Source organism: Vigna angularis, chromosome 10 (genome assembly GCF_016808095.1).
Source record: "Vigna angularis cultivar LongXiaoDou No.4 chromosome 10, ASM1680809v1, whole genome shotgun sequence".
In the NCBI taxonomy this organism is placed as follows: domain Eukaryota; kingdom Viridiplantae; phylum Streptophyta; class Magnoliopsida; order Fabales; family Fabaceae; genus Vigna; species Vigna angularis.
Genome location: NC_068979.1, coordinates 6,539,857 through 6,682,582, shown reverse-complemented (window position 1 = coordinate 6,682,582; position 142,726 = coordinate 6,539,857). Strand labels below are relative to the sequence as shown.

The following is a 142,726-nucleotide window of genomic DNA, read 5'->3' as shown; positions in this document are numbered from 1 at the left end:
AAATATTTCTTGGCATCATTTAATGCAACCTCGTAAGAAGTTAAGACTATGGGAAATTTTGGGCCAATTGTTCTAGGCATGTATTTCCTTCGGATCTCATTTCTCTCCTTCTTGTCACCATGGTAGATAATTGTAGGAAGTGATGGTGCAAACCTATTCCGTTTGTTAAAAAATAACTATTGATCAAAAGATAAGAAAACATGCATAATAATAATTGTCTTCAGTAAATAGCTTTCTTTCTACCTAGAAATCTCGTTCACCCAGTTTGAAAGGGTTGATAGAGGAGCAATTATCATGTATGGCCCATCCAGACCTTTCGCTTTTAGATGTGAGAGAAATCCAATAGTTTGGATTGTCTTTCCAAGACCCATTTGATCAGCAAGAATTCCATTCAATCCATTTTGCCACAAGGAAATCAACCACTTTACACCCTTTAGTTGATAAGGCTTCAATTTTCCCCCTGTCAGTAAAGGCATGAGCTCTTTCTGCTCCTTCTCAACTCTTTCTTCCTCAGTCATTTTCATATCTACAGTCCCCTCACCTTCTTTAGATCTTGTCAGCATGGCAGCAACTGCCCTTTTGGCCCTCCTCTAAAGTAATTACAAACATGAAAACACATAAATGTTAAAATAGGCATGCAAGCAACGCAGATTAATAGAATATATTAACGAAATAAAATAAACTTGCTCATTAGACTATGCTTATAAAGAAAGGAGAGAAATGATCGTGTTTTGTGACTTTAAACCACTTATCAAACTCTATCTGATGAAACTATACATCTCAATAATGTCATTTTTACAACTCCTACATGCATAGAGCGGATGATATACAGTGGCATGCCAGTTTACGTGAAAACAGTTTCGATGCATCAGAGAACAATGTACTGACAGTATTGCACTGGGAAGCAGCTTTTCTTTTCGATCCCCTACCCCTCTTTGCAGAAGGATTGCTCTCTTGCTCTTCCATTTTCACTTGTTCACCCACATTCTAGCAACAAATATTCAACAAATATTCAAAGAATAAGAACAATGCAGCAATAACTTCAAACCAACATGCATTAAAAGTTATCACATCAAAAGAGCATAAGAGAGAGGGGAATAGTACAAGTGTGATGTCATCCATTTTCTCCAGCAAAAATTCGGAGTACAGCTTGGTCTGAGTCAAAAGCTCATCCAATTTGTTAAACTGTGTGTCGTTGAGGTCAGGTGCCTCCTCGCACTGAACCTCCTCTTCCTTTATCCTAGCATTAAGTAACTTCGCTTCCTCCTCCGCCATAGTTTTCGATACAAGAGACGACCCATCGTCTATGACATCAGCAATTAACTCTTCCTCCAACTGAACTTCATCTTTGGGGGCACAAACATCCTTTGCATTTGAAAAATAAAATAGGAACAAAAATCAAATACCAATCGAAAACCAATTTATACCAAATTAAAAATAAATATAGCACAAACAACATAAACCTCTATCAGCATCACAAAAAGGACAAAGTTTCAAAACTATTTTGTAACACCAATCGACGATAAACACTAACTCGATTAAAATAACCGTTCAACTGAAGCTTACATTACATGATGCGAGTCACAGTTCATTAAAAAACCAAAACAAAACAATCCTCCTGAACAAGAACAAAAGCGGAATAAGTTTTAACACCTCATATACGCCAAACATGATTTCATAAAAAGTAACCGTTCAAATAAAGCTAACAATACAAAATGCGCGTTATAGCTAATAAAGATAAGATGCAAACGAAGCGTTCATAACACATTGTGTGAGAGGGCGAGGGCGTGAGAGAAATGAGAGAGTGAGAGACAGGAGCACATAACAAAACGGCCTTCTTCAAGTTCAATCTTGAGGTTAGTGCTCTACACGAAAATGATTTACTTGGAGAAATGAGAGAGTGAGTGAGAGAGAGAGAGAGAGCAGATAACAGACCTCATCTTCGAGAACCGAAGTTGGAGACTCCACAGCAAGTTCTTCATCATTCATTTTGTCCTTCGTCTCCATTTCAAACCCTAAAATCGTAGAGTACAATCACCGAACAAAAACACGAACAATAAATAACAGAAACAACGGCGTAAGGATTGTAATACGATACCTGGCAGATAAAACGGTGAAGAAATGGAGGAGCAAAACCACAAATACGAAAGGGAAGACTCAAGATTCTGAGAAGTTGAAGACAAATAAAGAGAGAGGAGTTTTTTATTTTAGTTTTTATTTATATTTTGAGAGTTTTATCGATGGCGCATGGAATTGGGCGGGAAAAAGTAATAGAAATATTGCACCCTGGTTTTGGCGATATTTACTATCGAAAGCCACTAGAAGGGCAGAATAGAGTATGGTCATTTATTGAAAGTGGCCCACGTTGTGGGAAGTGCTAAACAGCGGTGTTTGGGTTCCCAAATTCCGTGAAAAGAGGTGACGCGTGCTGTGGTTGGCCACATTTTGGTGGTTCGTAGCCTCCTCTTCCATTTTCGAATTCAAGTTTTCGGAAAACTAATTTATGGTCAAATTCGTATAATACATATCTAATATATCAAGAAATAATTTAATTAAGTTTAAAGTTAAGTTTTTAATATTTTTACTATAGCTGATAATATTATTTTATATTATCCACAAAATCTCACAATTTTTTTTCTAAGAAGTCATGATAAGATAGTTAAAATTGAAATTATATAATAATAATTTTTTATCAGGAAAATTATATAAATTACTAAAATAAAATCAATTAATTTGTATGTAGTTTTTGAATTCCATAACGACAAAATATATATCAGGTTAAGTTTTTTAATTTCAATTCTTAAATTTTACATTTAATTAAATTTGGGTGAAGAGATGAACATACAAGCAAGCCAGTGCAAGTTAGATGACGAGAAGAGATGCAAGTTATAATTATTTTAAATGAGTTTTTGTTTAGGTTGAAGGTGAAGTAGAAAACGCTCATAATTTCTATTTGGAATTAAATTGTTTATATTAAAATCTCATTCATCAATCTTGATTAGGTTTTATTTTAATTCAAACTGATTCAGTCACAAAAATGGAGGATGGAGCAGAAAACACCCTTAATTTCTTTATTAGAATTGAATTTTATTTTGATTAAAAACATATTCACAAATAAAGAAAATACGTGAAAAAAAAACTAAATTTTAATTACTTTAATTTTTAATTGGCTGGTGTCGGTAGATTTTCAATTACATTAAATTGTAATTAAGTTGAAAAAAAAAACTTTTAATTACATTAATTTTTAATTAAATGGTATTGCGATTAATAATATATATGTATATTTTTAATTGCATTAAATTTTAATTAAGTATAAGTTTTATTTATCTAAGAAGGTGAACATGTGATTCAATAAATAAAAAATATAAAAAACAATTATTTACACAATTTATTTTGTTTGACAATGGGATGATTTTGTTATTTTACATTATGTTTGCTATCCGAACCAAAAATATTATACAAAATTGTAAGACCTTATTATTTTATGAGTTAAACTTCGATTTTAACTCGATCTATGATGGAGAAAGAAAGAAAAAACGACAAGATAAAACAAAATGAACATAACTAATTAATAAAAAAATTAAACAATAAATACTCAATTAAAAAATATAAAAAATTTATAAACTCAATTAAAAACAAACAAATCTGTGAAAAACTTTAAAATTTAATTAAATCCAACAAAACTATAACTTAATAAAACTCGTGCATTGATTAATATTTATACTGTTTTGATTTGAATGATAAAGAAAATTACTATACAACACAAAAGCACATTGCCATCTCCATACTTCAGCGAGTTTGTTTTAGAATATTAACATGTAGAGTTTACAAACTTTCATATTTTTTTAGATTTTGCTCACTTGAATATATTTGGAATAGAGTGACTAAAGAGATTTGAAAGGATTTAAAGGTAAATTTTTTTTATTGATTATTTGAGTGGATTTGGAAGTAAGTGAGAGTGGATTTGGAAGTAAGTGAGAGTGAATTTGAAAGTAAATTTTTTTAATTTGTCATATCAATCAAATCCTACACTAATTCTTACAAATTTTACTTCTAAATTCACTCTCAGTTACCTTCAAACCTACTTAAATAATCAACAAAAAAATTTAATTTCAAATCCTTTCAAATTATCTCAATCACTCTCCTCCAAATTTATTTAAGTGAACAAAACCTTAATCTTAGAATCTCGTGATTGACGAAAATGAGTTAATTTTTTATTTTGACAAATAAATAAACTAATAGTGCAAAAAAAGTTTAAATTTGTCAGTTAAAAGCATTTTGTTTATTGTTAAACTTGTTATTTAAAAAATAAAAAGGCTATATATGATTATATACTTACATACATATAAACTATTATTATTTAATCATTTATAATATATTTTTTTACCTAAAACATGTGGTATATGATCTTTTATATCAATTCGAATCTTATCTCTCCTTTTCTCCATAAATTTATACCAAGTTTTTTTCTTGAACACAACTCTACAACTTTTAACTACCAACATCCCACGTGTGTAGTAAAAAAAAATTACCATCACCACGTTATTGTAAGAATTTCAATAGCGCTAATGAAGATTACTTTTGATAAGTAATACTTTCTCAAAAGAAACAATTATTTGGTATTTTACAAAATAGGTGTAGCTGTCTTCTGTGAGAGTAAAAATGATTTCTTCTATGTTTAAAGAAATAAAAAGAAGGTCTAGTTGTTATAATATTAAAAGATAATTCTCATTTCTTTTCTTTATATATTATGGTATAAAGGTTATAACGTGAACTCTTACTTGCCGATAGATAAAAATGAAAAGAAAAATATTATTATTATTATCATTAAAATATAAATGAATTTCAACTGTATTTATTTTTTTCATAAAACGTGATAAGTTTTGTTTATTTAAGTCATATGGTTTTAAATAATGTTTGGTTACGATGTATAAGATAATTTTAAGTACTCAATATTAATTTTTGAACAAAATCAATCTTATTTGGACATTTGTTATTATTATATGAGTTTGTTATAAACAAGAAGTGTTACTGCAATAGTCTATAATTTCATATTATCAAAAAGAAGTGGAATACTCGACATTGTGAATAAAAAATAGTCTATTTTTTTTTTCACTCTTCAAATATTTTGTAAGGATAAAATCAGGGGAGAATTCCACATTTTAAAATAAACAATACCTTAAACATATAATAATTGTCTTTAATAATATTACTCGACATTGTGAATAAATTTCTTTTAGAAAGTGACTATTTCGATGGTAAGCATGTTTAGAAATTTTTTGAAGATTTTCAAGAACGAATCAATTCTCCTATTGAAGAAATAACTATATATACAATTCCTGTTTATTGTTTTTGTTTGACGTAAAACAGGGAGTCATGTCATGACCACATTACGTAGACAAACTTGGGTGGATTACACGTGTTCACTTTCATCAAAGGCACAGAGGAATAAAATAGCAAAGCCAAAATTTTATTTTCATCATTCATAGCCCATGATATGTCAGGTGTGCTGTCTAACTGATCAGAGAATATACCCGAGTGCTTTGTTTTCGTGGCACACCACTTCTTCCTATTCGTCTTTAAGGAACAATTGTGCATGATTTTTCAGAAACCATAGTGAAATGTTTGACATCAACATTGAGATAAAGGAAAATAAGATACAAAGCACGGCTCGAATTAAATGGACCGTTTGAATAATGCTATTCTATATAGTAATTCTAATAAGACGCACAGAGATCTTCAAAGCCCATATACTCGTGTTTTTCTATCTTCTCAATTATGTTCTCTATTCCCACTCCACCTGTGATGCAAAGGAAATGGGCATTAAAATTTAAAAGAAACGAAAATCTATGTAATCCAATTAAAATCACAGAAAGTACCTAAACTCAGTGCGCTGATGAAAATGGTCAATGCTAGTATGAAGATGATAATGGATGCTCGCCCAAGAACTACAATTATCCTTCTCACCACGTGCTGACCAGCGAAGGCAGCTAAGGTTGCAACCAGAGCAAAGTAGGAAGCTGAAGCAAAGAGGTTAATAAATTAATAAACAAATAACTAGCAAGTTTCACAATTTTTTTGAATGTTCATGAAATTAGCAGCTAGTGAAATTGCTTCAGTACACATTCTTATAGCAAATAAACTTTTTTTACTGCCACTTACCATACGGTACTGGGAAACGACCCAACAAGTAGTATTGCACCACTGACATGGAGGATGAAAAAACCATAGAAAAAGTTGATGTAGCACTTGCTACCTGCAATACAAAGAACAAATCTTTAATAATCAAAGTTATATTTTTCTGGTGAGATTGTTCTTGGGAGATTCTCAAGAATGGTGAAGAGGATACCTGAGGAGGAATTCCCAATTCTAGAAACAATGGTCCCAAAATGAACCCGCCTCCTAGACCAAGCAGTCCACCAACCATACCAGCCATTATTCCAGTGGAACAGTAGAGACAGATCTGATGAATCTTCCAATGGGTTATTTCCTTTCCCTTTGATGCAATCACTCTAGTTCCTTTGTACAAGCCTATGGCTTCAAAAAGTGTAACGGAGACTGCAATAGGAACCTTGAATTGACAAATCAAATATCACTTAGTCTTTGGCGTGTCATGGTATTATTTTGCAGAAAGTTACATATATCAAAAAGCTAAAAGTTACATATATTCACGGATTCTTAGAACCATAGAACCAAATGATTTTATACTGCAGAAACTTATCTGATATGCAGTGCCCAAATATGTAATAGAAGATATCTTACCTGCAAGAAATTAACAACCCAGAACTGGATGGAGCAGGGCTTGCTGTATTCCTGCACAGAAATGAATTTACTAGACACAAATTAGTAACTATTAAACAGTGAAACTCATCAGCAGCATGTTTGTGATTAAGGAATCAGAAAATTAAACAGTATGTAACAGTTTGATTACCTTAACAATCTGAACAATGAAAAAGGCCACCCAGACATACACGAGGAGTGCTAGTTCTTTCCAATATATGTTTTTTAGTAGAGGGGCCTGCATGTGCACGTGAAAATTTTGTTTAGTGGATAAAGTTAGATGAATTATGATGGAAATGACTTGAAAAAACCTTGAGATTACCTCCTCAAATAGTGAATCAGTTGGACCACTTGGTATTGACTTGTAGTCATCTGTAATAAAAGGTTTACAAGTTACAACAGTAAATGTTGAAGAGATTTTCTTTTACTTTAATTTTTATCTGATAAATCTCATCATTCAAATTTGGATCCTCTTTCCTCTCTACTTCCTACGGGGTTTTAATTTGCATGTTGTTATTTTCAGTTTTGAAATCATCTGAAGGGTTCTTATGAATATCATAGTCAGGTATATAGGTGCTTACTACCAGGTTCTGGTTCTGCCTGCAGCAGTTTGGATGCTTCCTGAAAGCCAAGTAGCGTAGTATTCATGTAATTATTTTCAATGGGTGAGATTCAACTCAAAATTTCAGGAAGTATAATAAGGCGAATTTACCTTCTTTGCAATTGTTTCCTTTTTCCATGTGTCTATGCCTTTGTATGTAGCTTTTGTTGATGTGGCTGACACCGATTATTTCCAAATTAGCATTAACATTAGCAAGAAAGAAAAATATAACTAAGGTTATCATGGATATTGCATAAACAATGTCATTTGCAGCATCAATTGATTATGAAGCACTGCCAAATACAACAATATAACTAAATTGACTGCTAAGTGTAGATTTCATGAGATTTCTTTCCATAGAAATTTATTCTGATAAACCAAAATATCATATCTAAAATATGAAAGAGTCTATACTCCAAATTTACCTTCTGTACGTATTCTTCTGTTATTATTAATTTTTGAATCTTTTATAAAATCCTTGCGAACACGCTGTTTTCTGCATTAGATTTTTAACACAGCAGTTTTCAAAACTACTCGTTTATTTGTTCTTTCAACCAGACCATCTTCCATGTCCAATATCTAGTTGTCAAGTAAATAATTACACACGCATAAAACATAAAATACATTAAAAAAGAGACAAATATTAATGATGTTGTTATATAGTTATTACCTACGAATAAGATGATAAGCAAAACTGTCACCATCCAATCAGCAAACATGACATTACATATAACGCCAATGCTTATTCCTAACATGAGCATAGGCTGGAAAATCAAAGCCAGGTCATAGTCTATAAGCGGCATGTCCAGTGTTGGGTGTCTGAGCCTCAGATTATAGTACACAGTTGATATTGATGCACCCATTATCATACCTGAGGTTATGAAATCAAAGCTATGACATGAAGAATCCAAAAACCCAATGTTGCAATAAACCAAGCTAGATAGTAGAGACAAACACTTAGAAATGGCCGTTGAAGACTTGGGATCAAAGCCAATGATCAAAGCAAGCATAGGAACAAAAATTCCTCCACCTCCTACCCCTCCAACGCTTCCCAATGCAGCTCCAGAAAATCCAATGATGGATCCTACTATAATTTTCCAACCAAATTTCATGTTCTGCTCTACCACCAGCACAATGCATGCACATTTCAGAATGCAAGGATAAACAAAAAACAAAGTACTATGCTTTATAATGTATGCTACAAAAGTTACTCGTTACGTATCTATGTGTTTGATGAACTCACCGGCCAAACAGGTTCATAGGAAGACTTTCCCTCCTCCCACAAGAAATTTGCAATGGCTTTCAGAACTCCTTGTCTCTCTTTCTCACCATCATTTCCCATTTCTTTTTCTTTCAACATTCTGTCCGCTAAACTGACACTGCAGATCATAGTAAGAATACATAGGACGAGCCATGTTGCTGCAACAATTGAACAAGTCTTGCGTTTCACTAATGTAGCCATGAATGCAAGGTGAGAATAGCCAGGGATGAGAATCTAGGAGCTATGCTATGTTCCTTAGTGTTTTCTCCCTTTGCTTCTATAACTATAGCTGAGGAAGGAAATTGTGAAAATTTAGGAGTGCATTCTTCAGTACCACCATCTTGTGTCTATAATTTATATATACAAATATCTTCAGCCACTTTAGTGACATTTTTTTTATTTCATTAAAGAAAAATCTTGGTTAAATGGATTTTTGAGAGGTGCTTAATTTTTGGTTTTTCACATGTTATTGCTTTCATACCTGTTTCCAAAACTCCATCTGTTGTGTATAGAATCTATAATAGTAGAAGATTCCTCTATAGTACGTTTTAATTTCTTAAAATTGTATGGTCATTCAAAAGACAAACATTTGTAGTAATTAAATGTCTTTTGTTATTATTTTTTATCACAATCTCAAGGAAGGTTCATATAAAATGACAACACTAATTTAAAGGTACTGGAAGCCGAAACTCCAACCAAAAGCAAAAATTTTATCCTTATTGAAATGCATTATGAACATTTTGGGTGGTATTTAGTCGTTTTGGCACGTACAAATCGTGCTCGTGTTATTACACTGTTGTGGCACACCGATTATTTCATTAAAAATCTCTAAAAGCCTAGTTTACTATGAGTGGATTAGTAAACTAATTTAATCTGATTTATTAATTAGTGAGTCTAAAAAATTCAAACTTGATATAATTTATATAATTTATAATAGGTTGGTAGCAGAAACCGAAAAGAACACTGCTTACGAAGAAACACGGCCTGCTTGCAAAGAAACACGCTCTACGATGTTTCAAAAAATGAGAACATTTAGGATTAAGATTTTTATTTTTTTAATATAATTTAAAATTTATTAGTGAGTTAGTGAGCCAACATAAATTGAGCCGAGTCCGATTCTAACTCTTGTGTTGAAATTTACAATGTTTTTAAACTTTGAATCTATGATTAGTGGGATTACTTATTGAATTTTAACCAACTTTTACAGTTCTATTAAAATATATAAATGAAGAAAAAGTCAAGGAGAATAATTATATATGATTTTTTCATATATATATTTCGACGTTTTATCAATTCTAAGAAGATTGAAAGTTAAAGTTAACTCACCTTTTTCTTATGCTAAAAGATTATGAGAGTGTAAAGAATACTAAAATTTAAACAGTATATTCACCACTTAAAAAACAAATTAAATAAGTACTTTCCCCATATCTAACGTCAATAACAAGCCAATGATTATGGAGGAAGCTTCATGAAAGAAACATTCATATTTAGTTGTTTTTTTATGTTTTATATTTCCATTTCTTGAAAAAGAGTAAAACAAAATAGTTTTCGGATTATTAAATTATTGAAATTCCTTTCGTTTTCATTTAATACTTCTATTCTTTTAACATCTATTTCACCTAATAGATATAAAGTTCGTAAGAGTAACAAAAGAGAAACAAACAAAGGTTGATAAGTGCCAAAATCTCGCGTGTACTCAAGTGTAATAGTTTTTGAGAGGTCACAATGTCATTTTAATCGGAGTTATTCTACAAAGAATTACGGTGTAGTTTGTACGATAACAATTTCACAAATAAGTACCAAATTAAAGAGATTATGTTAATGTATATTTGAAGTTTAGGTGATGCTCACTGGTTTTTTCCTCTTGTCTAGAAAAAAGCTATTTATCAAAATGGTGGTATAAATAATGAAAATAGAATACAAAACCTTATATTAACATAACACTAAAAAAGGATAATAAAATCCCGTAACCTTGTAAGGGAAGCAAACAAACCTACCAGTTTTAGGAAGCTTCATGTAACAACGACAACGAAGTCTTTTTTTATAAGAAAACGTTTAAGCATTAAAGTGTTTATTTTACATTTGTTATTTATTTGTCGGGGACGATTAAGACTGTACAAGAAAGTCATGAGATGTGTTTTTTTTGTTTTGTTTCATTATTTAAAAAAAGATAAAAAAGAATTAAAGATGATGTACAAAATTTTGTTATGAAATATGATTGGTGTGATTTGAAAGTAGAGAATGGTAAGTCACAAAAATAGTGATTTTAATGTTAAAATGATTGTATGAAAAAAAAACTGAAGGATATAATTGAGTAAAAGGAGAAGCATCCCAAGCTTTACGCGCCTCCCAATCATAAGTACAAAATCTTGACATATTTTAATTTTTAAAAATTCAAATTTTCTTTCTTCTTTTGATTCCTTGATGATACGGAAAAGGGGACAAAAATAATAATATTTTTTTTATGAAGGAATGGTTTAATGACATATTTTTAATTCATTTTGACACAAGAAAAAATCGTCATAAAAAATGTATTTTTTTAATAAAGAAAAAATTAAAAATAAAAAGAATTATAAAAAATTTATGTGTCAAAATATATATTTTTATTTATGCAGGGAATATCCTCTAACTTAATACCAAAATTTATCTATGACAATGAAATTAATCTATTTCTTCTTGCTAATTTTCTAAACCAGTCAAATATTTTTTTTTTGAAATATCTCTCTTTCAATCCAATATTCTGTAATTATAATCTCTGGTCTCATTTTGGCTTTAAATTAATTTTGTTATGTAGTTTTGGTCATTCTTATTTTTAATTTTATGAGGTCAACAAATTTCTTCTAAACATATAATATTACTAGAAACTAAAATATAAAAAAGTCATAATTTTTATGTTATTTCAACACGTGCGTGTTGGTTGTATATTTGGAACATTGTTAATAGCTGGCTAACTATTTTGTTATAAGTAACTTGTTTCTATTCGAAACGTAAAGGAAATAGTAATTCCAAATTATGTATTTTCATTTTTGAGAAGTTGTAGAGTTTTAATAGCATATAACTATTATTTGAATTTATTTTATACCTTTTATTTATCTTTTATGAAATAGAAAAATCTTATATTTTTAATTTTATTCTCACAAGACTATACCGTTTACTTTTAAAGTCTAATTTACATTTAGTTTATTACCAAGAATAATTTTTTCACTCTAATAAAATTACCTATGTAAATAAGATGTAAAAATTGATTAATGATATTAATAATAAAAATATATTTTAACAATTTTTAAATAAAATATTAGAGTCCTTACAAATATACTCATGTTATCAAATAATTATGAATAAAATTTGTGTAATATTTATGTATGATTTTTTAATCTAAAGTTTTATATTAACTCGTACATGTTTTGTTGTTAGGTACTGTACATAAAAGCTTTCTTTTTTGTTTTAATATCTGATGAAGTTATATGCTCACATCATTTTTTAATATAAAAAAATTATTTGATAATTTTAGTGTAGTATGTGATGACAGTTGGAGTTAATAAAAAAAAGTCAATGGTAAAAACTAAAAGAAAAAAAATGGAACTAAAAAATTAAAAGAACCTATATTATGGGATGAAAAGAAAATTTAATCAAACCTTGTCTTATAAACCTCTGGACAGAAAGGTAATGGTGACGCTTGTATTCATCGATAACTGAACTGAACTAAATTTAACAACTGAATTATTTTTATTAAAATTTGAACTGACGTATTTCATTAGTTCAGTCTTTTAACACCTGCTTTCATAGAACCATTGCTGGTGATGTAAATTTACTGGACCAGCAAAGTGAAAAAAATGGGTGGATACAAGACCATTTGTAAACGTTTGGAGCTTTTGCCTTGGATGCATCTGACTCGAAAGATCTAAAGATGCAACTGTTAGAGCAATTAAATGTTTTGTAGAAACTCCTCTATCAAAACCATCCGCAGTGTCTCAAAATATCTGAACAATTTATGTAGGATTATGCACCATTTGCAGTGACTACATAGATCTGAAAATTTTGCTGTATTCTGCAGTAAAGTCAAGGTAATTTAGTTCGAAATTACAATAAACTGAAAGAATTCGATTTATTTTGTCCAACTTGTTTATTAGTTCAGTTCAAATAAACTATTATTTTAGTTTCCTTTTATTCTCACGTAATTCAAGGCAGTTCAAACTTTTATGGTCTCTATGGTATGCCGCAGCTTACTTGCTTGAGCTGTTTCATTCCTAACATACACTTCTCATCGATGAAAATAAAGTTTCCAGTTAGCGATGCACACTCATAACAATTCTCCTTAGAAACTGCAAGAAGAAACATCCAAAATCTATTCATTTCCGTGGCGTTACCTTTCCAAATTCAAAGCATAAACCGAATCAAACGATCAACCTCAAATAATCAAGGAAGTTCTATCACATAATCAAGTAATGTATTGAGATAAACAAATTATTTGGCATCCAACGCAAAGAAAACTGACAAATAATGCTGGAAGCTCTGTATAGTATACATAAGCTCCAATCATTTATAAGTGACCACAGGAAACTTCGAAGCTGAAAAATGGTTTCCTAAAAAATAACCAGAAAATCCTGTGTTTCACTTCCCAAAAATGTCAGAAGAAAGCAACATAAATCCAAAGATAGATACCAACATTTGATGTCCACGTCCACAGAAAACTCGGAAGCCGCACAAATTGTTTCCCATAACAAATGAACCAGAAAATCCTATGTTGATTTCATAAAATGTCAGAAGAAAACACAAAGCTCAAAACAAAATACCAACACTAGATGTCCAAGTCCACGTTCACAAACAGAAGCAAACGACTCGAAAGATGCAGTATTCAAGTTTTCAAATATGGATAGCAGCGGCTACTGTGCCCTTTTTATGGTCCAATGATCACACAACAATTACCAGGGGACCAGGAGTGGACAGCAAGATCAGAAGTAAACATAACCAAATGATGAATATTACCAATAAAGTCGAGATATACGGTGCCCAATTCCTAGTAATCATACTCCCGGGAATGAGATCTCTCTGTGCGACGATATTCACGGTCTGTACCATGACTTTTCTCCTTTTCATGTGATTCAGATGTTGCACGCCCTACATGGTAGTCATCTTCCATCCTATCATGGTCATGATACTGATTGTAATGATCACCACGGTCATCTCCATGGTAGTGGTCATACTGCTCAGGGTCATGATCAGGGTCTGCATGTCGACGTCCATGCTCGTACTGGCTATGCCTACCACGATCATCCTCAGGCTCATACTCACGGTTCCTTTCTCCATGTTGGTCCCTCTCATGTTTAGATTCCACACGATCATATTCAGACTCCCTATCACGTGAACGTCGATCAGTGTCCCCGACATCATAGTCTCTATCCCTTTCACGGTGTCGATCACGGTCCCTATCCCTATCACGATCCCGTGCCCTATCTCGATCACGTCCACGATCTCTGTCTCTTTCCCTATCCCTGTCTCTTGTCCTATCTCTGTCTCTGTGGTGTCTATCCTCTCTATAATCACGATCCCTGACCCTTTCATGAGAATGCTCCCGAGATCGCTCCCGATCTCTATCCCTACCTTTTTCACGTGATACTTCCCTGTCCCTAAATTATCTCGGCCCAACAGTAATCAAAGTAAGTGACTTGCAAAATATACTATGAAAGAACATTACTTAAAAGTTCAGAATTGTACGAACATCACTTAATGAAGGGAAACAACAGAACCTTCTCGAATATGAAACAATTATTTGTATGGACATCATTTGATATTCCTTACCTATCACCATGCCGGTCCTCTCGCGCTCTTGGTTCTTCAGAACGAGACTGTTGTTGCTCCCTGAAAATTGAAATCATGTCAGCTTCCCTTGAACAGAAAAACAAAGCATACAACAAATTATCAACAATACAAATCACGTTCAACAAAGAAACAAGGGGTTAATATTAACCAAAAAACTAGGGGCTTCATTTGCAACCTAGGGTGATGAGTTGTGTATTGGTTAAGCCAAATAAACAGTCAATAGAAGTTTAATTTCTGTCAGTTACCCTAGTGCAGGTTATTTGAAAAAGATAATGATAACAGTGAATGCCAATTATTAAAAGGATTGAAGTTAGCTGATCAACCTCCCAGAATGCCGTTGATTAACTTCTTCACCCCCAACTCTAGTAGTACCAAGCCCACCACCCAGGCGGCGAGGTCTCCAATTTGGAACAGTCCTCCCACGCTCAACATCAACGAGCACCCTTCTACCATCGATTTTCCTACCATCAGCTTGTTTGTAAGCAGCTGCAAAATGAACCACGGATGTGAATTTAAAGCCATATTGAAATGAACAAATTAATTAATCTCTGTCAACCTTTCATGTCTCTTGTATGCAGAAACTCAATGAAAGCATAACCCTTGGGCTTATTAGTCTCTTTGTCAGCAACTAATCGAACCTATAACATAAGAAAATAGAAAAAAGACCAGTCAGAAAAGAGAATTTTGGTCTTCAGCTGCAAAGAAAATATAATAAACAACACTCCCTCACTTAAAAATTGACATTACTACCAAAAAAAGGACTAATGGTATATTCTTAAATGGCACGGCAGACAGGCACTGTGCCTAATTAGCCGTGCTCACCTTTAAATCACACAGCTCCCATCGAGAGATGAATCACCACCAGCAATAGTTGCAGAAAAACTGATGTATTTGGGGCCAATTAACCAGTTGGTGACTAGTTCCCCTTACCAGGGATATTAATTTTAAAAGAAAAAACAACTATAGGTAATATAGGAAATACCATGACATCTTCTCAATTGCTGATTTTTTTGATAGATACTCTAGCCTCAGCCAAGAATAAAATTTAGCAACATCAAAAACATACTAGCTAAGAAATTAAACAGAAGAGGAAAAGAATGCAATACTCCCAATATGTTTACCCAGTGCAGAAAATAACAGAAGTCAGTCTCCTTTTCTTGCTTGAAAACAAAGGCCAAAAGGAACGAGGGACATCACTGCTCTGCTCAACTAAATGTTCAGTTAACAGCAGATGGAAGCACTTGAACTTGAGTCCGGATTGGTTGAAATTTTAGAACAATTTATCATTTGCATAATAAGAAGTCCACACCCTTACCATGGATGTATTTTTAGATACTATACCTACTGATAACATAATTCCTAGATAGACCCATACCCTAATAAGATCTCTTGATCCACATAAATTAACAGAGGGACTGAGTTGAAACTAATAAAGAAACCAATACATGAAATCCATTCTATGGTAATTAGTGGTGCCACTAAAATACAGTTGTTACCATTGCAAAGTCGCTCACCATCATTGATGATAAATTTAATGAGGAAGATGCGTAATTCGTATCCTAAAATCTTTGGACAGAACAGGATAACAGTTATACAAGATTGATTAGCATCATGACAAGCTATACAGTTCAACAATCGAGTTAGCAATGATAACCAACTGGTTTACTGATGTACACAGTACACAATCACATTCTCCAGATAATCATACCTTGAAATTAATAGCTGGTCAACCACAAGACTAATCAATACGAATATCCAATTTTAAAAAATATTATCAAAATAGCTTGAACTTTGTTGTTCAAGGTATACATAGATATACATGTAGAATTATATAATTGAGAAAGATATTTTGAAGGTTGGTAAAATATACATAACTTATGAAAACAGAAGATATAACTATGAAACTATGAATGAGCTCTTACCAAATACCCTTGGGGATATTCAAAATACCTACCCGTTTGATTGGACCATATGACTCAAACTCCCTTTTGATTCTGCTTTCAGTGGTCTCGTAACTCTGTTTGAATATAGCAACAATAAGTTATATATGCTGATAAAGTGGCAAACCAATACTACATTGGAAAATCCGACTTACAAGTTTAGCCACAAACAATGTCTTGTATGGATCTCCAGACACATTTGGATCATTATGAGGATCATCTGCAAAGCAGCCAAGATAAGAATGGCATCCAGAGAACATAAATAAAGACATATTAACATATTCACAATAAGGGACTCATCACATTTCTCAAGCTCTTCAGCAGCCTTTGCAGCTCCCTTTTCTAGTCTTAGCTTGTGTATTCTGGCTCTTTTTTGTGCCTACACCAGCAAAATGGATCAAAACCACAATCTAAAATAATTTTTCTGCCGTCTAACACCTAGTCTAAAATGATTTTTCAAAACACTACCACAAATGACAGAAATTTACCACACAGAAAAGATCACGAAGGCAAAGAATATAAAATGATTACTCCACAAAGTAACCATGCATTTAAAACCTAAACCATACATCATAAGCAAAGAATAGATCGAATTTATTCAAACCATGCAATCTTAACACTCAATTAAATCTGTCCCAGCACTCCACATTAACATTTGTTACAAACTAATCGTCATGGTAAATTTTCATCACAACAAGCTCTCGGTGAAGCAATAGACAAATCACAGACACCATTCAGAAGAAGGCTCAACCTTCACACTCCCTCCCTCAATTTCAGAGTAGAAGCAAAGCTTCCCAATCAAAATAATAAGATTCAACAACAATCAAACGCTTACATAAAGTAAATAAAACATAAACACATAAACCACTTATCAGAAACGAAAATGAACTAAACAGTACAGGAGTTTCGGTTTCTGGAACAGGTGGAGCGTATTCTGGATCCCCAGGCTCAGCAAATTTGCTCACAAATTGTGCCATCCCTTGAAAAGTGTAAGAGAAATATATCAATTAATACGAACACAGCACACAAATAGAACCAACCAAAGCAAACGGAATCGTTTTCAAAACCTGTCAACGGTGGACATTTCCGTTTCTCGGGCGGCGGTTTGTACTCCAAAGGAGGCCTAGGCTCGAAGAGCTTCAGCAGGTTCGCTGTGAGACCAGTCGGATGACTCTGTCCAATCTGAATCTCCGATACATAACAAAAACACGGGAATTAGATAAGTATAACAAACCCTAGCTATGGTCACGAATCGAAAATTGGTATACAGAGAAGAGAAATTGGAAGAGAGGATTGGGAAGGAAGAGACCAGTTTGAGCTGAAGGACGTTGGAACGGTTCTGGGCTTTGGTGCGAGCCTGAACGGCGGCGTTTTGGTTGCGCATGAAGGCATCGTTGTTGTTGTTGCTGTTGAAGTCCCCCATGGGATTGCGCAGATGAGAGAGTGTATTGTGATGTGAGGGTATAAAAAACCAAATCAGGGAGACGAATGCATGTAATATAAGAAAAAGATCCGATCCAAGTTCTGCCCCGCCCCGTTGGATGAAAGATCGAACGGTACCGGGATCTTGCTACTTTCTTCTCACTGCCTCCGCCCTTGGTTGTTTATGTCCACTTCCAGGTATGGTAGGGTTTTATGTTCAATTTTATATTGGGATTTTATCTTAGACTATTCATATTCAATACATAAATGTATAACAGCGATAATAAATATTTCACTTTTTAAAAAAAGAAAAACTGATATTTTTTAATGCGTTACTTGAAATAAAAATATAAAGTAGTTAATGTGTGAGATAGTATAAAAAAAATGTTTTAGTTGAAAGAAAAAATATCACTCATTTTGAATTATTTTTTTGTTTGCATAGTTAAAGTTACAGTTACTTTGGAACATAGAAAGTATATCCGAGTGATGTAGTAATTGGGATACTTTCAACAATTGTCACCCGATGTTAGTCCTATCTGTTCAAATTAACCATAAGGACTAGAACCTCCTGCCATTCCCATGCATGACTTACTCTTCTCTACGTGAGAAACGAGTAATCACAGAATATTAGGATGAACCGCCAACTTAGCATGTCCACATTCATACTTTACCACTTTCCAATATACATTCGTGAGTTATTCCTCCCCAGAATGCTCGTCCATAATCCAAAACATTTCATCCATATCATATTATATTCATCTTTCATTATTAATAATCTCAATTGAACCTTTCGTACAAAGATCCCTAAGGATACCAAATATCGAACGTTAAACATCAACCTTGAACCAGACCGAACGATTGAAGTGAGACCAAAGGTCTCCAGTTCCAAACGGATCAAAACCGAGAGATGGAATCATTGGTTTTAAGAAAGGGAGTGATTAACATAATAGTTCTCAAGAACGATTAGGAATCAAACGTTTATTTACTAGGTGAGCCAATTGAATGAACTGACTCCCGAGTTAGACCGAACGCTAATAGGCCTAGGCCGAATACCAAGACTCTAGGCTGAAATCAATTTAAGACAGACACTGTGAAAACCTCAAATAAAGATAAATAATTGAATCAGGTGAATAAACGGAACATCAATAAATATACTTAACTTTTGAATAAGTTAAACATCAAGAACAATTAGAATGTCAGTCGAAGACCGAGTCCTGAAAAGGGCGAACCCTATTGAGTTTGAACAAACGTTCTTATATATATATATATATATATATATATATTTCAGAAAGGAGAATGAGTACCTGGTGTAAGACCGAACACACTTACTCAGCACGAGCGCTTGGTGGAAGACCGAGCACTACTCAGTACGAGCGCTTGGTGTAAGACCGAGCACTACTAAAGTTATAGGAGAAAGGCTTGATAAATATAATAAGATATCATTTTTGAGTAGTGTTTAAGAACAAACAAAAATATGCAAATACATATAGATATACTTAAGTTTATAACCAAATACCAAGGAATAACTACGCTTGGCCGAACGCTCATGCACAGTATTACGAAACGAAGACGCTCGTCCTCAACTAAGATTCTTCCCAAATGAAAGAATACAATTCCAACAAAGTTCACTAGAAAAACCGAACGGTCAAGGACCGTTCAGTGACGAACGTACACTTTAATAGGAAAATTTCATACTAGAATTCTTTATATCAATTCATCTCTCAACATCTATTTTCATAAAATCAAACATCCATATCATAGTAAATAATCATACTTCATATAGTCAAAACATATCAACAATCATACTTCATATATATCCAGCCACTCAACAAACATGCATTCATTAGCAACAAACGTAAAAACGAACATACAATTAAATTATATAAGCTTCCCTTACCTCGACACGTAGATGAACGCTCAAACGAATCAGAATAAAACTTCCCTCTACCATAGATTTAACGTTCGACGATCACGTTGTTAGAAATACTGAACTACAGAGAAAAACCAGAAACACTCAAACTACTACTACCCACTCAGACGACCAGAACCAAATAGTTGCATGCAAGACATAACCGAACGTACTAGAGAAAAAGAGACTTACCGGCTCAGAATCATAAACCAATCGGTTTACATGGAAGCTCTTGACGTCGGGAGTGCTTCAGCGATGCCTGAGTGGTGATCGGAGAAGAGAAATTGTGAGATTTTGTAAAGAGAAGGAAGAGTTTTTAGAGAGAAGGAGGATATTTCAGAAGGTTGAAGATGATTGGTGCATGCAGAGAAGTGACACGAAACTTAGAAAATTTTAGTTTTACTCTACCATCAAAACGTTGGTTCAATTTGCGACACACACCTGTCTTCCATTTTCTGAATCTCAAACTTCCTTTGCTTGACACTTGACGTAGTGTATTTTAAATGGATTCTGACATTTCTACTTGTAATTATAATACCCCCAATGTTAATTTCTCTAATAGATAATCCGGAAAATACTTTGGCAAAATAATTATTTTCATGTAATTAAAATGTGTAATAAATAAATGTTTTCATAAATATAAATAATATTTTGATGTTACTTATGAATTAAATGTAGCATAAGAACCTCTACAGTCAGATTTATATAAGAGACCGAACAATAAATATTTATTTGTTTGTGAATATTATGAAATTATTATTAACACTAATTAGTTTAGAACAATGATTATTACTAATTAAATTATAATTACATTATTATTAGTTTAAAATTTATTTTGAAAACTATAAATTCATACGTGTTATAAAAATATAAATAATTATATTTAATACGAATTAATTACTTGAGGAATGTTCACTAATTTTGACAAATAACCTTCTAATTTAACAAAAGAAAAAAAAAACGTTGCCGAACAGAAAAACTTAGACTTTTAAAATATACGTAAATATTTAACAAATATATTGAACCATGTCATATGATTCACGGTAGATTATTTTCTTTACCAGAATTGATGTTATTTGTATTCTTTTGTTTTTTAAGCATAAACATTTCTATAAAATATGAATTGACATTAAAATTTTGTCTTTGGCAGTGAATTATTCAGAAAATTCTAACTCAATTCATTACATGACTCCTTTGAAATTTTTACTATCAATTTCTGTTGACCATGGTTTAAATTTAGCACAAACACAACACCATTCCGTGCACCTTGTTTATTGTGGAATAATAATAGGCTAATACACAAACAATAAATTGGACTAGAAAAACTGTAAGAGAAAATAAATAAAAGAATAATGAAAAATAACAAAAAAAAAGTAGTGTAGTTAATATCTTAATAAACTTCAAATTAGGTCTATTACAGAAATTTATTATAAAAGTAAATACTACAGCATAAAACTCTTCTTTCAGTAAATTAAAAGAATTAAATCAAATTGGTTGTTGAGTCTTATGATTTCAAAACATTCCTTATTTATTTTCTTTGTATATGGATTATTAGAAAACTTAAGTAATTTTCTCATTTTTGTTTCTCTTTTTTTATTATTTTGTGTATCTTATATAAAAGGTTGTGTTATATTTCTTATAAATGTAAGAAAATATGAAACATTTAATATTAGTTTATCTCTCTTTAAAATTGTTCCTACATGTGAATGTCTAAGAAAGTTATTAGTATTATTGTTGCAAAGTGATATTGAACATTTGCTTAACTAGTAATTTTTTTGTTATACAATTTGGTAATACTAACTAAGTCATATTTATACAAAATAACCTCCGTATATGTTAAATAGTTTTAACAATAACATAAGTGTAATCAATTTATAAAATTACTATTTTATTTTCTTGAAAACCAATAGCATTTTAATATTGTAAAAACTCATTGGTGTTCATCACTCTTTGCCATTCACATATTGTCTTACAAACTAACAAATCTCAAATGCATTTGGTGCAATGAGAATCTAAATATATAAAATGTTTCTTCATCCTCTTCTCATGTTGAACTATGAGGACTTGTGTTCCCATATTGGTAGTCCATTTTCTAGGTTTTGTCAATGTTTTAGTGTTTTCTATTTAATTATAGACAAATTCAAAAGTAAGAGAAGGATTTAAATACAAATGGATAAATTACATAAGAATCATTTAAGTGTCATACATAGGAGTTATATACAAGAGTGAGTGTGAAATATATCATTGTGACATCTAAGTACTGATGTGAACTTCTGTTGAAAGTTCTACCTTATGAACAAAATTTCATAGACCCATTTAAAAATCATTACTCCTCAAATTTTCATAAATGAAATTGAATATTTCTTCTATCAGAAACAACAATATAATATATTTTTAAGGCCTACTACCTTCCTGAAAGAAACAGAAGAAAAATAAAATAAAAGAATTAAGTACTTGAAAGGCCTACAATCACCACAACCTGGGTGAAACAAATACAATAAACATTGCATCAATGATAAGGGTTATATTTATGTTCAAGACTCCATTCCATACATGTGCTCTTACATCAAAGGACATAAAACATTGAACAAAAGATGCAAGCCACATAACATTACATTGACCTTAGGCCTCATCAAACGCACCCTGAAACGGTTGAAGGCACCAAGCTCAGTTCAGTTGTCTACAAATTGAGACCTCACTTCCCATGCACGCATGCCAATCAAACAATAAAATGCAGTAACTGGTCACTTCGTTTCTGCCACAATTGGTAAGTAATCTCATCAGTTCCGCAATCTAAAGCCTCTGTTTCTGGCTCACTTCACTACTAGAGCCACCACTGCTCATGCCAAATTCCTGGCTAGAAAACACTGCCTTTCTAAACTTTTCCATGTCTGCATTGTACTGCATTGTATCATACTGATCTGACCCAGATGAAGAATTGAAAACAGTACTCTGCCCTGTCTTCATCCCATCTTTCAAATCATCCAGCGACACATCTCCTTCCAATATTCTTACAATCTGCACATAAACTCGTAAGTAACTAAATTATGTACTTTAATCGAATATGAATCCAATTAGTCACTATAAAAGGGAACGTTTTATTTTGTTTTGTTCACTTATATGGCATTAATCAACGTTGATGTGATCTCTGTATGACTCATATACATACCTGGCTCATTTTTGCACGTTTCTTGGAAGAATGTCGAATGCTAGCAGCAGCACAAGCTGCCATCCTAGCCAATTCTTGAGGATTGTAGTTTCCCTCCAAGAATGGATCAACCAACTCTCCAAAGTTGCCATCCTCTTCCAATCCACGATTCAGTAGTGGTCGAGCCTAGGTTCATAGGTTCCCAAAAGTTGTAATTAGTTCAACCAGAAAAAAAAATGTTATAGGAAAAATGATGGAGTCTTAGATGAAGATGATACCAACCCAATCTACTAAGCTGTCATCCATGGCACTTGTGTGATCCACAGGTCGCCTCCCAGTTATGAGCTCCAATAGCATGACCCCAAATGAGAAAACGTCAGACTTCTCAGTCAATTTTCCACTTGATGCATATTCTGGGGCTAGGTACCTGTGTCAGCATGCATATCGTCAGCAAAAACCATTTCTTTATTGAAGTTTTTACAGGGATGAAACCATATGGTGATGAGAAATAACCCGAAAGTTCCCATGACTCGAGTCGATACATGAGTATTATTATCGGTGGTCAACTTAGCCAATCCAAAATCAGCAACCTGAATGAATGCGTTGTTGCCAAACTCAATTAGCTTCGACAACATAAGATTCGCAACATGTGTGATGATAATTAAGTAGGTAAATATGTCTATGTAAACTAATGAAATAGATAAAATATGTAATTATGTCGAACCTTTGCCTCGAAGCTATCATCAATGAGGACATTCGCAGCTTTAATATCACGATGGATTATACGAGGATGACCTAAAGAGATACAGCAAAAATTTAAAAGAAAATGTAAATACAGAATAAAATGAATAAAAAAAGAAAGATCATAATCTAGAGGGTTCTGACTCTCTTACAATCTTCATGAAGATAAGCCAGTCCTTTGGCTGATCCTATCGCAATTCGCATTCTGGTAGGCCAATCCATTGTAGGCCTTCCCTTTCCTGAATAGAACCATATAATACATTAGCAATTTTGCTTGCAGGTGCTCACAGCAAAAGAAGTCAGAAAAATCTCACAAGTAACTCGCACCAGCGGCATTACAAGTCTCAGATCTAAATACTAGTATTCACTCAGTGCTTTTTGCAAATGTTCCCATTCTAAATTTTAGTTCCAATTCAAAAAACCTTAAGTTTTAGTCTTTGTACAAATTTTTGTTGCAGTTTATCATTACTATAGAAAGTTTCTATAGTTGTTTTACATCACTAAAAGGTTTTCTTTCATGTTAAACTTATATATATGTGTTTGTGTGTGTGTGTGTGTAAACTTGAGGGTTATGGTTTCACAATTGTCCTTGAAATGAAATTTGAAATACAACAGTTGAAGCGAAAGCTAACGTGACATAGATTGAAAGAATGCATATATGTAGTAGTTACCATGAAGGTGATATTCCAAGGTTTTATTGGGAATAAATTCATAGACCAACATTCTCTGGCCGCCAGAAATAGAGTATCCAACGAGTGACACAAGATGGCGATGATGGACACGACTGATGATGTCAATCTCAGCTTGGAACTCTCGTTCTCCCTGTCCACTTCCTGCTTTTAGACTCTTAACTGCCACTTCCTTTCCGTTAGGCAACACACCCATGTGGACATAACCGAAGCCACCCTGTCCTATCAGTTTTGAATCAGCGAATCCATTGGTGGCAGCAGATAGTTCCTCATAAGTAAAGGTGCCACCTTTGAGGCCTAGAGCAAGGGTTGGTGAGGGAGGAGGCAAAGGGGGTGGTCCCGTCGAGTAGTTGGAGCTCATATCAGCGCTATGCATCATAGGAGGAGGTGGTGCACCCCACCCACCTCCACCACCACCCCCACCCCCACCCCCACCACCACCACCACCGGGAACCATTCCGTTTTGCACCCTCACAACATGGTCCCCGTGTGGACCTCCGTAATAACCCTGGTGTTGCCCACTATTGTAATAGTTGTTATTCCCTGTAGAGACCATTAATTATGAACATCAGAAATCAACAGCAGTATACAACTGTGATGAGAGACAAACAAACAAACATAATTTTGAAACACAGTTCCAGTTAGAAAAACAAAAATGGTATCCTTTTATTTCTTATACCCCGAGACCCCTCTCGCAGGTTTTCAGGGGTACTATTTGTCGCAACGAAGAAATAAAGTGAACCATTTGGGCAATGTGGGATGAAAAATTCATGGAAAGATTTGTTAGTATTGATTATCATCTGATGGTGCCTGTGCATGATATGCATGAAAGCCAAGCAAGAAATTGTAACGGTTTTGGTTGGTTACCTTTTCCGAATGATTGCTCTCCGTAATAGTACATTCTCTTCTTTTTCTTCTTCCTGGAACAGATAACGCAGACGATGACCAAAACAAGAAGCACGCTCCCCACCCCAAGCACTGCTCCAACTATGGCTTTACTGTTATCGTGGCTGCCACGATCACTGCTATCGCTGTTTCCATGTTTACCACTACCGCTACTGCCACTGCCACTATTTTTTGAAGCGGGTGGAGGTTGCAATGATTTGTGTGGAGGAGTGGGTGATTTAAAAGAGGGAGGAGAGTGTGATGAAGCGGGTGGAGAAGGTGTCTGTGGGGAAGTATTGGGTGATGGCGGGCTTGGATTGGTTGAAGTTGGAGGGGAAGGAGAGGACTTTTCTGATGGGGTTGGCGGAGGTGGAGATGAAGATGATTGTGGAGGAGATGGAGGTGGCGATGAAGGTGGCGGTGGAGATGGTGGCGGTGATGAATTTGATGGTGTTGAAGAAGAGTTGTCAGCGTCATCAGGGGTGCTGTTGTCCGGGGTGCTGTTGTCTGGGGTGGAATCATCAGGTATTTCATTATCTGGAGAACTGTTGTGAGGAGAGGAAGACATTGTTACTGTATCTCAGAATTCACATGAAGCACTTAATTATGGTTTCCGGCCAAAGGTTTGTATCCAGAAGAGCACGTTGCCGGAAACACCACCTACAAACGGTTGGACCCCTGAAAAGAACAAGTGGTAGGAATGATTAACGAGTTATGGTAAAAAATGTGAATGCATGTTAGTTAGAAGCATGTAGATGAATGCGAAATGATCAATTAACCTACAGAAAAGTCAAAACCAGGTTACTACTATGTTTATTGGTGTTTCTATCTTGAATTACTAATGGAATTTGTGTTCCTAGATTATGGGATTGAAGTGTCGTGGGGAGAAGTGTTTTGTTTCTCAAGGAGGAAATGTACCTGATTGGAAGAAAACAGGGGTTCTCAACAGAAAGAAAAAGAGAAACGTGTTGCATGCTAAAAAGTCCATAATACGAAAGGAGGTTTTGCTGTTATTCCTCAATGGTCTCCTACAAAGGAGGACCTATGTTTTTCTCAATCAATGCATTTCTCTCTGCCACCTTTTGCTTAGTTTGAATCAGTTATAGCTTTTACCATTTTTGGCTGGTCTTCCTTCTGTTATCCCATGTTCGGCCATAATTCCCTTACAGGATTCTGCTCACTCATACCACATTTTACCTTGAAATACCTTACCAAAAACACTTGCATATATTCACCAAAAATAACATTTTAAACTTTAATAGGCTTTATTTTCAGTATGAGAAGTAAATCACCATAAATTACTACACTACTTAATATATATTTTTCTCATTGTTAACTATCCCACAATCCCATTTATAGCATATTAGCAATGTTAACCCTTCTTTTTTCCCTATTTATCCCCTTTTTGAAATAATACTCTAGATATGTTTGAACACAGCTTTTAACAAGATATTGAACATTGAACACAGGTCAGAGGAGGAAAACTTTCACTAAACAGGTCATTAGTCTCTTCATTCTAAAATATAATCATGTTTTTGAAAGTAAGAGAGACTAAAGTTGTGTTTTTTAAAAGTTTGAAGACTAAATTTATGTATATGAAAACATAACGACAGAATCTTACCGTGTTTAACCCAAAACACAAGAACTAGTAACTTCTTTGAAAAAAAATATGGACAAATTTCGTTCTTTGCTCGGTCCATTGTTTACACCTTCGTTTAAAAACAAGTTATTTCGTTCTACACAGAACAAATTAAACATAAACGTGTAAATTTTGTATTCAAAAACCATCTCCATCCTCTTAAACTGAACATTTTTTTTGCCTATTTTATGTGGTTGTGAACAAGGGAGTATAATCCTGAAGAAAAACACAAACAATTAATTTCCATTTTATGCTCTGAAGTCTTAAAAGGAAAATAGAGACGCATATTAGGATATTGTAAGACACATGTTACGAGCTTATCCACAAGTAGAAGGATAAGATTGTAGTGGCTCATGTTACATTATGGAAAGGTTACTGCAAAACCTAGCCAAAACACTGATCTGCGGGGAGAGGACCAGGGATGAAACCCTTGTCAAGGTACTGCAACCCGAAGACAACCACAATGGCAAGCAAAGACAAAAAGGAAAGGCCTTCAACGGCACCCAACAAACCAAAAGGACCGTTGGGAAGTCCAGAACCGGTTTTGGCTTTAGTGTAGAGAGACCAACCCACTATGCCCACAACAACCAGGTAGCTCACTCCTTCCAGGGCACCGATCGAGCCACCTGGACCGGGGGGCAAACCGCAACCGGTTGTTTTGAGAGTGTAGAGAGACCAAGCGATTACTGGGGTTGAGATCAATCCACCTCCTATGGCTACTTTTTCAATGATGCCGCCGTTGCTGCTGGCGTCGCTGCCATCCTTCGCCATGCTCGCTATTTTCAGCGGCGGAGGAGAACAACAACTGCGCCTTCTAATTGACTCCGGAAAAAGCTTCCCGCGCACCACGTGGCAGCTCGATAGTGGAGACGACAGCAGCATCCTTGAAGCGTTCATGGTTCTGTGTTGTGCTTTGAGCGAGAGAGAAAGCAAAAACGAAGAGCGAAGGGAGAATAAACACCCTTAAGTTGTTGGTGCGAGTGGAATAAGGGTAATGTTTTGCAGCTAATGTTATTGTTATCTAATAATAAAAAGTTTAATAATTTAGAACATCTGCTACTTAGAGCATTTTCTCAATTAGATCCTCAGTAAATTTGAATAAATATAAATTTTAGGAAATAGATATATTTTAATAAATCTTAAAGAATTCCATATTTCTAAGTAAATGTCTAATTCTATATGAAATTAAAAGAATGATTTTTTCTCGTCACTAAATTCGTTTTAGTTATATAAATTGTATATGAATAAATGAATTGTTTATTTTCTTTTTATTTCAACAAAAACAAAAAAAAAATGCGACCATTCGAGTATTCTAAATTGTATGAAAAAAATAAGACAAGGAGGTACATAGGATATAAGTAGATATGTGGTCTATATATGTATATTGAATTGTTAATGTATAGATATTAGAATTAGTTTTTATTCAAACAAATAAAGGTATTCATTATAGATGAAATTAAATCTATAAAATTGGAGAAAAGAAAAGGGTTTTTAATATTTAATTTAATAGTGTTTTATCTCTTAATTAGGTTCCTAAATATGAAAATTTCATCAATTTAGACCTTACTGTTAATTTGGGTGAACGACGTTTAAAAATGTTGTGCATGACAGGATGATATTAATAAGTTTTACTGACGTGGCAGAGTATGGTGTACTGAGTTGGATAACTTCCATTGAATTACTAAATCATTGAAAACGCAACGTTTGGGGAAACAAAATCAAAATTAATTGGGATTTCAATAAATCCCTAAATTGGAATACTCAAATCCCTAATTTAAATGTGTGTCTGAGGAGAGCGAGGTTGGTCTTGGACTTTGTTTAGTTTATTGTTGGAGGGTGTTTCTGTGCGACGCAAGTGGGTGTTGAACGAACTTGTTCTAAGACGATGCCCAAGGATCATTCATGCTGTTCGTCGAGCTGCAATGTGTGGCGGAAGGAGAACCCTAATGTGTGTTCACCGATTTGTCACTGTGGAGAGAGATGTGTGTTGAGAACTGCTAAAACTATGAAGAATCGTGGGAAACAATTTTGGGGATGCTCGAAGTATAAGGTATGATCGATTTCAGTTATGTATTATGTGGAACTGTTTCCGAGAATAGATTGTTGTGTTTACAAAGTGGTACTGAAGACGGTGGTTGCAACTACTTCAAATGGTGCAGTGATGTTGCGGAACACGAAATGGGGATGTGCTTGAAGTGTGAAGGAAACAAACAAAGTTTGCTGAAGAGTGAAGAAATGGATAGTATTAGAAAAATGTTAGTTTAGTTACAAAAATGTATCTTCATTGTTGAAAAGTGGATGAAGGTGTTCATCATTTTGGTTTGTGTTTTATGTGTAATAAACACAGTTTTAGTTTCAATGATGATGAGAATGGGATGATGTCTTTGAATGATGTACCTTTATTCCATTTTAATGAAAATGAGAGTTGTTTGATGTGTTTGAGTAAGAAATTGAATTCTGGTTATGAAATCTTTTATCACTAAAGAGATGTGCGTATATTGGTTTTATATGGTATGGAATCTGATATGATTAAAGAGAGTTGTGTTTGAGTAGGAATCTGATATGACTAAAGAGAGTTGTGTTTGAGTAAGAATCTGATATGTTCACATGGCTTTAGATACATTGTTTCACTTTACGAACTGAACTTAAAAAAGTCACCAATACGCAATTGTGATTTGTCAGGCTTTAGATTTAGTCATTTTCATATTTGGTTTCCTGTTTGTCATGTTTGTCATATTTGTCATATTTGTCTTTTTGGTTTCCTGTTTCTGAAATAAAACTATAAGTAGTAGACTTAACTCACTTTCATATTAGTTAATCAATCCAAAATATGAATAAATCATTATCATAAGTTGTACATAGTCACAAACTGTACATAAATGGTTAATAACAACTGAGACATAAATAGTTATTGTCATAAGCAACAAGAAAGATTCAATATGTAGTGAATCCAAAATATATCATGGCACAAGCCACAATTTGCACTTGTTCAGAGGATACAATAAGCAGTGATAAAACAACGCTGACATTGTCTAAAGATTAACAAAATGTTGAGTTATACAAAATTATCTCACACGCATTAAAATATTGGTCATAGGACTTATACAGTTGTCTAAACATTACAATTCATCATTTATCCCCTTCACCTACAACTTCATCCTGATTTGATGATGACATCATTGGTTGAGTTGATGGGTTAGTATCTTGTGTTTGGAGAGAGTTCACATCACGTGTCTGGGTTGCTTTTGTGCAAGAGGTTCTGTTGTGGCCCAAGTCCTTACAAATGTCACATCTTTTCTTTAAACCACCCTTCCTCATTCTTTTGTCGTCCTTGGCCAACTCTCATTGCTCCAACCTTCGTTTCTTCTTTGGTCTCCCATGCAATATTCTTTTTGGTGGAGGGAGGACATCAACATATAGGGTAATCTCCCACATCTTGTTACCATTTATTGGATGCACAATTGAAGAGTAGATTTCTTTATATGTTGACTTCCTAAAGCAACATGGTATGAAGTCCTCTGCATCTAGATTTAGGAATTTCATAGCAGCCAAGGAGTGGCAACATGGTACGCCAGTTATAGCCCACTTCCTGCATGTACACAAATTTTGATCTAAATTCACTACAAACTTGTCCCCAGCTTGGGACACATGGCGAACTTCAAAAACCTTGTTTGCTGACCAACTGTAAAGTAAAAAGAAGGAAATTAATAAAGAATAAAAAGTTCACATACTAACACAAATGATAAAGAAAATTGAGTAAAGGTTACCTCGGAATCCAATGTTTAATTAACTGAGACTCCTTGTTTAGCCTACTCTTGATTTTAGGAAAAATGTCCTCAGACAATGATTGTATTTTACTCCTGTTAGTTGCCTATCTCTTCATCAAGTAAAGGCGGATGTCCTTCAACATGCTTATGATTGGCTTAGACCTTGTATGCACCAAAACACTGTTGAAAGCCTCTGACATGTTGTTGACCAAAGTATCACATTGGGGTGTGCTGCTAAATCTTGATCTTGACCAGTATCTACATTGTTTAAGTATAATGAACATTTAAGTCTGCCAGTATCTACCCAAGTCACATAACCATGTTCAAATATTAAAGATAAGAAGTATAAATACAAACCTGGGAGGAATTTTTAACAAGTATTTGAAAGCCTCATCATTGAGTTGTTTTATATTTCTCATTTCTGATTCCCATGTTTGTGGATGAGTTACTGATGCTGCCTTCCACATCAAATGCTTGAGATGTTTTCCAAGGAATTTTTTTTTTCTGAAATTTGCGTATAGGTGCCTAACACAGAAACGTTGATCAACTCTAGGAACCACTTCTTGTACAGCTTGTAGTAGTCCCTGTTTAATCAGAATAATGACAGTGTTGTTAGAAATATTATTTGAATAAGAATGTTAATGAACATAATTGGGGAAAAGGTCATGTGCATTACCTTTTGCTGGTTGGACATGAATGTAAATGATGAACTGACTGCCTCCCCACCAAGATCTTGAACCAGAAGTTCAAGGAACCATTTTCAAGTATCCTTGTTCTCTACTTCCACCACGGCATACGCAAGAGGTAACATTTGATCATTTGCGTCTCTACCAACAGCAGTTAATAATTCACCATTATATTTTCCTTTCAAAAAAGCACCATCCAGCGCAATAATTGGCCTGCAGGACACAAAACTATCCTTGCAAGCCTTCAGACAAGTATAAAACCTTTTAAAAATGGGTCCATTGCCAGTATCTTCAACTTTGACTTTCACTGTGGATCCTTCATTACGACCTAGGAGCTCATTCGCATAATCATAAATCCTTTTATATTGGTCTTTGAAAGACCCATCAACATTGTCTGAAGCAATGACCTTTGCCCTATAAGCCATGCATCTAAATACACTTACATTCAATTTTCTATTTATCTTCTCACGAATTTCCACTCCCTTTACTTTGAGATTTTCTCTAACAGTTTTTTCCAACCTCTTACTGAGCCATTTTGAATTAAGTAATCTTAATTTGTGCTCTCTACTACAGCTGTGGTTGTTAACAATAGTCCTTAGTTGCCAAGTTTTAATGGCTTCCATATAAGCACAATATGCCATCTAGGGGCATGCTCCTTTACCACCCATACATTTTATCCTAATTCTCTTCTTATCATTTTTAACATATTTAATATTTCTGCCATTTTGTACTGCATATGTTTTTATGGCATCCACAAAGTCTTGCTTCTCAGCAAAATAAGTGCCGAGATCCTATTTATAATCTACCATTGTCTTAGGCATATAGAATGTTACAAACTTCCCATAACCCTTGTCTTCATCATCTTCACCATCATTTTCTGTTCCACTGTCTAATTCATCGGATTCCCATTCATCATCAGACAAACCTTTATCATCATCACTATTTATTCCATCATCACTATCGAACATCTAAGTCCATGATGGTCCATCACATTGAACATCAACTTGAACATTACCAACTCCATCTCCTACCTCCTCTTCTATATCACAGTCAACATTTACATCAACTAGACCTTCCATACAATCATAATTAACCTCATCATTGCCATCATCATCATTAACATCCTCACTACTAGAACTTTAACTACGAACATCACCACCATCATCATTAACATCACCTTCACACTAAGTTTCACCTTCAACAATATGATCACCCTCACATTTTTCTTCTGAAACAACAGTAGTTTTAGTCATACCATCACATTGACCTCTCTCACCTTCATTGGCAGGCACCTCACATTGTCTTTCATGACCCTGTTGACATTCAGCCTAAACAGTTTCTACTTCAGCTATATTCTAAGTAACATATTCTAACATATGTATGACCTCAGGTTCAGAAACTGTGAACAACAAAAAGATGCACCTCACCATTAAGCCTAGCTAAGGTAATCATGTGCATGGCTCCTTTATCATCCAACAAAGGCTTCAACCTATTTTCTAACACAGAACCACCACCTATGCAGTACCACAACTCCTTAAACCCCTAATAACCTAGCCCTTTCACTACACTCACTACAAGGAAATAACTTCACATGTCTGGGTCAAACGACAAAGTTGTACTATCCCCCTCATAGTTAAGTTTCCCTTCATTTATGAACTTTCCACCATGGTGGAAAACAACTTGTAAATTTTCCTCCATGACGTACAAAATAAACTTATATTTAACCTATAAAGTAATAAAAAATGGAGGACAACAATATTTAGTAAGAATATATGCAAAGCACAACCCACTGAAAAAGACAATCCAACAACACTTTAATATTAGGGGACCACATTGCACTCAAAATTGAAACAGGATAGAGCATGCAACATTGTGGCACAACCATAAAAGGACAACATCATCAAACAATTCAATGAAAAACGAATTTACTAACCTGAACACGTGATTCACCTCAAACACTTTCGCCACTGCCTTCCACGTGATTCACCACCAAGAGCTTCCTGATTTCACCAATTTAGAATCGATAGATCACTCCAAAATCTTCACACGAAGCCTACTTTCTCACCACGTATACGAATTTTCGCACTCAGTCAACAATTTTTTGCCTCAATAAAACCCTACTTTCCCAAAAATCCCAATTTCGCACCCACTCAACAATGAAATTAAAATTCTCTTTCTTCTAATAAGTTATCACTCAATTAACGTGCTCACTCAATTAAACGTTGCGTTTCATTCATTTAATGTTTTTTTTAATTTAAACATTGCGTTTTCAATGATTCAGTAATTTTATTTTAATAAAGTTTAATATGTTATGGAAGTTATCCAACTCATTACACCATACTCTGCCACGTCAGTAAAACTTGTTAATTTCACCCTGCTACGCACAACATTTTTAAATGTCGTTCACCCAAATTAACGACAAAGTCTCAATTGATGAAAATTTTCATATTTAGAGACCTAATTGAGAGATAAATACTACGAGAACCTAATTGAGAAAATCCTCCAGAAATAGGGATGTTCTAAATGATTAAACCTAATAAAAATTATAAATTTACTACCAATTAATAATTTACAAATATTAATAAATAACAAAAAATATATATGAATTTATCCGGGAGGTGAGTAATAAATAAACAGGGTTTTTTTCTCTTTTGCGTTTGATTGGATTGAGTATTTAAAATGAGAAGTAAAAAAAAAAGTAAAAAGTAAAATTATTTCAATTAAAGAAAAATAAGTAAATATTGGTTAAATTATCATTGCAAGTGAGTCACTGTTTATAAATATTTTCGAAGATGGTGTGGATAAAACTATTTTTTTTCATATATTTGAAGGGAGAAAAAGATGACGAGTAAAATTACTTATAATATTGAAGGATAATTTGATATTTATTATTTTTTATTTATTATAATATTTTTCTTATAAATTTTATTTTTAAATTTATTCTCTATCATCTCCCAAATTCTTTTAAAAAAATATACATTTTACTCTTAAATACATTTAAATTCTTCTATTCACTCTCTCTTAAATTCATCTTTTACAGTTCACATACATTGCATCTTAATGTAGATATAAATATTGGATAAATTATGTGATTTTTCTTTTGTTATACCTACCTTCTATTTCCTTTCGATAATAAGATATTATATATGTATATATAATTAATAAAAATAAAATAAGAATGTTATTTTTCTTGTTGATGGTGATATAAAATATGATAATCATTAAATTATTATAAACCTAAATATATTCCTTTTTGTTGTTTAAACGTCACATACATTCCAATATTTAACGTAATATATTTCGTTCTAACTTTATATAACCAATCAAGTCTATTAATTTTACAAAAGTTAACTATGTTATAATATGAAAAAAAGTTTACATTTTCTTCTCTCTTGCGACGCAGACTCATCTCTTTCTCTCTCCTTAACTTAAAGAGGAAAAAAATAATATATTATTTGCTGCATGAAGATTTAAACCTAATATAATTCAAATAAGATTTTTTTTTTACTAAACAAAGTAACGTAACTTAAGCACACAATTTTTTAAAAGTATAATTATAATTTTGATTAATTATAAATAAATAATAAATTTATATTTTAAAATGAAAAATGTTGAAATAAATTTATCGAAGTTTATTAATATATTTTTTTCAAATAAATGTAAATTAAGAATGAATGAAAACTATTATGTAATTATTTAAATATTTATTATCATTGATATTATGTGATGTATTTAAATTTTGTTATCTGTAATTAATAATTTTAAATATGTTTACTATTAAATGTATTTTATAATTTTTTAATCAGTATCAATTCCATTAAATAAATATCGTTATTAATTATTTTTAAATAATATATTTATTGATTTTAACTACACAAGTTTTACAACTTTAAATTTTTTATCTAGATATTTTCAAAATTAAAGGCTTAAATGATATTTTTATTTGTTTATTTATAGACTAATTTTTTTAATTCAATATTTAACTTCTATTATTATATATTTATAATATCGTCTTATTAATTTCATTTTTTTATCTTAAAATATGTATAATTAAGTTTAAAATTAAAGACAAAACACTGTAAAGTTAAATATATGTATACATGAGACATTTACATTAGTTATGTGTTGGTGAGTAGTTAATCATAAAACATATTAAAAAATAACAATGGAAACGATTGCTAAATTTTTCAAATATAATATTTAAGTAATATTTTTTTAAAATGATGTTTAAAATGAAAGTATGATATAGAAAATTGAAATTAAAAATAGTGTTGCCTCTGTATTAGAGAGGAATATATATTGAATAAATTAATGAATTATTTGAATTCCATTCATCATTGCACAAATTGAACAAATTGCACAAATAAATTATTGAATTAATAATTCCAAAAATCTCAAGTTGTCTTAGATTTTGTTCACTTGAATGAATTTGGGAGAGAGTGATTAAATGAATTTGAGAGGATTTGTAGGTAAATTTTTTGTTGTTTATTTGAGTGGATTTGGAGGTAAGTGAGAGTAAATTTGGAAGTAAAGTTTGTAAAAATTAGTATAGGATTTGATTGATGTGACAGATTAAAAAAATTTACTTCCAAATCTACTCTCACTTACTAAACAACAAAAAACTTACCTTCAAATCCTCTCAAATTCATTCAATCACTCTTTTCCAAATCCATTCAAGTGAATAAAGTGTTAGACTTGTAGAATACGATACAAAGTGTGTTCCTTCTAATCATAAATAGAAGAATCTAAGTGTATTATATACACATTAGTCCATCTCACTTGACCAACCCAAAATTATTTTAAACCTAATATAGATTTAAACCTCATTAGAAGAGATACAAATTGTTAAATAAAAAAATAATCACAAAATATTATAGTAATTACTTTTCAATCAGTAGGAGATTTGTGAAGAAGGAAAGAATGGATGTAATAGATGTTTAAAAAAAAGGTAATTGGCATGATAATGGAGAAATGATGTACTTAAAAGAAAGGTTTCTAGCACTTATTCCATCATTGAAGAGGTTAGTTAAAACGTGTGTTCATTAATGCCATGCAACAAATGATGCATTATTCTTTTCTCTTTGATTCGAAGAGAGAGAGAAAAAGATGGGTTTGCGTTGCGCATAGGAGCGTCAAAACGAGTAACTCAACTCGACCCGGCCTGGCCACCATGTTGGGTGATTTCGGCAAGTGCACCGAATTGTTTTAAGTAATAAAACATGGTAAGACCAAGTATCGTTTTCCTAAGAGACTCGTAATACTAGACAATTGTGCGATTAACAACTCATTTAGACTCAAGAACAACTCATTTACAAACATGTGGAATAAGATACAATTACAACTAATTACAAGGTTGAACTTTGGTGTTTGAAGGCACTTAGAAATGGAATAAACTAGAAATAGTATGAAATGACATTGTTAAAGTTAGTTTTCACCTACTAAACTCTTGTGCTTACCCAATTTCATCTCCTTTCCATCAATTTACTAAAGTCAATCCACAAAAACACTCTAGCCCTAATCCCTTAGGTGAAAAAGCCTAGGCTTTCCCTATTAAACTCCAATCCCTTGGAAAATCTAACAAACAAACTCGCATTAATGAGCTACGATCTTAAGACAACATGTGAATCATCTTCCATCCCTAAAATCGATGACCACAAAGAATCTTATTTCAGTTCAAGGTTCCATCTTACGTCCCCATAATCCATGAAACCCCAAAATCAAGTCATGAACATTCCTATTACATGCAAGCTTTAAGATCATAAACAAGAATACTAACAATTGATATAAAAGGCATGTATATATATATATATATATATATATATATATATATATATATATATATATATATACGAATCAATCATCCATTACACAAGAATTCATAGGCTACAACAATCCCTAACAAGATGAATTTGGTTCTCCACTTCCATGGAGAACCCTAAAGCTTATAAAATGGAAGATGGAAGAAGAAGGAGACCCAAAAGAAGAGGAAGAGATGTTCCCACAAGCTCCTCACAGCCTCCATGATCTCCAGTAGTGAAATCGCACCTCCAAAGAACCAAAGACCCGAAACTCTTCGCGTTTCTGAGTTAAATAGAGCAAATCTGCCATGTCAGCAAAAAGGCGCTCAAGCGCCCCTAAAGAGTGGGAGCCCGGGCGCGCGTCAGTCAAACTCAAAAGCTGATGCACTGGCGCTTAAGCGCCCATGGAAAAGGGGCCCAGGCCTGACTCTGTTGCACTGCTTCTTTTTCTGTTCTTTTTTTGCATATTTGCTTGCTTTTGTGGCTGGCTTAGTTCTCTACACTGTTTGAGATTCTTCCAAACATAGTTTTAGCTACAAAATAATGGAATAGAAAACAAGACAAAAGACATGATTAAGTAAGTTACAAGCTAGAAAGAGGTTGATTTTGCTACTAAAATGATGCTTAGATAATGGTAAGAATTAGCATTATCACACCACGGGTTGGTCACTTAGTGAGTCAACCCAACTCATTTATTAGCAAGCTGAAAAAATTCAAACCTGACCTGACCGACCACGGGTTGGAGGTTAAACAGGTTGACTCACTAGGTCACTTAATTATAAGTTTTTTTTTAAATAAAAAAATTATAATTTTTTTAATTCAAATCTAAATAGATTTCACTCTGAAATGATTTTAAACTCCAAAGAATATTAATATATATATATATATATATATATATATATATATATATATATATATCATACAATCCAAGCGTATTCAAAAAATAAGCACAAAAGCGAACAAATAAGTTTTTAATATTGATAATTTTTATGTCACTTGTTCATCTATAATATTATAGTCTTGAATAGATAAATCTATAATATTTTTCTTTTTTGAAACATTTTTTTATCCCATCTACATTATAATAAAAAAAATATTAACTAATAATATTAAAACATAAAATAATAAATATTTAATTTAAATTAGGTGGGTTGGTGAGCCAACCTGGTTCACCACGGGTTCAACTCGGGTGAGCTGAGTTCTAAGTAAGCCGGGTTGAAAACTAACCCACATAAAAAAATTAAATTTTTTTCCAACCCAACCCGGCTTAAACCCGTGGTGGATCAGGTTGGCTCACGGGTTACAACCCATTTTGACAACAAAAGGAGACAGAGAATAAAATGCATATATTTTTGCCATGTCACCACACACTTAACTCTTTTTCTGCAAAATTAACATAATGAACATGATTGGTGCAAATTATACAATGTGAAGACGAAGTTGACACTCAACCTTAAAACTAGGATCAAAGTAAGCAATTAAATGTATATTTTATCTTTAATAATCTTGAGTTTTCTTAACATTATATATTTACCTGTGAAAATATATGTAGTACATGCAAGTATGTATTCTGATTTTTTTTCATGATAAAAATAAAATTATAACTACAAAATTAAATATAAATATTTTTATAATTTAATTGTAGATAGTTTTTATTTATTTTATAAATGTTTTTATTTAATTAATTTTAAAGAAATGATTAAATTAAAAAAATTATTACTTGAAAGATAAATTTGGAAAAAACTGTGGACACAAAAAAATGAAATTATATTTATATGTAAGTATAGATTTATTAAATAAATAAAGTTTAAGATTATTTATTGAATAAAAGTAATTTCAAATATTTCATCAATAAATTTTTTTAATGTATTGAGAATATGTTAATAATGAGAGAGATTACTAAAGTATTTGAGATAAGGTGGAATAAAAATTAGATAAGTTTTGCTTCTGATGTTATTGGATCTTTTGAAAGAGGATCATCACAGAGAAACAACACCTATAACATATGAGTTCAACTCACACAAAGAATTAACAATACCTCTAATAATTTTAAGACAATAAATTTATGAACCTTTATCTTTAGTACTCAACTTTATCATTTTAAGTCAACATGAGACTTAAACTCACACTTAAATTTTCAGCATGAACAAACTCACTTGATACAAACAAATCTAAAAAATATATTTTCATAAATTATAAAGAATTGAAATAACATTCTTTTATTACAATTTAGTAACAATATCAATGTAAATATATAAATTTAGTATTCAATAAATAGAAAAAAAATTGTCTAAGTTAAGAGAGACTCCTATTTCACTTGACAATGTTTAGGCTAATTTTATGGATATTAACATTTGGAACTACTATCCAAATGATATTAGGCCTTGACTATTTAACATAGGACATCAAAATTTTGTTTTTGATGAGAGAAGATATCATAATTCGTAAACGCCTATTCCTTAGTTAAGGCTCATTAGTGAGACTATAATTTCTTTGCCTTACTTTGAGAAATGCCTAATTCATCTTTTTTGGAAGCGTTGTCTTCTGGTGGAAAAGCCCATGATGGTGCACAATCTAGATCATTACCAATAGTCATAAAAAATCGCATCACCAACTTCAATGTTTTCCTTGGTATATATTCCCACTCAATGTTCTCCTCCAACAAGCATCGCCTATGAAACCCATCCAATAGTCCAATCGTTGGATCTTTCGAAAGAAGATCATCAGAGAGAAACAACACCCGTGACACATGAATTGAATTCAACTCATACATAAGGAATTGACACCACCTCTAATAAAAAATGTTTAAAACAATGAATTTATGAGTCTTTATCTTTAGTACTCAACTTTATCATTTGTAATCAATATAAGACTTAGACTCATACTTAGATTCTTATCATAAACAAATCATTCGACACAAACAAATCTCATAAAACATCTTTCCATAAATTATAAAGAAACAATTTATTTTAATTAAAAAAACAATAAATGGTAAAAAAAATCATAAGAATTGAAATAACATTCTTTTGTTACAATTTAGTAACAATATCAATGTAAATATCCAAATTTAGTATTTAATAAATAGAAAATAACTGTCTAAAACAAGAGCTCCTACTTTGATTCATAATGTTTAGGCTAATTTTATGCATATTAACATTTGGAACTGCTATCCAAATGATATTAGGCCTTGATTGTTTCACATAGGACATCGAAGTTTCGTTTTTGAGAGAAGATATCATAATTCGTAAACACCTATTCCTTAGTTAGGGCTCATTAGTGAGACTAACGTTTCTTTGCCTTGCTCTGAGAAATTCCTAATTCATCTTTTTTTAAAGCATTGTCTTCTGGTGGAAGAGCCCATGATGGTGCACATTCTAGATCATACCAATAGTCGTAAAAAATCTCATCACCAGCTTCAATGTTTTCCTTGGCATATATTCCCACTCGATGTTCTCCTCCAACAAGCATCACCTATGAAACCCATCCAATAGTCCAATCATTTTGACAATTCCTATGTTGACATCAATGAGTATGTTTCATATGTTCACATAAGTGGGTATTAGGACTAACCTTTGCATAGCAGTTGGGTTTTGATGAATGGTTCGCAAATTTTAATTTGTCTCCTAGGCGATGTGCATCAATAACCCACTATCAAAATACAAATAGTATGTTGATGAGAGATGTGTAGGAAAAAAAACTCACAATAACTGTTTTCAAATTTATAATATATTATACTTCTTTGGGAAGAGATGATGGGGAAGGCTGACAAATATCTAATCAAACAATCAGTAGTTCTACTGATTCATAGATAATTTTTTTATAGAGTGCACATTGCCCATTGTAGGAAAGTCAACTTGCGAACAAAAGAAGAAATTGAACATAGATGTCAAACTGATGCATAGATATTAAACATAGAATGGACCACCAGAGATAACATGATTAATCAGACAGTATCTCTTTGACTTTTAGAGTTCGAACTGAATGGGTACTTTAGTCATGATTTACCTTAATTGGTAATAGGTCAAAAAATATAGTTGTAAAGTTTACACCAAGTATCCTAATGTATGCATTAGGAAGCTATGCTTAGATTTAAGTACTTTAATGACAAAGAGATATGTTAAAACTTTAATAAGAGTCAGTAGTACTGAAAGATTTGACAACATCTTTCACGACAAGTACAAAGGTGTTTTAACAATATCTTAAGTAAAATTGTTTTGTAATCCTGGAAGAGGACGAGCTGTTGAGGTCTAAACAAGACTGTGTTAGAGTTTTAACAGAGAACAAGTTGTTGAGGTTTAAACAAGGCACGAACTTGAGGCTAGAGATGGTCATTCAGTTGAGACTGAACAAAAGTCAAGAACATGAAACTAAGAACATGAAATTGTATCTGTGGCTTTTAAACAAACTAAACTTAATTATTACATGATGACTCTTAGCATAAATACAATATTCACATCTTAAACTATAAATAAATTTAATAATTAGGATTAGGCATTATATGTATAAAGATGGTGACCTAATTGTTAGCATATGGAAATACTTATAATGAAAGTTAGTTCCATATGCTAGAGTTAGTTAGGTCACTATTTGTTGATCATGCTAATTAATATATATATATATATATATATATATATATATATATATATATATATATATATATATATATATATATATATATTTGTTGTATATTTTTCTACACGAAATTAATATACAATTAATTTCCTTTATGCCATTTCTATTCCTTTTTGGCATGTGGTATGGAGGTCTCTCTCGTTTAGTGATGTAAAACAATAATTTTACTTCCACTTCTAACATGAATAATGATTCTAATGGAACTATTTTGGAATCTCAAGATCAAAGTAACTCATTTTACATTCATTTAAGCAAAAATACCTCAAATGTAATGATGATCCAACATTGAAAAGAAATAACTATTCTTGGACACAAGTGATGTGTTGAGTGATGATTTCAAAGAATAAGTTAATGTTTCAAAATAAAGATTTTCCACTTAATATATGTGATGTGTTGCGTGATAGTTTCAAAGAACAAGTTAGGGTTACAAAATAACACACTTGTTCCACATAATATCTTAGGTTCCAAGCACAAATGATGACAAAGATAATATAATCTTGCTATCATAGATTTGAAATTTAGTCTCACCAAAATGTACACAAAGCTTGAAAGGATCTCAAAGAGCATTTTTAACAAGGGGACCTCATTTGAATCTCAGAGTTACAATAGGAGATTTACTCTTTTAACCAAAGAAATTCAATAAGAATAGAATATTTTACCGAACACAAGATACTTTGAAAGAAATTAGATAATCACAAGCCTATTTCTCAATGTGGACGTAATTCAAGATTACGTAGGAGTAAATATTGTATAACTCACTTTTTAGTGAAATTGAGTTAGACATTTGATGAGGTAAGTTCTCAAGTGTTATTCATTCACTACCTAGAATCAATCATGTGTTTGCTAAATAAAGAAAAATAATGTCTATATGTTGTACAAATTAACTAACAACTACTATGTTTTAGATCTTAAATCATTCAAACAACTTTATGGAAATTATAAGAATGCTGATGTCCATATAAAAAGCATTAGAACAAGGGTCAAGAGAAAATTTAGTTTACATGAAAGAAAATGTTGATAAAAACGAAAGGGTTGAGACTTGCCTCATTATTGAGGTTAAAAAGGAAGGAAGTGTTGACACGATCATATAGTTTTCCACGTTTTTCTGCTTCTTTAGGAGGGATTAATTCACCCTTGTACTCTCCTAGACAAACATTTTTGTTAATCGGATTCTGAAATGCATTATCAATTAGTTAGGAAAGCATGTCATCACATTATTTAAAAACAAAAAGTAAAAAAAAAAAATAAATTCAACCTTTGCGAAGGCTCCCCATCCTACAACGTCTGATTTTGCCAAAAGAATCTAATAGATATCAGAAACACAACGTAAGATACTTATATATTTATCATTTTATTCATGAATGAAGTACAAATAATTTAAATAATACAGTGATTATAGAGTTTTTTATTTCTAATTTAAAAAACTACTTAATTTTCAAAATAATTTAATTAAATAAGGTTAGTCTGGAGGAGAATGACGCAAGGCACAAAGCAAAAGTGAAGAATTAAGTGGAAGATTTAATCTCTTTTCTATTTTTTGGTTTCTAAAATAATGTTTTAAAATTAATGGATTTTGGTTGTTGAGTAATGTGAAATCGTTTAGGAAAAATATTTTTTAAAACAAAAAATTTAAAAGAGAATAAAATAAGTCTTTACTAACCCTCTCTTTTTGTCCTAAAAGAATATTCATATTTCCGCATTTGCTATCTCCACGTCGAGGTGGCTCCCCTAATGAACCATCGCCGCAACTGTACAAAAAATGTCACATTTAAAATCTTGAAAAATGCTAATCAATTCCATAGACTCAAAGTTTGAAGTGGTTAATACAACTATTCTGAAATTAATAGATAGTATTTAAACAAATGAATATATTCTGAAACCAAGATACATATCCAAATGGGCAATAGACCAAATTAATAGAGAATTGTATTTTATGTCTCTAAAATATATCTAAAATATTATATATATTATTTTTATTTTACTTCATCTTTTATTTTTACTTAGTTTATTATTATTTTTTATTTATATTTTGGATTTAGTTCGTATTTCTTTTATTATAAATAGAAGACCCTATATGTATATTAAACATAATTGAGATTAATCTCATACATAATTTTTATTATATTCAACATGATATTTAGAGTTTGGGTTTTTTAAGAAAAAAAAAATTTGTTGTCACTGCCACTACACTTGTTGTTGTTGATGGTGGCATTGTACTCCACCGTTGCGGTTTCCGGTGGTGTCGTCATCTACAATTGTCATTATCAGAGTTTCATTTTCGATTGATAATCACACAATTTTGATTGTCTCGGTCAAGCGACCACCTTGTCGTTAATGACACATTCATCGGAGCTCCTACGCACTCTCAGTGCCTTTTGAAGTTGTGGATTTGTTCCATATTTCGTCTTGTGTGGTGTCATGTCTTGTAACGATTTAAAGCGTTGAGGTATCTCCTTTTCTTCTTTCAGGTTTGTCGTGCATGGACACACGTCTAGTCTCCTCTCAAGCAGCTATTCAGAGCATCAAGGTTACTTTTTTTTTATTTTTCAAGTGCCTTAATTGAAGAATCTTGAATTTTTAAGGTTTCTCTCATGTTTATATATGGTTTCTTGCACTGCTATCTCTTCTTACATTTCTTCTATCACAATTGTGTTTAACTCGTCTATATTTGCTTTTTCTCCCGTGGCAAAAATGATTTTTGTTAGTTTATTTATAGTTGTGGTGATAGGGGAATAAAAGTGTATGTAAGGAGAAATAAAGGCGGGAAGGAAAATTAAGAGGGAATGTCGGTTAGAAGTTTGTTGGAGGGAAAGGGGAGTATAAATAATAACAAAATAAGTGGTGAGAGGTTCATCAGATATTTTACTTTTGGGAATAGACTGGACTTTTCCAATGGAGGAAGGGAAGCTTCATTGGGACATTGACTTGTAATTCTGTTTTACACACTTTACAAAATTAATGAAATACATATACATTCATTTCTTTGTTACTGTTTGAGTGTTGTGAGAGAGGAGAGTCATTTGTTACGGTTCTCTGCATAAAAGAACCTAACGAATTTGGTTCGACCTGCCGGATCCAGATCGGAGGAGAGACAAGATGGAGAGCAGGGTGAGCGCACTGGAGGGAAGATTCGATTCCATGGAAGTAACGTTGGAGGAGCTTCGAGTAGAGATGAAGGGAATGGCTTGAAACGTGAATCGCGACCAGGGGAGACGAAACGTTAATCCGACTGTGGGAGAAGAGGGAACCAGGGGAGGAGTTCTGAAGACAGCCATTCGGTGAATGGAAGTTGGGATACGGAGGAGGATGAATCTAAGGAGGAATCGTAGGAAGAACACAATGACGTTCAGAGGAGCTAGATGAAGAGAGTGGAATTACCCACTTTTGAAGAGACCGGGGAACGATCTTCGAAAAATTGGTGACGGTGCGACAGAGGGAATCAGTGGAGGAATATGTGTGGGAATTTGAAATCCTGGTGGCTCAGGCGACTGGCATGACGGAGGAACAATTGCTTGGGTTTTTTTTTGCGGGACTCCAAGAAGAATTGAGGGATCTCGTTCGGCCTTACGATCCTCGCGACCTGTTAACCGCGATGGAAAGGGCTCGGGACGTGGAGCAATCGGGATTGGTGGCGAGGGTGACCAGAGGCGATGCAGTGAGTAAAGGAGGACCAACGTGGGGGAAGTATGCAGCCAGTGCAAGCACGATAGCTAGAACGAAGACCTATCGGGGGTCATCAGAGGGGCGCACGAACAACGGCGAAGGTCAAGGTCAGAAGAAAGAAGCGGCGACCAGAACCGTTGGTTCAAAAGTCGAAAGTACGTCAGGCGGTGGCGAGCCCAATCGTGGAGTGTGAACGCTGCCATATCCGGAATACCTCAAATGGAGAGAGGATAGTCGTTGTTTTCACTATGGAGGACCTTATAGTCCAGGGCATCGCTGCACAAAGAGGAGTCTTAAGGTGATGATTATGGGAGCCGATGACGACGAGGAAGAGGCGGAAACGGTAGAGGAGGCAGAGCAGCGTTGCATGGAACTGTCGGTGTTTTCAGTCGGAGGAGGTGACACAATCTAACACCCTGAAGTTGGCCGGATGGATTCGAGACCGGAAGATCATCGTGCTGATCGACAGCGGGGCGAGTCACAATTTCATTTCGACACACTTGGTCGACCAACTGAGGTTAGAGAAAGAGCAGACGACACCATATCAGGTATGTTTGGGAGATGGCCAGAGAAAGTGATAATGCTAAATTTTACCATATTTTAAGCATCATTTTAGTAGCAAAATCAACTCCTTTGTAACTTATAACTTGCTTAATCCTCTTGTTTTGTCTTGTTTTCTATATATTTGTGTTTTTGGCTACTTTGATGTACTTTCATCAATAATCCCTTATTTTGTAGCTAAAAATGAGCTTGGAAGACTCTCCAACCATGTATAGAACTGGACCAAGAAGTTAGCACGGAGAAACGCTCGCCACACATGCAGGACACTCGCACAATCAGGACGTTCGTCCAAGATTCAGAACGTTCGTCCAAAAGAGAAGTGGACGTTCGTCCAGAAACAAGCGGACGCTCGTCCTCCATGCAGAGCGGACGCTCGTCCAAATGCGAGAGGGAGAGGACGCTCGTCCCAGGCAGAGGACGCTTGTCCAGCCAGGCGGGCGCTCGTCCAAGAGAGCGGACGTTCGTCCAGGAGGACGCTCGTCCGAGGACGCTCGTCCCAGAAGGGCGCTCGTCCAAGAGAGGGGGACGCTCGTCCAGAGGCAGCAGGCGCTCGTCCAAGAAGCAGACGCTCGTCCAGCCAGGCAGAAGTGGACGCTCGTCCAGCCAGGCAGAGGACGTTCGTCCAGGACGCTCGTCCATGCAGAAGAAACGAGAGGACGCTCGTCCATGCAAGAGGACGCTCGTCCATGCAGGAGGACGTTCGTCCAGCAGAAGTGGACGTTCGTCCACTTTCAGTGTCCAGAGAGTTTCACGCCCGGGCGTGAGAAATGGGGCGCCCGGGCGCGACTTTTCGCCAGACTTGAATTTTTCCAGAGAGTTTCACGCTCGGGCGCGACTGACAGAGGGCGCCCGGGCGCGACTTTTACTGATGTGGCAGACAGCTTATTTAACCCAGAAACGCGAAGGGTTAAGGGTCTTTGGTCATTTGGAGGCGCGATTTCACTGAGAGGAGAGCTTGGAGGGCTGCTAGGGTTCGTGGGAACACTCTGATAATGCTAAATTTTACCATATTTTAAGCATCATTTTAGTAGCAAAATCAACTCCTTTCTAATTATAACTTGCTTAATCCTCTTGTTTTGTCTTGTTTTCTATATATTTGTGTTTTTGGCTACTTTGATGTACTTTCATCAATAATCCCTTATTTTGTAGCTAAAAATGAGCTTGGAAGACTCTCCAACAAACGATAGAACTGGACCAAGAAATTAGCACGCAAAAATGCCATCAGCAGCTAAGAGCACACTCGGCCAGGAGCTCATGGAGGACGTTCGTCCAGACCAAGAAATTAGGACGCTCGTCCAAAAGCCAAGCAGAGAGGACGCTCTTCCAAGTAGCTGAGAGTGACGCTCGTTCCAGCCAGGCAAAAGAGGACGCTCGTCCAGGAGCTGATGAGGACGTTCGTCCAGAGAGTTAAGAGGACGCTCGTCCAGAGTGGAAGAGCGGACGCTCGTCCAAGGCGAAGAAAAGGACGCTCGTCCAAAGTGGAAGAACGAGCGGACGCTCGTCCAGAAGGAAGAAATGGGCGCTCGTTCAAGCTAGCAGAGAGGACGTTCGTCCTACAAGAGAAGTGGACGCTCGTCCAGAGGCAGCAGGCGCTCGTCCAAGAAGCAGACGCTCGTCCAGCCAGGCAGAAGTGGACGCTCGTCCAGCCAGGCAGAGGACGTTCGTCCAGGACGCTCGTCCAGAAGAAACGAGAGGACGCTCGTCCATGCAAGAGGACGCTCGTCCATGCAAGAGGACGCTCGTCCATGCAGGAGGACGTTCGTCCAGCAGAAGTGGACGTTCGTCCACTTTCAGCGTCCAGAGAGTTTCACGCCCGGGCGTGAGAAAATGGGGCGCCCGGGCGTGACTTTTACTGATGTGGCAGACAGCTTATTTAACCCAGAAACGCGAAGGGTTAAAGGTCTTTGGTCATTTGGAGGCGCGATTTCACTGAGAGGAGAGCTTGGAGGGCTGCTAGGGTTCGTGGGAACACTCCCTTCTTCCTCTTGGGTTCTCCTTCTTCTTCCATCTTCCATGTTGTAAGCTTTAGGGTTCTCCATGGAAATGGAGAACCAAACCCATCTTGTTGGGATTATTTGTAGCCTTCGAATTCTTGTGTAATTGTTGAATGATTTGATTATATATATGCCTTTTCTATCAATTGCTAGTATTCTTGTTTCCGATCTTAAAGCTTGCATGTAATGGGAACGTTCATGACTTGATTTTGGGGTTTCATGGATTATGGGAACGTAAGATGAAATCTTGAACTGAAATAAGAGTCCTTGTGGGTCATTGATTCTAGGAATGGAAGATGATTCACATGTTGTCTTAGATCCCAGCTCTTTAATGCGGGTTTTGCTTGTTAGATTGCCAAGGAATTGGGGTTTGATAAGGAAAACCTAAGCTCTTTCACCTAAGGAATTAGGGCTAGAGTGTTTTAGTGGATTGACTTTAGTAAATTGATAGAGAGGAGATAAAATTGGTTATACACAAGAGTGCATTGGTGAAAACTAACCTTAGCAATGTCACTTCATTCCATTTCTAGTCTTTTCCATTTCCAAGTGTCTTCAATACCAAAGTCCAACCTTGTAATTATGTATGAATTTACATTCCTGCACTTGTTCTGTATATTGATGTTATGTTATTGAGTCTATATGAGTTGTTAATCGCACAATTCTCTAGTATTACGAGTCTCTTGGGAAAACGATACCCGGTCTTACCGGTTTATTACTTGAACGATTCGGTGCACTTGCCGAAATCGAGCCCAACAAGTATTTTTTGAGTTAACAAGTTTTTAGTGCCGTTGCCAAGGATTTGGGGATTGAACCCGAGTCCTAGCAACGGCTAACAAGTTAAATTGGGCTTCATCAAGTTTTTGGCGCCGTTGCCGGGGATTTGGGGGCTGAACCCGAGTCCCAGCAACGGCTATCAAATAATTGGTCATCAAGTTTTTGGCGCCGCTGCCGGGGACTCGTGTCAATACTAGACTTTTGTGAGGTTTCTAACTTATGGAGACTTGATTTTGTATATAGAACTAACTCTTTTGTTGTAAATAGATTTTCAGTTTTGTTTGGGCTAATTTGTGGCTTTAGCCTAGTTGTGTCTAAGTGTATGCAGGGGATGTTCACATAAGGAGGACTGCAGCCTCAAAAGCATCATGAAGACCCTGAGTTTGAAGGAATTATAGGACACAAGGAGACAACTATGTTGAGCACTACAAGCTGCCCAAAATTCTCCCTTCATTGAAGATGCTCCAAGTGCTAAGTAAGATGAAGAAAGGGAGAAGGAAAAGAGAAAGACTAGTCACCACCACCCTTGGATGAGAGACAAAGAACTCAAGCCTAGCAAGCAAAATTTGATCAAGAGGATTGAGTGTTTGAAGATGTCAAGGTAGTGGAAGGGCAAAAATGAAGAATTCAAGCTATGAGAGTTGATTTGGTGGCTAGAAAATGGTTTAAGAAGAGTTGGTGGAAGGAGCACACCAACATCAACATTTGCACTTCATTGAGTAATCCGTCAAGCTAATGACGTTAAACAAGCGCTTTTGGGAGGCAACCCAGTTTTATTACCTATTTTACTTGTGTTTGTGTGATTTGTGAGTTATGTGCTTTAGTAGCTTATGTTTTGCATGTTTGTGTAGTTTTGCATTCTTGTGATTTTTGAGTTGTGATGTTGTTTTTGTGGTTTGTATAAGTGTATTAGGTTAGTTTTAGCTTGTTTGGTGTGTGAGTGCATTGAATGAAGGTTTAGAACCAAAAATCACATGGTGAGTGGCCAATTTCGCAAAAATCTGCATTATGCAGAAAACTGATATGGCGCCCAAGCGCCCCCTGCTGAGGGGCGCCCGAGCGCGAGCTGCACGAAGGCCATCCTGCACCAACTTGACCGAGTGGCGCCCAAGCGCCTCCTGCAGAGGGGCGCCCGAGCGCGCGATGCACCAGTGGCGCCCAAGCGCCCCCTGCTGAGGGGCGCCCGAGCGCGAGCTGCACCAGGGGCGTCCAGCACCAAAAATTCTGGTTCTGCACTTTTGTTTTTCTTGATTTATGATGAGTTGCCCATTCTTTTGCACTCTTTCACACACTCCTTTTGTTGTGTTTTTTACCCTTTTTGTGTTGTGGTACCTTTGGGAAGCTTAATTTTAAGACTTCCCTCTTTGTTCTTGTACTTTTATCTTTGTTTGTTTTGGCTTTCATTGTTTTGTTTCTTTGCTTTCTTTTGCATTTTTCTTTTAGTTTGTTTTATGGATTCTTCTCTCCAGTTGTTGACTATGAGATACTAAGTTTGCTTTGAGCTTTCTTGTACAGGATAATATTTTCCTTAGGAGTTTACAGGTTTGAAAACCACCATCGGCCAACCTTTGAGCCAAGTGTGAGCTGAGCACCATATGAAATGAAGATTTTGCTGCTCGTGTAGCATGGCCTGGGGGCCAGGCCCTTACTGATGGGGGAGGTGGAGCAGTTGCGGAGTAGAAGCTACTGTTGGAGGAAGATGTTGCAGATGAAAGTGAAGCTAGTCTCCTACACTGCTGGAGCTGCAAAGAGTCCATTTTTATTCGGGTTTTCAGTTTTTATTTCTAGTTCTTATTTGCTTTCAGTTTTTTTTTGTTTTTTTTGGATTTCTTTTTGACTTGCCTTGTGGATAGTTCTTGTGCAATTGGTCTGGTGATTTGAGTGAATCATTTTCTATGCTTGAATTGAATACAAATCTGTTGTGCTTGCTCTTTATCCATGAGAAATGTTTTGAAAATCTAATTGAGATTATGTGGTTAAGCTTGTTGAACAGAGATTGTGGTTGCTTGTATCTGTTTAGATAGATGCTTGGTTTTAATTGTGATCAATATTCTTGGCATGGTATTTATCAAATTTTGGAACCTTGAGTAAACCTGTGAGATGTTGTGCCTCAGAGTTTATTGTTGAATGTTATTACTTTGGAATCACAGTTGATTTTGCCTAAGTTTCTCTATTTGAACTAGTTATTTGCATGTTACAAATGATCAAGGCCATCTTGTTCTTCCACCTCTTCTACATTTTGAACCTAAAAGCCAATGTATAACCTTTGAACCTTAAAGAAAACTTTCTCATTCCCGAAACCTTAAGCCTATTGAAAAATCCTTGACCTCCTTACCTTGAGTTGAGATGAACATATATGTTAGGATGAGGAGAATGGTTTAAGTTTGGGGGAGTTCTTCTTGTCAAAAGGAGAGCATTGAGAAAAACAATAAGTTGAGTAAAAAGAAAGAAAAAGAAAGGAGAAGAAGAAAAACAAGAAAAATGAAGTCAATGAAAAAAGAGTTGGGAAATAAGTTGAGAGTGGTTTATTCAATTTTGGAGAAAAAGAGATATTATGCTATATCATGAACTAAATTGTTTGGTCTCTTATCTCAAGGTGCTTTGTTGTCCAGAAAAACCAATTTTTCTTCTTAGCCCAGCCACAATACAAGCTTCAAAAAGTCCTTGTGATGTAACTTGCTTGTTAATGTGTTTGATATTGTTGAAACGAAAGGCAAAGTTGATTTGTGTAACATTGTGATAGTTGAGAGTTAGACACACATCCTTATACACCATTGTGCTGGAGTGAAACACTTTCCTTGGTGAGGATTGGTTCCATGCACTCATTGAAAACAACTTGCCATGTTTGTTGATCTATCATTTGCATCTATCTTGTGATTTTTAATTTGTGAGCACCATGATTGAAGTTTAGCTTGCTAAGACTATATTGTCTCTTGAATTGTCTGCTAGGAGAAGTACTTTTGCTTGAGGACAAGCAAAGTTGTAAGTTTGGGGGTATTTGATAATGCTAAATTTTACCATATTTTAAGCATCATTTTAGTAGCAAAATCAACTCCTTTCTAATTATAACTTGCTTAATCCTCTTGTTTTGTCTTGTTTTCTATATATTTGTGTTTTTGGCTACTTTGATGTACTTTCATCAATAATCCCTTATTTTGTAGCTAAAAATGAGCTTGGAAGACTCTCCAACAAACGATAGAACTGGACCAAGAAATTAGCACGCAAAAATGCCATCAGCAGCTAAGAGCACACTCGGCCAGGAGCTCATGGAGGACGTTCGTCCAGACCAAGAAATTAGGACGCTCGTCCAAAAGCCAAGCAGAGAGGACGCTCTTCCAAGTAGCTGAGAGTGACGCTCGTTCCAGCCAGGCAAAAGAGGACGCTCGTCCAGGAGCTGATGAGGACGTTCGTCCAGAGAGTTAAGAGGACGCTCGTCCAGAGTGGAAGAGCGGACGCTCGTCCAAGGCGAAGAAAAGGACGCTCGTCCAAAGTGGAAGAACGAGCGGACGCTCGTCCAGAAGGAAGAAATGGGCGCTCGTTCAAGCTAGCAGAGAGGACGTTCGTCCTACAAGAGAAGTGGACGCTCGTCCAGAGGCAGCAGGCGCTCGTCCAAGAAGCAGACGCTCGTCCAGCCAGGCAGAAGTGGACGCTCGTCCAGCCAGGCAGAGGACGTTCGTCCAGGACGCTCGTCCAGAAGAAACGAGAGGACGCTCGTCCATGCAAGAGGACGCTCGTCCATGCAAGAGGACGCTCGTCCATGCAGGAGGACGTTCGTCCAGCAGAAGTGGACGTTCGTCCACTTTCAGCGTCCAGAGAGTTTCACGCCCGGGCGTGAGAAAATGGGGCGCCCGGGCGCGACTTTTACTGATGTGGCAGACAGCTTATTTAACCCAGAAACGCGAAGGGTTAAAGGTCTTTGGTCATTTGGAGGCGCGATTTCACTGAGAGGAGAGCTTGGAGGGCTGCTAGGGTTCGTGGGAACACTCCCTTCTTCCTCTTGGGTTCTCCTTCTTCTTCCATCTTCCATGTTGTAAGCTTTAGGGTTCTCCATGGAAATGGAGAACCAAACCCATCTTGTTGGGATTATTTGTAGCCTTCGAATTCTTGTGTAATTGTTGAATGATTTGATTATATATATGCCTTTTCTATCAATTGCTAGTATTCTTGTTTCCGATCTTAAAGCTTGCATGTAATGGGAACGTTCATGACTTGATTTTGGGGTTTCATGGATTATGGGAACGTAAGATGAAATCTTGAACTGAAATAAGAGTCCTTGTGGGTCATTGATTCTAGGAATGGAAGATGATTCACATGTTGTCTTAGATCCCAGCTCTTTAATGCGGGTTTTGCTTGTTAGATTGCCAAGGAATTGGGGTTTGATAAGGAAAACCTAAGCTCTTTCACCTAAGGAATTAGGGCTAGAGTGTTTTAGTGGATTGACTTTAGTAAATTGATAGAGAGGAGATAAAATTGGTTATACACAAGAGTGCATTGGTGAAAACTAACCTTAGCAATGTCACTTCATTCCATTTCTAGTCTTTTCCATTTCCAAGTGTCTTCAATACCAAAGTCCAACCTTGTAATTATGTATGAATTTACATTCCTGCACTTGTTCTGTATATTGATGTTATGTTATTGAGTCTATATGAGTTGTTAATCGCACAATTCTCTAGTATTACGAGTCTCTTGGGAAAACGATACCCGGTCTTACCGGTTTATTACTTGAACGATTCGGTGCACTTGCCGAAATCGAGCCCAACAAGTATTTTTTGAGTTAACAAGTTTTTAGTGCCGTTGCCAAGGATTTGGGGATTGAACCCGAGTCCTAGCAACGGCTAACAAGTTAAATTGGGCTTCATCAAGTTTTTGGCGCCGTTGCCGGGGATTTGGGGGCTGAACCCGAGTCCCAGCAACGGCTATCAAATAATTGGTCATCAAGTTTTTGGCGCCGCTGCCGGGGACTCGTGTCAATACTAGACTTTTGTGAGGTTTCTAACTTATGGAGACTTGATTTTGTATATAGAACTAACTCTTTTGTTGTAAATAGATTTTCAGTTTTGTTTGGGCTAATTTGTGGCTTTAGCCTAGTTGTGTCTAAGTGTATGCAGGGGATGTTCACATAAGGAGGACTGCAGCCTCAAAAGCATCATGAAGACCCTGAGTTTGAAGGAATTATAGGACACAAGGAGACAACTATGTTGAGCACTACAAGCTGCCCAAAATTCTCCCTTCATTGAAGATGCTCCAAGTGCTAAGTAAGATGAAGAAAGGGAGAAGGAAAAGAGAAAGACTAGTCACCACCACCCTTGGATGAGAGACAAAGAACTCAAGCCTAGCAAGCAAAATTTGATCAAGAGGATTGAGTGTTTGAAGATGTCAAGGTAGTGGAAGGGCAAAAATGAAGAATTCAAGCTATGAGAGTTGATTTGGTGGCTAGAAAATGGTTTAAGAAGAGTTGGTGGAAGGAGCACACCAACATCAACATTTGCACTTCATTGAGTAATCCGTCAAGCTAATGACGTTAAACAAGCGCTTTTGGGAGGCAACCCAGTTTTATTACCTATTTTACTTGTTTTTGTGTGATTTTTGTGTTATTTGCATTAGTAGCTTATGTTTTGCATGTTTGTGTAGTTTTGCATTGTTGTGATTTTTGAGTTTTGATGTTGTTTTTGTGGTTTGTATAAGTGTATTAGGTTAGTTTTAGCTTGTTTGGTGTGTGAGTGCATTGAATGAAGGTCTAGAACCAAAAATCACATGGTGAGTGGCCAATTTCGCAGAAATCTGCATTATGCAGAAAACTGATATGGCGCCCAAGCGCCCCCTGCTGAGGGGCGCCCGGGCGTGACCTGCACGAGGGCCATCCTGCACAAACTGACCGAGTGGCGCCCAAGCGCCCCCTGCTGAGGGGCGCTCGAGCGCGAGCTGCACCAGGGCCGCCTAGCACCAAAAATTCTGGTTCTGCACTTTTGTTTTTCTTGATTTATGATGAGTTTCCCATTCTTTTGCACTCTTTCACACACTCCTTTTGATGTGTTGCTACCCCTTTTTGTGTTGTTGTACCTTTGGGAAGCTTAATTTTAAGACTTCCCTCTTTGTTCTTGTACTTTTTATCTTTGTCTGTTTTGGATTTCTTTGTCTTGTTTCTTTGCTTTCTTGTGCATTTTTCTTTTAGTGTGTTTTATGGATCTTTCTATTCAGTTGTTGACTATAGGATACTAATTTTGCTTTGAGCTTTCTTGTTACATGATAAGATCTTCCTTAGGAATTAAAGAGAAAACCACCATTGGTCAACCTTTGAGGCAGGCGTGAGCAGAGCATTATATGACTTGAAGATTTTGCTGCTCGTGTAGCATGGCCTGGGGGCCAGGCCCCTACTGATGGGGGAGGTGGAGCAGTTGCGGAGTATAAGCTACTGTTGGAGGAAGATGTTGCAGATGAAAGTGAAGCTAGTGTCCTACACTGCTGGAGTTGCAAAGAGTCCATCTAAATCGGTTTTTCAGTTTTAATTTCCAGTTTTATTTGCTTTCAGTATTTGTGATTTGGATTTCTTTTTTTACTTGCCTTGTGGATAGTTCTTGTGCAATTGGTATGGTGATTTGAGTGAATCATCTGTTATGCTTGAATTGAATACAAATATGTTGTGCTTGCTCTTTATCCATAAGAATTGTTTTGAAAATCTGATTGGGATTATGTGGTTGAGCCTGTTGAACAGAGATTATGGTTGCTTGTATCTGTTTAGATAGATGCTTGGTTTTAATTGTGATCAATATTCTTGGCATGATGTTTATCAAATTTTGGAACCTTGAGTGAACCTGTGAGATGTTGTGCCTCAGAGTTTATTGCTGAATGTTATTACTTTGGAATCACAGTTGATTTTGCCTAAGTTTCTCTATTTGAACTAGTTACTTGCATGTTACAAATGATCAAGGCCATCTTGTTCTTCCACCTCTTCTACATTTTGAGCCTAAAAGCCAATGTATAACCTTTGAACCTTAAAGAAAACTTTCTCATTCCCGAAACCTTAAGCCTATTGAAAAATCATTAACCTCCTTACCTTGAGTAGAGATGAACATATATGTTTGAATGAGGAGAATGGTTTAAGTTTGGGGGAGTTCTTCTTGTAAAAAAGGGAGCATTGAGAAAACAATAAGTTGAGTTAAAAAGAAAGAAAAAGAAGAAAGAAGAAGAAGAAAAACAAAAACATGAATTCAATGAAAAAGAGTTGGGAAATAAGTTGAGAGTAGTTTATTCAATTTTGGAGAAAAAGAGATACTATGCTATATCATGAATTAAATTGTTTGGTCTCTTATCTCAAGGTGCTTTGTTGTCCAGAAAAACCAATTTGTCTTCTTAGCCCAGCCACAATACAAGCCAATCAAAGTCCTTGTGATGTAACTTGCTTGTAAATGTGTTTGAAATTGTTGAAATGAAAGGCAAAGTTGATTTGTGTAACATTGTGATATTTGAGAGTTAGACACACATCCTTATACACCATTGTGCTTGAGTGAAACACTTTCTTTGGTGAGGATTGGTTCCATGCACTCATTGAAAACAACTTGCCATGTTTGTTGATCTATCATTTGCATCTGTCATGTGATTTTGAATTTGTGAGCACCATGATTGAAGTTTAGCTTGCTAAGACTATATTGTCTCTTGAATGTGATTTATAAGTTGAGCAAGCATGATTGATATTGTTTATTTGATTGAAACTATGCTTGAGTTGTTAGACCATTGTGATTGAATTGTTTGCTAGGAGAAGTACTTTTGCTTGAGGACAAGCAAAGTTGTAAGTTTGGGGGTATTTGATAATGCTAAATTTTACCATATTTTAAGCATCATTTTAGTAGCAAAATCAACTCCTTTGTAACTTATAACTTGCTTAATCCTCTTGTTTTGTCTTGTTTTCTATATATTTGTGTTTTTGGCTACTTTAATGTACTTTCATCAATAATCCCTTATTTTGTAGCTAAAAATGAGCTTGGAAGACTCTCCAACCATGTATAGAACTGGACCAAGAAGTTAGCACGGAGAAACGCTCGCCACACATGCAGGACACTCGCACAATCAGGACGTTCGTCCAAGATTCAGAACGTTCGTCCAAAAGAGAAGTGGACGTTCGTCCAGAAACAAGCGGACGCTCGTCCTCCATGCAGAGCGGACGCTCGTCCAAATGCGAGAGGGAGAGGACGCTCGTCCCAGGCAGAGGACGCTTGTCCAGCCAGGCGGGCGCTCGTCCAAGAGAGCGGACGTTCGTCCAGGAGGACGCTCGTCCGAGGACGCTCGTCCCAGAAGGGCGCTCGTCCAAGAGAGGGGGACGCTCGTCCAGAGGCAGCAGGCGCTCGTCCAAGAAGCAGACGCTCGTCCAGCCAGGCAGAAGTGGACGCTCGTCCAGCCAGGCAGAGGACGTTCGTCCAGGACGCTCGTCCATGCAGAAGAAACGAGAGGACGCTCGTCCATGCAAGAGGACGCTCGTCCATGCAGGAGGACGTTCGTCCAGCAGAAGTGGACGTTCGTCCACTTTCAGTGTCCAGAGAGTTTCACGCCCGGGCGTGAGAAATGGGGCGCCCGGGCGCGACTTTTCGCCAGACTTGAATTTTTCCAGAGAGTTTCACGCTCGGGCGCGACTGACAGAGGGCGCCCGGGCGCGACTTTTACTGATGTGGCAGACAGCTTATTTAACCCAGAAACGCGAAGGGTTAAGGGTCTTTGGTCATTTGGAGGCGCGATTTCACTGAGAGGAGAGCTTGGAGGGCTGCTAGGGTTCGTGGGAACACTCCCTTCTTCCTCTTGGGTTCTCCTTCTTCTTCCATCTTCCATGTTGTAAGCTTTAGGGTTCTCCATGGAAATGGAGAACCAAACCCATCTTGTTGGGATTATTTGTAGCCTTCGAATTCTTGTGTAATTGTTGAATGATTTGATTATATATATGCCTTTTCTATCAATTGCTAGTATTCTTGTTTCCAATCTTAAAGCTTGCATGTAATGGGAACGTTCATGGCTTGATTTTGGGGTTTCATGGATTATGGGAACGTAAGATGAAATCTTGAACTGAAATAGGAGTCCTTGTGGGTCATTGATTCTAGGAATGGAAGATGATTCGCATGTTGTCTTAGATCCCAGCTCTTTAATGCGGGTTTTGCTTGTTAGATTGCCAAGGAATTGGGGTTTGATAAGGAAAACCTAGGCTCTTTCACCTAAGGAATTAGGGCTAGAGTGTTTTAGTGGATTGACTTTAGTAAATTGATAGAGAGGAGATAAAATTGGTTATACACAAGAGTGCATTGGTGAAAACTAATCTTAACAATGTCATTTCATACCATTTCTTGTCTTTTCCATTTCCAAGTGCCTTCAATACCAAAGTCCAACCTTGTAATTATGTATGAATTTATATTTCTGCACTTGTTCTGTAAATTGATGTTATGTTCTTGAGTCTATATGAGTTGTTAATCGCACAATTCTCTAGTATTACGAGTCTCTTGGGAAAACGATACCCGGTCTTACCGGTTTATTACTTGAACGATTCGGTGCACTTGCCGAAATCGAGCCCAACAAGTATTTTTTGAGCTAACAAGTTTTTAGTGTCGTTGCCAAGGATTTGGGGATTGAACCCGAGTCCTAGCAACGGCTAACAAGTTAAATTGGGCTTCATCAAGTTTTTGGCGCCGTTGCCGGGGATTTGGGGATTGAACCCGAGTCCTAGCAACGACTAACAAGTTAAATTGGGCCTCATCAGAAAGGTGACACAAGGGTGTTGTAGGGGGCTGTTTGTGACACTGGAGGGAGCGGAGATTCGAGAGAATTTTTATATTTTGAGTTAGGTGGAGTGGATGTAGTGTTGGGAGTTGAGTGGTTGGCGAAATTGGGAGAGATAAAGGTGGATTAGAAGAAGATGACATTGAAATATGGGCCGACGGATGCTAAGGTGGTGATAAGGGGGGACAACACATTAATGAGAAAAATAATTACCCCTAAAATGCTGTAGAAGGAAATCGAGATAGAGACACTGGCGGTGGTGTGGAGATCTTGGAGGAGTTCGAGGTGGTGTTCCAGGAAGTGCAGGGACTTCCTCCTGTCAGGCGGGTCAATCATCACATAACCCTCAAAGAGGGCACCCAACCCGTGAATGTGAGGCCCTATAGATATCCTCACTTGATGAAAGCTGAAATAGAGAGACAGATGCAGGAGATGATGGGCTTGGGCATTATTAGGCCCAGTAACAACCCATATTCTAGCCCAGTTATTTTAGTTAAAAAAAAAAGATGGGAGCTGGCGTTTCTATATTAATTATAGAGCTCTAAACATAGTTACTGTCCCAAACAAATACCCCATACCAGTGATTGAAGAGCTACTGGATGAGCTTCATGGAGCAGATTATTTTTCCAAGTTGGACCTTAAAGCAAGGTACCACCAAATACGGATGAAGGAAGAAGACGTCCCAAAAACAGCGTTTTGGACTCATGTCAGACATTACGAATTCCTCGTAATGCCATTCGGCCTCACAAACACTCTTGTCGCCTTCCAGGATATGATGAATTCATTGTTGAGACCCTTCTTGAGGAAGAGCGTGCTGGTCTTCTTTGACGACATCCTAGTGTACAGCAAATCGTGGGAAGCTCATGAAAATCGCCTCAGACAGGTGATGGAGGTGCTGAAGCAGCACAAGCTGTTTGCAAACAAGAAGAAGTGCGAGTTCGGCAGGAGGCTGATTCGTTATTTGGGCCATATGATATCGAAGCAAGGGGTGGAAGATGGATGGCGAGAAGGTGTTAGCGGTGACTGATTGGCTGACACCCAGATGTATCAAAGAACTGAGAGGTTTCTTGGGACTCACCGGTTATTATAGAAGGTTTGTAAAGGATTATGGGAAGATCGCGAGACCTCTCACAGATCTATTGAAGAAGGGGAAGTTTGAGTGGACGGTGATGGGGGAGGCAGCCATGCAAGCACTGAAGAAGGCAGTCACCACTGCTCCTGTACTAGCTCTGCCTAATTTTTCAATGGCGTTTCAAGTGGAATGTGATGCTTCCGGGAAGGGAATAGGGGTTGTATTGTCGGAAAACAAGAAACCCATAGCTTATTACAGCAAGGCGTTGTCAGAATGTTCATTGGGCAAGTCACTGTATGAGAAGGAGTTGATGGCCCTTGTGTTGGCCATTCAACACTGGCGTCCATATCTGTGGGAAGGCGCTTCAGTGTTTTTACAGACCAGAAAAGCTTGAAGCATTTGTTGGAACAGCGCATAACAACTCAAAACCAGCAAAACTGGCTAGCTAAACTCACGGGATATGAGTTTGATATATATTATAGGACGGGAGCTTCAAACAGGGTGGTTGATGGATTGTCTAGGAAAGGTGAAGATGGGGGAGAAGGGGATAAGACGTTACAAGTGATATCCAGGCCATATTGGCCTGATTTTCAAGAGTTAATAGAGGAAGTGGAGAAGGACGAAGGGCTGAAAAAAATAATGGAAGAGATAGAGAATGATCCTGATTCCCATCCTGCTTACACCATGGAGAACGAGAGGTTACACTTTAAGGGAAGGCTCGTGCTTTCAGAAAAGTCTGAATGGATACCCAAGATTTTAGCAGAATTCCATGATTCTACTATAGGGGGACACTTGGGGGTATACAGAATGTATAGAAGACTTGCCCAGGCTTTTCATTGGAAGGGTATGAAGAAGAGGGTGACAGACTATGTAGCTTCTTGTTTAGTCTGTCAACAACACAAATATATGACATCATCTCCCTAGGGACTTTTAATGCCTTTGCCTATCCCCAGGGCAATCTGGGAAGAAGTAAGCATGGATTTTGTGGTTAAATTGCCAAAATCTCAAGGGTTTGAAACGATAATGGTGGTGGTGGATAGGTTGAGCAAATATGGGCACTTTATTCCCACAAAGCATCCTTATATAGCAAAGGTAATTGCAGAAATTTTCGTAAGAGAAGTGGTGCGCCTACACGGGATACCAGTATCAATTGTTAGCGACCGGGATCCTCTTTTTATTAGTACATTTTGGAAGGAGCTTTTCAGAATTCAAGGCACCAAATTAAGAATGTGCACCACATATCACCCAGAAACGGACAGACAAACTGAGGTATTGAATAGGATATTGGAGACCTATTTACGGTGTTTCTGTTCAGAACAACCTAAGGCTTGGAACACCGTGTTACCATGGGCTGAATACTGGTATAATACCAGTTACCAGGGAGCAACAAAATGCACTCCTTTTGAAACGGTTTATGGTAGACCCCGCCAGCATTAAACAGATTTATTCCAGGAGAAACATTGGTAGAAGCGGTGACACAGGACTTACAGACGCAGGATGAAGCTCTTAAGCAATTGTAACATCACCTGACTAGAGCACAAGAACGGATAGAGCAATATGCGAATAGAAAGAGGAAGGAGTCCAGTGTGAAAGAAGGAGATTGGGTCTTCCTTAAGATAAGACCTCATAGGCAAGTGTCAATGCCAACTAGACTACATCCCAAGCTATTTGCTCGATACTACAGACCCTTCTTGGTTGAGAAACAAGTGGGTCCAGTGGCTTTTAAATTACAGTTGCTAGTGACAGCCAAAATACACCCGATTTTTCATGTGTCACAATTGAAGAAAGCTGTGGGGAAGAATAAGGTGGAAGGGGAATTGCCAGAGGAATTACAGGTGCAAGGTCCATTATATAGACCTTTAAGGTATTACAAAGGCGAGACAAAAATCAATAAGGAGAGGAGGTATCCCAAGTTTTGATCCAATGGCAAGAGGGTGGAGTAAAAGGAGCAACCTGGGAAGAGGAGTTGTACATCAAGCAACAGTTTCCGAATTTCAACCTTGAGGACAAGGTTGCTGAGATGGAGAGGGGTATTGATAGGGGAGTAAAAGTGTATGTAAGGAGAAATAAAGGCGGGAAGGAAAATTAAGAGGGAATGTCTGTTAGAGGGAAAGGGGAGTATAAATAATAACATAATAAGTGGTGAGAGGTTCATCAGATATTTTACTTTTGGGAATAGACTGGACTTTTCCAGTGGAGGAAGGGAGGCTTCCTTGGGACATTGACTTGTAATTCTGTTTTACACACTTTACAGAATTAATGAAATACGTATATATTCATTTCTTTGCTACTGTTTGAGTGTTGTGAGAGAGGAGAGTCATCTGTTACGGTTCTCTGCATAAAAGAACCTAACACGTGGTGGCTCTTCAATAATGACCTCTTTATCCATTGAATGTCAACAATGCATTCCTTACCTGCGATTTGCAAGAGATTTACATGGAGCAACCTCCCAGATTTGTTACTCAAGAGAATCTTCTCTATTGGTATTTTGTCTTTTATGTTGATGTCGCAAATCATTAACTATTTGGTAAACTATGCAAAAAGAGATATTTTCACTAAGGGATTATATTACTAAGAAGCTTGATACATACAATTTGTATGCACTAGCTTGAGGGAAGTGTTAAATATATTATCTTTATCTTTTATCTTTAGTTTGTTTGTTATTATTTCTTATTTGTATTTTGAACCTAGTTCATATTTCTTCTATTATAAATAGATAACTCTATATGTATATTCAAAGAGATACAAATATCATAGTTTTCACTATGTTCAACCCAAAATATAACCCCAAATATGATTCATCTTCTTGAATTAACATATGCTACCTAATTATTATTAGGATCAAACTATTTGCCTTAGTTATGTCTTTCTCAACAACCTGATGTACAATGAAGGAAATATATTAAGAGAGCTAAGTAAAATGAAGTTAGAGATAAAAAAATAATGACATTACCTAACCCAACAATTTCGACAGACATCTGGGTCACATTCACGATTGGCTGCAAAGCACGGACATAATCGACTTCTGCATTGACTCTTGGTACAATGACATCCTCTGAATCGATTTGTGCATATCTTTGAACACCTAAAAATAGAAGCAAGAAAACCTTATGTTGAGAACGCATTTTCATGCTTTGCTAAGCATGGATTTTTTTAAAAGCTTTCTGTCCACCTGTCTCTTGTAGCACTCCAAGAAAAATCTTGTTTCTTTCCTTTTGAGTTAAAGTACTTGGGAAAAAACATATAAAATAATCATGTAGATCACTCTTGTTGGACATGAATCTTTAAATTAAATACCCCAAAAAGATTGTTAACAAAGTACTTCAGAAAGGCCAACACATGACCATGACAAATACAAAATATCCTTGTTGCAATTGAATATTCAAATTAGATACCCCATAAAGATTGTTATAACTACGTAATTTAAATTGGGCAACACATGGTGATGAGAAATTTAAAATATGGTGCAATTGTTGATCTATTTCTTTAATAGAAAGAAGGATTAGGACATAACTAAATGAAAATTCACATACCCACAATATTTTTCACAGCAAGTTCCATTAAGAAGACAAGAGCATTCCTTTCCACACATTCCATGACATCCACAAGGAGTATATTGCTTATTGTACATGTTTTGCCCATAAGCAATTTTTCTCCATCTAGGGGGCAGACCGGCAGACTTTCGAGTATAGTTGAACTTCCTAGGTTTTCCCTTTTTCCGTTGTGATCTTGATCTTGATGACATTTCTAGGTCCTAGCAAATTAACCCAAATTTAAAGTAAAAAACATTGCGAAAATTATGTTCGAAGTACAAAAAACTGAACATTCAGCGATTATGTTTTCCTTTGAATTGATCTATGAAGTTCAGTTAGACAAGTGTGATACAAGAAAATACCCTCCCCTATTAGGAAGCACAAAATACCAAAGCCCCTAAATAATAATAATAATTATAAAATTATCAACTACTAAAGTTGATACTATTTGAGCAAGTGCAAGACATTTCAAGATATATTAATGTTCCCTATTCAAATTTGTTTACTCAATAAATTGTATTATAATTATTTTACACAATATTGGTGGAAGAATAAATTTTCCATCATCATCAAACAACCCCCACATCTCTAGAAAAATTATGTCAATAGAAGAAAACAAATAAAACAGGGAAACAAATGCTTGTAATAACTCTCACTGTGAACTCTGCATTGATATTTTCATTTCTATCCACGATTGAATTTGTTGTGGATCCATGGATCATTGACTCTCCACCAGAAAACATATAGCTTGCTACTTGCAAGCAAGTCTTCAAGCCATGAAAAAAAGTAGCGGCTATGAGGCAACTGCAAAGCGTGGGAAGCACAGCATAAGCAAAAACAAACAAAAAACAATAATAATTTGTTAAAGATATTAAGGAAAACATGTGTATAAAATGTATCATTGTCCATGATTATGTTTATAAAATGTCTCCTTGTCCATGATTTTAGGATTAACTGGCTTCAGGATAACAACAAAACACATAACAAATATAAAGCAACACATCCACATCATACACACAGTATAAGCATAATTTGGTTCTGCCACTTCTCAACCCAATACAAATTTTTCAGAAGAAGAATAATAATAACCTAATTATTGAACACGATCCAAGTGTTTTTTAAGAGTGAGAAAGCTCCATACCTATTTTTTCCAAACATTTCTACTCCCTTCAAATATAAATCTCTCTCTAGAGGTCTCCAATCTGAGTCAATTATCATCTTATCAGTTTGCACGTCCTTGGAAATGGGCATCTCATTAAATTCTATCTCCTTTGTAAGATCTTCTTGTCCATTCATAACTCCTTTGTCCCGCTCACCATGGTCAAAGCTACCAGAAACTGGTAATTTCTTTGAAGCATGTTCACCAAGACTTTCCAAAGATGCACTAGATGTTGTGTGATTTTCATTGTCACTAGCATCCAAATTTAGTTCACTGTAATGATTGCCAATATCGATAATTATATCATCTGAGGTTCTCTTCAGCTCACAAGAACTCTGAGGCTCATTAGGAGGCAATGTCGTGTCCTCTTCCATTGGTGTAATCCCTTTATCCTGAAAAGATCAATGAGCTAAATTTATTAAACGAAATCCTGACATCCTTTAACCAAGAGAAAATGAAAGGGAGATCAATTCAAAGCCTTTTACATTGTTTTTTCATCAAACATGTAACGAAAGTAGATGAAGTGGTGCTTTTGCAAGTATATCTGTACATTTAATTTTCTTAAATGGATGGAAAACATTTATTATCGACGAATTTATGTCAATACAAGTTAACAAATTACTTTTTATTAAGGACGCATCCAGAAATCTATTTAGGAAGGGATGTTTTTGTTTTGCTTTATAATATTTAAATATCTGACATATGATAAATAAAATTTCGACAAATAATACTACTGCAAAAATATTTGTTGCCTTTACACATAAAAATAAAAGTATCTGACAATGATAATAATCGAAAGTCCTCAAATTATATAATAATGACAATATATAAATACATATATTTATAATATGTTTATTGGAAGTCACATTTACTAAATAACAATTATTAATTCTTGTTAGGTTTCATTAATGTTTACTAACCCTTATTAATTCAATATTGCTAATTTTAATAAAAATAGTATCATTGCACAAGTTAATAGAACAACCAAGAACAAGAAGAAGAATACCAGAAGGTAACATTGATCACTGCATGGTTTCCTACCAACTTCAGGTTCAGAGCAGACATGTTTTTCGCTCTGGGAAGTAAATCATCAAATTAATTTATTGATGGAATTGGGAACACATTAAATTAAAAAGAACATAAAACATTTCTACTTACAAGATATATTAAAGGTTGATCAGTGCCATGGATAGCACAGTCAAAGATCTGCCCAAGAAAATTGTAAAAGCATAGATAGATACAAAATATTTAATATCATAGTAAACATAATGGGAATGACAAGAATCTTAAGATAATGTTTTAGTATGTACCAAACATCGACGACAGAAGATTTTATCAAAAGTTTCTAAAGTCCCACCCAGATCTTTCTTTAAACATACTCCAAAATGTTTCTGACATCCTTTACAATGACAATCTTTAGAATGTTGATCCAGACTCTCCATACTCTTTTCCTTTAGTTTTTCATACCTCTCCTGCACATTTTAATGAAGAAAAAAAATCTCCAAAACATAAAGATGATAGTTCAAAATATCCATGAATAATTAAATATGATTAATGAGCATCAAATATATATTCACGTCCTTAAGTTACTCTAGATTACCTGAATTTGTGAATCGTCAGTCTCAAAAATCTCTTCAATGATACCCAATACCTCCTTAGTAGACCCATATTCCTCGAGTGTCATCCTAATATTCAAGAGTCGAGATAGTAATTCCAGAATAGAGAAGCTTCAAACATTTGAATAGAGTAGAAAAATGATACCCAATAAGTATAAAATTTGGTATTCAATTTAGATATGTTGTGTGATGATGATAAAGATCTTATTTCCTATTACTTGCGGAAGGAAAACCACAATAGGTCCCCTATTTTGTTCAGCAAACAAATATGTAAATTAAGAATTTATATATGACCCACAACAAAAATTTCAATAAGGATCTTCAGCTCTTGTTGTAATTCCCTTTTTCTTCATAAACAACTAGAACTACTACATGAAAGTCCACATCTTAATTTACCTCAGAATTTGGTCTTCAGCCTCAGTGAATTCATGTTCAACATTCTGGGTATTTGGTATCTCTTCCTCATTATCACTGCATATCATCATTTCACCTCTATCTTTGTCATAGTACATCTGGTATTTTCCAATAACCGATTGATCTTTAGCCATTTTCTCATTTCTGTTCAGTGATGAAAATTTTGAAAAATCAAAAAATACAATCTGCAAACGAATTTATCAATAATGTTTTCTAATTTAAAAGAAAATATAAATCAAGAAGTGCGTAATTTTTTCCAATGACAAAAATCGTATTGGACATCTATCTGGACAGAAGATTAGTTTATGAAACCTCAAAGTCAAACACACCTGGCCACATATACCCAAGCCGTATATGTTGGTAGTTTTTCCTCGTTTGGAATCCTAGTACTTTCTGCTGCTGATATGTCCACATCATTGAATTGATCCTCCTCTAGTGTAGCTTCAGGGAACCCATTGAATTTACATAAAGGATTGTCAATTCTCAAAGACAGCTTATTGACGTTTTCCCCTACCTGCAAATACTCATTCCCTGATAATACTCTCTTAGTCGTTGGAAAAACAGGCTCAAGATTCCTCCAATGTCTATGAACCTTTTCCTGTGCAAACATAACTCAAATTAATTTCATTCTAATTAAGAGTATTCAAAACAAGTCATTCTCAATTAGGAGTGTACTAAAAGGGGGCAGGCAAGGACCTTAGCCCCCCTACTCAGGCTTTATATGTGTATATATGTGGTCATACATTTGCGTTCATAATTGGTTGATTTGATTAACTTGGACAACTATACAATTTTATTGCATTAGCAAGATTGGATGACTTGCATTCCATATTAGTCTTTTATGTGCTCTGTATATGCTATTAATAAAGGTTAATGAAGATTAATGAAACTTAATGATTGACTGTTCTCTGATTCTCAATGGGTTCAGCTGATGCGTGCTAGGTTTTTTAAGCACATAACTCAATTAAATAAATACAAGTCTCGTTCTCTATGTCCTTCTTTGGCTAGATTCATACCTGAAGTTCATGATGTAGGTTGGGCGTTAGGAGATTGTAAAGGATTCTGGCACAAGATAGAAAGGTAACGTTCATGTATTTTCTGTATTACTTAAAACAGAGCAACACCCTTATTTATATAAGGGTCAACCAGTATATACAAAGTATAAAACTGAAAACAAAAGCTATAGAAAAGGAATTGTAGGGCAGCTGTCATTAATAGCTTTACTCGTTTGGCTTAACAACACGTAACATTCTAAAACATTCTAATACACCTCCCTAAGACAAACTAGATTGTTCCAACAACACCAATAAGTTTCCTGAGACTCTTGAATCTTTCAAACTTCAGAGCCTTGGTTAGAAGATCAGCTAATTGTATTTCCGACTTGCAATGGCACAGCTCCTTCCTTTCATTCTTCACTTGCTCACGGATATAATGGAATTTTGTTTCAATATGTTTACTTCTTCCATGAGAAGCAGGGTGTTTAGTTAGATCTATTGCAGATTTTTTGTCAATACAAAGTTGTATTTCCTACCAATTTCATCTTCAATCCCTCCATCACAGACTTTAGCCATATAGATTGACATGTTGCCTCACATGCTGTTATGTACTCTGCTCCACAAGAACTTAAAGCCACAACAAGTTCCTTGGTTGAACTCCATGATATTGGTGAGTTTCCAAGAAAGAACAAATAACCTCCTGTGCTTTTCCTATCACACTTATCCCCACACCAGTCTGCATCAGAATAGGATTTTATTCTCATTTCCACACCTTCTCTTCTTCGTGGAAAAAGAATACCATAGTTGTGTGTGCCTTGTATGTACCTTAGAATGCATTTTACAACATTCAGGTGTGATGTTCTTGGATTCTGCATGTATTTGCTCACAAGACCAACACTGTAACTCACATATGGCCTGTGTTACACAAGTATCTTAGGTTTTTTACCATGCTTCGATAGAAAGTAGCATCTACAACCTCCACTTCTGAGTCCTGGAACAAATAAGACTTCATCTATTACAACTTCTCTCCCATTTTCATCTCGAAGTACAACTCTGTCAAAACCCTCTGCAGTCAAGTTCTATCATCTGCAAACTTGATTTTTCCATTTAGAACTTCCTTCATTTTGACAAAACATTCTCTTTTTCCAGTCATATGCGTCAAACACCCTGAATCAAGGTACCATGACGTCTCTTCTAGCTCATCTTCATTTGTTCTTGCCATCAACATCACTGCCTCTGAATCAGATGTGTTGTCTTGTGCCATATTAGCTTGATTCTTGGGTTTATTCTTTGCACCTTCACCCTTCCAACAGTCTTTGGCAAAATGCCCAAGTTTTTGACAATTAAAACATCTAACCTTCTTTTTGTCAAACTTCCAGCTCTTTTCTTGATCACCATTTTGATTTGACTTGTGACTCTTTCGGTTTTCAGAGTCATCGAAGTTTTTCTCTTACTGTTCTTGAACCTCCTTATGCTTTTTTTTGTTAAATATTTTAGACCTTTTTCCCTTTCTATGAAACTAGATCTAACTTGCAAGATTTGATCTTGGTACTGTCTTCGCTCATTCAATCTATGTTCATGAGCCTCTAGTGAATGTTGCCGTTCTTCCACCTCCATAGTCTCAAAGTCACGCGTTTCTTCAATGGCAACCACAATATGATCGAACCTTGGAGGCAAAGTCCTCAAGATATTGTCAACAACATACTCATCCGTAAGCTATCTGCTACTGTAAAAGATTTCACATGCTCCAACTTGCTACAAGTTCCTGGAAACGTTTTAAAGAGATTATCGGATGTGATAGATAAACTTTCGGGTTTCAGATACTTGAGCAGCAAGATCAAGTCATTTGGAGGCCTGCTAAGGATGGGATATGGACTTTCAAAGCTGCTATATCTCATGTAAAATCTGATGTTGTATATCTTTCTGGTAAGAAAATGATTCGGTCTCCAACGATTCCTCTATCTAGGCCATTCCTTCTTTGGAGACTTGTGCATGACAGAATGACTATTGATGAAAATTCATGTAAAAGTGGAAGTATTGTGGCCTCTGCATAGTCTCTGTGGTGTCGTGGAGATAACTTTTGAAGTTAAAGATATTTTCACTGGAACTGCGAGTCTGTTTCCATAGGTACTATCTTGAACTTCCTTCATTCCTCACGTAATAATCAATTGGTTGTTGTTACCTTATTGAAAGTGATTCATATCATATGGTTAACTTGGTATAAGAGGTGTTAGGTAAACTTTAAAAGGGCCCACTTGCTGAATAAGGAAGCTAATGTTCCCCACTTTGTAAAGTTGAGGATTTTGGGGAAAGTGTCTTCCCTTTGTCTGCTGAATTCCCGAAACTCTGCACCATGTTTCTTGGAGTTTATTTCTTTATTGGTTATAAAAGAGAGTAAGGTGTGCAAAGAAAAAACCACCCACCGAGAAAGAAATAAGCAAAGGTGTAGTAGAGAAAGAAAGGTGTGTGAGTGTGTAAAAAAGGAGAAAGCTAGAGGAGTGTGGTGTGTGTAGCGTAAAATTCCAGAGAAGAAAAGAGTGGGATTGTATGTTATTTATTGTGTTGAGTTATTGTGAGTTGTGATGATTGTGTGCACCACTGTGAGAGAAAAGAGTGATTGTTGTATTTCTGAAAGCTTTTATTTTCAATAAAAGTATATTTGATACCAACAAATTGGTATCAGAGCTTTCACAGTCTGAGTGTTCGAGTTAAAAAAAAAAGAGTGAGAAATGGCAAACTTTGCAAACAGTGTGTCTCTGCCCCAATTGTCAAAGAAAGTTAATTATGACAATTGGAGTGTACAAATGAGAGCTCTTTTGGGATCCCAAGACGTATGGGATGTAGTGGAGAGTGGGTATGAAGAACCCACAGATGACGAAGCACAGACGGTTGCCCAACTTGCAGCGTTGAAGAAAACGCGTGTGAAGGATAAATCAGCTCTATACATATTGTACCGAGCTGTGGATGAATCTGGCTTTGAGAAGATAGTAAATGCTAAATCTTCAAAAGAAGCATGGCAGATTCTGGAGAAAGTATACAAAGGTGACAACCGAGTCAAGCAAGTCAGGCTTCAAACTCTCAGAGGCGAGTTTGAAAGTTTGAGAATGAAGGAAAAAGAAAAAGTAACCGAGTATATATCTCGGGTGGAAGCAGTGGCAAATCAAATATGTAAAAATGGAGAGGAATTGCCAACCAGCAGGGTGGTAGAGAAAATTTTGAGATCACTAACAGATGATTTCGAAAGCATAGTTTGCGCTATCGAGGAATCGAAGGACCTCTCAACGCTATCAGTTGAAGAGCTTACTGGGTCACTTGAGGCCCATGAACAAAGGAGAAGAAAAATGAAAGAACCTCTTGACCAAGCACTACAAGTGCAACTTGACTTAAGAGGAACTCGGAACACTCAGGGCCAAGATCCTAGAGGAAGAGGAAGAGGTGGCCAAGGACGTGGCGGACGTGGCAAAGGTGGACGTGGCAGAGGTGAATTTGAAGCCGACACAAACCAGACCAGACAACAGAATTGGTGTGGTCGTGGTCAAGGAAGAGGTCGAGGAGGTCGATCTAAGTCAGGAATTGAATGCTTCAAATGTGGCAAAATTGGCCACTACGCAGGTAATTGCTATAATTGTGGGAAGCCAGGCCACATAGCAAAATATTGTGAGGCTGAAAAGAAAAAGGAAACAAATTTTCTTACTGAGGAAACCAATGAAGAAATTGGGATCTTATTGATGTCAAAAAATCCAGAAGTTGAGCTTGTGCCAAACTGTTCAAACAATTCGGTTTGGTACTTGGACACCGGCGCAAGTAACCATATGTGTGGCGACGAGAGTTTATTCAAAGTACTTTCAAAGGTGGAATCCGGATCTGTTTCTTTCGGCGATGCTTCAAAAGTAACCGTCAAAGGTCGAGGAACGATCTGGTATGAACAAAAAAATGGGCAAATCGGAGAGATCAGAGATGTATACTATATTCCTGATCTCAAAAGCAACATACTAAGCATGGGACAGATAATGGAGAAGGGGCACTCAGTTTTGATAAAGGATCGAGAATTACAACTGAGGGATAAATTCGGGAGGCTCATCACCCAAGTAGAAATGAAGGAAAATCGCATGTACAAACTTGAGTTGAAAATAGTTCAAGATAAAAACATGCAACTTGATATGGAGGATGAGGCCATGAAGTGGCATTTGCGGTTCGGTCATCTTCACTTTGGAGGGTTGACCGAGTTGGTGAAAAAGGAGATGGTGCTCGGACTGCCTAAAATGGAATTTGAAAAGAAGTTCTGTGAAGAATGTGTGATCGGAAAGCAAGCAAGGACTTCGTTCCCTCGGATCTCTGAATACCGAGCAAAGGAGCAACTTGAATTAATCCATACCGATTTGTGTGGGCCAATAACTCCAGAATCATTTAGTGGTAAGAGATACTTTGTTTCCTTCATTGATGATTTCTCAAGGAAGACGTGGGTTCACTTTCTGAAGGAGAAGTCAGAAGTGTTTGAAACTTTCAAGAAATTCAAAGTGATGGTAGAGAAAGAAACAAGCAAAGTCATCAAAACAGTCCGATCTGACAGAGGAGGTGAGTTCATTTCTACCAAGTTCAACAACTACTGCGAGGAACATGGAATCAAGCGTTTCTTGACGGCTCCATACTCCCCACAACAAAATGGTGTTGCTGAGAGGAAGAATCGGACCATTCTTGATATGGTTCGAACCATGCTTAAAGGGAAGAATATGCCAAAGAAGTTCTGGGCAGAAGCGGTGCAATGCGCAGTTTATGTGCAAAACAGATGTCCACATGCAAAGTTGGGTGAGAAGACGCCTCAGGAGATTTGGAGTGGTGTGAAGCCGAATGTCTCTCATCTAAAGGTGTTCGGCAGTATAGCCTATGGGCAAGTACCAAGTCAGCACAGGACAAAATTAGAAGATCGGAGCAAGAAGTACATATTTATCGGGTATGATAAAAATTCTAAAGCATATAAATTATTTGATCCTGTTAACAACAAAGTAGTGGTGAGCCGAGATGTTCACGTGGAGGAAACAAAGGAGTGGTGTTGGAGTAACCTGGTCGAAAAAGAAACTAGCTCGGAGATTGTTGTACCTTCAGCAACAACAACCACTGAGTCCTCAGATGAAGAAACCGAGCCACAACATCCTAGGATGAGAAGTCTACAAGACATATACGACACTACAAATGAAGTTCATGTTGTATGTCTTCTGGCCGACTCTGATGACTTGAGTTTTGAGAAAGCTGTCCAAGATGAGAAGTGGAGAACAGCCATGGATGAGGAAATCGGAACGATTGAACGCAACAAAACTTGGGAACTGACTAACCTTCCTGAAGGAGCTCGACCCATTGGAGTAAAATGGGTGTACAAAAAGAAGATGAATGTTGAGGGAGAGGTTGAGCGTTATAAGGCTCGACTTGTGGTAAAGGGGTATAGACAAAAGGAGGGGATAGACTATGATGAAGTATTTGCTCCTGTCACGAGAATGGAGTCAATCCGACTCTTGATCTCGTTAACTGCTCAGAACCAATGGCCAATTCAACAGATGGATGTGAAGTCGGCATTTCTAAATGGCGTACTGAAAGAGGAGGTGTATGTTGAGCAACCACTCGGGTACATGAAGAGAGGGGATGAGAAGAAAGTGTTGAGATTGAGAAAAGCCCTCTATGGACTGAAGCAGGCTCCCCGTGCCTGGAATGAGAGAATTGATGGGTACTTCAAGAAAACCGGGTATGAGCAATGTCCGTACGAACATGCCTTGTACACAAAGAAATCAGAAAAGGATATGATGATGGTTGCTCTCTATGTTGACGACCTCATATTCACCGGAAGCAACACGAAGCTAATTAAGGAGTTTAAGGAGGCAATGGAAAAAGAGTTCGAGATGACAGACTTAGGCTTGATGAAATATTTTCTTGGCCTGGAAGTGAAGCAATCGGAGGAAGGGATTTTTATATCCCAAGAGAGGTACGCACTTGAAATTTTAAAGAAGTTTAAAATGGAGGACTGCAACCCGGTTTCTACTCCAATGGAACCTGGCACTAAACTATTGAAGTTCGATGGAGGAGAACGAGCTGATTCTGGGAGATATCGAAGTTTAATCGAAAGTCTAAGGTACCTTACAAGCACGAGACCCGACTTAATGTTGAGTGTTGGGATAATGAGTAGATTCATGGAGGATCCAAACTATACACATTGGAAGGCACTGAAGAGAATTTTGAGATATATTCGAGGAACCCTATCACTTGGTCTTTTCTATTCAAAATCAGATGACTATCGACTAGTGGGTTACTCAGACAGTGATTGGTGTGGTGATATTAATGACCGGAAAAGTACTTCAGGTTACGTATTCCTACTTGGAAATACAGCTTTTACTTGGCTGTCTAAGAAGCAACCCATTGTAACTCTATCTACCTGCGAGGCAGAGTATGTGGCGGCTTCTTGGAGCGTGTGTCATGCAGTCTGGCTTTTAAATCTATTAAAGCATTTGGGAGTGATCCAAGATGAAGGGATTGTGATCCGAGTTGATAACAAGTCGGCAATCGAGTTGGCAAAGAACCCAGTTAATCACAGAAGGAGCAAGCACATCGACGTCCGTTTTCATTTCATCCGAGAACAAGTCAAAGAAGGAAAGGTCAAACTGGAACATGTTGAAAGCCGAGCTCAAGCCGCCGACATATTCACCAAGCCACTACCAACCACATTGCTAGAGAATTGCAAAAGGCTTATTGGAATGAGATAATGAAATACAGTGCAAGAAGACCAATTTAAAGTTTACGGGGGAGTTTTGTTAGGTAAACTTTAAAAGGGCCCACTTGCTGAATAAGGAAGCTAATGTTCCCCACTTTATAAAGTTGAGGATTTTGGGGAAAGTGTCTTCCCTTTGTCTGCCGAATTCCCGAAACTCTGCACCATGTTTCTTAGAGTTTATTTCTTTATTGGTTATAAAAGAGAGTAAGGTGTGCAAAGAAAAAACCACCCACCGAGAAAGAAATAAGCAAAGGTGTAGTAGAGAAAGAAAGGTGTGTGAGTGTGTAAAAAAGGAGAAAGCTAGAGGAGTGTGGTGTGTGTAGCGTAAAATTCCAGAGAAGAAAAGAGTGGGATTGTATGTTATTTATTGTGTTGAGTTATTGTGAGTTGTGATGATTGTGTGCACCACTGTGAGAGAAAAGAGTGATTGTTGTATTTCTGAAAGCTTTTATTTTCAATAAAAGTATATTTGATACCAACAAGAGGAACTCTGAGATTGGCCAATAAAGCATTATCAATTGGTCAGGCTTTTGCGAATACTTAGTTGGAAATGGCTACCTCAGGGTCTTCTTTATGGGCGTACAGGGTTGTTTCTATGGATGATCTTAGAATTCTATAATTTTTTTATCCCTAATTGTCCTCCTCCGGCTCCTAAAATTTTGGAAATTAACCGGTTTCCTCCTTCAGATGATTGCATGCAATGCAACAGTGATGAGGTTTCTGGTGGTAATCTTGAGCACCCGTCCTATGGTGGTATTTTTCAAGACAATATAAGTAATTTCCTTGATGGCTTCTCAACTTACATTGGGGTGGGTTCTGCACTTGCTGCTGAAATTTTAACAGTTATGTTTGCTTTGGGGCATGCGGAAAGAGATGGTTGGAATAATTTTGAGCTTGAATGTGACCCATAGTTAGTCCTCTAGGCTTTCCATGAGGAAAATATTGCCCTTTGGCGCCTTCGTGTGGAGTTGGAGAAAATGTTTACCTATTTGTTTTTCTATGATCTTCACTTTTTAGGGAAGAAAATTCTTGTGCAAATAAGTTAGCTAAGCATGGATTGAATAATACACTTAACTTTGGTTGGTGGGATCATGTTCCTAACTAAAACAATTGTTTTAGAAATTGTTTAAGACTGCCAGTTTTCAGGTTTGCGTAATTTTGATCATGAGTTTTGGTTTGACCCTGCGTGATTTTCTTTTATATTTTATTCTAGATGTGCTGCATATGATAGGTAGAGCTTGAGGTGGCACCATTATTGGGGTGTCCTGTCTCTGATGCTTTTGTTCATCAATTTCCAAAAAATCAATCGTTTTGTTGTAAATGTGACTTACACTAAACATATATTGTCATACTACAGATTTCAAGAGCAAATTGCAATATGTTTTAATTTGCACTTGTTAAACTTTAGGCATTGTCTACTTTCCCACAAAACAAAACAAAAAGAGCTAGATACTAATTCCAGAAAATTAACTAATAACATTGCCGATGATAAAAGGGACAAAAAACATTTTCAACAATCAAGTCATGCAATTGTGAAGTTAGAGGACTTTTCGGTCTAATTTTTCTTGTTTCAAAAATTATTTTACGCAACAACTTCACACTACTCAATAAACAATTCCTGATAGAAAATCTATCAATTAAAAAAAAATAGAAACAGTTGAGAAATGCTTTCTCATATTTTATCTACTCATTGAGAGTGCATTGGTTGGCTGTCCAGGAGATAACTTTTTAGAAAATATAAATCTGCTCAAAAGGCAAGTAGTTTTGTATATGCCAGAAAATAAATTTAAAAAATGCAAACTTCTTGTTAAAAATATTAAGAAAAAAGCCCTTACTTTAACTGATACCCCTCTCTCGGCATGGTATTTATCTGCCAACACTTTAATCTTGGTCTTCAAAGATCTTCTACTAACCTCTATCGCTGACTTTCCCTGTTGTTTCTGTCAATATTACAGCATAAAATAGTCTTACAAATATTGCTTCAAACATCCATATACACAAAAGTCCATCTATTTATCATAAAGAAAAATAAAATAAAATAAAATCTGCCTCCACATTCTCGTGTTTGGCTGCGGCAGAAAAGCAGGCAAGAACGACGCTCATTATCAAAGAATGTATCAGTAACCGAACATCGACTGAATTTCCCAAATTAAAATGTCACTTCTACTATTTGTACACACAAAAATAGATCAACGACGGCTAATTCCATGCTTCGACATCCAATTCCATACATGCAAACACACTATCATCTAAGTTCAATTCTGAACTATCGTTGCGATACGATTTCAAAAAAATGGAAGGAGACGAAGAAGACAAGACAATAAAGCATCTAAATGAAAGGAATTATAGAAAATGAGAAAATAGAGAGTGAAGAAAGGGATACAAACATGATATTTGGAGGCATAGCTAGGAATTCTGTTCACCATGGATGCGCAGAAAGATTGATGAAAGGAGAAAAATGGAATACTGAAGAAGATGAGAGCGAAGTGATGAAGTAAAGTGAAGAAAGAATAACTCTTCAGAAATGAGTTGTCATAGCACAAACGTTGCATAATATATGGTGCCGTTTCATGCGAGGCTTATTATTATTTCCTTTCTACGTACTGCATTGGGACCACCACTCTCAACTCCAACGTTTTTTCCCACCCAAATCCACGTTTGTCTGTGCTTATTTTTTTAAAAAAAAATAAGTGATTATTGTAATAAATTAAGTATATTTATTTTTTCTTTGTGTTTGTCTGATCTAGTAATTTTGAAAATTAAACAGTTTTCTAATTATTTAATAAGAAAATTCCAGTTTTCTTTCTTAAATAACTGTTTTTTTAAAAAAAAAAGATTATTTCCAAAACTCTTAGTCAAACAAAAATTATTGCTAAAATTAATTTCAAGCAAATTATCGTAAAAGTGAACAAACTTCTAAATTTCGGTGGATTTGGAACATCTTTTTTTCCAACATGATATTCCGAATGCATTTTAATTGACATGTTAATAGGAATTTTATTAAATAACAATTAATAAATTGAATAAAGAAAAATTCTCAAAATTGAATAAGTATAAAACGAAAGAAAATTAAATTTATTCTATGTTTTGAATCTTCCATTTGAATTTCCCTTAAAAGAGAAACAAAATTTAATACTTGCGTCTTTTTATTACTTTAATTTGCGTTAACTAAATCTGGACTTAATTCACATGCAGTGTTCGTGTAAATATTTAATATACTTTATCATTTAACCAGAACTTAAAACAGATAAACTTTAAAGAAAATTATTGTCAAAATAAACAGTCCGATTACACATAACAATCTAAAAAATAAGAGACAATATACGTACAGAAAAAAATAGTCTCATAATAATAACTAAGTTTTTACATGTAATTTTTAAATAAATTGGAAACTAAATTAATATGCATTTACGCTGTTTTTTTTTAAATGTACTTTTATCAACAACAGCAATTACTATATATAATTTTAAATACGTGGAGATTGAAAATGTTCGTCTAATTTGTTAATAAAAACACCAATATAAATTTGGAATATTTTAAAATATGTTTTGTGAAGTACATATTTTAAATAATAAAATTAACATTTTTAATGTATATTATACATAGGTATTAAATTATGCAATAAATAAGCTTCACATGATAACATATTATAATTATTACATTATTAAAATTTAATAATTATATTATTTTCCTTAAATATAATACTACTATATTTAATTATATATTATGTACAATGAATATGTAACATTATACATTATGTAATAATTAATTTTCATTAATAACATTTATACTTGTTAAATTTATTAAATTTAACAAAATTACTGTATTTCATAAATATAATTTGTTTGATAACAGTATTAAACATATTTTTATATTATTTGTAATGAATATATTAAATTATGTAATAAATACTTTTCATTTAAATGGATTAGATTTAATAAAAATACTGTACTTCATAAATATAATATATTAATAAAATTATTAAATAGATATATTTATATATTAATTGCAATGAATATATTAAATTATATAATAAATGCTTTTCATTTAATACTATATTGCATTTATTACATGTATTAAATGTAATAAATATATTTCATGATACTATTAAATTTAAGTATTATTATGTGTAAAGAAATATTAAATATGGTAAAAAAAAACGCTTATTTACAAATTTATATAAACACTACATTAATAACGCTTATACTAGTAGTATTTAATATTAGACTTAATTAAGTTTAGAGTAGTTTGTGAATTGGAGTATTTTAATTGATTTTTTAATAATTTTTTTGTTGTATTCAATATTCAAAATATTTATACTCTTGAATTGAATTCTTCTAATTGATTTTACCCTGTCAATTGAGACCATATTATATATATATATATATATATATATATATATATATATATATATATATAAATCATATTTTAACACTTTTTTTTGTCTTATTTCCACTTTACAACTCTTTTTAATCATAAAATATTATATTTAACTAATAAATATAAATATAAATAAAAAAATTGAAGTTTTTAAATGGAATTATAAAAGAGAGACTGTCAAGATAAAAATGACTTGATTAAATTTTTAGCATCTCAAATTTAATTGATTTCAATTGAGTTTTTATTATAAATATTTGTTTTATTGAGTTTTCAAAATTCTTACATTTTTTAATTGAATGGATATTGTTGATTAGAATAACATGATTATTTGATTTTGCAATTTAAGCAAAGTGCAATGAACTTAGATAATTAAAAACAATAAAGTTATTAAATCTTAATTTTCTTTATAAAAAGGACAGTAATCCATTTTATAAATTAAATATTAAAACAAAAATCAAATTAACTACATGAAGACACAAAATAATGACATTAGGTTTATATAATTAAGGTTTCAAAACCTTTTTTTCTTGTTGAACAAACTCATGAAAATGTTCTTGAAACTACAAATATTAATAGAATGAAATAAAAACTCAAACTGAAAACTCAGATGACATAAGAACTCAATAAAAAAATATATATTTTAAACACTCGATAGAATGAAAATTTTAATAAAATCAACTGAAAATACTCAAACTTAAAACTTAATTAAATAATATTTTAATTTTCTATGTGAGACATCTCTCGATACAAAATAAATGTCATGTCACTTCAATATCAGCAAAATCAAACGTCTCCTAAAAAATGTAAATTGTTTAGTTGGTATGAAATGTTAACACCATGAGAACAGTTTTGAAGGACTTTATTCACAGATAACTAACTATTGGTAAATTAAGTGATTATTTACATATAATATTATGTACAAATTTTGAAAAGTAATTTATTAAACTTGAGTTAAAAAAAACCTAATTGTACCGTATCATTCCTGGCATAACTAAGCCAACTATCCAGCTCTATCGACCATTAAATTAAATTGAGTGACTGACCATCCAAACTGATCACTCAGGTCAATTATCAGACCAATCACCCAGGACGACCACATAGTTAGATCATAAACGATAATAACTTATTAAAACTCAGATTAAGGTGTGATTGGACCATCATTAAACCAGTAAAAGATAAAAACTGTTACAATTAGTATAAATAAAAGTCTCAAATATAAATTTTACACATTTGTTAATTTTTTTTTTCTGTTTTTGTCTATTTTATTTTGAATTTTCAAAATTTATGATTTGTTATTTTAACTTTTTTGTTATTTTAAATTTAATACTATCGATTTTCATAAGCTATTTAAGAAAATATTATATTGGAAAACTTAACAAAAATCGTTAAATTCTTAATTGATTGTTGAAAGCCGGTTAAAGAATAAAAAAAGTGCAGTGACTGAGACCATCACAGAAGAAAAAAAAAAGAGAAAAATGAAATCATTTAATAAAAGATTAAAGGTTATATATGTAATTTTGAAGGTTCATAAGAGAAGTGCAAGATAACCACTCTTACCATTGGAGTTAAAAAAAGTTCGGTGTTGCTCCCTCCACCACCACCATATATTTCCTCCATCTTCCCACATTATTTTAAATACAATTATATTTTTAAGTTAAAAAGATTTTTACTTTTATCCTATTTTAAATAATTTAAAACCCTAATTTTACTTTCCCAGCACTCACCCATTAAACTTTCTTCTCCTTTTCCCATTTTCGTTTTACCTCCCGCACTTCCATTCTTTTTCTTCCCAGTTTTTTTTTGGTTTGAAAGCTTCGTGAGAAAGTATACATCAACGAAGGTGACATCCTTCAACGGATGTCCCCTAATAAAACAAACTATAAAATAAAAAACGTAACCTTTAAACGGGATGTGACATCTTCAACGGATGTCAACATCCGTTTAAAGTAAAACGGATGTTGACATCCGTTTTTCCTTAAACGGATGTTGACATCCGTTTTTCCTTAAACGGATGTTGACATCCGTTAAAGGATGTTGACATCTGGATGTCACATCCGTTTAAAGGTTACGTTTTTTATTTTAGGGTTTTATTTCAAGATTTATTTGAATACGAGGAAGCACTCCACACACTGCACCACGAGAGGGAGACTGCTTGATAATTCTTTCCACCACCACCAACCTTTACAACTTGTAGTATCTCACAACGACAAAAGAAAGAGAAGAAGAAATATAAGGTAAAGAGGAAGAAATATAAGGTTAAAATGAAAGAAAAATATTTTACTCATGTACGAGACTAGAATAGGTTATTAATGAAATAGGTTGTGAATAGGTAAAATTAAAAAATAATAACTCTAAAAATAAAATTTAGTGAGGGACAAAATAGTAAAGAGAAGGTGGAGGGAGAAAGGTGTGGTGGTAGAGGGAGAACACCCAAAAAAGTTTTGGAAATTTTGGACTGGTTTAAGGGACAATGTTTTGTTCAACTTCATTTTAAAAATTTTTGAGCTTTTTTTTTCATGGGATGCAAATATTTATAATTTTGAGTGTTTCATCCTACATCTCTGATATTTCATTCTACAACTCCAAAATTTTCATTTTTAACCTTTTGACATATTGCACCTCCAATTTTTTAAAAAATTTTATTTTTAATTTTAATAAATATCCTTTTATTTTCATCTCTTTCCTGTTAAAGATACTTTAATAAATATCATTTTATTTTATTCTCTTTCCTATTAAAGATACTTTAATAAATATCATTTTATTTTATTCTCTTTAATAAGGCATTCTACATCACCTTAATAATAATATAATTAAATTAAAAATTCAAGTATTATTTAATATAATTTTATATTTTAATAATTATTAAAATATGATTTATATTATAATAATAGTAATATTAAAAAAATAAAAAGAATAATATAAAATTTGATTTAATATATTCAAATATATTAAATTATATTAAAATATTAAAATAAGTTAAATAATTATTAAATTTTAAATAAAAACAAATTTTTTTAAAAATTTGTTTGTCAGATATCAAAATCAATTTTTTTTATTTAAAATTTAATCAATATTTAATTTAATTGAAAATTATAATATTATTTTATATTTTTATTATTTAATAATTATTAAAATATGATTTATATTTTTATAATAGTTTTATTAAAAATAAAAATAAGAGTAATCATGAAATAAAAATAATATTAAAAATTACATTTAATATATTTAAATATATTAAATTATATTAAAATATTAAATTAAATTAAATAATTATTAAAATTTAAATAAAAAACAAAATTTTGGAAACATGTGTTAGTCGGATATAGAGATCGGATAAATTTGTGATTGAAAATGGATATTCAATAAATAAATTTTTCTAAAATTTTTATTTTTATTTAAATTTTAATAATTATTTAATTTAATTTAATATTTTAATATAATTTAATATATTTAAATATATTAAATGTGATTTTTAATATTATTTTTATTTTCATTATTTTTACTCTTATTTTAGTTATTTTTATTTTTTAATAAAACTATTATAAAAATATAAATCATATTTTAATAATTATTAAAATATAAAAATATAATAAATAATGCTATAATTTTTAATTAAATTAAATATTGATTAAATTTTAAATAAAAAACAAAGATTTTCGACAACAAGTTTTTGAATTTTTTATTTATTTACAATTTAATAATTGTTTAATTTATTTTAATATAACTTAATAAATTTGAATATATTAAGTCAAATTTTATATTATTATTATTATTTTATTTTAATTATTTTATATTATTATTAATAATTATTAAAATATAAAATTATATTAAATAATATTTAAATTTTAAATTAAATTAGAATTATTATTAAGATGGTGTAGAATGTCTTTTATAAGAGAAGAAAATAAAAAGATATTTATTAAAATGTCTTTAATAAGAAAGTTAAAAATGAAATTTTTAAAAAAGTTGGAAGTGGAGGATGTCTGAAGGTTGAAATAGAATTTTTAGAGGTGCAGATGAGAAGTTGAAGGTGTAGGATGAAATACTCTATAATTTTTGCTTTGCAATTGAAATTTGTAGTCTATGGTTTTCTTATGTATATGAAGAATTATTTGAATTTGGATTGGGATGGTGAGGATGAACATATCCGGGTGTCTTCCGATCAGAGGAATCTGTAAGAGACCATTAAAGATGCATGGTGGAGTGCAAGGAAGGAGGTAAAGGTAGAGAAAGGAAGGAAAATGAATGGAGAAGACACTCACATCACAATTTTTTTTAACATTGTTTTATCACAAAATTACATTTATTCATTAATAAAGTTTAAAAATAAAAAAAATTATTATTTAAAATAAAAATGAAATCCAAATTTGCTTAAAAATTAAGAACATATTTAACTTTAAAAATAATATTATTATTACTTATATTAATAATAAAACTTATAATTTAATATTTAAATTAAATTTTATGTATTGTCCAAAGAGAATTTTTTTTTAACGCCCAATATAAATTATAATCACATGACAACCACTTTTAGAGGAAATATAACCATTATAAAATAACATTTGTATTTATAAAAAAAGTAAAATAGTGAATATAAAATTTAGGCCAATGATATACACCTATAAAATAGTATTTTTACTTTAAAATATAAAATAATTTAAAATAAATCACTTGGAAGATTAAAAAAATATTTTTTTAGTAGGTGTCAAATAGGGGTAGAAAACTGGAGAGGTGCTCAAGGAACTTTTTTCAAAATGTGAATATAGTGGAACCCTTATCCCAAACTCGAGACTCTCATTCATAGTCTAGGACTACGAACTAAAACATCCCACATAAGCCTCCAAAGACTACGAGGAGCAAAACATCACAAAAAGCACCCTTACACCTCACCCATTTGAATTGTTTCGTCAAAGCTCTTCGCTCTTTTGAAGCTCTACTTCGGTAGACTTATGTACTATTGGACCAGCTAAGCCTCCGACGACGATTAAAACACCACGAACACATCATTATAACCACTATACCTCGCCCATCTGAACTGTTCTACAAAGCTCTTCTTTCATTCGGAGATCAAACTTTGATAGACTTATGTACTACTCAATCAGACAAGTATCAAATGAATGAGTTTAGCCTCCTCTTTGTAGCATTAAGCTTACCTATCCTTTAGTTCGTCGCAAACTCAAACTTGAGTCAAGAACCGAATGGTGTGTAGAGATTCCCACGTACAACAATATCCTATTTTTCCCACCTTACTGATAAATATGAACTCCGATATTTCGCCAAAGATATTTTATCAGTATTTTCATGATCAGTTATCAGGTTAAAGAGATAAATTGTCTTTGCTGCATATAAGGGAACCATGTTTGATCTGAATAACTTCTAACCTCACGCTACTTCATGAGTCTTCTTTGCACACATTCCCACCACTGACTAAGGTGCTGGCTACCAGCTACAACCAGGTACTTGCCTTATTTTAATTATTTCAAAATTTTCATTGTTGTATACTTTTCTTAATACACTCATTACACACAATTTTCAACTCAATTACTATTAGAAACACGATAACTAAATAAATGAATACGAAAATACGAGAATGCAAAGTGGGTGGAATAGGAATAGGAATAGGTATAGAGATAGGATGGGTGTAACAGAACCTTGTTTCATGGTGGTACCGATGTGATGCACTTCTTACTCGACCCTGCTATGGATGAACAGCCCTTCAGAATTAAGTCCTCGAGTAGAGATGAGATGAGGAGGGGCACGAAATACACATAGAGCACTAGTTCCAGGTTGTCCTGTATTGACTCCGACTTTTGAACGAAATCTGAAATCAACGAATTTGAATGATAAGTCCAAATGCAACATGTTACGAGTTAGTATGAGTTTGGTTACCAGTTACATCCATGTAAACAGTTGTTGAACATAAAAGACATAAATTCTTCCTTAATTTCACGCTTTGGAAGATGTGAACCCCAATTGCAGTGACCCAAACAGGTTTCAAACCCTTGGTGTTAAGTTATCGATGAATTTCTAGCTCTAGGTTCTTGCAATACCATCAAGTTCACAACACAGAATTGAATCAAATGACATAATGTGAATATATACAATAGATTACTTAAAAGTGACAAACTAATTTTATCCGTTCTAGGTTTGGTGTTGGCACTATAACCTATATTTTCCCAAGCATATTGATTCATTGTTCTTCAGTGCTCCGGAAAACCTGGCATTATCTTAGGTGACTGTCCTAATCGAACATTTGAAGGGCCGGCTGAAGGGGGAGCTGAAAATGGTCTCATAACAGAACTTGCACTCGAAGCAGGAGGACTGCAAAGTTGGCTTGATTTTAACGCATTACCGTTTGCAGAACCATTTGTATCCTCTGCCATGTGTTCAGGCTGTTGGTGGCTTCTCTGCGATACATCAATATCCATTCCTTGTAAAACATTCTGATGATTGTTGGTACCACAGGGAAGCTGGGATTGCCAAAAAGTTGACTGTTGATTCAGTGTGGAATGGCTTCCATGTGCATTGCTTTTACCTTCAGCCTCATCCTTCCCTTTGGGCTGATGAACTAGGCCTGAGACCTCATTGGGTTTGCTAGGTTTAATATCCGTCAACTTTTCTGAGTCCAAAGAAGAAATAGCCTCTACAGCATCAGCCTTAACTGTTGAAGAACGGCCAGAAGCAATTATCGTTGTGGGAAATGCCCTCTCTGGAGGAACAGCTGGGGTGTAATTAGAGGGAAGCAAATCATCCCAATTTTCCAATAGTTCCTTGTACACTTTACGGAGAGTGACTTCAGTAAGACCAGTCACCTTACAAATTTCTGCCTGGGTTTTGCGCTTGTCTTCAAGTTGGCAAGCCAAATATATAGCAGCAGCTGAGATGCTAATAGGATTCCTGCGAGTACAGAAGCATTTGTTGATCACGACCTCTCCAATGTGAGTAGCCAGTTCCTTAAAAAAATTGTAGGACTTGTTCTCAGAATTCTGTAATATATGGTACATAATAAAAAAATGCACCAAAATCGGTGCTTAGACAACAAATGTAATGGCTACACATCACCAATACCAAAAGTATATCCTGTCACGTACATAAATTCTTTATTCTGTCGGTATAAAAAAAAAAGCTTCAGTTTACAAAGAGAATAGCAATGAAAATTAATTCTAGAACCTTGCAAATGCAAGAGCAGGAGAAATCGAGCAGTTATTTAATTCAATGGCTTTTTGCTTGTAGGCATAGATAAACCCTTTCAAGATTTCAAAACAAAATGTTGAGGCCACGAAATTTGAATGTGCTCGTTGGTACCTGGGCAGATTTATTGAGCTGAAGAAGCGTGCAAAATCTTGGCATATGAACTGAAATGGAATTGCTGTTAATAGGTTGACTTAGCTGCAAAGCCTCTCCCAGTATCTTAATATATTTCCCAATTTCCTTTTGCTGTACATTGGCTGCAATTGAAATTTCCTGCCATATCACTACACAAGCATCAATATTACAGATATCACAATAAGTTCCATGTTTCGAGCCATCTAATATATCAAGCAAGTAGTATCTTCCTACTGAAAGCAAACTCAAATGCTAGCTACTTTTTTTAATGCGATGGTTCTTCCTTCACAAATTCCTAAAAAGACCGACAGTAGATTTCCACGCAAGAAAATGCACGCGTTCATTTATCACGAAGACACAATTGAAATCAATCGTTGAACTATACTCATTAGAAGAGAAAAAAGAAATGGAAAGTTAGCATAGCAGAAACGTAATGACCTGAAGGGTTCTGGGTTCCTGGGCCTCTCTGATGGCCTGAACAAGAGCGGCAGTAGCAAGCGCCTCCACACTCCGGTTTCTCAAACACGTAGCGGAGCAACAATCCCTGAACAACTGAAAAGCGTGGTCGGAAATGTCGCAGTCCAACCCTAGAATTGACGCCACATCGATAATCTGCATGTAGGCCCTCAGATTATCAACCACAACCGTTGACGAAGAAGAAGAGGAAGAGGAAGAGGAGGATTCCAGAGTGCGTTCAAGCTCGGCGAGGTGGCCGGAGAAGGAGAGGGAGGACTGAAGGTAAAGTGGGCTGGGCTCCAGGGACCACGTGGAGAAGGCAGTGATGAAGCCCGTGGGCTCGAAAGGGTCCTCGTCCTCGTTCTGATTGAGAGGAAGAGGGAGATCCGATGTAACCAGACACAGAGGGTTGTCTTGGGCGCGCATGTGGAACACGTGGTGAGGATGCGACTGCCGCTCCTCCATCACGCGCCCGCAAGACGTGCACTCCGTGATCGAACGCCCGCTGCTCGTCGTCGCACAGCGGCCCTGCGCCGCCGAGCAGTACGGGCACTTCATTTTTCCAACTGTGAGCCTCGCCGCTTTTCTTTTCGCACCTTATTACTGCGATTCTCACCGCGTCACCACATTTCTTTCCGCACATTGGCCAATCTAACAGAGTTCCTGTATTTGAGTATTTTGAATTAATTTTTTATTAAATTTATATTGTTTAAAATGTTTCTAATTTTTTATTAAAGTATTTAATGTTTGATTTTTTTTCAATTAAAATATTTAATGTTTGATGTTTTAAAATTAAAATAACATGCTTATTATATTATATTTATATATAAAAATACAAAAAAAAATGATTAATTAAATTTTAGGTTTATGATAAATTTGAATAAATTTAATTAATTTTTATTAAAAATTATGTTATTGAGTATTCAAATTTTAAATTTTTCTAAATTAAATATCTAGAATTTCAACCTTGTTATTTTATTTAATAGTAACATTACAGTACGAACTTGAATAATAATAAAAAAGTGTAAAATCTCAATTATTTTTATCAAACGATATTATATTTTTTATAGGGTTAAATATGTTTTTAGTCTCTAAACTATCAAACGATTTTGGTTTTTGTCTCTCTTCAAAAGGTTTGTTCATTTTAGTCTTCTTAATTTTGAAACTCTTATGTTTAGTCCTTAAAACTAAACAACGTTAAGTTTTCTTTGATGTAGCAAACGACGAGCCCACGTGTGATACTACCTTCTTGTGTCACGTTGCTTTTCTTTTTCTGAAATGAAATTAAGTATTTACTACGTTTTTCCCAAACCCTTCCTTCTTCTCCCCCAATCACTCAAAACTTCCTCTCATTTCTTTCACATCCACCATTGTTCCCTCTCCTAAGTCTCCATTTTCTAATCACAGACCACCATAATAACCAGAGGTACAAACTGAAATCTCCAGTAAAAGCAACCGCAAGAAAACACAACATTGAAATTGCAAGATTATGATCAAACAAGCTACACATGCACAGTCATCCGAAGCACAACATAATTCCATAAAGAAAGTCAATACAACTACCTAATCACTCGGTAGGAAAAATGGAGAATCTCCCAGGGGAGAGGGATTCTCTCACCTTTGGCGATGCGAATATCGAAATGATTGGGAATCAGGGCGTCGTCGAATTAAGTTCGACAGGGGCAGGGGTCGGAGCCGGCCCAAGCGACGACGAATTGGCAGAAGTCGAGCTTGGACCAGGCGAGCATATAAGAGATTTGGGAGAAGTAGGAGTGGAGGGCAACGCCGATGATGGCAAGTTGAAGGCTTGTGCGCGGCGGAAAGATGATTGTTGGTGGCATTGGAGCTCGCGGTGTTGGTAGCGATTTGGGAAGAAGATGATGTTGCTGGATGTTGGTGGTGATTTGCCCCTTCAGTTGTGGAAGGAGGTTGAACGGCGTCGCTTGCGACGCGAAGAAGGAGCTTTTGGTGGTCTCTATGGCGGCTGTGACGACATTGACGGTTAAGGACGATGAAGGATGGCTTGCGTAGGAGGATGCTCGCTCTCTAAACTCGCGACAACTTGAGGGTTGCTTGCACGATCTGATGATGGAAGCTGTAGAGGCTCACGATGGCGACAAATGGTTGCTCATGGTGGTGGTCCAATGTGAGCTCGAAGGATTCATGGTGTAGATGTCAGCTTTTCGACAATGGCAGCCTTGCAGCAGCGCGACATGGCTGATGATAGAGGAGGATTAGGGTTTCTGTTTGGAGAAGGTAAACGTTTCTGGGTTGGTGAAAAAAAACAATGTGGCACACACATACAAGGGAAGTTGGTAGCCCATGTGGGCTCACCGTTTGCCACATTAAAAAAAACTTAAAGTTGTTCAATTTTAAGGACCTAAACATAAAAGTTTCAAAACTAAGAGGACTAAAATGAACAACCTTTTCGAATAGGGACGAAAACCAAAATCGCTTGATAGTTTAGGGACTAAAAACATATTTAACCCTTCTTTATATGGTTGATTTGATTTTTATTTTAATGTTTAAAAAAAACAATATCACTCTTGGTAAAGATAGTAAAGATAAGACTTAATAACTTATTTTGTTTTTAGTTTTGTTGAATTTTCTCAATTAGGTCCTTCTTTTTAAAAGTGTATGAAATTGGTCCTCACTTAATAAATTTTGTGTCAACGTCATCAACGCACACCACTTCTCCCTTTTTTGAACGTTACTTCTTTGATTTGCAAAAGGGGTTGTTATGTATGTAGTTTGTGAGGATGGAGGTTGAAGGAGATGATGGGCGCTTACAATTACCGTAATCATGATTCAGATGATGGGATTAGGGTTCATTCGCGATTAGGGTTCGCATTCTGAATTGAGGCTAATTTGGTTTTTTGTTCTTCTAGGTTCTTCACTGCTGTAACCCAAATTGGGGCCTTTGGAAGCTATGCGAAGTGCACCGGTAGGGGATAGCGCTGTTCATGATGGCGATGATGACAATGAAGATCTGTTTTGTAGGTTTGAGTGGAACAGATGATGGTGCAGTGGCTGCTGGTGCGATTCTTGATTGAGGTTCTCGGACGACCGGATTGGAGAGAGGCAAGGTTGGGGGAAGAGATTGAGATGGCGCCCCCCGACAGCCTTGAAGATCGGATTACCGATGTGTTGGAGTCATGGAATTTGGGAATGTTGAGTTCACGTAGGAGTCCCAAAATGATTAACCTTTCTTTTGGTGTGTTACATTGTTTGAATGCAGAGAATGTGATGAGTTGTTCTAGAAGACAAGTTTTGACCAAATTGGCATGAGGTTTGTGATTTGGTCTTATTTGCGTTATTTAATTGTAGGTGAAAAAATGGTCTTGGGATGAAATGAGGAGCATGAGTTGATATCTTCTGGGTGGAGAATTTGGAACCATGGAAGACCGAATTCAGGTCTTTATTGGTACTGAGAAGGATCAAGAAGAGACTTGAAGTATTATGCAACAAGCTTTAGGGAAAGAGCTGAGGAGTTCGACAACTCTTTGACAAAATGGGAATCATGAACCAGGTCTCTCCCACTCACTGGGGTATTTAGGAGAAGAGTGAACATGTGTTTCTAGAGTCATGTTGCTCTATCTTTGCCAGCAAATTTCGTTGTTACTCAGGTTGATGGAAACTTATAGTTTGCTAGGGAGAAAACCTATTTTGCATTCTGTTTTGTATGAAAGAATTGATTCATGAGTTTCATCTATGTTTTAAATGTTTTAACGTTGCCTAAGATGTTGTCAAATGAATGTTCTGTCTTGATGATCTTACAAGGGAGATTATGCTTTGGGTTTACTGATGAATGAAATAAAACTTATTCATGCCAACAATCCAATTTTCTCTCTCACACTTTTTTTGGTATTACAAAAGGAAGAAGGAAAGATAACCCTAACAAAAAGAAGAAAAAGGTATGTTGCATTGCAGAGGAGTAGAGGAGGGAAAAAAAGTTAACGCTGTTTGTGCGTATTTTTAACGGAAGGGATGATGTTGACGCAAAATTTACTAAATGATGACTAATTTTACACACTTTTAAAAAGAAGGACCTAATTGACACAACCCAACAAAACTGGAAATAAAATAGGTCATAGAGACTAAAGATAATTAGGATTCTAAATTATCATTTTTATTATAATTCAAGAATTCTAAATTTTCCTTTTTATTTTATTATAGTTCAAGTCTGTTGTACTTTAAAGTCCAAAATGAAATGGTTATATCAATTTATTTCATAACCAAAATTAAATTACAAAGACTAAATAAAAAGAATATAAATATTTTAGATACTCAATAGAATGAAAATATTTAAATTTATGGAACATTTAAAACATTATGACAATTCTTATTTTTCGTTATAAGACATCTACGATACAAATGACAAAAAAAATTCAATTACAAAATATAAAAAAGTTTACCGCTCAATATTTTTAGTACCGACTCATGTTAAACAATAAAGTAATTTAACGAGATTCCTTGGATGTTGCTCCCTCCACCACCACCCTTTGCTCCCTCCACCTCCTTGTTCCTCTTTTACCCTTCCTCTATTTTTCTATTCCTGATTTATCCTTCAGTAAAATTTTACTTTTAGGATTACAAATTTAAACTTTTACCCACTGCAATCTTTTATATGAATGTATGACAGCGACACAAAAGCTCTTCTTCCTCTATAACGTTTCACTTCGTATTGTTTCATTGTGCTCTTCTTCCTTTTTAAAGTTGGAATTTTTCCTCTTCTCTTTTTCCATTGTGGTGTGAGAGTGTGATGAGTGAGAGGTTGTAAGTGGTGGTGGAAGAAATTGTTCCAGCAAAGTGCTAGTGGTCGATTTTGATGGTGCTTGAAGGTGCAGTAGTGAAAGAGGTGAAGGCACACTGCATTCATCTTCGAGTTACGTAATCAACCTTAAATTAAATTCTAAAATAACGTGTAAACCCTTAAATGGATGTGAGCATCCGTGAGCGGATCTCAACATCCGTTTAAGCTAAAACGGATGTCACTTTTACTACTCACTCTTCTCTTTTATCTTCTTTCTAGGCAAAGGTCAAACAAGTTAATCCATTAGGGTTCTTCTGGTTATATCAATTCTTGGGAATTTAAAATACAAGGAAAGATCTACACTAAACAATTTTTTAATTCTATAGTATTCTTTTTATAATCAAGTCAAAAAGAAATTAATGAGACCAAACTCATGCTCCATTGACTGTGTGAGAACTGCTTCAGTCGACTCAAAACATCTTTATTTAATCTTCTCATTAAGAAAAAAAAATAATTTATACTGTAATAAGAAGGTGTATCGGTAAAAATAAAAAATTCCAATAAGATATAATGTTGTAACCTATTTTAGTTAAAGTTAGGCATTAAGAATCACATTAAAAATTAAAGTAAAAAACTTATATTAAACAAGAAAAAAAAATGTACAAGATGATGGATTGACCATGAAGAATAAGCTCAGCAAGTGAGCTCCAGTGGCAGGACTATTGAGAATACCCAACAAAGTAAAACAACAACCATTTTGATGCAGAATTTTATTTTACTTAATAAAAACAATGTTGAGAAAAGATGCCTGAACCAATTGTCCTCGGTTACAGTAATATACCACGGGCTTCCTCGGTAGAGAAAAGATAAAAGCTAATCTAAAGTTCTTCCTTACTGTGTTAAACAACCCACAAGCAGTACTCAATACACAACAAAACTGCAGGTGGAGAAGGAGAATTGCATCACCAAACGTAAATGCTAAGCAGAAATTAAAAACCAAAGAAGCCAAGCTCACTAGCTTTCTCCTTCTCAAATGTCGCGAAGTACTGATATATGATTCTCATTGCAAGCAATATTCCAGTTCCTAAACCAGTTGCCCCCATGAAATCAGCCAACACAGTCAGGGCAACAATACATATGCCTCCAAATGCTGCAGCAATGGGAATGTATCGGTTCAGTTTTTTCTGAAACCAAACGGATATGGAGAACGGATTTGATGAGAGTGGGGGGTGATAATCTGGAAAGAGAGGGTAGGGCTGCGTGAATATGATGAAGAACAAACGGATATGGAGAAAAAAGAAGCAAGAGTTGCAAGATGAGAAAGGATCTGGAGTTGGGGGTGCGAATCTGGAGAGAGAAAGAGAGAAGGAGAGTTGGGAGATGTGACTGCCAGAGTGAAAATGGATAAAAATTTAGAGTTTAAGATTAAAGTAAATAAAGAGGGATAAAAGTAAAAAAGATTATATTTGTAATTAAAAATATTATGCAGAAGGTTGGGAAGGTGGAGGGAGTAACAGTGGTGGTAGAGGGAGCAACACCCATTATTTTTCAGAAGACGGATGTGGTGGAGTTTGGGGTGGGGTGGGAATCTAAAAGAAAGAGAAGGAGAGTTGGTGGTGGGGTTGAGTGAAAAGTGAGTTGGTAGAAAAATAGGATTTAAATTTAAAGTAAATAAATATGATTAAAAATAAAATAAAGGTTATTTTTGTAATTAAAAAATGTTATTTTTGTAATTAAATTTATTTTAGAAAAGGTTGGGGAGGTGGAGGAAGAGGGTGGTGGTGGAGGAGTAACACCCATAATTCTTACTTCATTTTGTTTTGTTATACGCTTAAATATATTTTAAATTCATTATAAATTTAAATATTTTCAATTCAATTTTAACTAAACATTTTAGTTTTATTAAGTATCCAAATTCTTACAATTTTCAGTTTACTTCATTGATTTTACCTAGAGCTGTCAAAACGGGTAACCCGGCCCGACCTGACCCGACCCACCACGGGTTGGTCACTTAGTAAGCCAACCAAACCCGGCTCATTTATTAGTGAGCTGAAAAAATTTGAACCCGACCCGACCCACCACGGGTTGGTGGGTTAAACGGGTTGGCTCATTGGCTCACTTAATTAACTTTTTTTCACCCTTTTTTTCTCAGATTCTTATAACATATTACTTTGATCGATCAAATTGAAACAATAATAATTTGACCAATTAATATAAAAGAAAATGAAACAAAAGAAATATATTGTTATATATATTCTAAGCTATCAAGCATAAATTTTTGCCAATTTAGTTTAATGAGACATACACAATCGTTTGACCAAGAAATTACATATAGTTGTTAACAAAAATATATAACACAAGATAAAATTGTCAGGCTTGTAGATAGGTCTAAAAACAAGATAAAACAAATGATATATTCTTGAATTATTCAATCTATAATATTATTCATTTATTAAATTGGAATCCTGAATGGACAAATTCACAGTATTATGCTCTCTTGAAGTATCTTCTTCTTTATCTCCATCTATAATATTATTCAATCTATAATCTTAGGGTTTTATTTGTAGAGAGAAACTTTTGGAGAGACAACAACGGGAAAGGCTATTGCTAAGTAAAGGTTGTATATTTTGAATAATTAATTTAATTAATTTGATTTCAATAATAAAATAAGATTTGAATAATTAATTTAATTTAATTAAAAAAAATTGGTGGGTTGGTGAGCCAACCTGACCCACCACGGATTCAACCCGTGTGAGCCGGGTTCTTAGTGAGCCGGGTCAAAATTGGCTCGCATAAAAAATTTTGCATTTTTTTCCAACCCAACCCGGCTCAAACCTATGGTGAGCTGGGTTGGCTCACGGGTTTCAACCCATTTTGACGGCACTAATTTTACCATTAATTAAAATGATATTATTGTTGTTTTGCACTATCATTGTTTACATGTCTTCATATGAAAAATTAAAAAATACCTTAAATTAAATTTTAAATCTCTCAATATTATCAATTAAATTTATTTTACGAAGTCTCTAAGAAGTCTCGTTTTATTGAGTACTTAAGCTCTCTATATTTTTCAATTCACTTCTAATCATAAATTGAAATAATATGCGTAATCTCAAATTAAACACTACAAACTTTTATTATTTAAAATATAAAATTCTGAAACCCTAATTATCTTTATCAAATGTTATTATTTGGTGTCTTCAATGATTTTAACCCTAAACTTACAAAAGAATCTTACATTAATGTAACATTGTGGAATCCGTTTAAAATAAAATAAGACCTCATAAAAGCCGTATAAAACATTTCTTATTGGAGATGTTATGTTTAAAAATATATATCATGTTGTGTATAATAACCGCACACTTGCTGTAGTCAAGAAAATTGATAAAACATGGAAGAATTATAATTTAGATGCTCAGTTGGCTTTGTCTGTTCAAAAGTCGTTCAAATTACCACTCCTCACTTCGTGAAGACTGAATAAATTAGAAAGAACCACAGCCTAATAAAATAAGTGATTATCCCCGTGATGGAAACATGAAAATTCGAGTGAGGTCGTCTGTCACTATCTCTTCTCAATCTTCTAGTAGCACTCCAGCATTTTCAAGTATAGGTCAGACGCTTGAATGTTCCACACACTAAAAACTAAGCAGGTCTCGACAACGTTGCTTCTTTTCCTTTATCAGCTTGATCAAGGCTCTTGCTGAATTCTCGGGCACTCTGAAATGGTATACAATGCAGACATCAGGCTAGAATATGCAATGGAATGATGATAACATTTGAATTTGGGAAAAAAGTTTAAGGTTTCACATATTAGTTAGACCAACAATATCTATTGAAAAATATAAATCATAAATTCTGCTCCCACATCTGTACAAGCAAGCTCTAATCTAATTCACTCATTTCCCCCCCAAAAAGTAAAGTAATATAAACTATTCAAATCCTTAAAAACCATGGTCAAATACCAAAAGTAAGAAAGTAGCAAGTAATTAACATCAAGATACCAGAATAATTAAGCAAGCTAATATACATTAAAATACAATAATCAATCCCCTCTCCGCCTCTGCAAATGCTGCTTCTACCTTTGAGAGTCACACGATGATCATATAACCTAAATTAGCTACCAGCCGCAGAAAATAGAATGAAAAATAAATCCCAAAGGAAGACCAATGAAGAAAATTGCAACACAAGAAAGCCAATAAACCAGCAATATTCCTTTTTTTCTTTAAAGTACCCTATTACACATTGGTGACACACACTGTAGACCAGGATCTCAGTTGCTTGTGAAATCAGAGGATAGTGCACCATGTGGATCCATTTGAGCAGTCAGTTCAAGTTAAAAATAACCATTTGTTTGCTAAAATTCTAACCCAAAATAAACCCAAATTGTAAACATGACCCTTTTCCCCTAGGGCTCCATTCGCAAATCAAAACGTAACCAAAAAACTCTCACCAGCACGCACTCTCAACTTCAACAACACAACCACAGAACTGACATTGTTTTTGCTGACACTAGCTTCTTAATTGTTAAGAAGTGAATTTTAAGCTTAACTCAACCCTACAAAACCGGTTTGTAAGATGAGGTTTGCATTCACTTATATACTCTAAATTGGTCTTATCTATAGTCGATGTAAGACTTCCAACACACCCCTCTCACGCCGAGATATATACATCTCGAGTATGAGACTGGACATTAATAGGTGGTCCAATAGCGGCCGATAACGGGTAGAACGATATGCCCAATAAACAACAATTATTGCTAGGATAGGCTCTAACCTGACTCTGATACCATGTTAGGAAGTAAACTTTAAGTTTAACTCAACCTCACAAAACCGGCTTGTAAGGTAAGATTTACATTTACTTATATATTCTAAATTAACCTTATCTCTGATCGATGTAGGACTTCCAAAAATAATCATTAGTCATCACAGCACTCACAATTATGACGTCACCATCTACAACTCTCGCATCAATGCTGTCATTGCCTTCATCTTTGACTCTGTTTCGCAATTTGTCTTCTTGAATCTTTCTTCTGCTCTTGCTGCCATTTTGGAGAGTGTTCTATTATGTTTAATTGTGTCATGTATTGGATCTTATTTCGAGTTAGTTTTCTTGTCTATCTAGTTCATACACAGGTCAATAAATATAGTTTTTTGTATACTTGTAGCTCATATGAGTCGAGTTACAATCCCAAGTTACAATTTTTTAGCCCCCCTCGGATCCTCTTATAATGCTTGAATTTGACAACATTGGCCAAAACATCCAAGTCAAGACAACTAAAAAGGTAGTCAACCCAGTTCATCACAAAGAGCTATTCAACAAATTTAATAGGAGTAAGGCAATTATACTTCCAAAAATTCTTAAAAGAGATGCAGATGAATCACGTGTGCCATTTTTGTGAAGAAAAGAGATGGAATTAACTCAGCAGGGGCAGAAACAGGGGATGATCAGAAGGAACCATGGTCACTCTCAAGAAGATTTCTTAGTTCCTGACCCCTAAAGAAGTTCTGGCTTTACTCCTGGCTCACAGTATACAAAATAATACACATGCAGCCATCAATGTATTTTTACTGATTGACAAGTCATACAAAGCACAAGCTTTGATAGATGTTTTTCATGCTCTGGTTACATTTTGATGTTTGTATTTTGTAATTCAATAAGAACTCTTCAAAAGAACTCATCCAATCCCAAAACATCATAAAGGGCTCAACAACCTCCACAGATTTAGGATGTCCTATTAAATTTTTAGAATGTGCAGATGGGTAATGTCGCAGTTTATATGAAAAGACAAGAAATTATCATCCCACAGGTATAAAAATACACACCTGCTGCAAATATAATGAAATTACACTCCCTGAACAGGATGGGCAAAGCACGGGCTTTGAAGAGAGCATTTACACTGCTCTTGTTTTTAGTTTGTCTTGTCTGTTGGAGGATACCATAACCCTCCTTCTTGTACTTTTACTCTTCTCTCTCAAATAATCACACAAACCCAGATGTCACAAATACAAAAGCCTTATGAAAATAATGGAAAGACAAAAGGGCAGGAGCAGCATTGCTAATTTGTTAAACAATGGTCTAATCAGACTGCTTAAAGGTAAAAGATGTTAGTAGATTATTGCAGCAATATATATTATCCAACCATAGCTCGAAGTTAAGAGGATTTTAAATCCAATCAAGCGTGTCTATTTCACCATGATGGCATATATAACACTGCCAAATAAAGTTATCAATAACTTGTAACTTAAACCTAAACTGAATACCATATCATGCAAACCGTGATTGTAATTTGTACAGAATATTTTTCTACCAAAACAGATAAATTACAACTGATCAATCAGCATAACCATAAGCACCACCATACATGAGTCCTAGAAGGAAAAAATGCAGCCTAACAGGTGGATTCGTATGTCTTTCATTTCAAACTGTTCTTCACCTTTCCTTAGGCAAAACAAACAGCGTAAAAAGCACAAGAGATTTCCTACCCAAACAAAGTAAAACTATCCTCACAAAATTCCCGTTTGCAAGAAAGCTAATGAAAACAAACAGGTCATAATAAACTTCTCAACAAGCCTTTGTAGAGAAGAAAATAAAGAGTGAAATGTATCAAACTTCCGTAAGTTAAGTTATACACACCGACTTTTGTAGAAGAAGTTAACATAAATCGTGGCGATAGGTTTAATTCATTTTCCTTTTTATTTTCTTCTCCAATAAGTATTTATTGAAAACTTCATCAAACAGTACCTCAAATGGGATGATATTTCAAATTTCGAATGAAATATGTATGTTCAAAGATGGAATCAGTTTTCCTGTCCCTTAACAATCACCACGAGTTGTGAGTCTACACCTACTATAACTAAGCGAGCAAAAAACAATACCCTTTGACAGAACTGAACCCCTATCTAAAAATAATAATAATTGGAGTGCTAAACGAGCAAAAGAGATGGATGAAGAATTAGAAGAACAGACCGTAGATTTAACAGGAGGTGGATCAAATTGAATGGAGTGAACAGACATCTTAGCTATCTCGGTAATTGCAGCGTCTCTGACCTCAGCCACATCATTCGTCAAATCCTCATAGGCAGCCTCAAAAGCCTCCTGCCAGAACCTCGGCAGCCTGATCCTGCGACTGTTGGTGTAAACATCCCACATATGCCTCACCACCTTCTCTCTCTCCTCCATTTCCTGGGCAAAACATCAAAACCACACCCATCACATTGCGCTGCACACCCTAATCCACTCACGCATAATAAGAATAATAATACTAAGGCCAGAACTGACTCACGAGAACATCGAGATCGTCGTGGATGGGAGGATCCATGTCGTTGGAAAGGGAATTCAGAGTGCCGGACCAGCGCAGGGAGACGGTGCCGGTGAACATCGACCAAAATGCCAGAAGCAAAATTGCCGCTAATGCCCAAAACTTATACTTCCCTTTCCCAAACAAACCCGAATCCAATGGTTCCTTCTTCGCAACCGCGGCGGTGGTCGGAATCCCCTCCTCGTCCTTCATTTCTCTCTCGATCTAGTTAATTAATAATAATAATGATAATAATATTAATCCCTAACGTGAATTCAGGTAGTGTATGTGATAGTTCTTTTTCACACGAGACGCGACGCCACTACCTATTACGCTTCAACTTCATCGCTTTCGAATTCGATCGAATTTTCGAAGAGGGGAGAAAATGAGTGCGATTGAGTTGGTAATACGAATGGATGGTTTGTTTTGTTTGTTTTTGTGTTTTTTATGAGATTTGGAGCGACCGTGTTGTTACTCAGATACACTGCGATGCGGTTGCGGTGCAATAATAAGAAAATGACGGATTTGGTGTTTCCTCCTACGGAAGGGACAATGCTACATCGCGTGGGCCACCACTTTTTATTACACTTGATTTGCTTGACCTTGGTCGTAGATGATATGGGACAATCATCGCCGTCCATTCCACGCAATTGCATTCCGCGTTTTAATGCCAAGACTGGTATCCGTTATTGCTCCTTGTGGCAACCGACACTCGACGGCACCTTTTTATTATTGTATTTGAAATTGTAATTTAATATTTTTGTTATTTGTCTTCCTCTTGCATTACTAACGTTAGTTTAATATGGCTGAAATTTAATTTAATAATTTTAAAATAATTTTTTTGTCAATAAGTCAATAAATATTTTATTCTTATTATGTTATAAAAAATATATTTAAATTGAGAAAAAATTGTATTAAAATAATCAAATAAAACATTGTATATCATATTAAAATCGTTCAAATAACGATTAGATAAAGAAACGAAACTTTGCTGAAAAGATATTCTACATATTATATATATATATATATATATTTCACATATATAACATAAAAATATACATTAAAAAAAATGGTATCAAATAAAAACGTAAGTATTTAAATTTTATTTTATTTTCTTGTAATTACTATGTTTCTTAATTTATTTTTTTATTTCTTTTATATCGTCATTCAATTTAAGTATTTTTACTTATAAAATACTCACTACATTTTCCATGTATTATTTCTGGTAAAAAGAAATACTATAAATTTAAAATTTAAAATGATTTACATTTTAATAGAGATAAAAAAAATAGAAATAAATAAATAATATTTTGAATAAAAATAAAAATATTAATTTATTTTATTATATTATTTAATTTTCTTATTTGTATTTAGCCTTTCTTACCATACAAAAATAAGGATTATTTTAAAAAGTATGGGATCCACTACTAGGCTTTTTAGTATATTTATAGTCGAGTGGAAAATAATTATAGGTTTATTATTTTGATATCTTTTATTATATGTCTTCATATTCAAAGTAACAAAATCAATAAATTTAGTTGTACTCCGACCAAAAAATAATATTAATATGAAAATTTATTTTATAATTTGATATATATATATATATATATATATATATTATTACATTTTATTTATTGAATTAAAATTTATTTTTTTAATAACTTTTAATATTTTATATAACTTTTATATGAAATTGGATTTGATATTTTCATCTTTAAACTTTATTAATAAATAAAATGTAATTTTCGTGAGCAAATAACGTAAAAGATTTGCTAATATGTCTTATTATAGTATGGTATGTTTTGGTTTTAATGTAATGACAATTTTGATTAGATATGGATACACAGTAACATTAGACAACGTTGTTTTTCACATAGCAAATTCTTAACGTTGTTTGATGACAAAAACTACATTATTTTTTTTTAAAATTTAAAATTAAAATTTGTCAAAATTTAGACATGAATAAAATTTAATTTCAAATTATAGGTTTAAAAACTAAAAGTATATTTAATCCTAAAATTTAATATCATATGTGAAAGTATTGTATCTAACTTTTCTATATATAGATATAAAATTATAAACAAATTTTTCAAGTATTTTAAAAAATACAAACTATTATTTCTATTAATTTAAAATACAAACTATTATTTCTAAAAAAAAATACAAATTTAGATTTCAAATTCACTCTAATCATTAGAATTTAAATTTATTTTTTTTAAAGATTCAATCGTATCCTAATTTAAAGATGAGCGGTTGGGATATATAAATACTTTCTTCAACAAGAAATGAAATTAAAACAGTATTTTTTTTTTCAAATCCTCTTTAATAATTCTAATTCCAGACAAAAACATCACAATTACTTCCAAATAAAAAATTAGGCTTTAAAATTTTAACACATTGTATTGTAGAAAAAAATATATCGAACTTTGTTTTCCGTAATATTTACAACAATATTAAAAAGTATTCAAATCTTAGTGGTGGTATGTAGCTAAAAACACATATAGACATATAGACATATAGTACAGATAGTGTCTTGTGTAATTTACCATTAGCATAAATAAATTGTTGCTAAAATATAAAAATTTTCTCTAATAACAAATGAAATAAAATTGTGGCAAATTTTTTATGTGCATATTTTGAAATTAGTACTCCAATAATCTAATGAATAAACATCAGCACCATGCTTGTCATTACAAAATATAAATATTTTTCTTGAGGGGATTACATATTATTACAAATGTATTCTGTATCTTTCTTGAGTTTGAGAGAGATAGAAAGCTTTGTTCAATGCCCAAACCCCAATACATTAAGATCTACCAATTACAAAGCTTTGTACGGCGAAGCATTTTATGTCTTTCCTAAGTTTGAAGGAGGTAGAAAGCTTTCAGCATTCAAACCCCAGACATTAAAATCTACCTCTTCGATCTTCCATCTCTCTTCCAATTCTCTTTTATGGTTAGCTGATTGTTCACCGTATCTGGAAACTGTAACTCGAGTCTTCCCACTGTGTGATACGTTTATCCCATCTACGTACCTGTAATCCTCAATCACTGATTCTAAACTTGTTTCCCAAAAAATGTCGTTGTCTTCTTTGGTTCTCATCGTCAGTAATCTTGAATCTTCGAACTGAACTAAGAGACCAGATCGCTGGCTAAAATAGCCCCATATTGTGTGGTGGATAATCTCAAAGTTTGGTCCGCTTTGGGCATCACGAATTGCTGGACTTGTTTCCAATTTCAAGATGAAGCACTCTTCATCATTGATTATCTTCTCTCCTATGCATGCCGCGTCCAAAAATAAGTTAGCCGTTGCCCTTGGATCCAATCCCTAATAAATTTAATCATAATCACATTCACACCACAAGAATCCGTAAAAAAAACATATACATGTTTTTAAATTAATTATTGACAACTCTGTAAAACATTATAGGATTAATGTACCTGAAGGAAACGACGTAGAGGTCTAGGAGCACCTCTTGAAATTGGTGTCTGCTGGTTAGAGGAATGGCGCCAAGAGACCTTGCCATTGCTACCGCAAGAAACCTTGCACCCTGACACAAGAATCTCTAAACACCACAAATCGGGGTCCTTTTGCAACAAAACGAACCCTCCCATCTCTTCCGAGGTTTTCTTCACCTCAACGGTTTCACAAGTCTGGTGAAAATCTGACGCAACAATCTTTATCTGCCCAAGAACACACATACTATCCACCGCATTCAATGCTGGTTGTCCTCCCGTTGCCGCTATATACTGTTGTACTATATACTTTGCCGTTGATGCTTCCTACACCACAATCAAATAAATCAACACACGAAAACCAAACGATAAACAAACAAATGCACATAACATATATATCATAAAGCATGCATGCATTTATCTAATATTTGAGCTCGTTTACGGTTTTAGTAGTTCTGATCTGAGATTGATTGACACGTAAACATGCATGCATCTCAGATCTTAAAATTTGATTATGGAAAAAAGGTGTGTGTTCTTACAATAGAACAATCTCTGACCGGACGACGGACGGAATGACCTAATTGGACCTGAAGAGGGATAAGAGGAGAGCCAACGAGGTAAAGGAGAAAACGAAGCTCATTTAAGCGCGCTGAAACTGTAGGGGTGGATAATTTGTCTTCTGTTTGAGCCTTCATCCACGTTAACATGTTTTGCCACCGCAACGTTACGTTGCTTCCCATGGGTGTGAACATTTCTTCGGGTATTGGAATTTCAAGAACGGTCACCAACCCATCTTCTCTATCGATGTTCGGACAAAGCCTCCTCAGGGATGACTTTGCAGCTGCTTGTTTCATCAGTTTATTATGTGTGTCGGTCTCTGTCGGTGTTTTAACGTGGGTGTTTGAGAGAGAGAGAGAGAGAGAGTGTGTACGAGGAATAAGTTGATTGAAGAGGTGAGAAGAGTAAGGAAAGAGAGAAAAAGGAAGAGGGTCAGAGTCAAAGGCTAAACACATTTGTATGTTGTTGTATCTGTGGTGGGGAAACACGCACCTATTGTTGCATAAGGCTCTCCTTGCTTGTAGGATCACTGTGGCCACAAATTGTTGCTCATCATTTTTGTCATTCAATTTTCTATTTAAAGATTTAATCCATAATTTTTGGAAATATTGCTTCTATTTGTTCACCTTCTTGCATTGCGTCTATATCAATTATATAGTTATTCTCGTTTATTACTTTTCTAAGTCTTTGGTGTGTAGGTTTGCCTCCTATTGTCAATCATTCTCTATCCTTCTTAATATTTTGCATTAGAATGTGTTTTATTTTTTCATTCAAACTGTTGTGAAAAGGAAATTTCAAACACAGCCTAAATCTCTGTTTATGTAAAAGAAAAAAAGTAGAAACATTCAAATGGAAACTCGTTATATTTTCTGGGTGAATATATACGAGAGGAGGGGTGCTATTCTAATAATAATAACTGTCTCACTGATTCATCTTATCTTATTATATTAATTAAGAGAAATACTAATGAAAGAACCTTTATCATTAAATAAAATTTACTGGAATAATAAATTTAATTAATTACATTTGTTATATTTAATAAAGTGTCACTCATATATAGTTTTAATAACTTAATGAATAATTGAATATGAAATAAACTGAATATTTTATTGCTACTGGAAATCAGATATACATTATTTGATCTGCTGCTGATAAAAATATACACACTTCTCTTAAAAAAAATTCTTAACTCAACTTAAACAACTAAATACAGCCCAATAATAGCTGGTTAATTGAGGGACTTGCATTAGACTGAGACAGAGGTGTAACTCGTGGTGACAATTGAAAGGAACAAACTTTATAGACTTGGTTGACGTCTTTGAAACAGTTATTGATGCAAATTTTTTCAGATGACATGCCCCTCCAAGACTTGAGCAACAAGTTGTAAACACCCACTACACATTCTGCCCCGTTTCGGTTTCTGCAGTTGCATTCCTTTGAGACTTTTTGCTGAAAACCATCTCCATCTCTTCCAAGGCCTTGCCCTTGGTTTCGGGCAAGAAAAAGTAGAAGAAGAGCCAAGCCAGAACAGATGAACCAGCAAACAAGAAAAAGACGCCCCCAATAGTTATTGCATTATAGATTGTAATAAAAGTCATGGAAATAGTAGCATTGGTGAGTCTGTTCACTGCAACTCCTATACTTGCTCCTTGTGCTCTCAACCTCAGAGGGAAAATCTCTGAGCCATACACCCATGTCACAGGTGCAAGTCCAAGATTGAAAAATCCAACATATACGTAAGTAAACACCAAGCTGAGAACCAAGGCCCACTCCAGCTTCTCATGAGATTTCTCCACCATTGTCAAGCTGAATCCCAACAAGGTAAGGCTAAAAATCATTCCTGTAGTGCTTATAAACAAGAGGCGGCGTCTTCCAATTCTGTCAAGATAAAAAGTGGCCATTATCAAGCAAGAGACTTTTGTAACGCCTATTCCAATGGTGGCGAGCAAAAGCTTGTCCTTACTGGTAACACCAGCTTTCTTGAAGATTCTGTGACTGTATAACATAACAGCTTCAATTCCGGTGGCATGCTCAAAAAAGTGAATCCCCACTGCTGCAATCAACATCCTGCGAACAGGATAAGAAGGCCTCCAAATCAGCTCTTTCCAAACCCCTTCACCAGAGCTATTTCGAGAGCCTTTAACCATTTCCTCAGTGCAATCCTCGTCAATCCCAGCAGCACTCTTTATCTCCCTGAACCGAAGCTCGGCTTCTTCTTCACTGTCTGAAACTTGTAATAGAACGTTCTTTGCTTTTGCTAAATGGCCTTGCACCACCAACCACCTCGGAGACTCCGGCATTGCGAGAATGCCCACAGCCAAAGCAAGTGAAGGAACTGCTGCAAGACCAAGCATCAATCTCCATCCAAGCTTCAAAGGCAATTTCCCTAACAAGTAGTTCACTATGTAACCAAGTAAAATTCCAATGCCGATACAAAGCTCAGGTAGGGAAGCTACAAAGCCTCGGGCTTCAGCAGAGGAGATTTCTGCAGAATAAACCGGTGCTATCAAAAGAGCAAAACCCACTCCAACACCCGCCACACACCTTCCCGCCATTACAAGTCCGTAGTTTGGTCCATATCCCATGAGTACTGAACCAACCAAGAAAAGGATGGATGCTAAGGAAATTGTGTACCGTCGACCAATGTAATCAGCGGTCCTTCCTGCAACTAAAGACCCTACCAATGCACAAACGTTTAAGATGCCTGCAAGAACTTCTTGTTGGGTGTCACTGATTCCTAGCTCCTCCCTTATGAATATCAGTGCTCCACTCATAACTCCAGTGTCTAAAAGTCACGTTCATTTGCAATTCAGTCAGAAACACTATATTTATACTATTTTTTAGCAGATAAGACTGTGAATTCTTAAACAAAAAAATGTTAAAAAGAAAGGTTCTCCTGTGTTAAACACTAAAGTATGGTGCATTGTTTCATAGAAAAATGAAGCATATGGAGAGAGAATTGATTGATTGATCGTATAAAGAAGTACTGTTCGTGACATATTTTAATACATAGCCGGTGCATTGCCAAACAATATGGTTTGACTCTGTTTTTGATGGATAATAAATCTGTAATTAATCTAACTAAAATCCCAGTTATTGATCAAGGCTCTGAAGATTAATAAGTTTAATAAGTTGAGAGGAACTTTGGGTGTTGTAAATTATAGTAACTTTATAATTAAGGGGAATTTTCGTTTTATATATATCATTCTTAAGGGAAAGCTGTAAGTAGAATCCTGTTAATGATAACAAAATGGGTGAATTGGAAAAACAGAGAAGAATGCACAGGAAAGAATGGAAGAAATGAAATAAGTGAGAAGGAAATGAATATACCATAGCCAAATATGATGGATATCATGGAAGTGACCACCGAACATAAAACAGCATATCTTGAACCTTTGCGGTTTTGTGTACCTTGGTCCATGATGATGTTTTTGTGTTTATTCAGTTATCTTCCTTTAGATGACTAATGGGTAATAATGTACCTTCTTCAATTTGAAACCTGTTTACATTAAATATAACATCATGGCTGATTGATCAACTTCTAATGACAACCTGAAGGTGTTGCTTTATGGCAAAGCAATGTAGTAAACATATGAGTAATGGAAAACACTAGGCATTTTGATTTATTTCCAAGTAATGATGAAATTTTAACCAATTTAAAATCCATAGGGAATGATTTTTTTTTGTATGTATTATAACAAGAATAATGATACTTTGATAATATTTTAACATCGTCTACATGTCATTATGTGATTGGTCCAAAATTATTTCACAATCAATAATAATAATCATAAACACCAACATGGATCAATCATAAAATGACAAGTAAATGATGTTAAAATATTGTGAAAAAATGTTATCGAAGTATCATTATCCTTGTAACAATAGAAAAAAAAAGTAATTTTATTCATAAATAAAAGAATCATAAAATAAATATTTTATTTGTTGTAATAATTAATGTAATAAATATGATTAATTGAAAATCATAGGCATCTGATTTGCTACGAAGTAAACATGAAATTTCAACCAAAAATAGTGGTATAAACAATATCACTACTAAATATATTAAATAGTGTATCACTGCCATATATAGAAAAAGTTGTTCATATCCAGAGGGGAGCTTATGGTATTGAGATTTGAGCATGAAACAAAATCTGAAACTGAATCAATGTACTGATAACTAAAATAATTTAAAAATTATAAAAATGAATGTAATTATTATGCATAACAATCTAAAATTGAATGAGGTAATATTACACGACTGAGCAGAACCAAATCATTCCTTCAAATAACACAACATCAATGGAGTGTGGTTTGGTTTCGACACATATTGAGTTTGATTGTGCTGAAAATTTTGAACACTTTTGATAAAAGCAGGTGATGAAGCTTTTATGTTTGTATTTGATAATAGAAAGTACACATGCGTTGTTAACAGAGACTTAACTTCAGAAGCATTATCAATGTAAAATATACATATACAGAGTGATTCAATCATGAAAGAAGAGTGAATTGCACCTTTTCTCTGAACAAAAAAACAGGTCGTCAACGGATTAGTCTTTGTTCTTCATGTAAATAGCACTGTTGTCATTCATGCATGAGGATTGGTAAGATAAGAAGAGAATGATGCTCTTTAATAGGCTGAAGAGAATAGATCCGCAAGAGTGTAGGATTAGGATGTTGAAGATTTCAGCTCAGGTTTTAACTGATATGGTAAGAAATAGAATATATCCGTTTACCAACTGAATCGGACATAACAAATCAAAAGTATTATCCATAACATAATAACTACCTAAAACAACTGAATTCTATTATGTCTTGAGAGCCTCACAATTAAAATCAGTTGCTATATATAATCAATATTTACAACTATTACCTATAGTTAGTTAATATTTTTAAAAATTAATGAGAGTTAATAAATTTTAGATAATGGTATAAAAATATTAATTTATAAGAATATATTAAATTACATATGATCTTATCGAGATTTTGACTATGAATTTATTTATAACAAAATTTTAACGGTTACTTAAAAGTTTTGGCTGATCGAAATGGAATTTCGTATTCAATTTTTTTTTATAAATATAGTAAATACGAGGGATAATTTATATTATTTGTATTTAAGATCTATGGTTAATTATATGTATATGTTGTTCCAATAAATATATACTTGAGCTTTTCTAGAATAAAAAAAGTTTGACCGAAACAAACATAATATATGAATTTAATTCTTTTAAGAATTTTGACGACATTATAATTTACATGTTACTTTCATCTATTTGCTTTATAAAATAAAATGAACACTCTCATTTCTACCCATTTCTACTTTACACTTTGTACAATACTAATAAAACTATATCTTTATTAAAAAATAAAAAATAATTTTAAAAAATTAAATCTATATATATATATAATTCTCGTGTTCACGTTTATCTTTCTAATTGACATTTTTTTAAAAACTTAATATCATTGTTTGGTTCTATTTTTGTTAGTTTTGTTCTATATGAAATTCATTATTTTTGAATGTTCTTTAAATCGTAATTTATGTTCATATAGTTAATAACACACATTGTTCAAGTCAGTCATCAGGAATAAGTTGTCATATAATAATACTCAGAGTAGTTGCATCATCATCTTGTCGCATCATCGTCATATTCCCCAAATTAAAAATTCTAATTTATGTAGATTTTTATGATTTAATGGAAAATGATAAAGGAGTTTCACTCCTTTACAAATGGTTTTACATCATTAATGGAGATTGAACAAGTTTAGTAGTGTCATTTAGGATTTTACATGTTTTTACGGAAGAGACGTGATTTCGCGCGAATTGGGGTTCTTCGTATAATAAACAGTAAACACATATATCCTGACCAGTTAAAAAAAAGATTAGTGGGGTCTTGCGTCAATCCTTGTGTGTTGCGTCATGAGCAATTAGGACTAATTCAACTCTCTAAGGATCCTCTTTCTTTTCTCTCGAACTGTAATCAGCAACACTTGTATTTTAGTAGTGGATTAGCAAGGCCCAGTTAAAATCATGTTTTGGGGGTTTTACTCTAGCCACATGCTCATGTTGGTGCAAAATACCTTAAAATATTATGACATTAATATATATTATATTTAATGCTAGTACACAAACATTCTCTCTCTGATACTGATACTGTATCACCACACTTACACATTCTGCCTCAGATCAGTTTCGGCAGATACATTTCTACTATAGTTTTTGCTGAAAACCATCTCCATCTCTTCCAAGGCCTTGCCCTTGGTTTCAGGCAGGAAAAAGTAGAAGAAGAACAAAGCCAGTATAGATATACCAGCAAACATGAAAAAAGCACCTCCTATGGTGAGTGTTTTGTAGATTGAAATGAAACTCATGGCAATTGCAGCATTCATAACTCTGTTAACTGCAACTCCTATACTCACTCCTTGTGCTCTCAACTTGAGAGGAAAAATCTCTGAGCTGTACACCCATGTGACAGGTCCAAGTCCCATATTAAAGGAAGCAACAAATGAGTAAGTAGCCACTATGCTGAGGGTCAAGGCCCATAAGAGCTTTTCCTGGGAAATCTGAACCATGGTCAAGCTGAATCCTAATACTGCAAGACTACAAACCATTCCTCCAGTACTTGAAAGCAAGAGGCGTCTTCTCCCAACTCTGTCAAGAAAAAATGTAGCTATGGTCGAAAAAATGATTTTTGTAACGCCTACTCCAATGGTTGTGAGCAGAAGCTTGTCCTTACTGGTAACACCTGCTTTCTTAAAGATTCTTGGACTGTAGAGCATCACAGCTTCAATTCCAGTAGCATGCTGAAAAAAGTGAACCCCCACAGCTGCAAGCAGCATCCACCGAACCGAAGAAGAGGGTCTCACAAGCAACTCTTTCCAAACCCCTTCACCATTGTTCTTTTGTGCTAGCTTAACTGTTTCTTCAGGGCAATTCTCGTCAATTATCCCAGCAGCAATCTTTATTTCCTTGAACCGAAGCTCAGCTTCTTGTTCGGTATTTGAAACTTTCAACAAAACTTTCTTGGCTTTTCCCAAATGGCCTTGCACCACCAACCACCTTGGAGACTCGGGCATTACGAGAATGCCTAAAGCCAGAACAAGTGAAGGAACTGCTGCAATACCAAGCATCAATCTCCACCCAACCTTCAAACTCAACTTACCTAAGAAATAGTTTGCAACGTAACCAAGTAAAATTCCAATACCAATACCAAGCTCAGGGAGGGAAGCTAGAAAGCCTCGGGATTTAGCAGAGGAGATTTCTGCAGAATAAACAGGCGCTATCATAAGGGCAAAACCCACGCCAATTCCAGCAACACACCTTCCCAGTATAAGAATTGCGTAGTTTGGACCATATCCCATGAGAATTGAACCAGTCATGAAAAGGAAAGAGGCTACAGAGATTGTGTAGCGTCGACCGAAGTAATCACAGGCTCTTCCTGCAGCTAAAGAACCTACCAGTGCACAAAGGTTTAAGATGCCTGCAAGAATTTCTTGTCGGGTGTCGCTGGTTCCAAACTCCTCCTTTATGAATATCATGGCTCCACTCATAACACCGGTATCTGAAATTATGTACACAGGTATCAAACTTTTAGCTAGGCCCAGCCATGAATGCCACATAATTTAGCATTCAATATATACCAACCAAGTGATTTTAACAATATTTTTTTATTTTAGGTTCAAAAGAATAATCTTTATATGCGATTCCTCTGATAAATACTACATGAGCGTTAAACATAATTAATAAACACTAATTTGAAATATCTCTGTAACAGATGTAGAGTATGCTGTTTTGCAGATAAAAGAAAGTAGTAAATTGAATATTACCATATCCAAATATAATGGATATCATGGAAGCGACTAAAACACATGCAAAAGCATATTTGTTAAACTGCTCTTTTTCTCCACGTATCTCCATGACATGTACTCTCTCTATGAAGGTTATCACGCTTTTTCTCTCGTGTCTTGAATTGGAACACGAGTCTGAGCGCTAGCCAAAACAACTATATGCTCTTCTTAATTCTTTTTGCCTGTTTATATAGAAGAAGAAGACACTGACGCAGCTCCTCTTCTTATTGGATGAATAGCGAAAGTTGGGTCTGATGGGTCTCACCACTCTAGACCAGAAGATACTTGATAAATTGGGATTGCAAGGTTAAAAATTTAGAGAAATATTTGTTAAAAAAAAATATAAATAACACACACTATGATAAAACTCCATTTTCAGTCTGGTGATTTTCACACTCTTTAAAATTTGAAGATTTTCATTCAACTTTGACACTCTTTAAAATTTTGATACTCTCTAAAAAAATGTAAATAGAAAATTAGGTCAAATAAAAAAAATAAAAACTAAAAACAAAATATTAATTTACTCAAAATAAACAGTTATTTAATTTATTTTTATCTTAAAGCAGCAAAACAATACTTTATCTAAATAATAAAAATTATTAATTTTTATTTTATATCTATCGAACTAATATTAGTGGTGCAAACTAATAAAATAAAACTTAAACAAAATTACCAGTAATATATTTAAGTTTATCTATTACAGTATTAGTCTTTTTCATTTATGTTTGAAAAAAATAGTTCTAAACTAAAATAGAGGGTATATAAGGTTATCTCTTTTTATAATTTTCTATGTTGAAAAGTCATAGGATAGGATGTGTTTTGGAAGTATGTTTGATGTAAATTTTATAATTTTATAATAGATTGACAAGATGAGGATGAAGAGTAGTCAGAGTGTGTTATTTAATTTCTTATAAACTAGCTTTAAATTTATATTTATATATGGATTGATTTTGATTTGTGTGTTTATTAAAAGAAATTAGAGACTTGAGAAAAAAATAAAAAACATTTTTAAGTTTAGAATAGATTCAACTTTAAAAATAATTTAGACACTAAAAATTTAAATTTAACTTAATCTTAAAAAATTATATTATTAACTGGAGGTTTATTTGTTATATATTATTATTTAATTTAATCTCTAATTGATATAAAATTTTTAATATAATTTTACAGTAGAAAGCATTATGCATTCATGTGAAAAAAATATAAAATGAAAGAATTGAGAAGGATCTAAAGTGACATAACATGTTTAAATCTCGAATATGATAAACTCTGAATTATTTTATAAATTCTTAAGATAATGAAATTTTAAAATTCACTTAAATTCAATTTAACAAAAACAAAACTTAAACTCATTATTAAATCATTTTATTCTAATCAGAATTTAGATTTATCATGTCATTTATCATTAACTTTTTAACACTCAAACTCCATATTCAAACTCAATATTCGACATAAACAAATTGTGTTGAAAATCTCTTTAGAAATAAAATATAAAAATAAAAATTATCACACACATATATAAATTCATATCCTTTAATTAAATTTTGAAATAGACATTAAGGATTTTATATCATACTCAAATATTCATGTAATAACATCTTAATAATATGTAATGTTACTAAAAATAACTTATCAATAAAATATATCATTCTACAACTATAAATTCATATTATTTATATAAGTGATTAAATTTGTATTAAAAAATTATATTAATAAAATAATTAAATAGTAAATATTTAGTGAAGAACGTGGAATTAGAAGATCCTGCCTTGGTACTTGCAATTTTCCACCACAAACAGAACGTGGCTTTTGGACGTTTCCATATGTCAACGAGGTAACAGATATAGCACAGCACTTTTCCTGTTCATAAGCTTAGGAAAGAGACTTTACATAATTATGGAGCCAAAATAATTATTGTTTGAAACTTAGTTTCGCACTAATGACTAATATTTATCCAAATCCGAAGATGAATTCACACCAAGAAACAAAGATAAAACACAACTTTCATAACAAAGATTATGTGTAACATGTGTTTGCTTTACTTTCACTTATAAAAAAGATCGTGCTTTACACATCTCAAAGGAATATATCAATATTATATTTGTTGTAGTTCAGGTTTAGCAATCATTTTTTTTTTCATAAATATAGTCGTGTTTAGTTGACAACAATTTCTCGAATATATACAATTATCTTTTTTAGAAGATTCTCAAGAAAAGAAAAAGAAAATATTTCTAAACAAAAAATGGATGCTTATTTAATAATGTTAAGGGTCTCTTAATTTTTCATCAATTTAATTAAGTTCTTTTTAAAAAAGTTAAATAAATATGGTTTTTCATTATCAAGTGTTATTTATTGATATCCAAATATTTGGAGATTTATGTGGATTCGGGATTTGATAAAAAAAATGAGAAGTTTAGTAAAAACTTAAAATTGAATTCGAAAGATTTTATAAGATGCAGATTAGTGTAAGAAGAGGGGGAGAATTAAATTCTTCCAGGTAATTTTTTATGTTTTCCATTAGGGCGTTTTTAGTACAAGATCAGTTAATAATTCAATTTTTAAAAATGAAGTAGAAATGAATTTTAGGCAAATGAATTGATTGCCAAAGTTATTTGATTTTTATAAAAATAAATTTATAATTTATCCACCACTGCTAGCTTTTTAGGATTTCCTTCAAAATATGAGAATTGCGAAGCATGCATCATCATGCACTCACGTAATTCTACTAAACTTTTTAATATTATTCTATTTATGAAAGATTTAATTCGTAAGAATGGCCTCAATTACACTTTATGCGTTCTCCACTTGTGGCTCCATTTTCCATGACGGTGCTTTTGCATCAAACTTTTTAGTTTACACAACACTTGGTCAAACTGACGTAAAAAATTTCATCACCTTAATGAGATCATATATATATATATATATATATATATATATATATATATATATATACACAGGAATACTGGAAAGATATTTACTATCTTTAATTAATATTTTTTAAAAATATCTCATTGCCTTGTTATTAAATATCTTTAAAATATCAATAACAGTACCTATGTTGATTTACACTGTTTTTTCCTTATTTTTAATTATACTAAACAAATATCTTTAATGTCTTGTTCACAAATATCTTTAATGTCTTGTTCCCAGCTGATGCCGTATAAAAAACCAAATTGGTCATATTTCTTTCACTTGTGAAGTAATAATTTTTTTAGTTTTTACTTTTAATCTCAATATTTTTTTATCGTCAAAAACTTTTAAACTCAATTATAATTATTTTAGTTTTTTTATAGTATTTTTATCAATAATTAATACATTTATATCAAAAAATATGACACTCGAGTACTGACGAAGGCGGAGAGTGATCATCGGTGCAAGAGGCACGAAGTGCAAGAGACACAAACAAAAAGCGGCTCCTGGCAGGCTTCCAGTGGAAGAGACACATGGATGAATCGAACATACACCGGAATGAGAGAGATCTAGAGACTATACAGTTGTTGAAGGATAGTTTAAAGGGATTGATTTGGCTACTCATATCATCAAAATGCATTTGTTTTTCGGTAGCATAACTCATAAGAATTCCTCTAAAATAAAAAATATTTTTATAAAAGATATATATCGTTTTATAATTTTAACAAGTGTTAGTTTAGAAAGAAAATAATGTTTAATAACTAGTCCCACACACAGAATAAAGAAGTTGGCTTATGATATTTTTTGGAAAGTTAAAAAGATGAAGAATAAAATCAAATCCATTAGTGGCTATAACTTTTCTTTTTATTTGAACTTTTTCCAATTATAAAAAAATAAAAAGATATTTTGTTAAGAATTTTAAACCTCATTGAGTTTTCATATAAATGGTCCAAAAAAGAGTAAAAATTGTCTTATGCATTAGGTATAGGAGAGAGAATGATGGGAAATGAAGTCTCTTTCAAAATAATATATCTAAAGAGTTAAATATTTTTTTTCTTAAATTATCAGACAAAACTATATTATTTTTAAATTACACTAAGTTATAAAGTATATCGCGTCGTAATTTATAAAAAGTTATGTAAAAATCTTATTTAAAATTACGTGTAAAACTTAATATATTTTATCTAAGATTTCAGGACATCAAACGTGTATTAACACTTAAAGAAAGCTTAACAATTATAAGTTTGTAAGTTAGGTAATCTGACATTATTTTTCTTTATCTAACACATAAATTGATCTTTCTTTCATTTTGGATTTTGATTACTATCAGATTTGAATAAATAAATTGTGTCTTACTTACTCAGTTATCACAACATAAAAACTCTGAATGGAAAGAGAGAAAATATATAACAACTTATCAACAACCATAATGCTTCATGATTCTGAATTTCTTAATACATAGCTAGCGACAAAGCAACCGAAGGTTGGTATGGGGCTTCATTTGTATCTCCAACTTAGAATTTTTCTCAAAGATAGTCTCCATATCTTCTAATAATCTTCCTTTAGTTTCGGGCAAGGTATAGTAGAACCACAAAGCAAAAGCATTGATAGCAGCAAACAGAAAGAAAATCCCACCCATTGTAGTTGCTTTATAAATTGAAATGAAGCTTGTAACCACTATCACAGTTGTAATTCTGTTCAGAACCACACATAAACCAAGACCTTGAGCTCTGAACCTAAGGGGTAATATCTCAGAGCTATAAACCCATGTAACTGGTCCTATCCCAATAGACATAAAACCCACAAAGAAGTAGGTAAGAATAATGGTAAAACTCGATGCCCACACTAGTTTTTCCTTTGAATGTTCTACTATGCTCAAGCAAAAACCCAACCCTAATAGGCTGACAACAACACCTGTTGCACTAATCAGCAAAAGAATCCTCCTCCCAAATTTATCCAACAAAAACATCGATGTCAATGAAGATACAACTTTGCTTACTCCCATGCCGACAGTGGCTAGCATGAGCTTGCTCTTGTTAGTGATTCCTGTTCTCTGAAAAACCCTTGGACTGTATAAATAAATACCCCCACTTCCACCAATCCGTAGGAACAAATGAAGTCCAATGGCTGCAATTAACATCCTACGAACAGAAGGTGAAGCATTACAAAACAATTCTTTTAGAGCTCCTTCACCGCTGCGAGTTTTCTTTGGAACCTCCACCGTGTCTTGGGTGCAGTTTTCATCAATTCCAACAACACCTTTTATTTCTCTCAGCCTGTGTTCGGCTTCCTCCTTTGTATTAGAAACCAGCAGAAGCACTTTCCTTGCCTCACCTACACGTCCTTGCATGACTAACCACCTAGGAGACTCTACCAGTTTTAACATGAGAATGATAAGAACAAGTGAAGGGATTGAAGGAACAGCCACCATCATTCTCCATCCAAGTCTCAGTGACAATTTTTCAAAGAAATAGTTTGCCATGTAGCCTAGCAAGAGTCCTATGTTGAGGGAAACTTGCGGGAGAGAGGTAAAAAAGCCTCTGGAAGAAGGAGGTGAAATCTCTGCACTGTAAACCGATGCTACTACCAATGCAAAACCCACACCAATTCCAAGAATGCAATTACCAATCATTAAGATTAGATAGGATGCGCCATAGCCCATCAGAACAGTGCCCAACAAAAAGGCGAAGGAGGCGAGAATGATGGTATAGCGGCGACCTATGTAATCAGATGTTCTTCCTGCAACCAAACTACTTGGTAGTGCACATAAATGTAACATGCCTGCTAGGATTTGTATTTCAAAGTCACTGATTTCAAGATCTTCTTGAATGAATATAAGTGCTCCGCTCATCACTCCTGACACTAAAGAATAATTGGTTATTGATAACTTTCTAACACCTATTTTTCTCAGAATCCTTCACCCTTTTATTTATGTAAAAAAAAACATTTTTTATTTATTTATAAGTGATTAGATATAGACAATGGATAGTTTACTGTACACACTCACCATAACCAAATATAGCAGAGACAGTAGAGGCAGCTAACACAGAGGCACAAGCATAGTTGTTAAGCTTTCTATGAGTGTCCTCGTTTTCCATGAACTTGTTGGCGGTTTGCCTTTGTATCTTCTGAGGATATTTTAAAATCTTACTCTGATAAGTGTTCAAAATCGAGTATGGTGATCTTTACGTAGATTCAGTAAAAAATAATAATTTGCATAATTCCATGACATGAATAGTGTTTTGTCTTTTCTTTTCTTTAGCAAGCAAGTGTTGCTTCATAATCTGAGACGTTGTATTTTATGAAAAATATCATAATAAATTAGTATATATATCATTGTAAAAGCTGCCTCTCTGAACGCTAGTTTTTTTATAAAATTTTATGGAAACAAACAACTCTTTCGAACTCGTATAGGATGAGATTTTGTAGGGATACTTCATGGTCTTATAGGTGAACGATGTGATAAACTCAATTTTTTTTTATTTATAAAAAACTTTAAAGTGATTAAAGGGTATAAGAAAATATGAACTCCTTACAAAAATAAATATTGCAAAACTTTTGTGATAGAAAATGGATGATAACATTCATTTTTATCTATTTTTCTATTTATTGTTATGAATAAACTAACTCTTTTTTAGTTTTTATCTTGTTTTGTTTTTAGATTTAGTGTTAAATGGGGCTCGCTCACTATCAAATGGTTTATTTTACGTGGTTCTAAGGTGAATGATAATCAAGTTACTAATATTCAGTTGAGGACAAAGTTTATTTATTACATTTAGTTTGGGAGTTTTCTTACGACACAATGACTTGGACTAAATTAATGTGTATTTGATTTTTTAACTTTAAGTTAATGTGTATTTGATTTTTTAACTTTAAGTGTCAGAAATATATATTATTTAAATCATTTTCAATTTGATATGGTATTATGGATGTATATGATATTGTTTTTGAAAATATTTTTTGGATACTAGACAAGAGTGATTGTATTAATCTTCACAATAATGGTTGGTGTTTTGATTTTGTAGATCTAAATTGGTTAGAATTTTTTATTTTAACATAATAAGATTATACTTTGTTGTTAGTTTAATCTGGACAAATTATTACTAGAACTTTTTTTAAAAAGTACAAAAAGTTTTACTCTTTTGGGATGAAATGTGTGGATTTGAGAAAATTTAGTTGGATGAGGTACCATTATCTAAAACTTTGGTTCTTTGAAAGTTATTGTATGCCTATTGATTTGAAAGTTAAAAAAATGAGTGGTTTTATGCTTTATGTATCTTTGTATGGTAATAATGTTGAATCTTTCTCTAATTTGTTCTTTCATTGTTTTATTGCAACACTGTTGTGGGCATGATTGAAGGAAGTTTTTCATAATTTGTAACTTTCCTTTTTGGATTTGGTTGTTTAGTTTATAAAGTCTCCTTGTAGTAATTTGTTTAAAGTGATTAAAACAATTGTTATTACAGTAGTTATTTGGATTTGAAAAATGATAAATCATAGTAGATTTCAAGATCCAATTGTTATTTTTTTGTTATTTTCCAAATTAAGAAATTAGTGTGTATCACTGAAAATGAATCTAAAAAGCACGTGGTAATATTATCTTTGACTTTTTGATGATGAAATTTTTCAATATTCAAACAATAGAAAGGAAGATAGTTTCATTTATGAAAATAATATGATAAATTCTATCTGTGAATTGGCTCTAGGTGAACACTCATGGTGCAAGTAGGCATTGTAATCTCTTGAGAGGCAATGTCATCATGAGTGGTTCATGTTACATTAAGCAAAATTCAAGCCAAAACATGATATAGACGGCATACCAACAGGATACAGCCCTAGCCTGGAAAGGAAAACATGTGGGTCATCTCTTATGGTGAATGGTGAATGACTGTTAATTATAACTTGTAACTAACATGAAAATCTTAATGAAAACAATAACAGAAAATTAAGAATTGCTTGTCAACCAACAATAATCAATCTTGGGTTTCGAGAGCTCGTTGGACAGGGAGGCTTCATCTGTGTCTCTTGCTTAGAATTTCTTTCAAAGACAGTCTCCATATCTTCTAATGAACTTCCTTTAGTTTCAGGCAAAGTGGTATAGAAAAACAAAGCCACAATATTAATACCCGAATACACAAAGAAAGTCCCACCCATTGTTATGGCTTTATAAATCGATATGAAACTTGTAACCACCGCCACAGTAAAAATTCTGTTCACAATCACGCATATACTAAGGCCTTGTGCTCTGAACCTAAGAGGAAATATCTCGGAGCTATAAACCCATGTCACTGGTGCTATTCCAATAGACATAGAAGCCACAAAGATGTAGGTAAGAATAATGGTCAAATATTGTGCCCAAAGTAGTTTTTCTTTGGACTTTTCCACTATGGTCAAGCAAACAGCTAACCCAGACATGGTCACACTCAAACCTACAGCACTAATCAGCAAGAGAATCTTCCTCCCAAATTTATCCGACAAGAATATTGATATCAATGAAAAAACAACTTTGCTCACTCCTATACCAACATTGGCAAGCATGAGTGTGCTTTTATCAGTGATTCCTGTTCTCTCAAACACCCTTGGACCATACAATAAAATAACCGCACTTCCACCAAGCCTCAGGAACAAATGAAGTCCAACTGCTGAAAACAGTATTCTGCGTACAGCAGGTGAAGCTTTACAAAACAACTCCTTCAGAGCTCCTTTTCCGCTGCTAGTTTTCTTTGGAACCTCCACAATGTCTAGGGTGCAATTTCCATCAATTCCAACAACATTTTTTATTTCCCTCAACCTTTGTTCAGCTTCTTCCTTCGCATTAGAGACTAGTAAAAGCACTTTTCTGGCCTCACCGACACGTCCTTGCATGACTAACCACCTTGGAGACTCTACCAGATTTACCATGATCAGGATTAGGCAAAGTGAAGGAACTGCAGGAACAGCCACCATCAACCTCCACCCAAGTCTCAGTGACAATTTTTCCAAGAAATAGTTTGACAAGTATCCAAGCAAGAATCCTGTGTTGACGGCAAGTGTTGGGAGAGAGGTAAAAAAGCCTCTGGAAGAAGGAGGTGAAATCTCTGCACTATATAGTGGTGCTACAACCATTGCAAAACTCACACCAACTCCAACTATACAATTTCCAATCATTAAGATTGCGTAAGGTTGGCCATACCCCATTAGAATTGAACCTAATAAGAAGGCGATGCAAGCTAAAATGATGGTGTAGCGACGACCTATATGATCAGCTATTCTTCCTGCGATCAAGCTACCTGGTAGCCCACACAAATGTGACATACCTACCAGAAGTTGTATTTGTAGGTCACTGATTCCAAGATCTTCTTGAATGAATATCTGTGCTCCACTCATCACTCCTGTGACTAAAGAATAATACATAGTTTTTTAAGCTCATATAATTCGTTTGGTTCATGAAAAATTGCAACAATATTAGTTCTGAAAAAAAAAACATTGAGACATCAATGTTTGAGATAAAGTACATTTTATGCACTCACCATAACCAAACATAGCAGAAACAATACAGGCAGCAAGCACAGAGGCACAGGCATACTTGTTGACTCTTCTATGGCTGTCGCCGTTTTCCATGAACAGTTGTCCTTTTGTGTTTTTATCTTCCGAAGGCATTGTTAATTTTGATCTGAAAAGGGTTCAAAAGTTAGTCATAATCTTTACGTAGACTATAATATCTATGTTTCTAAGAGTCTGTGATGTGACACGAATTGTTTATTACTTTATATATTATTTTCTTTAAGCAAGCAATTGTTTTTTCATTCCTTTAGAGGTTGTATTTGATATATAAGAAATTGCCATATATTATTATCGTCGTTGTAAAAGGCCTCCTCTTTAACGCAGTATAAAACTCAGAAATAATCCTTAGACAGAAAGCAAATGAAAAAAATCTCTACCCTTTGAATTTGCTAGAGTTGCAAAAGCATTTTCTTTAATTGTTTAAAGTGAATTGACAACTCATTTTCTTTTAATTATTTAAAGTGAATTGACTACTCATTTTCTTTGGTTAAGAAACTATTAAAAGTTGTATTAAGAACTTAAAATAATTTTAATATAAATGAACCTGTTAAATTGCATTTATGAGTATACTATATATCTTCAAAACCCATAGAAAAAAAAATCTTTCTTTATTCTTTTAACCTTTCAAATCTCATAAAGGAAGTTCAAAATAAAAAATGGATAAACCAATTAAAAACGGCTTAAATTGATTCATTTGAGAAAAATATACCTTTTTTAAAGCTCAATATATTAATGATTGATACGATTGATGATAAATTTATAGAATTATATTTGGTTAATAAGAAATTGTAAATAGAAGTTAGAGGATCACAATGGGAATCAATATATAGCAGGAATAACACAATATAGAAGTACAAAGAAGTTCGCTTATAACCAATTTGCTTATGAATTTCGACTTTTATGAACATTCACAAACCATTCTTTTACATATTTTGTTTAATTTATTTTCGAAGTTTCATTTTAAATTAATTAACAGAAGGATTAAATCGTAAAACATGGCATGCAAGTACGATTTCTTAATAATATTGAAATCATCCTCAAATTTTGTGACTTAAGTAAAATTAAATTTAATTAATCACTATTATTAAATAAAATTATATATTATTATTATTAAATAAAATTATATATCTTGACAACTTCAATTTTAAGTAAAGTCATATATATGATTGATCTTCAACTTAAATTCAATTTTACTTGATATTGTTAGCTACTTTTATTAATTGAAGTTGTGACCAGTGTTGACGACTTCAAAAAATAAATAAGAAAAAAATGTATTTGATCTTTATATTTTATTTAAAAAAATTATGTGTGAGGGTTTTCAAGAAAAAACACTTGACATCATTAAATTGTGAAGAAACTTATATAAGGTATTAGAATATTATTTTTAATTCAATATTAACAAACAAAATAGATTGATATATTCATCTTATTTTTTTATTTTTAATTAATGTGAGATCTGTAACGTAAATTCCTAAGTTAAGTTTCATTTTGTGCCTTTTAATTGATTTTACATTATCACAAGATACTTCTCCATTGGTGCTTTTGATTCTTAACATTGGTATAGAAATGGCTAACATATTTTTCCTTGATCGATAAATAATATAAAGTAAAACATTTTCTTCAAAAATTTTACGGTATTTGTTGTGATTTTTTCATTCAAATAGTAGCATTAAAAATATAAAGTTATTATAAAGGAACCAAAATGTAACATTTAATTTTAGGGAATGAAAGAATATCAAATTATTTATAAAATGCAGATTATTTACTCATATATATCATAACGTAATTAATCATAAAAAAATATAACATATATAGTTAATGGGGAAAAAAAACACCAGTTAGTAAAAAATACAACATTTCTTGATCAATATTAACCTTTATTAAGTCGAATATAAAGCCCTCTCTTCATGTTCTTTTTTCTGTTTTTCCATGACACTGCCACAAAAAAGTATAATTCATGCTCTTTCTAACATATATTAATTAGGGCACAAAGAAGGAAAGATGTGAAATTTCATTTGTTGCTACGTTTGTATCTCCAACTGAGATTTTTTTCCAAAGACAGTCTCCATATCTTCTAATGATCTTCCTTTGGTTTCAGGCAAAGTACAGTAGAACCAGAAAGCCAGAACATTGATAGCAGCAAACAAAAAGAAAGTTCCACCCATTGTTATCTTTTTGTACACTGAAATGAAACCTGTAAGCACTATGACATTTGTGATTCTGTTGACGGTCACACAGACAGCGAGACCTTGTGCCCTAAACCTCAAGGGCAAAATCTCTGCACTATAAACCCATGTTGCTGGTCCAATTCCAATTGTCATAAAAGCCACAAGGATGTAGATAACAACAATGGTGAAGCTTATTGGCCACACTGCATTTTCACTTGAATACTCCATTATGGTCATGCAAATCCCCAACCCTAAGAAGGTCACAACCATTCCTCCTGCACTAACCACAAAGAGAACCCTTCTCCCAACTTTATCCAAAAAGAAAATTGATATGAATGAAAATATAACTTTAGTGGCTCCAATACCTACTGTGGTTAGCATCAGCTTGCTCTTGTTAGTGATTCCTGTTCTCTCAAAGATTCTTGGACCATACAATAGAATAGCTCCTATTCCTCCAATCTGAAGGAATGCATGAACTCCAATTGCTGCAATCAGTATCCTACGCACTGGTAGTGAAGGTTTACAAAACAGTTCCTTAAGAGCTCCTGCACCACTGCGAGTTTTCTTTGGAACCTCCACAATGTCTTGGATGCACTTTTCATTAATTCCAACATCACCTTTTATTTCCTTCAAGCGTTGTTCAGCTTCTTCCCTTGTGTTAGAGATTAGTAAAAGCACTTTTCTGGCCTGACCTACACGTCCTTGCATGACCAACCACCTTGGAGACTCTACCAATTTCAACGTGAGAATGATTAGGCAAAGTGAAGGAAGAACAGGAAGAACCACCATGATTCTCCATCCTAGTTTGAGGGACAGTTTTTCAAAGATGAAGTTTGAGACATAGCCAAACAAGAGTCCTATGTTGATGGAAAGTTCGGGGAGAGAGGTGAGAAAGCCTCTGTAGGAAGGAGGTGAAATCTCTGCACTATAAAGTGGTGCAATGATGAGTGCAAAACCCACGGCAACTCCTAGAATGCAATTTCCAATCATTACAATGAGATAGGATGGACCATAGGCCATTAGAATGGAGCCCAATGAGAAGATGATGCATGATAGAATTATGGTGACACGACGACCTTTGTAATCAGATGTTCTTCCAGCAGCCATGCATCCAGGTAATGCACATATATGCAACATCCCTGCTAGTAGCTGCACTTGCAAGTCGTTGATATGAAGATCTTCCTTTACGAATACCAGTACTCCAGACATCACTGCTATAACTGCACAACAATGTTCATTATCATAATCTGTCTGTTTTTTTTAGAGCATAACATTTTAAAATAATGTTCATCATCTAATAACATTCTTAATAAGGTATTTGGCACAAACTTCTTTATATTTTCTCTTTGTTTCGTTTCCTCTTTCTCAAATGAGACAGAAAGTGAGTTACTCACCATAACCAAATACTGCAGAGATCATAGAGGCAGCCAAGACTGAGGCAAAGGCATAGTTGTTGAGCCTTCCATCACTGTTACCATTTTCATCAATACCGTTTTCCATGGATAGTTGCTCGAGTGTGTTTTTTTCTTCCGCTGAAGTAGCAGTCATTTTAGATTTTGATCTACCCTCACTTCACCTACACATACACACTTTAACAGAAAACTGTAAACAGACAATTACGCCAATCATTTATGAATTTTATCGTTTTTCTTTTGGCAAATGTTGCTTCGTTCTCTGAAATGTCGTATTGTGTGAGAAATTAATTTCATAATATATTATATATCTATAATAAAAGGCTGGGCATATTTAACCTTTCATAATCATGAAGTTTCTTACACATGAATGTTCACAATGTATGTTTTAATATTGCCAAATTAGTTACTTTCTACCGCACATTTAAACAAGGTTGTAGCCAAATCACATTTCTAGATGGTTTCATGCTAATTATATGCTAATTTACAAATATTTTATTCTTGAATCAAAAGATTTTTCGTCCAGACATTAATAATTATACAGAATGATTAACCATTTTTACTAAAATATTGAAAGACAGAAAACATCTCCCTTCGATAAACGATGGAAGAACTTCGGCTCAATCAACTTGAAGAGAACCGCTTCAACCACACACTAAGTACAAGCTTCTCCTATTCACAAGACTTGATTTGAGTATATTAACACTTGAGAACTTCCTCATAATTTTTCTGTATTCTCAAATGGCTTAGTTATATTTTTGTACATAGAGAGTTTTCCTTAGGCACACTGCTCTAATACTCTCAAAATGAAAAGTTAAGTTCTAAGGATTGTGGAGAACTCTATTTATAAGTCAAGGTTTGTGCAAGGTCAAAAACTGAAAAAAAATTTCCCAACTGCCAGCGATAATCAATTATCATAAGTGATATAATTGATTATTTGAGGTGGTTATGGGTTTTCGAAAAAAATGATAATCAATAATTTGCATTCTACCATAATAAATAGTATATGCATTCATATCACTTTACTATATTATAAACTTTTTAAAATTTTTAAAATTAATTTTTATTTTTTACTTTTTATAAACATTTTTTAATTAAATATAACTTTAACAATTATTATTTTATATTATTTTTGTAACTATATAGGATCATTTTGGTAATCTTTAATTTCTACCGATTTACAATTTTTTTCACAAATTTTACTTTAAAATTTACTCTCACTCATCTCAAAATTCTCTAAAACAAATAATAATCAACTCACTCTCAAATTTCTCAAATCCATCTATTTCTCTTCTTTCAAATTCATCATCGAATACACCCAAAATGGATCGACCTTGTGCACTTACCTTTAGTTAAGATTAAGAAAAATAAGAAAATTTCTTTTTTTTAATCTTGTAATATGAAAATTTGTGCTTTCTCCTTAAAAAATGACTTTCCCAATGTAATTTGGAAGTTTTTTCTTTTTAGGTTATAAAATATGAAAGTCACTTTTTGACTCTTGAACTGTATAATATGAAAGTCATTTTATTTTTATGAAAAATGATTCTGGATCCCACAATCCAAAAGTTATCGACTTTTATATTATGTAATCCGAAACTTTTTTTATTTTTAAATTATGCAATTTTAAAATTATTTTTTGCTAGAAAAAAAAAGTTTTTGGATTTGAAAATCATTTCTTCCATATTACACAATTCAAAGGGTTTTTTTTATAAAAATAATTATTTTTTAATTGTGTAATATTGAGAGAATTACATTTTTTATTAATAATAAGTTTTTATACCTATTAATTTGTTATTTAGAAACTAATTATCAACATCTTTTTCTAAATTAATTTTAACTCACTAAATCTTTATTTTATATATTTTTAACCATAAATACAAATGTTTAATCTTTATTTTTTATTTATTAAAGTATTTTTTTATCTATACATTTATCAAATCAATTTTTTGAAAAGTTTTCACAAATTTCGTCTTCAATTTTTTTTATTTTCACCTTCAAATACCTTCAGCGAGATAATATATTATTACAAATTATCCACGATTTTTTTGTGTAATTTATTATTATTAATTTTATTTTCTTTTTTATATATACATATATAAAGAAATTAAATATATATTATTTTCTAAAAAGATATGAAATTAAATATATATTTAGATACATAATTAATTAGACACAATCCCAAATGTATAAATAAAAATAATTATATGTTTTGAAAAGAAATAGATCGTTTGGTATCATTTTAAGATCATTTGACAATTTGTGCACGAGTAAAATAACTATAAAAAAAATTATATTTGTAAAGTAGAAAAGAAAGAAAAAATGAAAAAAAAAACTTAAAATTGTTGGTATAGAAAAATTTTGGTGTAAAAAGATGATTGCCAGTTTCTGAAAAATAATCATGCATTAGGACTATGGTAACAATATTTTTTAACAATTTTGTTACGTCACTATTTTATTAATTTATATATTTGGAATAAATCAATTTATCAAAAAGTTATTAAAAAAAATTGTTAGGAAAACTTTTTTTCCTTACAAATTATCCTTCTCACTAGATGGAAGAAAAATAATTTTTAGGAAAATATCTTTTTAATAATTTTTTTGACAATTTTTTTATAATAATTTATGTGATAACTTGTTATCAGTGAGTGTGTTTTAAATATACAAATTAATAAAATAATAACATATGGATAAAAAAATTGTTAAAATGTCATCATCCATTCTTTTAACAACTACTTTTTTTTTTACTTTTTTACAACAGCTCTGTTCGTTTAGTGCATTGTTAAAAAAAAGTTTTTAACACGAGGATGAAGCGCGTCGTTTGTCGTGGGAGAGGTGAAATCGGGGAAGAAAGAGAAGTTTAGTTGAGAGGAAGGTGGACAGTGTAGGAGGTGCTGATTTAGATGAACAGTATCCACCTATTATTTTCCTTAAATCCTACCACTAACCATACATAATCATCTCTCTTTAAATATGCACCGTTAACTCTGTATCTCCGATTTTTGAATTTTTCTGAAAGATTGTCTCCATATCTTCTAATGATCTTCCTTTTGTTTCAGGTAAGGTAAAGAAGAACCAAAAAGCCAAAGCAGTGATACCAGTGTACATAAAGAAACTCCCACTCATTGTAATCTTTTTATAAACTGAAATGAAACTGCTTACCACTAGAACATTTGAAATTCTATTCACAGTCACACAAACACCAAGACCTTGTGCTCTTAACCTCAGGGGGAAAATCTCAGAACTATAAACCCATGTTACAGGTCCAATACCAATACCCACAAAAGCTACAAATATGTAGATAAACACAATGATATAACTCACTGCCCATGATTGCTTTTCTTTTGAATGCTCCACCATGGCCATGCAAACACCCATACCCAACAGTGTCACAACCGCACCTCCTCCACTGATCAACAGCAGAATCCTCCTCCCAACTCTGTCCAACAAGAAAGCTGATAGGAATGTAAACAAAGCTTGGATAATTCCCATCCCAACTGTAGCTAGAAGGAGATTGCTCTTCCCTATCATTCCTGCTCTCTCAAACACATTTGGACTGTATAGCAAAATACCTTCCACTCCACATATTTGTTGGAACACATGAACTCCAATAGCTGCAGTCAGTATCCTACGCACAGCTGCCGAAGGTTTCCAAAACAGTTCCTTAAGAGCTCCTGCACCACTGCGACTTTTCTTTGGAACCTCCACGATGTCTTGGGTGCACTTTTCATCCATCCCAGCTGCCTTTTTTATTTCCTTCAACCGTTGTTCGGCTTCTTCCTTTGTATTAGAAACCAGCAAAAGCACTTTCCTCGCCTCACCTACACATCCTTGCATGACCAACCACCTCGGAGACTCTGCCAATTTCAACATGAGAATGACAAGAACAAGTGACGGAATCGCAGGAAGAGCCAACATGATTCTCCATCCGAGTTTCAAGGTCAACTTTCCAAGGAAGTAGTTTGAGACATAGCCAAAAAAGAGTCCAAAGTTGAAGGAAACATCTGGGAGAGATGTGAGAAATCCTCTATAGGAAGGCGATGAAATCTCTGCACTGTAAAGTGGTGCTATCATGGATGCAAAACCCACGCCAAATCCAACAATGCTTCTTCCGATTATTAAAATTAAATAAGATGGACCATAACCCATTAGAATGGAGCCCGATAAGAAGATTACGGAAGCAAGAATGATGGTGTAACGACGACCAAGATAATCAGATGTTCTTCCTGCAACCATGCATCCTGGTAGTGCAAACACATTCAATATTCCTACCAAAAGCTCCACTTGTATGTCACTGATCACAAGTTCTTCTTTTATGAACAATACTGCTCCGGCCATCACTCCCGTTTCTGAAAATTGATGTTACTGATCATGTTAATAAATAAACCAAATAATAAAATAAAATTTTAACAATTAGTGACCGATCTTGTTCTTCTATAACACCCTTGAATCTACTTCCAAATACCACAGTTGAACATTTAAAATCCAAAAGTGAAGAACCATAGCTATTACATTAGCAATTATATGTGATGAGAGATGAGAATAAGGCACTCACCATAACCAAATGTACCAGAGATAATAGAAGAAGCCAGCACACAAGCACAAGCATAATTGTTGAAGCTATGACTATGCCCATTTTCACCATTACCACCATTTTCCTTTGGCAGTTGGCACTGTCCATTTTCTTCCTTTTCGGTCATTTTTCAATTGTGCTTGTGTGATCAGAAAATAATTCAACTGTGGTGATCATTATATAGGGCTCAATACATTGAATCAGTTATATGCAATTGTTGCTTCACCATCAGAAAAAAAAAACTATGATAAATAGTATTTTATTGCTTTCATTTGCGTGTTAATGAAAACCAAGTTTTTTTAACTCTGCCTATTTTTAATACCCCTGCACAACGACTCTTCAACATCATCAGAAGCATGGCAATCATATGGCTCAATGAATGCGTCCTTTGTTTGGAAAATAAACTACTAGTATGCACCTAGTAAAATTTGTAAGAGAAAATATATTTTGATTTAAGGGATAAAAAAAACAGTATTTCTTACGAAACGTGACTTTATTATTATTTTATATTTTATATTTAGAATATCAAAATATGAAAGATTTTAAAGTAAATAAAAGAAGTATAAATAAAAAAAATGTATCATAAAAATAATTTAATTCAATAAAATTAAGGTTTGTATTTTCTGAAAATTATCCATCATTTGAATAAAGTCACGTAAAAGAAAAAATTTAATCGATATTGTGCCGAGACAAAAAGTAACTTGTGAATTAGGTTAAAAATTATAGATATTAAACAAATCAAATAATTAGAAGAGTGAATAAAGAATTGTGTAGTAAAATAAAAAGTTGTTCAGAATGAAATGAAACTAAGGACTTGGAAATAAATATTTAAATTACTTAATAAATTTAAAATATTTCAATAATTTAAAATTGAGATAATTTTAGGATAAAACAAATACAGGTTCTCGTGCCTCTAGATTAAAAAGGTATTACATGTATAGAATCCAATATGTTAATAATTCTTTTTAATAACTTTTTGACAATAAATTATATGTATTTTATTGGTTTATATATATATATTTAAAACAACCAATCACAAGCTAGCATATAAGTGGTTATAAAAAAATGGTTAAAGAAATATTTTTCTTATATATATATTCACACCTTCATCGATCAATGTGAATATTCCGTTACACTCGGACTGAGTTCAAACAATTTTGTAAGAGTTTGTCATCCTAAAAATAGAAATCGTTTATCATATTTTCTAATTACTTTGAATTATTTACATTTTTGTAACTTTCATTTCTACGTGTTTGTTAGAATTTGTGAATTGGAGATAAGTGTGAATAGAAATATCAAGTCAAGTTACTTACGTTTTGATTTTTCTTTTTTTTTTGTTATAGTTTAAAATTGTTAATTGAATTAAAAATAATTGTGTCACATATAAACAATCACTAGTTTATAAACATTATGTTGATCCAAACGAAACTAAATTGAAATGTTTTGAAATAAAAATTAAGTGTGAATTTTATAAAGAAATAAAAGATTAAAAAGAAAAATCTCTCTAAATAAAACAAATTAATCATCAAAAAATATACTTCACACTTACAAAAATTTAAAAACATGGAATCCATAAGTACTTTCAAGCAATAACAGTAATGCATTATATTATTTTATTATGATTTTGCCTCTTGATTGAAGTGCAATAACAAAATATTACTGCCACTTGGAGAAATAGAACGTAACTAAATAGTAGATACTGCAACCCTTTACGAAAGGTTGTGGGCATGCAGAGTGATCGTTAGATTGTCTATGAAGTTACTTTCAGCCGAATAAATCAAATACAACGGCCACGATCGCTGGATTTTGCCGTGTTTATAGCCCTACTTACAAGTTTTTTTTATACAAAACCTAACACAGTGACACTTAAATTACTCTAACGTCAAATTTAATAATATAGCATCTTTAATAATTTTTACTATATAAATAATTTATATAGTTCAATATTTCACAATATAATTATTAAAAAATAACTTTAACATTAATTCAATCTTATAAAATAAATTGATAGAATGAAATTTGCACTCACTTATATATTATAAAATCATCTTATTTTTAGTTTATGTAGACTTCTAATAATAATTATATATGATTTCAATATATATCTCACATTAAGAGATGAGCTAAAGTTAAAGTCTATAGATATAAATTTCATCTTACATATCTAGTTTATGGTACTTAAAGTTTATTTCTTGAAATAGCCCATAATAATTATATACGATTTCAATATATTTCACACAATTAAAGTTAGAGCTGTCAAAACAGGCCATCCGACCCGACTCGACCCGGTCCACCACGGATTGGTTACTTAGTGAGTCAATCCAACCTGGCTTATTTATTAGCGAGCCAGAAAAATTCGAACTCGGCTCGACCCACCACGGGTTGGTGGATAAACGGGTTGGTTCACTGGCTCACTTAATTACAATTTTCTTTAAATAAAAAAAATTACAAATTTTCTATAATACAAATCTAAACAAATTTCACTCCCAAGTGTTTAATTAATTTTGAAAATAAGAAACTTAAATAACTTTTTCAAACAAAAACAAAATAATAAATATTTTTTTATAAAATTATAAAATTAAATTTTAATAAAATAAAATTATGTAGGTGGGTTGGTGGGCCAACCCGGCCCACACGGGTTCCACCCGCATGAGCTGGGTTTAAACGAGCCGAGTTGAAATCTGACCCGCATAAAAAAAATACAATTTTTTCTAACCCAACCCGGCTCAAACCCGTGGTGGGCCAGGTTGGCTCGCGGATTGTGACTCATTTTGACAGCTCTAATCAAAGTTAAGACAAATTTAAATTATATAAATATAAATTTTAGGTTTAATGTCTTGGTAGTTCCCTATTTTCGTCCGAAATCTCAAATAGGTCCCTTTTTTTTCGAGGTCTCAATTGGGTCCTTATTTTTGTAAAATTATAGCAATTAGAGGTCTGACGTCAAATTGCACAAACAACCATTTAAGTTTGGGTTACATCTAGTATCAGAGCCCATGACCCAAACTTAAACTGTCGTTTGTCCAATTTGACAGCAGGTCTCTAATTGCTTAAATTTTACAAAGACTCAATTGAGATGCCGAAAAGAAAAGAGACCTATTTGAGATTCCGGACGAAAATAGGGACCTACCAAGATATTAAACCTAAATTTTATTTTACAAAACTGATTTTATGATATTTAATTAAGTTCAAATTTCACTTCTTAAAATAGTATTAAATTTATCTAAAGTCTATTCTAACAAGATTTGTTGTTTATCATATTTATTGTGTCGTCGTTATCATATCACATTGATTAATGTTAAACATCCTGTATAAAGTTAAATCATGTTAGACATCCTATACAATAGATTAAGAAGAAGAAGAAAATGAAAAATGTAAATTATTTGTTGTATGTATTGAATATTTTAAAGGAAATTTATACAAGAGATTTTAATTAAGCTAATCTCATATTATAAATTTTCTTATTTATATTAACTTTTAATTTTTGTAAAACTTAAATTTATACATAAATTATAAAAAATAAAAACTAAACTTGAACAATATAATTAAAATGAAAGAAACACTAAAGAGCTCTCAAATTCTATTTCAATCATTTTATTCAACAAATACTTGAAGAAAACATATTTGTTGACATTTAACGAAATCAACATGTCATCACAAAGCCTAAAAGAAAAAATACTTGGACATTTTTCATGGCACAAACTCTCGACATCTTCCTTTTCCTTTAACATCTGATGAATTGAAACCTATGTTGTGTCTCCTGCAAAGGTATTATGTGCGTATTGTTAAACGCCTACCAACGACGGTGCCTCAATTATTGATTCAATGAGAAAACATTAAAGCTAAGTTTGCAGTTACTTGTATAGTATAAAGTTTAGTTGAGCTACACATATGTAAGATATATGTATCTTGAACTTAAAATTATAATGAGTGATTTAATATCGACACAATAGTAAGTGAAACATTAAATTCAATCAATAATAAATTTCATTAGACATATAAAGAACTAAACTTTAATCTTATCTCAATCGGGCGTGTTAATGTCACTACCGTTGATAGCTTCCTTTTTGACTTTTGGCAGAGGAAGTATAGTCCAACTCAACCTCACATTTGTTTCCTCAAGTAGAGGTTTCGTTTGTCTTCACTGAGTCATTTCACAGTGTCACTTATGTTGAAAGATGGATTACAGCTCTTATACTAAATCACTCAATTTATAACTCTATTCACTTGGTTGAATCTATATGTGATTTGTATTCGCCCACAAACTTACCTAAAAAATGTTCATAGGACATGCACACCAAGTTGCTTGCTCATTCATCAACGTCAAACACTCAAGTTTCTGCTTTCTATATGAAAACTGTTTATAGGCAACGTCATTGTTATGGTAATTTTAAATACGTGCCTTTCAATCTTTCAGTATGTTAAGGATTTGTTGTTTTCATGTCTCTGTTTTATGTGACTATGTTACAAAATACAAATTTAAGAAAGTTGAATTGATAAATACACATAAATATTATGAACAAAATTAGAAGTAACATTGGTTTAGTGACAAAAGGTAACAGATTATTGGTAGGAGACAGGACCGAACTTGATCCAACTAATTTTCTAAATTATGGTCCAACTGAACCAAGGAATATAACTACCACCACCGAGCCTTTTCATTCGAGGTGGAGTTGGCTACACAGATCAAATACTGATGTATTCTTCTATTGGGAATCGTATTTCTGTGTTCTACTTTTTGTAACATGTCTAACAGAGTCTTTATGATAGAGTCGTCCACTTCTTCGTTTCAGTGCTATTAAGCACTTCTTCACCCCAAAAAAGGGTACTTAAGTTAAGCAATTTGCTCTAGAATACTCTTTGGAGGAACTTATAGGATTCCTGCAGCATCATGCAATATTAGTATGGAGACTAGGTAGATACCGCAAAAAGTTCACTGCTATATCCTCACGGTGGTCTGGAAAGTTTGGCATGAGAACAAACAAGCTCTACTATTGTTTGGCTAGAATTTGAAAGTTCAGGTTCTGATGTGAATGTTTGTGGTGAACTTGTTGGCACTGAAAGTCTTCCCAAGTAGTTATCTAAAATTATTTCTTTGGAAGCTAAAAGGGGCTACGCTGGTTTCCTGAAGAAACAAAATTCTTCGTGGCAGTTGGTTATTTGGAATACTAAACCTGGTTTAGATTGGGATAGGTTAGAATGCCACTCCAGCAATTTTTTCCACTAATGCCAGACCATGAAAATTCATCTCAGGGATATGGATCTTTCTCTCTCCCCATTTTGTTTACCACTCTTAGTCATGGTGAGAGAAACTACATGGAGAAAATCTCTACCAATTGGCATTCCCTTATAGTGAATTTAACAAAACTTCTATATTTCTGTCTTCTTGTTTGGATGACAGTTATCATATGGTGCTTCTAAATGCCAAGGATTGAACGAAATTGCAATTTCTAAAACTATGTTTTCAGAGGGAGATTCTAAAATTGCTGTGGAAGATACTCATAGTCTTGATGATCCGAATAATGAAGTTGCATATGATATGGTTATTATGTGTTGAAATCATTCAGATGATTCATTCAGGTTGTTTTTATCTTCCCCACCCCATCCCCAAAAGGAAAAGAGAACATTGTTTTCGCTCTATAGGAGGTCAAGAAGTTCTAAAAAGTAGTACATCCACTCACTATTTATGTATTGGTTTTTGCAGAGATTTTGTAATTGACAGTGCACCCAGCCTAGCTGAAGAAGGCTGAGATAATTGAGGCTGCAAGTTGAAAACGCAGTAGGGAGGTCTCTAACAATGAACATACCAAGGTAATTTGATTTTCTTTCAAAGAGGTACACTGTAAAAGTTTTATCTTAATCTTATGTCTTTTGCTAAGCCTTTTGATGAAAGTTCATAGTGTTTCAACTAATTTCACTCTACTTATTATGGTTGAAAATCTACATTGAATAGATAAGTTCGCTTTACCTGACAATTCACAAATTCTCAGATTCGTCCTGAACTATTTACAACAGATTGAGTACATCATGAAAAACTGAAGATTCTCAGAACCACCCCGTATTCACAGTGTTCAAAACCGTCTAACAATAAGCTGCATTTGAACAGTGACGGTAGGATGAATCTTACTGTGTGATAACAGGGTAAATTTTGAAAAGGAATTCAGCCACTTTTTCTGTCTGCCTCTGATGAACACGTTTGTCCATCCATGATGATTGCTATTTGATTTTACAGATGTTTATTATCATATCAAGAGGCCCCAAGATCAGCTGGGTCCCTGTTGTGACTTTGGCAAGTGTACCAAATCGTTCAAGTAATAAAACCGGTAAGACCGGATATCGTTTCCCAAGAGACTTGTGTCCTAGACAATCGTATAATATCTAACTAATTTAGACTAAAGAATGATTCCATGTTTTTGTGGTTTTAGTGCAATTAAATTAAAGATAAAACATGAAGTGTAAAAATGATCTTTGATAATGCAAACACTTAGGAAATGCAAGATTAGAAATGATATGGAATGGTATTGTTGGGGATATGATTTCACCTACTTCACTCTTATGTATAGAAAATCACTTCCTCTTCATTAATTAGCCAATGTCAATCTTCTAATTTACTCAAACCCAATCCCTTGGTAGAGAGAGCCTAGACTTACTTCTTAAACTCCAATCCCTTGGAAAACCTAACAAGTTCATCTGCTTTAAGAATTGAGATTCAAGACAACCAAAGGTCCTAGTTCTATCCCTAGATACAATTTCCTTTAGGTGTTTAATCCAGTTCTAGATTCACCCAATATTTCCCAATATCAAGCAAACCCTAAAATCATGAAATGGTTGAATCAATCATACAAGCTTTAAGCAAAGGAATTAAACACTAACAATTAATCAAAGAGGCATATAATCATTCAAAACAACTGTAATTTACATAAGAGATCCGTGGTTACATCAATCCCCAACAATAATGAAACTAGCTCTCCATGAATGGAGAGCTTGATCTTACAACAAAGGTGGAAATGGAAGAAGGAGGAGGACCCAAGGATGAAGAAGGGCTGTTCCCACAGCTCCTAGCTCGCCTCTGGACGCTCCAATTGAGAGAATTTGTGTCTGGGATGCCAAAGATGCAAACCCCTTCGCGTTCCAGAACTAAATAAGCTGTTTCTGCCAGATCAGCAAAAGTGGCGCCCGGCGGCCCGACAGACAGGCGCCAGGCGCGCTCTCGGTCAGCATTGTCACGCCCGGCGCCGCCTAGGTCAGTAGGCGCCCGGCGTGACTCTCTGCAGCAGCCTGGGTTCTTCATCTTTTCAGCTACTCTTCTCTCTTTTCTTGGGTTTTGGCAATGTTCTTTGGTGAGTATCTTCTCCCAGCTTCTTTGAATGGGGATTAGCCATCAAATGGGCTAATTACAACTTATAATGTAATCACATACAAATACAAGAAATTGAGTTAAACAAGACTAAAAGTAAAGGAAGAGTTGACAAATTCCATCAATTTGATGTTGGATAATGAAGTAAAATTGGTCATTATCAGTCCCCAACCATTACAAAAGGTAAAAGAAAAAGTGGTAACTCGTGAACGACTATTATTTGGTTTAACTTTATGGTTCAATCGGGTTCCTGATTTCTTATTGGGATTTCTTGTTTAGTTTCAGCATTGTAAAAGAACTTATGATTGCTACTAGAATGGGACCAAAAAGTGATCTTATCTTTCATCACTATGCCTTTGACGTTTGAGCCACTTTCAGGACACACCAGCCTCTATCAACTAGTAAACTGCAGAAACTAGTATCATGTTTTAAAAAACAATAATCAAAGTATATGTGAAGTTTAGTGTATATTGTTGGAAATATAAGCCTTTTTTGAAGCTGGAATAAGTTGGCTTTAGAAAAAGAAGAGATAATTGATCTGAAATGAATCAAAAGGTGAAACCAAATCACCATCATTTGACTTATTGATGACCACTACAAGTGCAAAGAAAGAGTGTGCCTTACTGTTTGTTTGTTTGTTCGTTTGTTAATGCTCCATAGACATTACACTCGTGAAAGAATTGTCATTTCTTTGAAAATAAAATGATCCATCAGCTGAAACTGAATTTTCATGTGTCTAATCAAACGTGAAAGCTATTTGCATCCCTTGCTTTCTCTTCCCTGGCCTAAAACAAGGGGCAATAGGTGGTAGAAAATGAAGAAAAAAAAAACATCCGATTGGTTGAATTTGGCTTCAGTGTGAAGAATATACTGCTGGTGGTAGAGCTACCAAGAGGAGAAGATGATTACAAAGGGGGGCCAGTGTTGAAAGTCGAAACTATGACCACCTAAGTCGCCATCGCATCTCACAAAGGAAAATGATGGAATTCTCCTTTTTCAAATGTTTTATGTCACATATGCGAGCTTCTAAAAAGGGTGGTTACATAATCCACCGTCCAAATTCTCCACTCTTATCCATATCTATCTATATAGAAGGGAACTTATAATGTAATGAAGTGGTCATTGACGTGCTATCATTTTTTTCCCAGCTCCTTCTCAACACGCAGCCACCAAAACTAGAACAAAGCAAAAACTATTGAGGTTTTAAGTATTTTTTTTTCTTTGTAAAGTTACTCATGTTTTATTAATTATTTTCTCACACATTGTTTCAGTTAAAAGAGGTCGATGATCTATCGTCCTACCTTTAAGTGTTCCTCGATTGCCCACGCAAGAAAGTAATATTTGCCTATCAATTGTTGATATTAATTGTTGATACTAATTGTTGATACTAATAAGACACTCTAACGTTATGCTTCTCAAAAAGGTTTTAATTGAATTTAGGAGAAAAGTGTCTTTATATATTTATAGAACTTACTGTTATAAAACCTATTAATTAACCACTAATATGTGTTACTGTATTCCGTGTAATACACACATATTTTTATTTCAAGCAAATTTGATATTTTGAGAACATTTCTGTGTTCTTAACCTGGTGTTTGCTGATTTAAGTCTAATGGTGATTTTGTACAGTGATCTATGTTTTGGATTCTGCTTGGAATTTAGAATTTTGGCTAGTCACAGCGCGTCACTTTTTTTGGCGAATCAATGAACTTCTGCCGTCCTAAATTTTGATTCTTTTCTTCGGCAGAAAGATTATGGACACCATTTGTACACCGTATAGTATTTAGTCATATCAACCTTATGCTTTTGAATTTCGGTTGAAGTTGTAAAATGAAATAATAGTGTTTGGTTGACACTTAAATACTATAATTGTCGGAATACTTTGTATCCCATAAATAACAAACCTGGTGTAGTCAGAAATTTGGCCGTATTTAATGGTGAGAAGGAAAAGGTTGTAATTGTCCATGGAGTGGTGGCTGAAAGAAGCATTACAATTAATGGCATGTGACACTAAATGAGCAGCTTAAATTTCTCCAAATAAGCAAAGCAAAAGTTGAAAATAAAAAAAGACAAGAAAGTATTATTCGTGCTGCTAAAAATAGTTTGATGCCAGAATTCGAACCCAGCACATAGGGTAAAAGGACTTTATTGACATGATTTGATTTGGATATTTATTTTCTCTGTAAACGTATCCGATCGGCTTAAATGTGCAATTGAATGTGCATATAGCTATGAATGAATTGTTGAGTGCTGACTCAAAAGACAGTGATTGGTCCTCTCTTTTGCTGTGGAGAGAGAAAGTTGAAAACCCAAAAAACAAATGAAGAAGGGTCCCATATTTATGCCAAAAATAATGCATTGTTTGAATTGGAAAAGAAAATGCTATCCAAGTCAATGTTAACCATGATGGACACAGTGCAGGCAGACAAAACAAAAATATTAAATAAATTCAAAAACAAAATACAACAACACGTGCCGCCCTTTTCCTTCTATTCCAATTTTTCAACTCCTTATCGTTAATCTTGCTTAGTTTAAACTCATGAATATTCATTAATATTCCTAATCTTTTTGCTTTCGTCTTAATCACTGTGCCTAATTTTAGTGATAATTATTTTACTTTAGATTTGAAGCGCGTCACACTGCAACCGCTCGCACTTCGACAAGTCCAAATACTATGCATTTGGTGTTAATGTAAAACTTGAAAAGACCATTAAACCGATTTGAAAGCGCTACAACCAAACCCCTTTACGTCTAATCCCCAATTAATCAATACTAACAATCATAGTTAATACTATAATAAAATATAAGTATGTGTAAAATTTATGAAATAATATGCTATCACTTAAGTACGTTGATTTATTTGCTAAATAAATTTACCTTAAATTTAAATTTTGTTAAGCTAATTACAAGTTCTTGAAGGAATGTGTGTTTTTTTTTTCATCAACGTTATGATTGTATTTATAGAATTGTGTTAAAAATCAATTCAAATTAAATTTATCGTTTCAATTGGACCGTGACTAAAGTGACCAGATCTATAAAGTTCAATTAAACCGCAAAATAGTCGAAACAAAAATCGGTTTAAAAATTTATCAATACTAAATTGGATTATTAAAGTCATTTTAAACGTTTTATTTATTTTTTAAATAATGAACATTTGTAAACCACTGTTGCACTTGCACACAGTAGATGACATAAGACACACTGTTGTACATCTTCTTCATAATATCAATGGTAGATGCCAGACTTCTCTTTCACAATTCAACTAACAAACTTGCAAGCTATATTATTATATTAAAAATTAAAAATAAAATACGAGACTAGTAAAATTTATCTTTATTACATAAAACATATTTTTATTTTACAAAAATAAAAATATATAGTTCAATCTTTGCCATATTTAATGATTTTATTTAAAAATTAAAACTTAAGATATTTTTTCATATTTTTTCATATTTTTATTTTTTAAAATGTCTTTTAAAAGTAAAATTGACAAAATTTCATCGAAACCATAAATAACTCGTATAATCAAAAAACATATCTGGAATAAATATAAAAATTAATATTATTTTCTTTTTCATGAAAATGTTTTCGAATTATAGTAATTAAATTTATTGGGAATTTTTTTATCCTTTTTTTATATTTTATAGCTTTGAATAAGTTTTTACTGGTAATCAAATATGTGCTTATGAATGTGGAAAAACAAAGCACGGTAGTCCGTCTTTTCACATTTCACAATGCTGTTTTATTTTAATCAATTACAATGTAATAGTTGTATTAGTTTTTATTTTAAATATATTAAATAAAATATTATTATTTACTTTATGTCACTTTATTTATTAAATCTACAATAATATATAACATATGTAAATCGAATAACTAACATGTATAAATTTAGGTTTAATTGATTATTTAGTTTTTGTTTTTCTCTAAAAATGTTAAACTGGTCTTTGAATTTGCTTAATTTTAATTTTGATGTAATTTATTTTTTATTTATAAAAAATTAACATTTTCGTTAGATTTTTTTAAACAAATCAATATTTTTTAATTAAAATTGAAATTATAATAAAAAATATTTATTTTATTGGTATAACTAACATAATTATAATGTTAATAGTACTGAAAAATCATTTATTCATTTCAAGAAATTTAATGAAAATAATTAAATTGTATTAAATTGCATTAATTTTCACAAATTAAAACCAAAACTAAAAAAATTCAAAAACCAACTTAATATTTTTAAATGAAAATAAAAATATAATAATTCATTAAACATTAAATTTATATGAATATACCTCCATTTAATATTAAGTACAATAATAAAATATAAATTAAAACAATTACGCGTTGATAGTTTTTCTTTGTTACTTTTTAGTTAAAATTTTAAGAGATTATTGAAGATAAAATAAAAGGCTGTTTAAATTCAATATAGAAATTGTTTCAAATGTTATGTATATTTTTGTTGTTTATAAAGGCAATATGAAAATTAATAATAAAAAGATACTACTGAAGTATTTTCCAATTAGATTTGTTTATTATAGTGTTGTCAATGGATTGTAACCCATAAGTCAACCCGGCTCATCACATGTTTAAGTCGGATTGGGTTTGAAAAAAATGTATTCTTTTATGTGGGTTAGTTTTTAACTCGGCTCACTTAGAATCTGTCTTATCGAGTTGAACCCGTGGTGAGCCGGGTTGGCTCGCCAACCCACTTAATTTAATTTAATTATTTATTATTTTGTGTTTCAATATTATTAGTTAACATTTTTTATTATATTGTACATGGTGATAAAGAAGAAAGAAAAATATATTATAGATTTATCTATTCAATACTCTAATATTATAAATCAGTATTAAAAACTTATTTATTCGTCTTTTTTGTATATGTTTTTGGATTACGTGATATTTTTTTATTTATTTTGAATTATCTTTGGAGTTTAACATCATTTTAGAGTGACTTTTACTTAGATTTGAATTAAAAGACATTATAAATTTTTTATTTTAAAAATGTTATAATTAAATGAGCTAGTGAGTCAACCCGTTAACCCACCAACCCGTGATACTCGAACCGAATTTAAATTTTTTTTAACTCGCTAATAAGTGAACTAAATTGAATTAACTCACTAAGTGACCAACCATGATAAACCAGGTCGAGTCAAGCCGGGTTACGCGTTTCTTTACTGCTCTAGTTTATTATTAGCATCATATCTAAATTACTGTTAAAGTAAGATGAGTTGACCAAACAATTAACCTTTTTCGTTTCCGCGTACATGAATCATGAAGAATTTTGTTTGAGAATCATGGTTTTGAAATTTAACATCACATACAAACATAATGAGACATTAAACTGTAAACTAACATCACGCCATGAGTGATCATCATATCGCAGGTTGCAAAAGATGAAATGTGTATTTTGTATTCACATGCAAATCTGACCAAAGTCTGACACTACTGTTATGTGCAAACCTAATAAAAATACATTGTTGAAAAAAACTATACCACTCTTTTATATTAAAAAATATTATAAGAAAAAGTTGTGAGAGACTTCGTATAATTTAAATTATATTATATAAATACAAATAAATATTTATCTTTCTGATCTATTTTTTGTAATTATATTTGACTTAAACTCAATACCAATACGTTACTATGGTATAAGAGTGTAATAATTTATTATAGTTTGGGATTTAGATTTATCGCGTTATTTATTTGTTATTAGATTTCTTTGACATAAAAAAATATATTGAAGGTTTAACATTAGAAGATAAAGTTAAATTATAATATATATATATATATATATATATATATATATATATATATAAAAGAACAAATGTTATCTTACCATGTAGTTATGTACTTGCGTGATATAACATTCTAAAAATACAGTATAAAACTATATAATAGAATGATCACATATAATAATATTACAGTTCGGTTATTACATTATTACAAAAGATAGGACGTACGGTTATGGCCGAACGACCTTACAAAAATAGCAGGGAGTTAAAACTGCACAAATGGCTACAAATATAGGATGAACGATTTATAACCCTTCCTTTGCTGAACGGTCAAATCAAAAGATAAAGTAAACGCATGACCGAACGCTCCTATAAAAGAGTAGGCCAACAACTGAACGAGCGTCCTAAGGTTCGACCTTCACGTCCGTCTCTTCCAATGCTTCTTCCAACAATTCTTCTCCTTCTGCTCCCACCCACAGGGTGATCATCGCAATGACAAGGACGAACGAACGGGAATACATGACAAGACAAGAAATAGGGTAAGCTTATGTAATTTAATTCAAGTATCAACATATATTTCACACAATCAACTAAACAAGATAAATCATTAACTCTTTCATGCAAAGCCTAATACTAGACTCTGACTGTCCGGACTGTATGAATTCTGTGTAGCTACAACGTTCGTGCACCTTGGTGATGTAGTAACTGGGATACCCTCAACAGCTGTCACCCGAGGTTAGTCCTATCTGTCCAAATTAACCATAAGGACTAGGACCTCTTGTCATTCCCACACATGACTTACCCTTCTCTACGTGAGAACGATTAATCTCGGAATATCAGGATGAACCGCCAGCTTAGCTTTATCCACATTCATACTTTACCAATTCCAATATCCATTCATGAGATATTCCTCCCCGGAATACTCTTTCATAACCAAAGTCATTTCATCCATATCATATTCCATGATCTTTCATTATTAAAACCTCAACTTAACCAATTTGAATGAAGATCCCGTAGGATACCAAATACCGAACGTTAGTTTTTAACCCAGAACAAGACTGAAAACTTGGAGTGAGACTGAGATGTCTCCAACTCAAAACAGATCAAATCGAGAGAGTTACTCACTTGTTATGAAAGGGACCGAATACAATAATACTTCTCAGAGACTAATAGAATCGAACGTTATTTTCCAAGTGAGCCAATTTAATGAACTGACTCTTGAGAGTTCAAACCGAACACCGTAAAGCCTAGGCTGAGTACTAAGACTCTAGGTCGAACCCAATTAAGACAGATACTGTAGGACATCAAATAATAGTACTTGACGAAATCATATGAAGAAACCGAATGCAAATAAATACTTAGCTTCTTAATGAGTTAAACATCAAGGAAACCGAATGTCAGTCGAAGACTGGGCACTGTAGAGAGCGAACGTTATTGAGTTTGGACGAACGCTCTTATTATAAAGATAGATTTCGGAAATGAGAACGAGCGCCTGGTGTAAGACCGAACACTTACTTAGTACGAATGCTTGGTGTAAGACCGAACACTACTTAACTTATAGAATAAAGGCTTGATAAATATAAGATATCATTTAACTAATGTTCAAGAACGAACGAAATATACAAATACATATAGATATACTGAAGTTTATAATCAAATACCAAGGAACGAATATCCTTGGTTGAATGCTTAAGTACAAATATTACAAAACGAAACAAAGACGCTAGTCTTCAACTAGAATTCTCTCTAAATGAAAGAATTAAGTTCCAACCGAGTCCACAAGAAAACCGAACATTATATCGAACGAGCGTTGGTCTAATATCAAACACTTATTAAGAACGAACGCTATTGAGAACGAACGCTTGTATAATTGAATGGTCAATACTGACTCTCGACAACATGGTCTAATACCAAACACTTATTAAGAACGAACGCTTGTATAATTGAATGGT

The 142,726-nt window shown here is 33.9% G+C and overlaps 16 protein-coding genes across 20 annotated transcripts in view; all 16 read right to left on the bottom strand.

The window, feature by feature from the left end:
• Positions 1–2,195, bottom strand: part of LOC108334655 (ATP-dependent DNA helicase DDM1) — a 6,178-nt gene extending 3,983 nt beyond the window's left edge. For both annotated transcript variants that reach the window (XM_017570551.2, XM_017570552.2), the window contains exons 1-6: positions 2,099–2,195; positions 1,936–2,015; positions 1,105–1,365; positions 889–987; positions 244–590; positions 1–153 (exon numbers count right to left, since the gene is read on the bottom strand). The exon at positions 1–153 is cut by the window's left edge and continues 37 nt beyond it. In XM_017570551.2, the coding sequence (XP_017426040.1) occupies positions 1–153; positions 244–590; positions 889–987; positions 1,105–1,365; positions 1,936–2,007 (932 nt within the window). In that variant the 5' untranslated portion in view covers positions 2,008–2,015; positions 2,099–2,195. The remainder of the gene's footprint in view (positions 154–243; positions 591–888; positions 988–1,104; positions 1,366–1,935; positions 2,016–2,098) is intronic.
• Positions 2,196–5,449: 3,254 nt separating this feature from the next.
• On the bottom strand, positions 5,450–8,963 carry LOC108335420 (sulfite exporter TauE/SafE family protein 3). Of its 3 annotated transcripts, none has more exons than XM_017571435.2 (12): positions 8,625–8,963; positions 8,337–8,496; positions 8,052–8,252; positions 7,493–7,557; positions 7,362–7,401; positions 7,103–7,152; positions 6,932–7,018; positions 6,763–6,813; positions 6,350–6,571; positions 6,163–6,256; positions 5,880–6,020; positions 5,450–5,800 (listed from the first exon to the last, which is right to left on the bottom strand). In XM_017571435.2, the coding sequence occupies exons 1-12, from the start codon at positions 8,841–8,843 to the stop codon at positions 5,718–5,720; spliced, it is 1,413 nt and encodes a 470-aa protein (XP_017426924.1). In that variant the 5' UTR covers positions 8,844–8,963; the 3' UTR covers positions 5,450–5,717. The 3 variants fall into 3 exon arrangements, with proteins under 3 accessions (XP_017426924.1, XP_017426926.1, XP_052725489.1); XM_017571437.2 differs by having other exon boundaries at positions 7,365–7,401; XM_052869529.1 differs by having other exon boundaries at positions 8,337–8,501; positions 8,625–8,757.
• A 4,404-nt stretch (positions 8,964–13,367) lies between these two features.
• LOC108335770 (U1 small nuclear ribonucleoprotein 70 kDa) lies at positions 13,368–18,041 on the bottom strand. Its single transcript, XM_052869528.1, has 10 exons — positions 17,712–18,041; positions 17,470–17,584; positions 17,302–17,381; positions 16,706–16,781; positions 16,558–16,622; positions 16,417–16,479; positions 15,019–15,100; positions 14,786–14,948; positions 14,442–14,501; positions 13,368–14,269 (listed from the first exon to the last, which is right to left on the bottom strand). Exons 1-10 carry the CDS (start codon positions 17,823–17,825, stop codon positions 13,660–13,662), a joined length of 1,428 nt encoding a protein of 475 aa, XP_052725488.1. The 5' UTR covers positions 17,826–18,041; the 3' UTR covers positions 13,368–13,659.
• A 4,176-nt stretch (positions 18,042–22,217) lies between these two features.
• LOC108336011 (proline-rich receptor-like protein kinase PERK4) lies at positions 22,218–26,946 on the bottom strand. 2 transcript variants are annotated; one of them, XM_052869527.1, is made up of 9 exons: positions 26,818–26,946; positions 25,179–25,874; positions 24,294–24,854; positions 23,775–23,861; positions 23,606–23,676; positions 23,395–23,471; positions 23,164–23,308; positions 22,903–23,067; positions 22,218–22,751 (listed from the first exon to the last, which is right to left on the bottom strand). In XM_052869527.1, exons 2-9 carry the CDS (start codon positions 25,762–25,764, stop codon positions 22,527–22,529), a joined length of 1,917 nt encoding a protein of 638 aa, XP_052725487.1. In that variant the 5' UTR covers positions 25,765–25,874; positions 26,818–26,946; the 3' UTR covers positions 22,218–22,526. The 2 variants fall into 2 exon arrangements, with proteins under 2 accessions (XP_052725487.1, XP_052725486.1); XM_052869526.1 differs by having other exon boundaries at positions 26,115–26,900.
• Positions 26,947–27,052: 106 nt separating this feature from the next.
• On the bottom strand, positions 27,053–27,839 carry LOC108336010 (uncharacterized). Its single transcript, XM_017572286.2, has one exon. It carries the CDS (start codon positions 27,730–27,732, stop codon positions 27,220–27,222), a length of 513 nt encoding a protein of 170 aa, XP_017427775.1. The 5' UTR covers positions 27,733–27,839; the 3' UTR covers positions 27,053–27,219.
• Positions 27,840–30,177: 2,338 nt separating this feature from the next.
• On the bottom strand, positions 30,178–31,296 carry LOC108334801 (uncharacterized). The gene is made up of 4 exons (XM_017570737.1): positions 31,279–31,296; positions 30,960–31,186; positions 30,765–30,860; positions 30,178–30,517 (listed from the first exon to the last, which is right to left on the bottom strand). The coding sequence occupies exons 1-4, from the start codon at positions 31,294–31,296 to the stop codon at positions 30,178–30,180; spliced, it is 681 nt and encodes a 226-aa protein (XP_017426226.1).
• Positions 31,297–40,202: 8,906 nt separating this feature from the next.
• Positions 40,203–76,570, bottom strand: LOC108335336 (histone-lysine N-methyltransferase EZ3). The gene is made up of 17 exons (XM_017571336.2): positions 76,394–76,570; positions 75,842–75,946; positions 66,587–66,855; positions 66,240–66,401; positions 65,828–65,912; positions 65,538–65,699; positions 65,386–65,433; positions 65,234–65,302; positions 64,210–64,619; positions 63,725–63,872; positions 63,069–63,289; positions 62,489–62,620; positions 43,379–43,466; positions 42,974–43,021; positions 42,762–42,890; positions 40,657–40,734; positions 40,203–40,557 (listed from the first exon to the last, which is right to left on the bottom strand). Exons 1-17 carry the CDS (start codon positions 76,556–76,558, stop codon positions 40,369–40,371), a joined length of 2,508 nt encoding a protein of 835 aa, XP_017426825.2. The 5' UTR covers positions 76,559–76,570; the 3' UTR covers positions 40,203–40,368.
• Positions 76,571–84,296: 7,726 nt separating this feature from the next.
• Positions 84,297–86,839, bottom strand: LOC108336081 (plant-specific TFIIB-related protein 1). Its single transcript, XM_017572399.2, has 3 exons — positions 86,151–86,839; positions 85,692–85,850; positions 84,297–85,339 (listed from the first exon to the last, which is right to left on the bottom strand). Exons 1-3 carry the CDS (start codon positions 86,724–86,726, stop codon positions 84,587–84,589), a joined length of 1,488 nt encoding a protein of 495 aa, XP_017427888.1. The 5' UTR covers positions 86,727–86,839; the 3' UTR covers positions 84,297–84,586.
• A 7,463-nt stretch (positions 86,840–94,302) lies between these two features.
• Positions 94,303–98,741, bottom strand: LOC108336097 (uncharacterized). Its single transcript, XM_017572425.2, has 3 exons — positions 98,204–98,741; positions 97,888–98,103; positions 94,303–94,638 (listed from the first exon to the last, which is right to left on the bottom strand). Exons 1-3 carry the CDS (start codon positions 98,429–98,431, stop codon positions 94,564–94,566), a joined length of 519 nt encoding a protein of 172 aa, XP_017427914.1. The 5' UTR covers positions 98,432–98,741; the 3' UTR covers positions 94,303–94,563.
• A 2,324-nt stretch (positions 98,742–101,065) lies between these two features.
• LOC108334800 (uncharacterized) lies at positions 101,066–102,527 on the bottom strand. The gene is made up of 3 exons (XM_017570736.1): positions 102,213–102,527; positions 101,659–102,000; positions 101,066–101,545 (listed from the first exon to the last, which is right to left on the bottom strand). Exons 1-3 carry the CDS (start codon positions 102,525–102,527, stop codon positions 101,066–101,068), a joined length of 1,137 nt encoding a protein of 378 aa, XP_017426225.1.
• An 854-nt stretch (positions 102,528–103,381) lies between these two features.
• On the bottom strand, positions 103,382–106,822 carry LOC108334799 (probable polyol transporter 6). Its single transcript, XM_017570735.2, has 3 exons — positions 106,747–106,822; positions 105,562–105,730; positions 103,382–105,016 (listed from the first exon to the last, which is right to left on the bottom strand). The coding sequence occupies exons 2-3, from the start codon at positions 105,650–105,652 to the stop codon at positions 103,626–103,628; spliced, it is 1,482 nt and encodes a 493-aa protein (XP_017426224.1). The 5' UTR covers positions 105,653–105,730; positions 106,747–106,822; the 3' UTR covers positions 103,382–103,625.
• A 1,491-nt stretch (positions 106,823–108,313) lies between these two features.
• LOC108334798 (probable polyol transporter 6) lies at positions 108,314–110,218 on the bottom strand. Its single transcript, XM_017570734.2, has 2 exons — positions 110,059–110,218; positions 108,314–109,793 (listed from the first exon to the last, which is right to left on the bottom strand). Exons 1-2 carry the CDS (start codon positions 110,147–110,149, stop codon positions 108,400–108,402), a joined length of 1,485 nt encoding a protein of 494 aa, XP_017426223.1. The 5' UTR covers positions 110,150–110,218; the 3' UTR covers positions 108,314–108,399.
• Positions 110,219–114,373: 4,155 nt separating this feature from the next.
• On the bottom strand, positions 114,374–116,186 carry LOC108334797 (probable polyol transporter 6). The gene is made up of 2 exons (XM_017570731.2): positions 115,997–116,186; positions 114,374–115,851 (listed from the first exon to the last, which is right to left on the bottom strand). Exons 1-2 carry the CDS (start codon positions 116,085–116,087, stop codon positions 114,452–114,454), a joined length of 1,491 nt encoding a protein of 496 aa, XP_017426220.1. The 5' UTR covers positions 116,088–116,186; the 3' UTR covers positions 114,374–114,451.
• Positions 116,187–117,632: 1,446 nt separating this feature from the next.
• LOC108334796 (probable polyol transporter 6) lies at positions 117,633–119,694 on the bottom strand. The gene is made up of 2 exons (XM_017570730.2): positions 119,499–119,694; positions 117,633–119,366 (listed from the first exon to the last, which is right to left on the bottom strand). Exons 1-2 carry the CDS (start codon positions 119,626–119,628, stop codon positions 117,949–117,951), a joined length of 1,548 nt encoding a protein of 515 aa, XP_017426219.1. The 5' UTR covers positions 119,629–119,694; the 3' UTR covers positions 117,633–117,948.
• Positions 119,695–121,370: 1,676 nt separating this feature from the next.
• Positions 121,371–123,374, bottom strand: LOC108335598 (probable polyol transporter 3). Its single transcript, XM_017571627.2, has 2 exons — positions 123,095–123,374; positions 121,371–122,920 (listed from the first exon to the last, which is right to left on the bottom strand). The coding sequence occupies exons 1-2, from the start codon at positions 123,246–123,248 to the stop codon at positions 121,554–121,556; spliced, it is 1,521 nt and encodes a 506-aa protein (XP_017427116.2). The 5' UTR covers positions 123,249–123,374; the 3' UTR covers positions 121,371–121,553.
• A 2,499-nt stretch (positions 123,375–125,873) lies between these two features.
• LOC108334795 (probable polyol transporter 6) lies at positions 125,874–127,869 on the bottom strand. Its single transcript, XM_017570729.2, has 2 exons — positions 127,665–127,869; positions 125,874–127,458 (listed from the first exon to the last, which is right to left on the bottom strand). Exons 1-2 carry the CDS (start codon positions 127,807–127,809, stop codon positions 126,077–126,079), a joined length of 1,527 nt encoding a protein of 508 aa, XP_017426218.2. The 5' UTR covers positions 127,810–127,869; the 3' UTR covers positions 125,874–126,076.
• Positions 127,870–142,726: the final 14,857 nt, after the last annotated feature.

Bases quoted from the DNA above. Each gene is read 5' to 3' on its own strand.
- LOC108335420 (XM_017571435.2), bottom strand. From the start codon at position 8,843: ATGGCTACATTAGTGAAACGCAAGACTTGTTCAATTGTTGCAGCAACA. The intron at 8,497-8,624 runs GTGAGTTCATCA...GTGGTAGAGCAG, and splicing joins CCTATGAACCTGTTTGGCCG to AACATGAAATTTGGTTGGAA. The intron at 6,257-6,349 runs GTATCCTCTTCA...TTTGTATTGCAG, and splicing joins AATTGGGAATTCCTCCTCAG to GTAGCAAGTGCTACATCAAC.
- LOC108335770 (XM_052869528.1), bottom strand. From the start codon at position 17,825: ATGGGGGACTTCAACAGCAACAACAACAACGATGCCTTCATGCGCAAC. The intron at 17,382-17,469 runs GTTTTGAAAACG...ACACTTTTCAAG, and splicing joins GAAATGTCCACCGTTGACAG to GGATGGCACAATTTGTGAGC. The intron at 15,101-16,416 runs GTAGGTATTTTG...CTTATGTTATAG, and splicing joins CATATGGTCCAATCAAACGG to GTTCGATTAGTTGCTGACAA.
- LOC108336011 (XM_052869527.1), bottom strand. From the start codon at position 25,764: ATGTCTTCCTCTCCTCACAACAGTTCTCCAGATAATGAAATACCTGAT. The intron at 23,472-23,605 runs GTTCGACATAAT...GCATTCATTCAG, and splicing joins ATGATAGCTTCGAGGCAAAG to GTTGCTGATTTTGGATTGGC. The intron at 22,752-22,902 runs GTATGTATATGA...GTTTATGTGCAG, and splicing joins AACGTGCAAAAATGAGCCAG to ATTGTAAGAATATTGGAAGG.
- LOC108336010 (XM_017572286.2), bottom strand. From the start codon at position 27,732: ATGAACGCTTCAAGGATGCTGCTGTCGTCTCCACTATCGAGCTGCCAC.
- LOC108334801 (XM_017570737.1), bottom strand. The intron at 30,861-30,959 runs GTTTGTATTTAT...TAAACAATGTAG, and splicing joins TTGTTAAAAATTCCTCCCAG to ATACTGGTCAAGATCAAGAT. The intron at 30,518-30,764 runs GTCTAAGCCAAT...TTTACTTTACAG, and splicing joins AGTGTTTTGGTGCATACAAG to TTGGTCAGCAAACAAGGTTT.
- LOC108335336 (XM_017571336.2), bottom strand. From the start codon at position 76,558: ATGCAACGTTTGTGCTATGACAACTCATTTCTGAAGAGTTATTCTTTC. The intron at 66,402-66,586 runs GTGTGTTTGACT...ATCACTGAACAG, and splicing joins GCTTGGGTATATGTGGCCAG to AAATGAGAAAATGGCTAAAG. The intron at 63,873-64,209 runs GTATGGAGCTTT...CACGCTTTGCAG, and splicing joins GAAATGTTTGGAAAAAATAG to TTGCCTCATAGCCGCTACTT.
- LOC108336081 (XM_017572399.2), bottom strand. From the start codon at position 86,726: ATGAAGTGCCCGTACTGCTCGGCGGCGCAGGGCCGCTGTGCGACGACG. The intron at 85,851-86,150 runs GTCATTACGTTT...GTGATATGGCAG, and splicing joins AGGAACCCAGAACCCTTCAG to GAAATTTCAATTGCAGCCAA. The intron at 85,340-85,691 runs GTACCAACGAGC...AATTTTTTTAAG, and splicing joins AGCTCAATAAATCTGCCCAG to GAACTGGCTACTCACATTGG.
- LOC108336097 (XM_017572425.2), bottom strand. From the start codon at position 98,431: ATGAAGGACGAGGAGGGGATTCCGACCACCGCCGCGGTTGCGAAGAAG. The intron at 98,104-98,203 runs GTGAGTCAGTTC...TGTTTTGCCCAG, and splicing joins ACGACGATCTCGATGTTCTC to GAAATGGAGGAGAGAGAGAA. The intron at 94,639-97,887 runs GTCTGTTCTTCT...ATACCATTTCAG, and splicing joins CACCTCCTGTTAAATCTACG to AGTGCCCGAGAATTCAGCAA.
- LOC108334800 (XM_017570736.1), bottom strand. From the start codon at position 102,527: ATGAAACAAGCAGCTGCAAAGTCATCCCTGAGGAGGCTTTGTCCGAAC. The intron at 102,001-102,212 runs GTAAGAACACAC...ATTGTGGTGTAG, and splicing joins CGGTCAGAGATTGTTCTATT to GAAGCATCAACGGCAAAGTA. The intron at 101,546-101,658 runs GTACATTAATCC...TAAATTTATTAG, and splicing joins CTCTACGTCGTTTCCTTCAG to GGATTGGATCCAAGGGCAAC.
- LOC108334799 (XM_017570735.2), bottom strand. From the start codon at position 105,652: ATGGACCAAGGTACACAAAACCGCAAAGGTTCAAGATATGCTGTTTTA. The intron at 105,017-105,561 runs GTATATTCATTT...CGTGACTTTTAG, and splicing joins ATCCATCATATTTGGCTATG to ACACTGGAGTTATGAGTGGA.
- LOC108334798 (XM_017570734.2), bottom strand. From the start codon at position 110,149: ATGGAGATACGTGGAGAAAAAGAGCAGTTTAACAAATATGCTTTTGCA. The intron at 109,794-110,058 runs GTAATATTCAAT...ACATAATTTCAG, and splicing joins ATCCATTATATTTGGATATG to ATACCGGTGTTATGAGTGGA.
- LOC108334797 (XM_017570731.2), bottom strand. From the start codon at position 116,087: ATGGAAAACGAGGACACTCATAGAAAGCTTAACAACTATGCTTGTGCC. The intron at 115,852-115,996 runs GTGAGTGTGTAC...ATTATTCTTTAG, and splicing joins CTCTGCTATATTTGGTTATG to TGTCAGGAGTGATGAGCGGA.
- LOC108334796 (XM_017570730.2), bottom strand. From the start codon at position 119,628: ATGCCTTCGGAAGATAAAAACACAAAAGGACAACTGTTCATGGAAAAC. The intron at 119,367-119,498 runs GTGAGTGCATAA...ATTATTCTTTAG, and splicing joins TTCTGCTATGTTTGGTTATG to TCACAGGAGTGATGAGTGGA.
- LOC108335598 (XM_017571627.2), bottom strand. From the start codon at position 123,248: ATGACTGCTACTTCAGCGGAAGAAAAAAACACACTCGAGCAACTATCC. The intron at 122,921-123,094 runs GTGAGTAACTCA...ATTGTTGTGCAG, and splicing joins CTCTGCAGTATTTGGTTATG to TTATAGCAGTGATGTCTGGA.
- LOC108334795 (XM_017570729.2), bottom strand. From the start codon at position 127,809: ATGACCGAAAAGGAAGAAAATGGACAGTGCCAACTGCCAAAGGAAAAT. The intron at 127,459-127,664 runs GTGAGTGCCTTA...ATCAATTTTCAG, and splicing joins CTCTGGTACATTTGGTTATG to AAACGGGAGTGATGGCCGGA.